At 35.5% G+C, this 121,896-nt stretch overlaps 4 protein-coding genes across 6 annotated transcripts; 2 read left to right on the top strand and 2 right to left on the bottom strand.

Moving 5' to 3' along the window:
- Window positions 1-10,382: 10,382 nt before the first annotated feature.
- LOC123566349 (elongation factor-like GTPase 1) lies at window positions 10,383-39,999 on the bottom strand. Of its 3 annotated transcripts, XM_053549982.1 has the most exons (21): window positions 39,863-39,981; window positions 36,806-36,893; window positions 35,885-35,985; window positions 33,229-33,296; window positions 32,723-32,807; window positions 31,186-31,319; window positions 29,803-29,940; window positions 25,002-25,094; window positions 24,510-24,619; window positions 23,645-23,768; window positions 22,785-23,001; window positions 21,839-21,961; window positions 21,005-21,104; window positions 19,549-19,673; window positions 17,310-17,464; window positions 16,456-16,609; window positions 15,804-15,935; window positions 14,813-14,960; window positions 13,129-14,234; window positions 11,325-11,509; window positions 10,383-10,990 (listed from the first exon to the last, which is right to left on the bottom strand). In XM_053549982.1, exons 3-21 carry the CDS (start codon window positions 35,973-35,975, stop codon window positions 10,802-10,804), a joined length of 3,477 nt encoding a protein of 1,158 aa, XP_053405957.1. In that variant the 5' UTR covers window positions 35,976-35,985; window positions 36,806-36,893; window positions 39,863-39,981; the 3' UTR covers window positions 10,383-10,801. The 3 variants fall into 3 exon arrangements, with proteins under 3 accessions (XP_053405957.1, XP_045216272.2, XP_053405956.1); XM_045360337.2 differs by lacking the exon at window positions 36,806-36,893 and having other exon boundaries at window positions 39,863-39,999; XM_053549981.1 differs by lacking the exons at window positions 36,806-36,893; window positions 39,863-39,981 and adding an exon at window positions 37,650-38,581.
- A 4,494-nt stretch (window positions 40,000-44,493) lies between these two features.
- LOC123566348 (protein Wnt-4-like) lies at window positions 44,494-54,625 on the top strand. Its single transcript, XM_045360336.2, has 4 exons — window positions 44,494-44,953; window positions 49,080-49,345; window positions 51,153-51,427; window positions 51,871-54,625. The coding sequence occupies exons 1-4, from the start codon at window positions 44,886-44,888 to the stop codon at window positions 52,330-52,332; spliced, it is 1,071 nt and encodes a 356-aa protein (XP_045216271.1). The 5' UTR covers window positions 44,494-44,885; the 3' UTR covers window positions 52,333-54,625.
- An 8,172-nt stretch (window positions 54,626-62,797) lies between these two features.
- Window positions 62,798-84,159, bottom strand: LOC123566347 (vesicle transport protein USE1-like). The gene is made up of 6 exons (XM_045360334.2): window positions 84,035-84,159; window positions 78,293-78,342; window positions 77,883-77,961; window positions 77,454-77,622; window positions 75,594-75,769; window positions 62,798-67,207 (listed from the first exon to the last, which is right to left on the bottom strand). The coding sequence occupies exons 1-6, from the start codon at window positions 84,128-84,130 to the stop codon at window positions 67,031-67,033; spliced, it is 747 nt and encodes a 248-aa protein (XP_045216269.2). The 5' UTR covers window positions 84,131-84,159; the 3' UTR covers window positions 62,798-67,030.
- A 56-nt stretch (window positions 84,160-84,215) lies between these two features.
- On the top strand, window positions 84,216-100,412 carry LOC123566346 (testis-expressed protein 45-like). Its single transcript, XM_045360333.2, has 8 exons — window positions 84,216-84,398; window positions 85,997-86,553; window positions 87,944-88,050; window positions 91,938-92,169; window positions 92,945-93,063; window positions 93,595-93,796; window positions 97,042-97,130; window positions 98,385-100,412. Exons 2-8 carry the CDS (start codon window positions 86,001-86,003, stop codon window positions 98,553-98,555), a joined length of 1,473 nt encoding a protein of 490 aa, XP_045216268.2. The 5' UTR covers window positions 84,216-84,398; window positions 85,997-86,000; the 3' UTR covers window positions 98,556-100,412.
- Window positions 100,413-121,896: the final 21,484 nt, after the last annotated feature.

Genomic DNA, 121,896 nt, shown 5'->3' on the forward strand with positions numbered 1-121,896 from the left:
TGAATAAATGTTCAAGTCAAGACATAAGTAAATATAATAAAAGTAATTGATACATATGAAAATAATATAAGCCGTGTCATATTGAGCGATACCGTAGCCAGAAGTCGTTGAGATATGTCACATGATATCGTTGAGACATGACTTGCGTTGGAACGTAGTTCTCACGGAGTGATATCGGCAGTGTTCTTTTATCCTAAAATTTACCTTTAAATTGATAGGGAATCGATCCTACGCATAGTGACATAAATCGAAATCGATCCCTCTATGGTAACATGTGATATACCGCATTACGAACTTTTAGTAACATCGAATGAGATATTTACTATATGTGTCCTTCCGTGCTGTCATTAGACAGTTCTTTTCAATGTAATGGGATAACTTTAAGTAGGATCGTTGACCGGAAATAGTTTTTACCATATTAAGTAACGGAGACTTTAACCTGACCCTAGCGGTCAAGTATATAATACCTAAAAAATATGTCCATGAAAATGATGTTAAAATTTTTTATATATAGTTACAATGATTTTTACTTTGATCACAGCCGTTCGAAAATCAATGCCCTGCTATGTATATACATATAAAGTTTCAAAGGATCTTCTTTTTTACACCAAGTTTGGTGACATTGTGTCAATTTTGACTGAAGTTATAACAAACAGGATGAAAATTCTGTTAAAGTGAGCAGAAGAAATGGTCCATACAGATGAAGTTTATCTGGTTTGTTTAATATGGAAGGTTGTTCAATAATTTTTAAGTCTTCAAGAACGATAACTCTTGTACAATTTGACATTCAGTAGAATTAATCGGTAACTTTACGGAAGGTCGAAGTATATCTCGCCTGACGTAAAGTCGAAAAAAGGCACGTCATTAAGACGGTAAGGGTTTATTGGAAGAATATCCACTCAACAAATAAAGCTTTTAATTCTGAACATTCTGTCAAAAATGCAAATTCTCGGCTTCTTTTTATCTAAATATATATCAGCGATGAAAAATGTTCTACCATATGCACTCTTTTACAGTATATATCTCCTGGATCGACATTCATACAAAAAAATATGAAAAATTAGAAAATATTAAAAGTTACTCCTGGACAAGTATATGTGTCAGGACACGAGATTTTTGGCCCAAATGCGATTTTTGTCGAAAATTGGTTTTTCAGCTAATCTGACAGATTGTCGTGTTCAAAGTAAAAATTTGCATTTTGACAATAGAAATCAGCCATTGTTATGGAGATATTACCGCTTTTCGGGCACCATATTTTCGTCTAACTGAATCAAAATAGAGGCAGAACATCTTAATGCAAACTCCTTCTTAAAATAATATGAAAAGAAAATACATAATGAAATATCAGACACAACATGCAGTTTATTAAATTTATTTCTTTCTGTTTCTTTCTTTCATATTAACACAGATTAGTTTCCCCTAAAAATCGTTTCCATGACAACGCAGTTGTTAAATCCAATTTTAATAGTTCCTTGATAAATCAAGCCAAAATTAGCATCTAGAAATTGAAGTTAATATACTGTCAACATTTTCTAGTGTACAGACAGAGTTTAAAGATAACAGTTTTTTTGTGTGCAAAATTCTTATGGCTTTCTTTTGTTCAACCATAGAATTACTGGATATCGAGTTAGATAACATGACAAAACTAGGACATTAACCTTGTTCTTAGAACACTTGACTCATTGGCCTATTTCTTTGTAACTGTTAGACAGAAAATCAGGCAAAAAGATATAATTATTAGAAATATTATAAACTGATTTTGCTTAAAGTAGTAGTACAAATGTCATCCTGATCAGTGACTCGTTACCATGGCAACAATGATGCATTTTCTTACCAAAAGTACCATTTCTATCAAGTTCTTGAAATAATTGAATATTTTAAAGTCTTTTTCAAAATACTATTACATCGAAAGCTGTTTACTTTCATATTCAAAAGTAAGAAAACCTCATTTCATGTAAACTGATTTGACACTGTTTTGGATATTCATAATTGTTTGATACACACGACACAGTTACAACTCTTGCTAGTTTAAGGCAGATTCATATGATAACATAATGTTTTGTTGATGCAGTTATTACTTATAAAAGAATATGACCTTACATTAATTTTTAATAGATAGAACATATAAACATGAAAGATGTTTTACAATAATTTATAGTCAGATTAATGTTTAATACCATGGCAACAATGCACTATTTTCTTATAAAAATAAAAGTAGCATTTATTGTCAAATTTCTTCAAAATGTATGATTATTTTTAAAAAAAAGAGCACTCAAGATATATTATGCATGGAGTAAAGTTTAAAACAAAATATTCTGTATTGCTTAAGCAATTAAGACAGTTTCATTCTAACCACTTCACTGCTGTTCTGGCAACAAAACATACTTTTACCAAACATTTCTCACAGTTTAACTACATGATAGTTCAGTTAGTTTTACTTTTCTCTTGGCTCCCATTTGTAGTTTGAATCATCTTTGTTAGCTTTTGCAGAAAACATGACCTTATTTTGTGCACTTCTGTTACAGTTGCACTTTATTCCACTGGCATACTTTCAACTGGATGGTAAGCAAATATATTAGTTCCTTGGGTTTCATTTCCATTCACAAATTCATAAAGAATTTTATTTTTCTGGAAATTCTTTCATCCTTCAGCCATTCTGCAAAACAAAAATACATTAGTATTAGTTACTTTAAGTAGATAGTTACAGAACAGAATACTGTAAAGCATTTCTTAAAAATAAAAGTGTCTTTTTGTGTAATCTACATAAAAGCATGACTAATAAGTATCCATCTATCAATCTCATAATTTTTAAGAATACAAAAACTAGCTAATCTTCTGACATACTAGACATACACTTAAAATAATTAATTCATTCAGTCTAACTAAATGAATACTCAAATACTGCAAAAGTTTCTTTGGAAAATACATGTTTGATGATATTCAATCATTATGCATATTTCCCCACTCTCCTCTTAATATGCTAGATATGTTTGTTGAATGAATCTATAAGTAATGATTTCTTTCAAAATGCTATTTATACAATCAGGTCATTTATGTGTATGATATGTTAAGATGTATTTAACTTACTTGTACTTATTTTAAGAGGAATTTATTTTTTTGTATATATTTTTAAGATGTAATATCATGTATTTATCTTTCTTACAATAGAAAAACTGCAAAAATGCAGAACATTACAAACCCACAAACTCTTCCAACATGTGGTATGCAGGCATGCCTTGAGAATTCCTTTTTTGTTTAAGGTCATAGCAATATGCCAGATGTTTCTCAGTAGTTGATCAAAAGTTGATCTGTAAAATCAAAAATACTTTTAAAAAAAAGCTGAAATGTGAGATAAAGATGGCCTAGCTAGTTACCTTAGTACATAGAACACAAAGATTTTATATTTAGAGTGTAAAATGTTTCAAAAAAAAGCATGACTTTCTTAACAAAATGTCTTTAAAGTTTAAAATATATTCATTTAATGTGTAGATTGTAAAGAACATCATGTAGTGGTGAGGAATTCACCAATCATGGTCAAGTGACCTGAATGCAAATTTACATGAAAAGATTGAGCATCTGTTTTATACAAAATAAAAACAAATCACTATTCTTTGTACTTTTATTATTAAAGTGAGTTTGAAATGAATAAGAAATAAATTATTTAAACTGACAAAAGATGTGATATAACTATTCCTGTAAGTCACTACATAAATATGGATAAGGCTGTGACTTTTGGCATACTGGTCTTTCATACTGATACACTGATCAGCAACAAGAGTGAAAACTGTTATGGAAGAAAGTTAGCTTCCTCCCCTCCCCCCGCCCCACAGCCCCATTATTTGGAGAATATCGGCAGGGGGGGGTGGGGGGGGGTAATTTACAGATAAAAGAAACGGGGGAGGGGGAGAGGGTGTGTATTTAGTTCATGTAGTGTGGAAGCAGTTCTCAAGCTGGGGAAGGGTGTATTTCATATGACAAAGGGAGGGAAAGAGAACGGAGGACTTTTGAGGAAGTTGATGGCGAGGGGGTAATTTGAGGTAACCCAGTTGTGGAATGGAGAAGGGGGTAAAATGTTTCCGGGAGGGGGATAATTTTCTTTTTTGAAAAACTGCGGATGTTATGGCTGACATAACTTAACTGACGCTGTTTTAATTTTCTGATTGTTTTCCCATTACCATCAGAGGTGCGTAACAGCATAAACATCTCTGAGCTGAATATTTTCAGCTAGAATTAAAGCCCAGTTGACAATTCCGGGATATATTTGAAGGAAAAAAACACAGACAAAACGGTCGATATGGATTTAATTAATATTTTAAAACTCTACATCTTGTATAAATATAACTACTTACCAGTAAATTGCGCAATGCCATTCATTATCCCTTTTAAATTAATCGTCAAATTACTGTTTAAAAGTTTCCTTTCTCACGACCTTTCATGTTTACAAATGGCGTGTTGATACAAAGGGCGATAAATTGTCAGTTACTTGATAATGAAACGAAATGATAAAACACGGAAATGTTATAATACATGCTTGATAAATGCCGTTTGTCTCTTCATTCGTCTATTGTCCCAATGATATAGTGTTAATTGATAAAATGCATTAGTTGACGCGAAAACGTGTTGAACTACACACATTTTTGTGACGTAACTTTAATCGGGTTTTTCTCGAATGACGTAACGCCGCATTTGGGCCAAAAATCTCATGGCGTGACACATATAACAAATAAAAAAGAGAAAACATCCAATGGGTTTCCTCTATATATATTTTTGTCTACCTTTATTTCTTATACGTCTGCCCTGATTATGCCCCCGAAGGGAGGCATATAGTTTTTGAACTGTCTGTCTGTCGGTCTGTCCGCATTTTTCGTGTCCCGTCCATATCTTTGTCATCGATGGATGGATTTTCAAATAACTTGGCATGAATGTGTACCACAGTAAGACGACGTGTCGCGCGCAAGATCCAGGTCCGTAGCTCAAAGGTCAAGGTCACACTTAGACATTAAAGGTTATTGCATTGATGGGCGTGTCCGGTCCATATCTTTGTCATCGATGGATGGATTTTCAAATAACTTGGCATGAATGTGTACCACAGTAAGACGACATGTCCTGGCAAGACCCAGGTCTGTACCTCCAAGGTCAAAGTCACACTTAGACATTAAGGGATAGTGCATTGATGGGCATGTAGGGTCCATATCTTTGTCATCGATGGATGGATTTTCAAATAACTTGGCATGAATGTGTACCACAGTAAGACGACGTGTCGCGCGCAAGACCCAGGTCCGTATCTCAAAGGTCAAGGTTACACTTAGACATGAAGGGATAGTGCATTGATGGGCGTGTCCGGTCCATATCTTTGTCATCGATGGATGGATTTTCAAATAACTTGGCATGAATGTGTACCACAGTAAGACGACGTGTCATGCGCAAGACCCAGGTCCGTAGCTCAAAGGTCAAGGTCACACTTAGATGTTAAAGGTCTTTTTTCATGATAGTGCATTGATGGGCGTGTCCGGTCCATATCTTTGTCATTCATGCATGGATTTTAAAATAACTACGCATAAATGTCTGACACAGTAAGACGACGTGTCGCACGCAAGACCCAGCTCTGTAGGTCAAAGGTCCTAAACTCAAACATCGGCCATAACTATTCATTTAAAGTGCCATCGGGGGCATGTGTCGTCCTATGGAGACAGCTCTTGTTATAATATGAAAACGGTAGGTAGACAAAAAGAGAGGTGTGTGAAGTCGGCGAGAAGTTCGACATCGAACATTGGATAAGAGAACGAAATTGGACATTAAAAGCATTAAGTTGGCAAGAAATTCAACATTGAACAATCGATTTCAGAACGACAGGGGACATTCAAACCCAGAACAACATGTGACATTCTATACCAGAACAATGTTGGACATTCGATTTCAGAACGACATTGGACATTCGAACCAAGCATGACACTGGACATTCAAACCCAGAACGACATTGGACATTTGAATCTAGATCAACATGGGGACATTTGAACCCAAAAACGACACTGGATATTCCATTTGAGAATTATTGGACTTTTGAACCTAGAACGACATTGGACATTCAAACCGAGAATGACATTAGACATTCGAACCCAGAACGACATTGGACATTCGAATCCAAAACGACATTAGACATTCGAAACTAGAAAGACATTGGACATTTTAACCAAAAACGACATTGGACATTTGAACCCAGAACGACATTGGACATCTGATTTCTCAACGATATTGTACATTTGATTTCTGAATGACATTGTACATTTGATTTCAGAACAACATTGGACATTTGCACCTAGAACGACATTGGACATTTGAATCCAAAATGACTGGACATGTGAACCCAGAACGAAATTGGACATTCAAACCCAAAATGACATTTGACATTCAAACCCAGTATCGAATGTCCAATGTTGTATGGGTTTGAATATCCAATGTTGTTCTAGGTTTGGATGTCCAATGTCCTGGATTTGAATGTCCAATGTCGTTTTTTGGTATGATTGTCCAATGTCATTATCCAATGTCGTTCTAGGTTCGAATGTCCAATGCTGTTCTAAGTTCGAATGGCCAATGTTGTTTTGGGTTCGAATGCCCAATGTCGTTCTAGCTTCAAATGTCCAATGTCGTTCTGGGTTTGAATGTACAATGTTGTTCTGAAATTGAATGTCCAATGTCGTTCTGGGTTCGAATGTCCAATTTCGTTTTGTATTTGAATGTCCAATGTTGTTCTGAAATTGAATGTCCAATGTCGTTCGGGGTTCGAATGTCCAATTTCCTTTTGTATTTGAATGTCCAATGCCGTTCTGAAATTGAATGTCCAATGTCGTTCGGGGTCCAAATGTCCAATTTCCTTTTTTATTTGAATGTCCAGTGTCGTTCTGAAATTGAATGTCCAATGTCGTTCAGGGTCCGAAGGTCCAATTTTCTTTTGTATTTGAATGTCCAATGTCGTTCTGAAAATCGAATGTCCAATGTCGTTCTGGGTTCGTATGTCCAATTTTGTTCTGGTTTTGAATGTCCAATTTCATTTTGTATTGAATATCCACTGTCGTTCTGAAATTGAATGTCCAATGTCGTTCGTCGAATGTCCAATTTCGTTCTGGTTTCGAATGTCCAATTTCATTTTGTATTTGAATGTCCACTGTCGATTTGAAATGGAATGTCCAATGTCGTTCTGGATTTGAATGTCCAATGTCGTTCTCGGTTTAACTGTCAAATATCCTTCTGGGTCCGAATGTCTAATGTTGTTCTGGTTTCGAATGTCCAATGTCTTTCTGTGTTTGAATCTCCAGTGTTGTTCTGGTTCGAATATCCAATGTCGTTCTGAAATAGAATGTGCAATGTCGTTCTGAAACCGAATGTCTAATGTCATTTTGGATTCGAATGTCCAATGTCAGTCACAGTTCTAGGGTCCAGTGCCGTTTAGGAGTCGAATGTTCAAGGTTGTTCTCGGTTCAAATGTCCAACGTCGTTCTGGGTTGCCTTTGCAACCAGTGCAGATCATGATCAGCCTTCCTATCCGTGCAGTCTGATCATGATCTGCACTGTTCGCCGTTCAGTCAGTATATTTTTTGTAAGCATCCCTTTTAACAGTTAATGGTACTGTCCAAATTGAAAGATGGACAAGTTCAATAAAGAAAATTTGCGGGGTAACGGTAAAATCTTTGGTTTTCTATGGCAAAAACAAGCTTAACTAGAACTCCGCCAAGCAGGGCAATATATGCCCATAGGTTTACATCAGAAGATGGAAGCAAATGTAAAGAACTTGACAGTTGGAGCCCAAAGAACAGGAACAACAACAGGAAGAAATTCAAAAGAACAATCCAAGTCAACAAAACAAGAGGACCATGATGGTCCTGAATCGCTCACCTCTTCCCACATGACCCAGTTTTGAGTATGACTTCGTTTTTTCTATTATTTGACATAGTGACCTAGTTTTTGAGCTCATGTGACCCAGTTTTGAACTTGACCTAGATATTATCAAGATAAAAATTCTGACCAATTTTCATGAAGATCCATTGAAAAAAAAGGTCTCTAGAGAGGTCACAAGGTTTTTCTATTATTTGACCTATTGACCTAGTTTTCAAAGGTATGTGACCCTGTTTTGAACTTTACCTAGATATCATCAAGGTGAACATTCTCACTAATTTTCATGAAGATCTCATGAAAAATATGGCCTCTAGAGAGGTCACAAGGTTTTTCTATTTTTATACCTACTGGCCTAGTTTTTGACCGCACGTGACCCAGTTTCGAAAATGACCTAGATATCATCAAGGTGAACATTCAGATCAATTTTCATGAAGATCCATTGAAAAATATGGCCTCTAGAGAGGTCACAAGGTTTTTCTATAATTTTAGACCTACTGACCTAGTTTTTGACCGCAGTTGACCCAGTTTCAAACTTGACCTAGATATCATCAAGATGAACATTCAGACCAACTTTCATACAGATCCCATGAAAAGTATGGCCTCTAGAGATGTCACAAGGTTTTTTTAATATTTGACCTACTGACCTAGTTTTTAAAGGCACGTGACCCAGTTTCAAACTTGACCTATATATCATCAAGGTGAACCTTCTAACCAATTTTTATGGAGATCCATTCACAAGTATGGCCTCTAGAGAGGTCACAAGGTTTTTCTATTTTTAGACCTACTGACCTAGTTTTTGACCGCACATGACCCTGATTCGAACTTGACCTAGATATCATCAAGATGAACATTCAGACCAATTTTCATACAGATCCCATGAAAAATATGGCCTTTAGAGAGGTCACAAGGTTTTTCTATTATTTGACCTACTGACCTAGTTTTTGTCGGCACGTAACCCAGTTTCGAACTTGACCTAGATATCATCAAGATGAACATTCAGACCAACTTTCATACAGATCCCATGAAAAATATGGCCTCTAGAGAGGTCACAATGTTTTTCTATTATTTGACCTACTGACCTAGTTTTTGAAGGCACGTGACCCAGTTTCGAACTGGACCTAGATATCATCAAGGTGAACATTCTGACCAATTTTCATGAAGATCTCATGAAATATATGGCCTCTAGAGTGGTCACAAGGTTTTTCTATTTTTAGACCTACTGACCTAGTTTTTGACCGCACGTGACCCAGTTTCGAACTTGACCTAGATATCATAAAGATGAACATTTAGACCAACTTTCATACAGATCCCATGAAAAATATGGCCTCTAGAGAGGTCACAAGGTTTTTCTATTATTTGACCTACTGACCTAGTTTTTGATGGCAAGTGACCCAGTTTCAAACTTGACCTAGATATCATCAAGGTGAACGTTCTGACCAATTTTCATGAAGATCTCATGAAATATATGGCCTCTAGAGAGGTGGCAAGGTTTTTCTATTTTTAGACCTACTGACCTAGTTTTAAAAGGCACGTGACCCAGTTTCGAACTTGACCTAGATATCATCAAGGTGAACATTCTGACCAATTTTCATGAAAATCTTTTGAAATATATGGCCTCTAGAGAGGTCACAAGGTTTTTCTATTTTTAGACCTACTGACCTAGTTTTTGATGGCACGTGACCCAGTTTCGAACTTGACCTAGATATCATCAAGATGAACATTCTGACCAATTTTCATGAAGATCTTTGAAATATATGGCCTCTAGAGAGGTCACAAGGTTTTTCTATTTTTAGACATACTGACCTAGTTTTTGATGGCACGTGACCCAGTTTCGAACTTGACCTAGATATCATCAAGATGAACATTCTGACCAACTTTCATAAAGATCCCATGAATAATGTGACCTCTAGAGTGGTCACAAGCAAAAGTTTACGGACGGACGCACGCACGCACGGACGGACGACGGACACCGCACGATCACAAAAGCTCACCTTGTCACTTTGTGACAGGTGAGCTAAAAATACTTACCAGGTACGGGTATGTCAAAATACACCTAAAAATTGGAGGTACCATCCATGTTGTACCACAGAAAAGTTATCTCCGTTTTTTCCCTACAGCCAATAATAAAGTTTCAAAATAAACTATTTAAAGTAACGTAAAAGGGAAGTAACTAAAAAAATTATTGTAAGTGAACAAAAAAGGGATCTGCCAAATAAAAACAAGAGCAGTGCAATGCAGAGCAATATACACAAAGCAGTCATATATGACCTTTGACACCCAAGTGTGACCTTGACCTTGAAGCGTGCCAACCGAAACATGGCTCTGCATGTCGTCTCAGTGTGGTGAACATTTGTGCCAAGTTTCTTTGAAATCCTTCAAACAGGTCAAGAGTTGCAGAGTGGACACGAAATTGCTAACGGACAAACACACGGACAGACACCGAGGGTAAAACAAAATGTGTCCCTTCGGGCATATAAAAACACAACATAACATACTGATAAAAATATATTTATTCTATTGACTATGAGCCTGCTTATCATATTACAAAACAGCCAACAATTTCATAGATCAATTCAGTTTTCTCAGCTTTTTATAGAAAAAAAACAAAAACATTTAATTTTCAATTGATGAGAATACATGTTAAATGTTTCATGACCTTTTACTTCAGTTATAATAACATATTTGTAGACTTGATATACGTCCCACTTGTTAAGCAAAACAATAATCAATTAGACTAATTGCTTAGCAATAATGAGTGTTGCAAATCATGTAATTTGAAGGATTTTTTTCGTATGCAACTTAACAGTGGGTGGACATGAGAATTTTATATTGCATTTTTAAAATTACTTTGTGTAGATCTCATCAGTTTTGTGAGAGGTATCTCTTAATTGTGAATGGAAAGATTTGAGAATTATTTGTTTCTAGTTAATGTTCTTTGTTTTTCTGCATGCTCAACAATCTTTTTATCAACTTTCAAGCCTTTTCTCTCCCGGACAGTATTCATGTAGGCACGTGCCCGATTTTCACAATCTGCTTTCTCCCCATAATGCATTATTTCTTCTTCTGTGGTCGGAACCCAGTAAGGATCTACATCTATAGTCTGAAAAAATAAAAAACAAAGAACGATTTAACTTTAACTAAATAAATTAAAAGAGCATGATTTAACTTTAACTAAATAACTTAAAAGAGCATGATTTAACTTTAACTAAATGCTGCAGTGTGTCAACATAGTATTGTTTCCAGTCCTGTTTCCTGAATTAGTATGTCTGCATAAAACTAACCCCTTCCCATCAAGACTAAAGAAAACTTGCCTTAATTGCTCTCTGGAATGGTCCCCCAAAGCACCCCACTTTTTACAAGCAAGATATACCCGTCTATAAAAGAAGATTGTCTTTAATTAGCGGATTAAATGAAGAAAAGGTAACAAGATTTACCTCCCAATGACTAAACACCAACTGCGGACTTGCCAATCCACTTGTTTTCTTTCTTATATCTTCACAGAACCCGAAACTCTCTACAACAGGAATAACAGCTATGATGTTAAATATCTGCGACCCTTCCCGCATCTCATCCTGCAAGGTTCTTCCATTTCTCTTCCCAAGCACAGCAAACAACTTCCCTGAAATAGAAATATTTCATAGTTACATTGTCAAGAGAAATATATATATGTATATAAACGAGTCTAAGATATTGCGTTTCTACTGTATTATAAATGCTTATGCAGAAGCTGTTCACAAACCCCTGGTATAAAGCAATATTCCAAGTCAGTTTGCATTCTCAAAAAAATGAAACATTTTTTGTCTGGCAATGGCTAAAATAAATGTGAATAAAATATAAATACACTGATATTGTCAAATGCCAGACTTTGCAAAATTGTAGAAGGCATCTATTTTTGGCACCAGAAATCTCTAAATATAATTGAGCCGTGCCATGGGAAAACCAACATAGTGGCTTTGCGACCAGCATGGATCCAGACCAGCCTGCGCATCCACGCAGTCTGGTCAGGATCCATGCTGTTTGCTTTTAAAGCCTATTGAAATTAGAGAAACTGTTAGCGAACAGCATGGATCCTGACCAGACTGCACGGATGCGCAGGCTGGTCTGGATCCATGCTGGTCGCAAAGCCACTATGTTGGTTTTCCCATGGCACGGCTCATATATGGATATTAGACAATGCTTACAATAAGCATGTTTGGTAACAAAGTTTAATGGATATCATGAAATTCTATATCAACAACTTGACCATATCAACAGCGTAAGTTTAACATGACTGACAATTTTAACTTTACTGGACTATCTCAGATATTACATGACTCTATATAAATCACTGGCCAAAGTTTGTGCTTTTGATTGGTCTGTAATTCAACATAGGTTTCCTGGGTTTAAATAAAAACTCGAGGGCAAAAAAAATGAAATTCATTTGTGATGTCAAGAATTGTTTGCCAGCCAAAAGTTGAAACTTTATTAGGTAAGTAGTTTTGACTATTGACCACAAAGTCACTCAATAAGAGTGTAATATTTTGTTGCATTTCCCATTACTTAAGTGTATTCACAATCTGATCTGCTGCAGCAAACTGATTACAGTTTTTATATAGTATCGGGAACAAATCTCTTTATAACTAGAGATGCTTTTGAGAAAAGCGCATGTCTCCCACAACTGCCTAATCATCTAAATAGTAAGTCAGTCTTTATATACTGTTTACTTAGAGCACATGCGCATGCGCTTTTTTGACACCAAAAGGACCCCTATATTACTTTTTATCTAGTTATTGAACTTGGCCAAGCACTTATTGGCAAACACATTTTGTTCAAGTTTGGTGAAGATCGGATGACAAATGTTCGACTTAGAGTGCAGACAAGCTTTGTCACACACACACACACACACACACACACACACACACACACAGACTGGAGTAAATCAATATGTCTCCCACACCACTGTGTGGTGGGAGACAATTATTTGCAGTCTCTAAAACATGTCTATCTTTGAATAGAGCTAAAATCATTCATTCAGAAGTATCACTGCAGATTACATATTATTTATGTGGCCTTATTTCACAAATTAACAGTCAAGACCTGAATTCCCTTTGAATTTACCTTGTATAATAAACTGCTCAATATTTAAGACAACAGCAATGTTGTGAGTAGTCCAGGTCCCAAATATTAGCAAATTTAAACAATATTATCCAATCTACAAAAGTTGTTTAACAGAAATATTCTCTGGAAAACAAAACTAACCAAGTACATCTGCAGTTGCCTGTATGTTACATTTATACATTGCAGCCATGAGACGTTGGGGCTGAGTCTGGAATGCTTTCTGACATGCCTCCTTCACTATTGAGATCAACTGACCCGACACATGACCTTTCATGTCTGTCCTTTTTGCTTCTTTTTCTATATCAAATCTTGATTCCCCAGCAGATTCCACTTCTAAACTAGATCCTTCAACAGATGTTTTTGAACACTCTGGAATTTGCTCATCTATGCCTGAACTAGGTATATCACTTTGCAAATTGTCTGTACACTCCCCATTTTTGAGATTTAATTTAGACAATTGTATATGTACATTTTCCTCATAATTTGCTGCACTATTTTTAGCCAATGAAATGCTATCATTTTTGCTTTCTATAACATCATTTCCAAGCTCAGTAACATGAGACCCTATTTCCCATTTTTCCATAATAAAACACACGCCTCTCATTGGTTCATCACAGAGTGGTCCTGTAAGGGTTGCTAGCTGGAATCCACTTACAACACTATAGTCATAATCTCTAACCACCACTTTCATTTCTGTTTTATCATTTCTCAAACAATCCCACACTGAAGTTCTGTTGTATCCATCAACTTTATTCAACAATAAATTAGGCCCAACCCTTTTAGGTCCAAATGCCCAAATACAGTCAACACATCCTTTCCATTGTTTTCCAGCCTCTAAAAATAATGCTTCCAACTTCTCTTTAAATTCTCTTATTGCCTCTTTTGTCGACTGTTTCAGTTTCGTCCCAAAGTGTACTTCGGACTTATTTCGCTCCGATATTTTTGCCGAAAAATACTGATCAAGCGTTTTAATCAAGAACTGGTTCTCATCAAGGAAATCTGTTACGTCCTGTGGTAACGGTACTGCACGTATTTGTACCATACAAAATTTACTGGGTGTGAATATTCTAACCAACCCTGTTTCTAAAACTTCTTCATCTTCATCAAACTCTCGTTGTTTCTCATTTTTACCGGCAGGATTTTGGTCCTGTATCGACTCGTTCACCATGTCTATTGTCGGCGGTGGTACAATGGTTTCACGGAATGGAACTATGGGAGAGGATTCTGAGATTTCTATCTTAGCATATCTAGAAAGGAAAAAATAAAAAAATCCAAACAAAAGGCTAATACTTGGTTGTCCCTGCTGTCACATGTGGTTGTAACCAGTCATTAAATATAACTGATGCATAACACGCCTTAGACTATCATCGGTATGGGTTTATCAATTTTTAATTTTGATCATTTATAGTAAAAGCTTAAAGCTTCCTTGATAAAATATGATAAGAGTTGAAAGTTTTGCAGAAATTAATGTTAATTTTACAAACTTTTCTAAACCTGACTTTCTTTCATTGTCTCTGAACATTACTTCAAGATACATAATGCACACAAACACTGATCTTAACAGTGAATACCATCTTTTCTTGTAATCCTATGTTGAGCAATCCACATTCTGACATGCTTTCCAATTATATGAATGTTGGGAATAACTGCAGACTACAGACTCAAACAAATGACAAGAAAATATCCAGTTCAATGGTTCTGAATCAAGTCACAGCATTTTGAAATTTTATCTTACAAAATGATAACTGAGAAGTGACAGGTTTTACTTTGACTTTCTGCTGAAATTGCCCTGTCATAATGTAACCAAAAATATGTTCCCACAAACCTTTCTGTAAGATCGTCAATACACCTCCTAAGGTGAACTTCACCCGCCGTGATGATCACATGCTCCCCTGTTTCCTGCACGAGGACTTGGACACACGGATCTGCTTGATTCAATAACTTTAGTCCCTTCACCAACTTTGGCATATCTCCTGTAAATGTTTAAAACTGACTTGGTAAGGGTTTAGCGGCAATTTAACAAAACTTGAGTGAAAAACAAAGACTAAATTAATTCCCTGGGACAGTGTGTCATGCTCAAGGGATTGACTTATTGATGCTCGACTGTGCTGATGTTATTTCATATAGCAATTTAAATACTACCAGGGCAATATGAATTGTTTGACAGGTTCTGGGTGCATGAGCCATCGACTCTCTAGCAAAAAGTGTTTCACTGTATGCAACAGCAATCAGCAGGGATCACTCCAGAATTTGCCGTCTGAGCCATATGGTACAATTCTATGGAAGCTGCAAACAATTTTTCCAAGTTCGCTACTTTCTTATGTAAAAGTCCAATCTTATTACTTTTGCAATGAAACTTTTTTAATACAGAGCCTTTATATTTGTAAAACTCTCCCTTAAACACTTTAAAGACAGATCGCCAGTCAATCTGTCTAATGTTCAACAAATAGCTTTACTTTGTTGGGTTTAACGTCACATCGACACAGTTACAAGTCATATGGCGACCTTCCGGCTTCTATGGTGGAGGAAGACCCTAGGTGCCTCTCCGTGCATTATTTCATCATGTGTAGGCACCTGAACAGAACCACCAACTTTCTGTAAGCCAGCTGAATGGCACAGTTTGACAAATGTTTGCATTTAGAAATTCCTTTCTGATGTCATGTAATAAAACACTTACTGAATGGATTGCAGGTCAACAGAGAAAACTATCAGCTCTCAGTCATTCCTAACTCAAGCAAATATTTCTGATTACTGACCTGCATGTCAATCTGTAAGTGTCTTATGTATGAGACATACTATCAGTGTGAACCCCTTACCAGCTTGTATAGGTTCCAGTGCCACTCTCAGTATTGGTGAAGCATCAAAGTATAGGTCTGTAAATGATGGACATGCCACTGTACTTGACAATGTTCCAGATTTCAAAATATGATCTTCAAGCCCACCTATACCTGAGAAAAGAAATCAAAATAAACAAAAATGCAACAATTTCTAATATTAAGAAAAATAACTAAACCATATTTCTGCTGTAAAAAACAGTCCAACTTGGTTTGCCCAAACTTGCCGGACCTGTCAAAATTTGTTTGAGACATCAGATATGCAAGCCAACCCAGTTTACTGTTATGCTATATACAGAACAGTTGAATATGTAGATCTATGACTACAAGATGTATTACATATTATGTTAACAGTAACAATTTCTAATTTCATAAAACATGTATTTAATGTGCTAATTCAAAAAAATAATACTAAAACGAACCAGTTAAGCAATATTTTTGTAACATGTGTAAAAGTGACATTAAATATTAAAGTAGCACTCACTAATCCAAAAATAGATTGTGTTAATACTTATTACAAAGTTCTAGCATACATATATATCATAGGTATCCATGTTATGAATACAAAATTGTAATATCTAAATATCAAAGTCAATTATACTCCCTACTGTCCCACAATACAAGATCAATTTACCAAGAACATTTCCAGCAGGTACACAATCTAGTGCCTCCAGTTCACGTCCCATGAACAAGTATAGATCTGTTACCGTGACAACAGTCACATGATCATCTCTAGCAAGATCTTCCAGTCGTTGTGCTGCAGACATGCCACTACATCCATCTGATAGCTAAACATAACAGTACATGAGCAATCTATTTAATAACTGCACAAATTTATCACAAACGATAATCTTTTCACAAAATACAAATATTTTAGTCTTTCAATAAACTGAATACCTATGCTGTCTGCTGGAAGTTTAAGAAAAAGACCTAACAAAATGTTTTCGCTTACTTAAAAGGTTCAGATTCCATTAATGTTACGCTGTTGAAAGAAATGTATTTGCAACTTCCAGACGATTTCTATACAGCAGCAAATCTTTCTCAAACTTATCATTTGCAATAAAGTGTACATGAAGATTCTTTGAAAGCATAGAATGCATTCAAGCAAAATAACAGAAGAATTGGTACGACTAAGTCAGTTCATGGGAGGTAATGAAATGTGCAAAAGCCCTCACACCACACTACCAATGGCTTATGCAGAATTTTGACAGTAAAACTGAATGTACTCTAAAAGAACCAGAAACAGAACACTGAGTCTTGACAACATAAATGATAAACTTTTTTACCAGGTTTACAACTAGAAGTACTATAATCATATTCTGCCTTTCGTTTTCTTGGGTTTTACAAAACCAAATGCTGATTTTGTTAGCACTTGCAAGGAAGTTTTTCTCATAATAAACAAAATTTTAACAAATTAACTTTACAAGTATTATCTGAAGAATCTGGTCAAAATTGCACAAGCAAGTTTCCTCTGTCTGAAAGCAGTACCTTTTGTAAAGCCTTTGCAGGATCATGTTTAGGTCCAAGGACGTACAGCTTCTGTCCTTTCCTCACACAGCCACTGAACACACGAGCAAATGCTACAAAAACCTGGTCTGTATCATCTTCCTGCTCCCTGTCCTCTGGTACAAGTTCTGCTACACCTACAATATAAATACTAGCTTGTCAACCTTGTACTGATATATCAACTGACAAATATCAACAAAACATTGACAAGACTCATATGCAGAAGTGTAAGCATCTGTTACCATAGCAACAATATTAAATGATATTCTCTATCCTGCCATCCATTCATGTATTTCTTTTCCTAAAGAAAGATCCTTGTAATTTTTCAGCTATCACAGGATCCCACTCTGCCACTTTTTGTCATACATTTAGACTACTTGTTGCCATATCAACCACATTTTTGCCAAAGCAACTTAATGAAAGGATGTGCTTATTTTCATATAACATCTAAACAACCAACCAGAATTGAAGTTTAGAAACAACTAATCAGCTATTAAGGTTTTGAGACTTTTTTCAGACTGATAAATCATTAATATTTATGCGGGACTGTTTTTCATGGATTTCAAGGTTGTGTCTGTCCATGAAATGTCAAATGAACAAATTATTATTGAAATAAAATTCCAATTCATTTTATTATTTACAGCTACAATCCACAAAGTCAGATCCCCTGGAAATAGAGAATCTGTCATTGGTCTTCAGTGAAGATCGGAAAATCCCAACCCTGGTGGGTGGCTGTGCCAAGTTTCCTATGGTGTGTCTGCGGGTTTGGATTTCTGATCTTCACCAAAGACCAATGAACACTTCTATTTCTCACTTACCACAAGAGAAACAATAAAATAAGCATGAAAATTATGGAACTATTTTATGTCTCGCATTTAGTCAGCCTAATCACACACCAACTCAAGTGTCCAACGAGGTCAACAGTTAATTCAACAATTTCAAGAACAAAATGGATTGATACTAGCATTATTTTGTACTTGCCAAGGGAAGCAACTCTATGTACATGTAAGTGATCTTGTGATATTATAGATATGTACCTCCCTTTAGTTAAGGCATATGAAAAAACTAGAAATGTGTCCATAGGATACGGATGCCCACACATACTGTGGTAGGACAGGGATGCCTATGGTATCCTCTATATAGAAAAAACTATTAAAGGGCCATAACTGCAGTAAAATTCTTTCCTTTATGGTCACCAGCACATCAAGCTTGTTCATCTGTAAAGGTTTGAAACAAATCAGGCAAATAGTGTGAGAGGAGTTAGACACACAAGACTTTTCTCTATATTCTATATAGCAAAAACTATTAATGGGCCATAACTGTAGTAAAAATATTCCCAGAAAAAAAAAATCCTTTCTTTATGGTCATCTGCACTTCAAGCTTGTTCATCTGTGAAAGTGTGAAGAAAATCAGGCTAATATTGCGAGAAGAGATAAACACACAAGAAGAGATGAACACACAAGACTTTTCTCTATATTCCATATAGCAAAAACTATCAAAGGGCCATAACTGTGGTAAAATATTCCTAGAAATAATTCCTTCTTGTGTGGTCATCTGCATATCTAGAATGTCCATCTGTGAAAGAATGAAGCAAACCAGGCTAATAGTGTGGAAGGAGTTGGATATACAAGGTTTCCAGACGTACGTAGAGCAGCAATGCTATATGCCCCCCACATAAATGGGGTGGGTGGGGGGGGGGCATGAATAGCAGTGTGCACACAGAGTGTGGAATAAACCCAAGTGGGATAAGATTTTCCATCACTGCTAAAAATAGAAATTTTTCTGTCCAGTAAGTGAGAAATAGCTGCTCTGGACAAAAACACTAGATTTCATGCCCATGAAACTGAATGATTTCACTGTGTATCACTTCTTGCCGTACTGTTGCCATTATTTTTCAGAAGTGAAGTTGGATATGTATTAAAAAGGAAGGCAAGTGGGCAAGTGCAAAAGTAACAGTGCATATTTATAGCAGTTAGGAACCTGCGATTCTAATCAATATTAAAACTGCTTAACCCTTACCGTGCTAAATTTCTATAATGAACTTGTCCATCTTTCAATTTGGACAGTACCATTAACTGTTATAAGAAGTGCTTACCAAAAAGATACAGACTGAATGGCGAACAGTGCAGACTATGATCAGGCTGATCTTGGTCTGCACTGGTCGCAAAGGCAGAATCACTAAGGGTTAATGACTATAATATAAATGTTAGATTTGTTTCACCTTCCGAACTGTCAGGGGTAGAAATATGTTCACTTGATGCTTCGATATTTTTTCCAGCCATTCTCTCTGCATGACGGAGACGAGCTGCTTCTCTACGTTGCTGTAACTCCTCCTCTGTCAATGGTCTGAAATGAGTAAAACACGACATGTGTTCATAGGGCAATGGTGCACCTACTTCTTGCCATATGATACTTGTTGACTATGCTTGGGTTGTGGTGTGAGTCACTATCGGGGGTTGGGCAGATGGGTACTACAAAACCCTAAGATAGCAGAAACTGAAAGAGAGGGGGAAGCAGAGGCAGGTAAATCCCAAATAAAACCCCAAGTACACAACTTCACATACTTAGTAATATATCTTATTTCTATATGGTTTCATGACTAGGTCAAATACTCTTGGAGATGTACGTGACACAAACTTTTAAGCCATTTATACACATTTTTAATAAGGTAAGGGCCATAACTCTGGTCTAGCTGGATGATTTAAAACACAAAACTACAGGTACATAACTTTACATACTTAATAACAATTCTCTGTTTCATGACTCCATGTCAAACACTTTCTGAGACACATGTGACATAAACTTTTAGGTCCTTCATGAATTTTTTTGACTGTTAAGGGAGATACCTCTGGGTTTACTGAGGGAAATCTCTAACAAGAATCATAGTGCACAACTTCATATGTTGAATAACAATGACTCTTAATGATTCCAGATTACATACATTTTGAGATATGCACAACACAAGTCCGGATGGGGAACATACATACATCTGGACATACAGACAAACATATGAAACTAGGGTAAATCTAAGTGCCCCTAAAAACTTTGATGGGTGGAGGTGAGGACTGGTTATCTCCAATCTTGACCTTCATATCAGGACAAAATCCTCATTGAATAACCACCCATTTAATTCTACCTTGACAGACAAATTCCACCTTCCAGTTATTTACACATTAAGCCAAACAACAAATATTTTTAATCACTAAATGTAAATATAAGTGATAATCTCAACTCTTCAGCTTAGTTATGCAACAAGTCTGGGTACTACACATACAAAGACGTATGTCTTTAGTGCATTCAATATTCTCTACTTACAGGTAACACAACCATGAACCTATTAACTTTACAATGGTTAAAAATGTATTTTGTCCAATTAAATCTGAACATTTCATTGATGAAAGCTATTTGAGCCATGCCATGAGAAAACCAACATAACGGGTATGCGACCAGCATGGATCCAGACCAGCCTGCGCATCCGCGCAGTCTGGTCAGGATCCATGCTGTTCGCTTTCAAAGTCTATTGCAATTAGAGAAACTGTTAGCGAACAGCATGGATCCTGACCAGACTGCGCGGATGCGCAGGCTGGTCTGGATCCATGCTGGTCGCATACCCACTATGTTGGTTTTCTCATGGCGTGGCTCATTTTACTCAAGCAAGAACAGCAAACGTTACCTACCTTTGCTTGTTTTTTGGCAGTGATGCTTTGTCCACAGGAAACATTTTAGATACAAATACAATTACTGGGGCATCTTCTGAGGCTTTACAGGACAGAAAATCTGAAAATATGGAAAATATAATCTCTATTACACACATTACACACTTCAAAAGTCTTTCATTTTGTATGCCTAACATTTATATTTCTCCATACAAGACCAACAACATTGTTGGTGCAATTTTTCATCTGATATATATTCAATTTTTTTTTCGTAAGTTGAAATTCATGCATTCATATCCCATTGAAATTGTGGTCCGCACACTCTAACATCAGGATCCACACTTTTCGCATTCAACCCTATTGCAATTAGAGAAACCGTTAGCAAACAGTATTGATCCTGATCAGACAGCGTGGATATGCAGGCTGGTCTGGATCTATGCTGGTTGCAAATACACTACATGTATGTTGGTTTTCTCATGGTACGGTTCAAATATTTTTCTACAAAGTTTCCAAATTCAAATTTAATGTTTTATTATAAATTTTTGTATGATTTACATTTTCTTATATGTCAACTATTATCATGAAAGAATCAAATCAGAAGATTGTCTAACAGGGTTACATCTACATGATACTCCTGAGCAATCATTCATGTTTATGATTGGTAGGCAGTCTGTCAAACCACTCAGTACTGATTATTCCTATAATTTGTGCTTGAAAATGAAACCAACAAAGTAGAATTCCTTTTTATACATGATTTTTTCTCCGAAATCCAAGCATCCTCAAGACAAACTTTTCAGAGTAAAATATTTTAGGTGCATTATACTAAGTCTTAAACTGAATGAATGAAATTCTCACCTTGTTTCAGATCCTGTGTTTCTTGTGGCATGGAGTCAAACCTTCTCGCCTGGTTACACATCAACTTCTCCACTTTCTCCTCTTCTATTTCAAGTGGAGATGGCAACTTCTCCACTACTTTATCTGCAAGTAAAATATATCAATACACAATAAATTATGTTTATACAACATATACACAAAGTCTTTTAGTGATTTTCTGATTATATGACTCTTTTCTACCTGATTACTGTCTCGTTTAGCTGAAATCCACTTTTCTCTAGTTATTCATTTATATGAGTCAGTGGGGCAGCAGTTCTCAGATCTGATCACATTCTTACTGACCCACGTTTGATTCCTGGTTGCAACTGATTTTCCACCTACTTGGTGATTTACATCAACTGTACCTGTAAGGGTAGATTTCTCAGAAGCATATAGCACTAAAAATACAGCCTCAGAGTCACGCATTTGCAAAGTAGGCCTACAACAAACAGAAGCTGTAACAAAAAAAAATATTACTGACGGGTTGCTTCAAAAATCCAACAAGTACATTTAAATTTTATGCAAGACTCGATACTGGGATGGTAATATTATACATGCCACGGTCTTACCTGGAAATAAGCTGTTCCATCCATTCAAGATGGGGACTTTCATCTTTTACCCACATTAAATAAGAAAGCTTTACCTTTACTTTAACAGTTCATTTATCTAAAATTTTCAAATTCAAAACAAATTCCTCACACAGAACTAAAGAAGATAATGAATATTTACAAATAGAATTTCTGTTGGTCAAATGTTTATGGTGCCTAGTAGACCCAAAGTGGGCAGAAACATAAATTTTTCAGGATCTAAAATAAAAACCTTTTGTTAAAATTAAAAATTCAAACAATTAATAAAACATAGCCAAACTTTTCAAAGTATATATAACTTTCCCCCCATAAAAAAAAGACTGTGAAGAAGTATTAATTACCTAGTACAGCTTGAGAGACTGGTAACCACTGACCCATCAGGGCTTGTAACTGTACACGTGGATCATTATGTCGTGAATCACGTGCAGTAATTTTCAGGTTTAGAGATTTCACGATTTTCTCTGTCATTTCTTTGTCACGACTCACCACAACAGCATCATACACTGCCCAAATACTCTCCAGCACAAACTGAACAAATAATGGCTTCTTCCCCTTTGACTGAAATTCATTAAGTTTTTTTTCAATAAAATGAAATCTGTTAAATTGTCGAGTTGCAAATATTTCTTTTGTAACAGAATATGTAGAAAATCAAAATCCTTGGAAGTTTTGTATTCTATGTGGTACATGTATAATCTTTCTGCTACATTTATACATGATCTAATGTGAGTATCTTTTCATATTAACTTTACCAAATATGTTGAATAAAATAATAAAATGCGAGACTCTACTGAGCATTTTCTCATATTCAACAAGTCTATTGAATTCAGTGTGGAAAGATACAATGTATCAAATGTTAGTTTTTTTCTGTATTTCTTTTTTCTTTGCTAATGTCAAAATGAATGTGTTATAAATATACTGCAATATCAAAAATATAACACTTCTTTATTTTACTTCCACAACATAAAGCACGTGATAAATCTGTATTATGTAACGCTTTGTGCAGCTGCCAAAACTTTTAATTTTTATGGTAGTAATAATAAGGAATATTTCATACAAAGTCAAATATTTATTAATAAGTAAAAGAATTTAATGCAAGATGTAAAATTGTTCAACTTCGATTCATATATTGTGAAATGTTATAAATATTTGTTTAAACTGGTTTTAATGATACTTAGTCTCTAATATCCACAGACAGACCTACCTGAGCACCTTTCATGATGCGCTTGGTTTTTGAATTGAGGAAGAAATCTCCCCACAATGTTTTACGTAAACCAACTTCATTCATTCCAAGCTTCTTCCCATAAATCTCAGCAAACTTGTCAATACTGAAATACAATATCAATATTTAAGCTTTCTTCATCCTTCATTCCTGACTCATCTTATTTTCAGCATTCCCAGCTCTGTGTTCATAAATGCTATAAATCTGGAACTTATGCTGAAGTTTGAAAGATTTTCTTTTCTATTGCTCTTTTTTTGTTTATATTACATGTCAACAGCATTATTTACACAACTGTACATAATAAACTAACAAAGTATGAATTGAATATACAAAAGGTTGAAGGAAAATATCATAGAAGATAAAGACACTGTAATAACTGTTTATCATGGTGCATTTGATTTCTGCCAGATTCATTTTGCCATCATGGTGAGCCATTATTTTGAAAAGAGTGCTATAAATAATTTTTTTATTCCAGGTTTCTGTATGGGCATTCAAACCCAAAAAATAGAGCAGAGTTTTTAGTTTTGCACAAGGCACATTAGCATCTTGCGACACAAGCAGAAAATGACAGATTTGTCATTCTGGCATGTGGTGCTGCTGCCAGAGAAAACAGACTATTTTGGCAAGTTGGTTTGTTGGTAGGCAACCAAGCTGCCATAAATTAAAAGCACCACATTTAACAGTTCAAATCTTCCATAAATTTGTCTTTTCCCTTCGAGCCCCATCGGAACACCTACAGAAAGCTGACAGAAATCAACTACCATGGTGTACTATAACTTCTCTTTCTAAATTGGTTCAAGTGGTTTTACAAATATTTGACAATATTGGTTCAAAATTATTTATTTACCTAAATCCCCATCCATCATAAGCTGCAGCGAACACAACATTACCCAGCTCTGGTGAGAAATAAATGTTCTTGTATTCTAGTTCATCTGCGTCTTCTGTCCAATCATATGTCTTAAAATACAAAGCACACACACTTACAGATTTGTTTTCGTACGGATACTAAGACTGAAAGTTTGCTTGTTTCCCTAGTTCAACCATGGATAAAATGAGAACAAATTTTTATTACAATACCAGAGTTAAAGATTTCTGATTTGTAAAGTAAGTGTATATGCAAGGCATTTACTGCTATTTGTTTTATATATACCACAGGTGTCAGTGCAATACATTTTTTCTTCCTATGTATGTTTCTCAGGCCTTGAATTTTCTTCAGAATAAAATCTGAAATCTAGATTCTTTTTAATTCAATCATGCCAAAGAAGTAAGTATTCAAGTAATGTCAATAATTTTTCTTTCAGAGAAAACTAGGGTAACTAGGTGTAAACTAATGTAATACCTGTTTCTGATCCCCGGCTGCACTGGTAGATGAATCTGTAGTCTGCATCGACATCACATCTGCTGTGAATAATTCGCTCGTAACCAGGTTTACCTTAAAAAGCATTCACCAAATGGTATAAAGATGTAAGAGTAATAAACATTTAAACAGTTTTATATCTAACTGAGACTGTTTGCTTATTAGAAAGGAAAATCTGTCATAACAGATCTTTAATTCAGTTCTTTTTTCCACTAAAGTACAGAAAATGAACAAACCCTAGGAAGTTCCCATTCCTAAAGGCCCAACTACCTGTGTGCTTACACATAAACAGTAAAAAAGGTTTTAGGGTTTACAAAGCTGTCAGAGGAGACAGTGCACATCGCTATTTTGATGCTGGATAGTAAAACAAAGCTATCACTGAAGTAAACTAGAAAATGCTTTTGTAAAAAAGCGCATGTCTCCCCCAATGCAAAGTCCTATAGGCAAGAAGTCAATAGGGGTCTGGAGCTAAAGTCAAAGAGACACTGATGGTTGGCTGCAAAAGGGATCATCTATTTGGCATGTCCAGTCATCCCACTAAATTTCAACACTCTTGGACTAGTGGTTCTCAAGTCACTGTTCAGGCTCCTGTGACCTTGACCTTTGATCAAGTGACCTCAAAATAAACAGGGGTCATCTACTCTGCATGTGACTCATGTCCAATCATCCTATTAAGTTTCAACATTGTAGGTCAAGTTGTTCTCAAGTTATTTCCAAAAAAATGATTTTACATGAACAGGCCACTGTGACCTTGACCTTTAATAGACTGACCCCAAAATCAATAGGGGTCATCTACTCTGCATGTTCAATCATCCTATGAAGTTTCAACATTCTGGGTCAAGTGGTTCTCAAGTAATTGATCGGAACTGGTTATCAATGTTCAGGCCCCTGTGACCCTGACCTTTAACGGAGTGACCCCAAAAACAATAGGGGTCATTTACTCTGCATGAACAATCATCCTATGAAGTTTCAACATTCTGGGTCGAGAGGTTCTCAAGTTATTGATTGGAAATGGTTTTCCATGTTCAGGCCCCTGTGGCCTTGACCTTTAATAGAGTGACCCTAAAATTGTTAGGGGTCATCTACTCTGCATGACCAATCATCCTATGAAGTTTCATCATTCTGGGTCAAGTGGTTCTCAAGTTACTGACCGGAAATGGTTTTCAATGTTTGGGCCCCTGTGACCTTGACCTTTCACAGAGCGACCCCAAAATCGTTAGGGGTCATCTACTCTGCATGACCAATCATCCTATTAAGTTTCAACATTCTGGGTCAAGTGGTTCTCAAGTTATTGACCGGAAATGGTTTTCAATGTTCAGGCCCCTGTGACCTTGACCTTTAATGGAGTGACCCCAAAATCGATAGGGGTCATCTACTTTGCATGTACAATCATCCTATGAAGTTTCAACATTCGGGGTCAAGTGGTTCTCTAGTTATTGATCGGAAATAGTTTTCAATCTTCAGATCCCTGTGACCTTGACCTTTGACAGAGTGACCCCAAAATCAATAGGGGTCATCTACTCTTCATGACCAATCATCCTATGAAGTTTCAACATTCGGGGTCAGGTGGTTCTCTAGTTATTGATCGGAAATGGTTTTCAATGTTCAGGCCCCTGTGACCTTGACCTTTGACAGAGTGACCCCAAAATCAATAGGGGTCATCTACTCTTCATGACCAATCATCCTATAAAGTTTCAACATTCTGGGTCAAGTGGTTCTCTAGTTATTGATCGGAAATGGTTTTCAATGTTCAAGCCCCTGTGACCTTGACCTTTGACGGTGTGACCCCAAAAACAATAGGGGTCGTCTACTCCAGCAGCAGCACTACAACCCTATGAAGTTTGAAGGTTCTAGGTCAAATGGTTTTCCAGTTATTGCTCGGAAATGAAGTGTGACGTACGGACGGACGAAAGGACGGACGGACAGGGCAAAAACAATATGTCTCCTGGGGGAGACAAAATAATATTTCCTCAATACTGCTTTGTCTGCAAAAACAAAATATTTTGGATTAACAAGATGAATTCAAGTAAGTGAAGAAAACTGTGGAGGGGAGGGGTATGGGTGATCCCAAACTGAGTCCATCCAAGAAGAAATATGTCAAACACGTCTACTCTTCATGGACCTTGTCATTTATTATATGGGCATGATGAAAAACTGCATCAAAGCATTAACCAGAAATTCTATGCACAAAATGGGCACACTGCATGGAATTGGTGCATAGTTACGTACTTTCAAGATTAAAGCTATTAATTAATGTTTTTAAAGTTACTGATATGTAACATCATGATCATTATGATGTCATTATAATGCATTCATGTTTTGTACAATTCCTGTGATAATTTATTCATTATTACTGCATTATCAAACAAGTTTGTTAGTTAGTCATAAAATTCTTACACTTGCTTACACAAGATACAAATATAATTGTGGTATTTTTAAGTCTAACAAGAGCCATGTTAGACATGGCTAATCCCCCCGCCGGGCATATTATAATTGAAGGATAAAGTTCCTGGCAAGTTAGTGTCTGAAAGTATTAATTTTGGGGAAAGCTTTGAAGAACCGTTTAGTTGTGGTCCGCATCAGGGGTTTTAAAGATGTGGAAGAAAGAATAAGTCAGTGGTGAGGTGGTTTACTGCTAAATTTTATTAATTTTCATGAACAGTATAGCTATGATGTTTTTCTATATGGCTACTGTAAAAAGAAGGAATGGAAAGCTAACAGGACAAGAGTCAGAATGTCACATACACGTCTCACAGCAATTCTTTACTCTGCAGCTGTATTTGCAATGGATTTTAATTTGTGTTGTTTAGTATCATTGTAAGTCTTTGTTTTCAAGTCACAAAATGCTCCTTACCGTAGAGACCTAATACCTAAAATTGGAAGTAAATCTATGTGTACCACAGAAAGTGGTCTTGTTTTCCCTACGTCAAATTTTATTAACTAGCAGCATGTATTTGGCAAATGGAATTTTAATTTTGTGGTTGTTTAGCAATCACTTGGTAAGTTATTTGAAAAATTATTTCAAAGTCCCACAAAATAGCTCCTTTACCAGGTAGAGATTAGCCTTAAATACACCTAAAATTGGAAGTAAGCATCTATGTTGTACCCACAGAAAAGTGGTCTTCGTTTATTCCCTACGTGTCAATTGATAAAAATGTTACAATATAAAGTTATTTATAGCAACAACAAAGGGAAGATTTAATATGAAGAAAAAAAACTCGCAATTGTAAGTCCACACAAAATCTTTACCAGGTAGAGATTGGTCAAAATACCCTCAAAATTGGATGTAGCATGCATGTTGTACTACAGAAAAGTGGTCTCGATTTTTCCTACGACTGGTAATGAAAAAGTTACAATAAAGCTATTTAAAGTAACACAAAGGGAAGTAATCTAAAGAAGGGAACTGCGCATGACACTTCGTCTCTGATGGTGTATAATTGTGCCAAGTTACATCAAAATCCCTCATGATGAAAAGAAATGCTTCGGACAAAGTCATTCTTGTATCTGACTTTGGCCTCTAAGTGTGACCTTGACCTTAGACCTAGGGACCTGGATCTTGCGCATGACACTCCGTCTCGTGGTGGTGAACATTTGTGCCGAGTTATATCAAAATCCCTCTATGCATGATGAAGAAATGCTCCGGACAAGGTTTTCATTCTTGTATCCTTTGACCTTAAGTGTGACTTGACCTTAGACCTAGGGACTAGTTCTTGGCATGACACTCCGCTTGTGGTGGTGAACATTATGCAAGATATATCAAAATCCTCAGGCATGAAGAAGATATGCTCGGACAAATTTTTTTAAGAAAATATGATAAAGGGGAATAACTCAAAAAATAAGCAAGGCAGAGTTATTGTTCTTGCACACTGCACTTCCTCCCAATGTGTTCTATCAGTGTATGAAGTTTGAAGAAAATCCCTCCAGTACTTTTAGAGTTATGCTCCGGACAAATTTTTTTAAGAAAATAAGATAAAGGGGAATAACTCAAAAAATAGGCAAGGTAGAGTTATTGTTCTTGCACACTGCACTTCCTCCCAATGTGTTCTATCAGTGTATGAAGTTTGAAGGAAATCCCTCCAGTACTTTTGGAGTTATGCTCCGGACAAAGATCGTTGCGGACGCACGCACGCACGGAGAGCATTTCTACTATCCCCTTTGCCTTTGGCGGGGGGATAAAAAGGGGGCAAACTAGAGACATAATTTTTCTGGTAAAGACAATTTTCACTTTTAGCAAGGGAAATGACATCTTTAAACTTTAAAAACTAACGATTTTTTCAGCAGTATTTCCAGAAAACATCATATTATCAGGTCATGCACAACAGGAGAAATATAGACCTCAGAGAAAGTTGTTTATCTTTTGGTTATTTACATCAAGAACAAACCAAAATTCAGCCATAATGCAGCTAATTACCACTCAGGGATACAACATGCAGACATCTGACGGTTAATACAAATTGCACCAATAATAAATCGTTAAAGCTTGACTGTGACCAGCACTATATCTGTAGACTGGCTTACATCTTCCGCTTATTCATGAATATAATTTCATACTGATAGTTCAAGTAGCAGTAAAGTAGTTCCATAAAGCAAAACTTTAGAAATGAGTATATTCTGGGATTTTTCATGTTTTGTACAAATTCTTCAGCACAGGTGTGACTTGCATGCAAGATTAATAAATCATTTGCATATTCTAGTATTAAGTATGCATATAATATGCAGATAAACAGCTTATCTGAAACACTCCATATTGTATATAATCCTGACAACCGTATTCTAGTATTACCTCTGTAAGTATTTGCTGAAGGTGCATAAATGCCTCAGTTGGTTCCATCTTCAGTTCTAGGATCAACCTGTCCAGTTTATTGAGAACCAGGATTGGTTTTATGTTCTCTAGCCAAGCTTGGCGCAGCACAGCATGAGTCTGAAGAGAAAACAAACATCATTTCCTCTTTCTGTGAATGTACTATGTCAAAATACAATACAGCACAAAATCAGTGTAAAGTCAGCATGTAAGTTTAGAACAAACAAGAGCTGTCTATGAGACAATGTGCATGACTTTTTGACAATGTCTAAGTTCAATAGGGTTATAATTTTCATTATTATACCGCTCTTTTGTCTACAATGATAAAATCCCATTACCCGAGAAAGAGATATTTTGACTACCAACAACATTTTCAACCTTTTTGACACGTGACCAAGCGAAAGTGACTGTCAGGTCATGTGACTGCACTGATATTTTAAATGTCATATAAGGGCAATTAACCACTTCTATTTTTTAGCCATATAATTGCCTCCCTTGTACACATATAGTAGTGACGTCACTATTCAATGTGTACACAGGCGATTACAGTGCTAAAGATGAAAGTTAAATTAAATGAATTAAGAAAATTTTTAAACATTTTTATGCACAAAATTTTGTTCAGTATAATAAAATAAATACCATATGGCAGCGTGTGTGACACTGATATTGTCAACCCTTGAAACAGAATGTCACCACTCGGCTTTCGCCTTGGGTATCATTCTGCCCTTGGGTTGACAATATCAATGTCACACACCCTGCCATATGATATTTATATATTATTGTCAGGAGAGGCTTACATAAGACTATGACTTGAATGTATAAGTACATTTGATGAGTAGACAGCCTTGTATAAAGATTCAATCAAATCTATGTAGTTATTTCTGAGATACAGCTTGATAATTAGTTGCAGTGAAAACTTGAAACCAAATTTATAAGTTGAAAAGGGGCCATAATTTACACTAGATTCAACCAAGAGTTTTTTCTACCTTACTAATTTCAATATATGGTTGATGACTGGGAAGCCTACAAAAGTGTCAGTGGGTACTGAGATTATAGCCTTGCATGCAAAACTTTAACTAAGATGTGACACTGATGCTGACACCTTAGTGAGTAGAACAGCTCTCAATCTTCATAAAAATTACAAGCTAAAAGCAAAACTGAACTAACGACAGACAGCACTGTAGTATAGCAATAAAGTAAGAGCTTTTCTCTTTTGAATAAAACTGAGATGTCAAATTCGAGACTGCTATATTTTGCTGAAAATGTATCAAGCAATTCTAGTTATTACTTATGATATTATACAAAATTTACTTTCTTCCATCTATGTTATCTCTGTGCTTCTCCTTTGTAATCAGAAATATTTACCTGTGGACAAACCCCCTCCACAACATCAACAACAACTACAGCTCCATCACAGAGACGAACTGCTGTTGAAACTTCACTGGAGAAATCAACATGTCCTGGTGAATCTATCAGGTTGATCAAAAATTCATCACCACCTGAAACAGTCATATTATTTACTTTATAATAAAACCATAATAAAAGTATCAGATGTTTTTTTCTTCTTCAACAATATGTGCATATCCACTTCATGTTAACGCTGTATATCAAATTTCATTTTAAATGGATGGAAACTGTAAGAGGATTTGAATAGACAATTCTTTTATGCAGCTGTAATAATTAAGAGACCAGCAAAGTGCTATAACTCCACACAAAAAATCAGACATGGAAGCCCCAACAATATGAACATGTCCACTTAAACGAAGAGTACCTCCAACTTAGTCATTTCAATAAGATATATGACAAGGAAGCCTTGTGTGAAGTTTCAATCCAATACAAGCAACGGTTACTGAGATATGAACTTGCACTAAAACTTTAAGGAAGTTGTAAGGTGGTTAATAACAATGACGTCAATGCCTGGCCCAATACTTTTTGAACAGGGGAGCTAAATGGAGAGTATAGACTAGTTTATGAAATACTGCTGCGAAAGTTTCTGACCTTGTGTCATACAATGTAGGTGATCACAGGATCAATTTATTTGACCTGAAGCTAATCCATCAAGTAATATTAAATAACCAAGACAAAGTGAAAGAGATAAAAAAGTTATTGATACATCTCCATATACTTTGTACAACAGTTGAGCTAAAACTGAACACTGTGAGTTCCCTCCTTAACTGAACTAAGATTCTGTTATGGAGGAATGCCTGAAATGATGTGCTACATAACATGAGCTGCGCCATGAGAAAACCAACATAGTGGCTTTGCGACCAGCAAGGATCCAGACCAGACTGCGCATCCGCGCAGTCTGGTCAGGATCCATGCTGTTCGCTTTCAAAGCCTATTGCTATTAGAGAAACTGTTAGTGAACAGCATGGATCCTGACCAGACTGCGCAGATGTGCAGGCTGGTCTGGATCCATACTGGTCGCAAAGCCACTATGTTGGTTTTCTCATGGCACGGCTCAGTCCTGATACTAATGTTCTTCAACCAAGTTTGCTTCAATCTGAGTAAACCACAGGAAAAGTAAACACATCCACACTATTAAAATAAAATCTTGACAGTAAGACTACACCCGAGGTTCCCCTTTTGTTTATCAACTGATGCAGGAGTTAGCTGGAAACAAAAATGTGAAACTGTTGGGCAGATTAATTTCAGCAAAACTAATACTGTAAATCGATTTCATTCTTTGGTGTATGAAACTTTGCAGTTTAGGTCAAAAAAACTATTACTCTGTAATAAAAAATTTGTTGATTTCTACTATAAAAGACAACCTGAAAAGGAATTTGGTTTGTTTGTTCATTGGGATGAATTACATGGCACAACTCAACCATGAAATCCACAAAAACAAGTCCCCACACATAAATTAACGATTTCATGTCTCAGCTTTATAGTATAAACTTACCACTTTGATACTGCAGTGATATTGCACTTGACTTCATCGTAATTCCTCGTATCTGCTCATCTTCTCGACTGTCCAGATACCGAAGCTAAAGAAAATTCAATAAAATACTGGTTTCAATTGACTAAAGAGTGGATCAATTCAATTTCAGAAATAATTACATTAGGAGATGGTAAACTCCTGCTATATATATTATATAATTCTATTATTTGTGAATCATTTATAACTGTGTAACAAATGTAAATTCCCCTTTATTGACACATGCAGGTGACAAGTATGCCATCTTTTTATTACATGGCCATGAGATAAGTACTTAAATTGTGGCAATGAGATTGAATCTCATTCTATCTCGCTCTCACAGGGTATTTAACTTGTAGCCACGTGATACATTGTAGCATAAAGTTCCAATATTCTAGTAAGCTAGTATCTAGTGGCCATGATATTAAAAAAAAAACCTGAATACTCTTCACCTCAGAGCTTAGTTATCAAACTGTATATCAACAACAAACCTTTCCAGCCATTCTTTGTGAAATAATACCATTGCTAGCAACCAGAGCATCTGCAAGAGTTGTCTTTCCTGAAACAAGATTTTAAATACAACTTTGAGGAGGCATGTATAAATATGACCCTGAACCTATAATCAGTAAATGCTTGGCATTTTCTAAATCATATTATAAACCTTGTATCTTGTGTCTGGATGTCCTTAAAGAATAAAACAATCAGATTATCATGATCGTGACCAGTGTGTGTAAAATTTACATATTTTTTATATATATGTGTGTGAAATCATTCAACTTTGCGGGCATTAAATTTCGTGATTTTGGCCAGAACAGCTATTTTGTGGGGATATGCATTTATGGATATCAATTCTTAAAAAGACAAAATGAAATATCATTTTACTCTTTTATTGGGATTTAATTTCACAGACTGATACATTATAATTCATGGGCATGAAAGTTCTGGGTTTAGCCAAAATGGCTTTATCAAGGGGTTTCAATTTGTGAATTCATCTTTTTGACAATAAATGTTATTTCTTTGTTGGGATTGCAATTTTGTGGATTTATGCAACTGCAAATTCTATGAAGACAAGTGACAAGGTGGCAATATAGAAGTCCCCCACCAGTATAAACCTTTGTAAGTGTACATAGATCATGTACATGACACACTATCTCATCATGTGGAACATTTGTATGCATTATTAAGATAATCCATCAATGCACATAAATTTATGGAGTAGATACAAATTTTTACTTTACCTAGAATAGTCAACTTGACCTTTGACCAACAACCATGGGTCATATGTGCCACAAATAGATTAATCATGGGAAACAGTTTTGTGTGGTAATAAAACAAGAGCTGTCGGAGGACAGCAATGCTCGACTATTCAACAGCCTTGTCAATTGAATGAATACAGAAGTTGAAAAAGGGGCATAATTTTGTAAAATGCAAAATAGAGGTATTGAACCTCTGTACTGCATGTCATATCATGACAAGTGAACAAGTGTGTTAAGTTTCAATCCTTTCCAATTTGTGGATACTGAGATACCAGCTTAAATACAAAAACTTAACCAAAAACTGCTAAGTCGAAAAAGGGGCATAATTTTGTAAAAGTGCAAAGTAGAGTTATGGGACCTTCACAGTGCATGTTAGATCATGACAGTAAATAAGTGTGTGAAGTTTCAATCCATTCCAATTAGTGGATACTGAGATATCAGATTACATACAAAAATTTAACCAAAATCTGCTAAGTCGAAAAAGGGGCATAATTTTGAAAAAAAAAGAGTAGAGTTATGGGACTTGCTTAGTGCATGTCAGATCATGACAGTGAACAAATATGTGAAGTTTCAATCCATTCCCATTAGTAAGTACTGAGATACCAGCTTACATACAAAACCTTAACCAAAAATTTCTAAGTTGAAAAAGGGTCATAATTTTGTAAAAATTCAAAATAGAGTCAGGGAACCTGTGCAGTGTAGGTCAGTTTATCACAGTGAATAAGTGTGTAAAGTTTCAATCCATTCCCACAAGTGGTTACTGAGTTACCAGCTTACATACAAAACCTTAACCAAAAATTTCTAAGTCGAAAAAGGGGCATAATTTTGTAAAAAAGCAAAACAGAGTTATGGAACCTGTGCAATGCAAGTCAGTTTATCACAGTGAGTAAGTGTGTGAAGTTTCAATCCATTCCCACAAGTGGTTACTGAGATACCAGCTTACATACAAAACCTTAACCAAATCGGGACGCGGACGCCGGTGCGGACGCGGACACCGACGCATGGGCGAGTCCAATAGCTCTACTATTCTATGAATAGTCGAGCTAAAAATCCTTAAATGCAATTAATAGTTATGCAGCAGAAGCAAATTTTCACTTGACCTCAAGTAGTGACCTTGACCTTTAACTTTTAAGCATAGATCATGTGATGACACATTGTCTCATCATGGGCAACGGTTGTGTGTACTACAAATATAATCCATCAATGACAGCTGAGTTCGATAGGGAGAGAGCAGATCTACAGATCGCGTGGTCACGCGTTCGAACTTCGATCCTCTGACTGGCCATATGTTCTCCGTGGCGATTTGATAAAAGACATTGCGTCTGAAATCATTTGTCCTCCACCTCTGATAAATGTGGGGAAGTTTGCAATCACTTGCGTAGAACATGTTTGCACTGGTTCAGAATCCAGGACCACTGGTTAGGTTAACTGCCCACCATTACATAACTGAAATACTGTGTTAAACCCAAAACAAACAAACAAGTAAGTTATGGAGTGGAAATCATTTTTACTTGACCTTCAACAGTGACCTTTACCTTTGACCTCCAAGCATAAGTCATGTACTTGCATCATCTACATATTGCCCTCTATATACACACAAAGTTTTATGAACCTAGCTTGAATACTTTTCGAGTAATTGTAGAGTCCAGACTTACGGATGGACAGACAGACGAAGGGCATTCGTATAGTCCCCAGGGCCTCCAGTAGTCCCCCAGTAGTGGACTAATAAATCCCCCATGAATATTAATGATTTCACAGTGGCTTCACACATAAAATAATTCTACATCCAAAGTGGTGTTTTGCGCCCACAATAGTAAGGGAAAAATACATCAGCAACCTTAACCACTCGGTCTTGGCCACAACACAGGCTGTAAAATATAAAATACAGTACCATGATCCACATGGGCTAGGATACAGAGGTTCCGCACATGTGACGGCTTCTTCTGTAGTTCCTTTAACTTTTCAAGAGCTGTAGTCCTCATATTTCTTCGACTGAAAAATAAAAACATTTGCTTTATGATAAACACATAAATTTTGTACATGTTAGCTCTCTTCACTTAAAGGTATTTCTGCACATTCAGAATATATTTTTTTTTCTAAACAGTAGAATTTGATTAAAACCTGACTTTTCAAAACTTCTGCATACACTTGTTTTCGCCCCGCCCACTTAGCTCAATAGGGAAAGCGCAGATCTACAGATTGCGGGGTTGTGAGTTCGATCCGTTGGCAAGGCATATGTTCTCCATAACAATTTGATGATAGACAATGTGTCTGAAATCATTCTTCCTCCACCTCTGATTCATGTGGGGAAGTTAGCAGTTACTTGCAGAGAACAGGTTTGTACTGGTACAGAATCCAGGAACACCTACAACTTAAAATCACTAACATTGGGATAAGCGTCCCATGTATGGTACAAGACCACAGTTATTTGCCCTTGGTTGACCACAATACGGAAGTGGTTACGTGGAAAATAGTTCCTCTGTTTGATGGTGAATATTGGTGAATTTTTGAGTGAAAGACCTGCAATGAATGGCAAGATTTAATAGAGTAGATATGAAATAGTAGGTACATGTACAATTTGACAGAATGAGAATGTCAGAATATGTATAACATGACTTTCTGATAGGGCCTGTTTTGCCTGTTTGCAGCCATCTAGAGAGTATTCTTCTTACACATGTGATTTGGTTCAAAATGGTGGAAAAAAGAGCCAGTCAACCCAATGTTTACTGTGGCTGGAATTTTTTCTCTTGAATAGTTCTGTTGAGTTCAGGTATTTTTATAGGGGTTGGTGTAAGGGACTCGGGATTCTTACTCATACACAAGCGAGATATGCGGCTTCTTCTATCATTTATTTTCTGACAATTATGTGCATCTCCATAAATGCCGTAAATGCCAATTCTCTACAATAAGTTTAAAAACAGATATTCAAATAAACGTATAAGAAATTTATACAAAACAGCATTCATGCAAACATTCAAAAATTACATTTAATAAAAATAATAAATCAATTCTTTACTGCAAAAATGGACGTTTTAAATAATAACAATATTTACTTAATGATACCAAATTAATTCTGAATAAAAAATACAAAACCTTACCAACTTTAGTATCTCAAATAAATTTACTTTAACAAGCTTCCAAGCTCCTTAACTGACGTTTAAACTATAACAAAACTAACGGGCGGAAACGACGTCAGACGTATACTGGATGTCACGTACAAATTGACGCCAAACGTCACATTTACTGATTCAGCGCCATGAATAAAACAATAGATACAATTTAATATTCAGAACGTCAGGTTCTTACAGTTGGTATGCATGCAAAATTGTTATAGTGTCCAGTACCTATATAGAACATATAGTAAAAATAACTGTGGTCTTAGGCCGTATGGGTGCTTTACACCTGGCAGGCTAAAGAACCAGGGGGACTCCTAGAATTGGAACATCTTCTGTATCTCGCACAATCCTCTAACAAACATTACTTACAGTCTTCTGGAGGAGGCACACATATGGGTTACTGGTGGCAACTATAAACAAGCTTACATACAAACAAAGTTATCTTTAGCAAAGCGCATGCATAAACAAAATACACTGATAATAGTACCCAAATTATTCAGTTCATTACAAAATTGGACAACAGTTTTGATTAGTATTTACTGGCAAGCCATTCAATATGCATGTATGTTTGTTTTGTTGGGTTCTTGGGTTTAGTGTCGCACTGACACAATTCAGGTCATGTGGCTACTTTCCAGCTTTGATGGTGGAGAAAGACTCCTGGCGCCCCTCCGAGCATTATTTCATCACAACCCAGGGGTTTTTTTTACGACTGGGGGAAGAGGCCCCAGCCTGTCACTGGGGGAAGAAAATAGCGCGCGACGAGCAGTTTTGGGGAATTTTTTCACTCGGGGGAATTTACAATTATGCATAATAAACACTTTAAACTATGTTTTTATTACATATTCTTGCAACTTTTAGCAACTATACACACTGTCACTTAGCAATAGATGGACTTGCACTAATGTTCACTTATCATTGTAACAAGGTGGGTGGGGAGAGTTGAAATGCTCAAATCATTGAATATTTAAAGGTCACATGCTTTTATTCACAAAAAATGCTTTAAAATAAGAGTTGCTTTTGCAAGAGTCATCATATTATTATTAAATGCATACTTTTGTTGGCTTTTTATTTCAATTGTACTAGAAAATCTTGTAAGAAAGGATAAAAAAGTCCGAAAATCACGATCGCGAAAACGTGTGACAAATATGAAAAAACGAAAGCAAACATTAAAAATTCTTGATAAAATACCCGTTTTAAATTTCATCTTTTCACCAGAACTATTCCATACTTATAATATCTGATTACTTAAAACATTTATATTTTATTTTGCTCTAGCAAAATACCTCGGCAAAGATAATAAATTTGCGTAACGGCCGACCGGCTTATTTAATCGAATCAAGCACATAAAATAATTACTTTAAATTAACAACACATATTACACAATACAGCATAAGCTGTTACCGCTAATTAACAAGAGGTACAAACACAATAATCTGACGCTGCATTGTTTATCAATCATCTATATTACATACTGATGATAACCACGTGTCAGTCGGCGCGTGGCGTGATTGACATCTGTCAGTAGCTAATTAACATACGACGCTCCGCCTACTGTCACACTTAGGCTGGTGTCGACAAACAGTATGAAGTTCACTGGGATTTTGATTGACAAGGGGCAGAGCTTTCGAACTCGTTACGCATCAAAGAGTATTACCGCGAGACAAGCAGACGCCCACGGCATATTATGTGCGGGTCAGATACGAGTTTTTATCGATTTTCGCTGGTCAAAACCGGAACCTCGGGTCCACTGAACGCTCTTCAAACATTTTTCTACTATTTCTAAAGGTTTCCACACCCATTGAAAATTGTGAAAGACCGTCTGCAATTGTGAACGGGTCCGATATTCGGTCGGGAAAATCGCTGGGAGTAATCTCCATTGCTTTGTTTACGATTTTGGAGGGGGGAATTTCGGACGTAGGGGAATTTCGACTGCGGTAGGGGAAATCCATCGGCTGGGGGACGAGGCCGATATTCGGCCTCTGCTATAGTATAAAAAAAAACCCTGCAACCTCAGGCCTTTCGTAAGCCAGCTTTTTCTGTTGTTGTTGGGTTTAAGATTGCACCGACACAATTATAGACAGCTGGATGGTTTCCTCACATGAAGATTTTAATGCCCCGAGTGTGGCTCAAACCCGCATAATCATTGGTGAGGGGCAAGTGATTTGGAGTCCCCTCAATATACAAATATAAGGTCTATGAAAGTGGTATATTTACAAGTCATCTGTAAATTTACAAAGAATGTATAAATTTGCAGATTTTTCAATCTATAAATTTACAGACTGAGTGCATGAAATGCTAGTACTACCTGTATGGTTACATTTGTCCTCAAAATTGCAACTTTAAATTTACTTTAAATATATATAGTAACCAAATGCCTAGCCTGTTGTATGAAAGTTTTCTTGAGGTCCAGTTATCAATTTGTTTATGAATTTAGTATTTTTCAATGAAAGTCTTACAATATTAAGCTGCAAAACTGACTACAGAGTAACAGACCAGACATTTTTGTTATAGATGTTGGCTTGCATTTGTAATAACTCAAGAGAAAATTGTTACATTGGAAGAAATATAGAATTGTATTTATTTCAATGGCATGCATTATAATCGTTTTTAATCATTTAAAAATTTACGTTATAAAGATAATCTTATAAATCTTGTAAAACATTTTGATTATCAGTATCAGTATCCGAAGCAGACTATCCGAAATCTACAAAACATAAAACTGATCGAAATATTAATCGTGTTAAAAGTCTTACCTTATTTGGCTTTCATAAACATACTACACAACACATATAATCTGTATTTATTATGCTAGCAAATAGTGTTTTAATCTGTGTTTTTTATTTCAAAACACGTGAAAATATTGCGCAAGTGTTATCATGGTTTATTTGATTATATTGCAAACATATCTTCAAAGGAACATATTCAACATAATTTCACCGGCCAAATTTTAATCGAGTGAAACGGATGCTGTAACTAGTTTGTTCCACTGTTCTGTCTAGCAATACAGAGATAATATGTAGTATAAACGGGTGAAAGAGTCTAATGTTGTAACTGGATTCTTGATGACACCTATTTGCATCATTTTCATTATGAATCTATGCTGTTAGACTGTTTTCCATATGTTTATTCTTTATATTTCTGTAAAAATACATTTCATGAGTATCGATTATTCATCGGTACAAAGCATAATTTCGAAGAATTTTAACAACGTAATGTGTAGGGAAAAAGAAGTATTAAAAGACATAATATAACATTCGAAAATATTAGCTTTTCCATTATAACCAGACATCTTTTTTTTCATACAAACTATACCAAATTATCGATTGGGATGTACAGAAACTAAACAATTAGACTAAAAAAAGAAAACGTAATTTTTACAACTGTTGATAATTGTTCTAATGTGATAAATACTATCATTCAACTTTGCAATAAAACAATTCACACCTGTTTCAATCCCTTCTATATTCTCTTTGATTGAAAAAGTATTGTTAAAGGAAGTATTATACTTAATTGTTTAATTGCTTCATTGTAACGTCTTTAAATTGCGGATGAACATCAGAACGTTATTGTAACATGATAATGAAATCAACAACTTTATTGCTTAACAATGAAGAAAAAGATATTTGCTAATTAGATAATTGAATGAGCGGGACCTTGATCTTTTTGGACAAGGTTTAGCAAGTTCGTCTTGTTACACAATAGAAATGCCGCTGGCCTTACATAGACAAAGTGTCATCTTCGATGTTTGACGGAACGATAAAGATCAAAACTTGTACATACAATAAAGAATTTGAATCATTTTTACGCCTTTCAAAACAATTAACCTTCAGGGATTGATCTTGGACAAATTGTATCACAATGATGTTGTTTCATGACCCAGGGACATTTTTCAGACTTTACAAAATTTCTGTTTCTGAAATCAGTAATGATAAACTATTCTTGTAATGCTACATACACAATGTCTAGACACATGCGCTGCTGACAAATAAAGCTCCTTCATATATTTTAATCCTTAACGAAGAAGAAAAGTGCCTGTTTCCATTTATTACCTAATCTTTCACGTACCCCACCCATACCTCTGTATTAGGAAGACTAACATAATGTGTCCAGCACCAGCAACATTTTACATTAAGATAACGTGAAAAAATGAAAAAAGTACGCGGAAAATGGAATAAAACATCGTTGTTTTTTTTTTCTTTCTTTCTTTAAAGCAAAATAGAAGATTCCTTTCATTCATCAGACCTTATTGGCCTCACGAAGTTGCAATTTCAAGCGATGCCGTAACTGAGTGATAAATGATATGTATATATTATTAATTATATTAGACCAAGTGTCGAATTCGTTCGACTATTTTCCATGTTCGTATTCGACAAAGCGTCTTTCGACAAAGTGTCGTGCCTGTTGGAATATTTATGTCTATGTAAATGACATTCGGAAAAGCAACAAAGTGTGCCGCTGTGTAAAATTTTGCACGAAATATAAGCGACATTTGGTAACAGAAAAAGTGTCAAAAAGAACATGTGTTGAAAATGAGCAGCCGTTATAATTCACATTAGAATGCGACTTGACAAAGCAGTCAAAAGAGAAAAAAAAAAGTAGATAATTAAAAATGCATGAGAAGAAATATTGTTTTTCACTCGCATGTAATGAGAGTTGGAAATATGTCTACTATACACTTCTGCCAAGGTGTACATTTATAATTGTAATAATTTGAAGCCCTCTAACAACTAGCTTCATTATTTTCTCTGTTCACATACTTTATGTTGCTGTGTTTGTTTGTTTTTTTTTGTTTTTTTTTGTGGGGGGGGGGGGGGGTGGTTGCGTACACAATATATTTCAAGTATAATTACTTTAAATACGTATATCAATTCATCTGTTATTTCTAGTCTACAGTTTTGTGTGTGTGTGTTTTTTTTTTCTGCAGTAGCGTGAGAGATAGATGTTTAGACATCAAAGTATGGATGATATTTTATTACCTGAAATTTCATTGCAATTAAAGAGTACAGATACAACCGATAACTTGTAGTGGGGGACAGGGAAGTTACCGCCCTGTAATAAAACCTATCATTCATCGTATTCGTTACATCATATCAATAGACATCGCTAATTTTCAAATGTTCTTTCGATTTTAACTTTATTGCCTGATTTTATCGGTCCATTTTATCTTTAACTTTTCTGCTCTTTCGCAAGATGTGATCTTTCGTCTCATACACTTTTGGGTATATCTGCTGTCCCGAGGGTAAAAATCTGGTAAACGCCGAGATAAGATATTATGTGGCCGGTGTGCTGGTCTTCAAACTTATATTGTTTGTCCACTTACAATGATTTATGGTCAATTAATGTTGACAGTCTTCGACAGATACAGGCAGTATCGTTTCAGATCTGCTGATATTGCTTCAGCCCCTTTTTTGTCAAACAGAATAAACAATTACGGGTAGTAAAGCACCACTTCCATGTAGTATATACTATGTATTTTATCGTTAATCAAGAGGGGAAAAATATAGTTGTCCGCAACCACAGAAAACGCAATCCTTCCCATGTTTTCTCTTATATAGAAAGAACGGGCAAATACGTTTTGTGGTACTCATTTCACAATGACAAAACTCTTATAAGATCCATGGTTGTTTCAAGCAATAACCCATTCCCACGTATGACAAATATTACGAAAGACTATTTGTAAGGAAATGAATATGCATCGAGTATATTTTTTTTTCGATTTATTGAAAATCTTAAATAATGAATGACCTTAAAATAGAATAAGCATATGTATACATTTCTCACTGAAAAAAATATTCGTACTTTGACTCGGAATAATCGCTCAGTACGAAGAAAGGTATATATTGATTTCCGTCAATCCTTTCCCACTTACTCATTCAACCACTTTCTCTACGAATGTTTCAGAAATACGTATGTTGACAGCAACATGAATTATTGAATAAGAAGAAAAAACAAGGTGTCATTTTGGTCAGTTTATGTGGAGAAACAATCAGCTACCTTTACTAGTGAAGCAAGTATTTTGACGTGAGCTTAGCCGTTGGCAGTCATATGTTTGGATAGAAGATTTCAAACCAATACTTAATGTTGATAGATTGAACACTGTAATTATTTTGAAGTCTTAATTATCGATTCTGACGGAAATCATGACAACCAAATTTTTGTACATGAATAGAAATTGATGGGAAAGCTGACTAGGTGAAGGTAGAAATGGTCAGCTTCACAAACACACACTATACTCCCTCGCCCTCACACTCACTTTATAATATACTCTTATTGAATAGAGTCTCCTTCGGATCTTTGGTAATAGTTTTGACTATTGACCGGCGAGTCATCTATTGTGTTTTGTTACAAGATATTACAAACAAAGTTTCATAGCCTTCTTCAAATATTGACTTCAGCTCAGCAAAATTTAGTGTTGAAATATAGGCCGATAAATAGAACAAAATATATACTGACGATTTGTAGAAGGAGTCGGGTAAAAATGCTGTTTGTATAGCACCCATTTCATACACACAACGGTGTTTTACGTACTAAGGGACTCAGACACAAAGCGATCTGACCAGACAGACAGAGTGGAAGAAATACCGAGAACAGAGAGAGATGTTTTTTTTTCAAATACAGACATGTCCTGCTAACTTATCCTAGCTACTTTTAAGAAAACAGGTATAAATATCACCTGGTTCTATACTGTGCCCGGTGTAAACACCGATACACGTTAAACCCTCTTTCTTACCACTAGCCCCCCCCCCCCCCCCCCCCCCCCATCCGATATACAAGTTTTGATTTCAATCTTTATGTAAATGAAACTTGAAACAAGCGTATTAATCCTGTTTGGTGCCAGATAACCTGTACTGTGTTGATGCTCCGAAAATCCAACACAGATCAAACCAATTTAAATTTGTAGGCACTTTGGCAGTGTACTGCAGTAAATCAACTGAATTATACATAGGGCTGTCCAACCTTTTCTAATTCTTCTTTTTATTTCTCTGAATTAATCAAATAAGGGTAAACTATATAACTTTTTAGTACTTGTGCTAATGTCGTGTCATGATGAAACGGTATTTTATTTGATTAAAGCATTTGCAATCATAAATGGATATACTATTCAATAATTATCTAAAAAGCTAACAATTTGATTATATTCGATAACTTTGTTTTTCTAACCCCGGTCAAATTTTCTTCAAATTTACGCGCGATTAGAAAAAACTCAATCAAGCATGTTTAAACCTTTTAATTTTTGACAAACGAAAAACTATATCCGAAAAGAAAATAGCCATTGGCTAGCGGACGTCACACTTCAATTTCCTGTATCCAATGAAAATTGGTCGTTACGCTTGACACTCCGCAGTTGAGTAAATTGGTTTCGTATATTTTTCGCCATCACTTTATTTTTCGGTTAAACTACTTTCAAAGTGCGCTCCATAAGTTATTATTTGCTAATTTATCATCATTACTGTTCTGGATTACAAAGATTTTTTTATTAATTGAGAAGTGACTGATATATCTGTGTGTGTTAAGTCTATGGTTGTATAGATAGCCTAAGATATTGGCTTATGAACAATAATTGTTGAAGCTTTCAGAAGGATATAATAGCTTCTTCAATATAATTAGCGGACTATAGATTACTGATACTATTTTCAGTGTGTTCAAAGTGTTCATTCATAAAAAAATATAACACAACAGCGGGTAGATAACACTTAATTTAAGAGACAATCCCAAGTGACTTTTTTTGTAAGAACTGAGTTGCTTTAATTTATATGGTGACATTTTACTGACAGAATGGAGGTGCCTGTGTTTCTAGTTTGGATTGTATTGTGCAATATACAGCTTTCACTGGCTTCTTGGTGGTGAGTTTTGTTTTTTATTATTTTTTTAAAACATCTAATCAAAGTTAATTTCAACTACTGCACTGCCTCTTCACAAGAGCTGTATATATCGGAGAGTGCTGTTTATGAATTTTTATTATTTATTATTTAGTTTACCAATAGGAACAAATTACTTACATTGAATTGATGATGTAGAAACATATTTCCTGCATCAGTGTCAGTCCGGTATTTTAATCAGACAAGACAGCGATAGTTGTCTTTCATTCAGGGTTTAATTTTAACATCTTGTTTACAATATTTTAATTAATTTTGTTTCTAGACTACAGCTGTAAAGCATCTTTTTATGATGTAAAACTGAACCTGATGCGTACAATATTGTTAATTCGTTTGTGAAAATGTGACTCTTAACATTTCATGTCACGTATTATTTTACATTAAAGCCCCGATTTTAAAAAAAACGCTTAGATAGATATTCATTTCAAACAAGTGGTGGTTGTTGATTGGACTTTAGTTTATTTCAGTGTTTTTATGGTATATGTTATTGCTTGGAAAATAAGGTTCGGACAATGAATCAGTAACTTTATGTTTTTTTAAAGTTAAAAAAATTAAACGATAGAAATTTAATACGTCTAACACCTTCCCATATGTTTGATCTGTTCACTCATAATTGTTACAAACAAATCAATCAATCAATTAATACCCAGACGGTGATAATTGATTATCAGAAGATCAAAAGTCCCGACAAGTTAATCATGTTCACCCTTCGATTTTGCAATAAATGATTTGTTTGTCATAACGTATTATTTAGCTATAATACAAGTTGGCAAACATACGGCAAAGTCAAAAAGGTTAATCTAATTCAGAATTTGACGGTATACTTCAAACTCTTCTCGGCTTCTTGTTTGTGCAGGTGACAAAACAGCCCAGTAAATGTCTATAGGTGGACCACTCAAAACAGACCATATGCTACCTTAGAACGTTTATTTGTATTTATATATATAATAATTATGATTTCTCACCATATGTGTCATATTTCGCAGTTACAAATGCGTTTCTGTGCGTTAATGTATACAAGTATAGTTATAGACATCATAAGTAACGTTAAAATAGACATTTCACGTAACGCACTAAAGGAAGGCAGAATGCGAAATCAAATGATCAGAAAAAAAGCTCAATTAACTATGAAATGTTTCAATGTATTTGGATGAAGTAGGCATACAACAACTTTCATTTCATAAATTCGTTTTTGTCTTTTTTTTTTTTACCAATTATGTCAACTTACATAATAAATTTCTACTACATTGTTTTCCCATGTATGTTTTTATCATAATCATTGTTCTGTACTGAGCAAAAAAAAATATGGACCATGTAATATGTACGAGTTGAAAGCAAGGTTAGTTAGCGAGTGTTTTATGTGCACTAACTGGTTATAAATTCTCATTGAAATGATGCAGGCATCACAAATAGATAACAGTAGACTTTATGGACTATAAATGTCTCTTGCTTATCGCACAACAAACGTTTAATTCACTTTTAATTAAGCATCTAATTTCTAAATTCCTATGACATAATCATAACTTCATCAGGGCAGAAAACATTTAAGTATTTTCGCATGCATAGCAGCGTTTTCGAACACTTCAGCATGTAATAGTTTTCAGGAAATGAAAGCACTGTTATGTCATATTATTTTTATCTCAATTTTCTCTTGAGTGTTTGATTGTAGTTTTACTGCGCTTCAGCATTCCAGGACAACAATAATATAGGAAGTTTCCTTTACTTCTATAAATTAGCGGCAACAATGTTTGAAATACTTTCTAAATTTTGGAACATGTAGCGCAAATATTTGTCTGGTTCGTATGTTTGAAAACTGTTAAATAAGCTGCGCCATGAGAAAACCAACATAGTGCATTTGCGACCAGCATGGATCCAGACCAGCCTGCGCATCCGCGCAGTCTGGTCAGGACCCATGCTCTTTGCTTTCAAAGCCTATTGCAATTAGAGAAACCGTTAGCGAACAGCATGGATCCTGACCAGACTGCGCGGATGCGCAGGGTGGTCTGGATCCATTTTGGTCGCAAATGTACTATGTTGGTTTTCTCATGGCGCGGCTCAAATCATTTCCTCGAGACAATCTGCAGATCGTATATACTTTGCAAATGGAATTGAGCACTCAAGCAATGATTTGCAGGAAACAACGTTCTTTTACGAGAAATAACTTACTTTGAGGAAAGTAAACAATTGAATCAATGAGAACTTTTTTAACATGCGTGAGAAAAATATTTTGGCATTCTGTGAAACTATTTGACATTGTATAGACGGATTATCGCTGACTCTACTCCAATTATTATCTTAATCCTTGTCGTTATACCTTCAACAGCTTTCACAAAGAAAGTCCATCAGTGTTTCAAAGGGCCGAAAATGTCCCCGATTTAAATGTCATCCGCACCATTATACTAAGAAAAGAATTTGCGATAGCATTAATTCTGAAATGGATTACCATGGAAGTGCTATATTTATCAATTTTGTTTAGCGACCCCTTGACAAATTAACTTTACGCTTAGCTATACAAAGGGAACGAAACTTATTCCTATTTACTCAAGATATATATTAAGATGGTGGTCATTTTCACGGAGAAAGAAATAAAATGAAAGAGCTAGAGCAGCGTAAACATTGTATATTGACATAGAAAGATATTTTACTTTTGGTGCGTTACACGTCAGTAATTGAGTGTTTCTTTTTTCTAGAGATTTAGATTTATCAGAAATTGTATTTCTTCCGCCGGATTAGGTAGATTACAGTCTTTTGATCTAACAAGGTTCGTCTGAATGACCGAACGCTTAATAACTTAAAACATGGAATTCTTTCTTGTCTAGGTCATTTTTGTTTACTTTTATGATATGAAATACTGCAAAAGACTAATCTTTTAGTGTTCCCACACCAAGAGACTAAAATCACTCTCTCGTCGTAAAAAGATATGTGATTGAACGAAGAGTCACACATCAGTCAGATGTATCAATTGGAGTGCATATGAATAATTTATTTCAAATACGTGAAAAAAGAAAACAATTATTATGATCGATATGCCTATATGCATTAAAGCCCGAGTTACTTATAGATCAAAGACTTCTATAATTGGCAAACCAAACATTAATTGAACGTACACATATTTGATCAAGAGCTACTTTTTTGAAAATGATATCGTTAGCGCACTGACGACTATATTTAGTATAACGTTACATATTTTTATTTTATTAAAATTCAGTTTCAGTTTTAAGCCAAATGTTAAGTTCAGCGTAAATGAGTAATATTAATATACCCCCTCACCCCTCAACCCCCACAAAAAAAGAATCGTAGATGGTTCACTTGTCTGTATTTTTATGATGCCGCTAATAATGAGTTTTATACTTTAGTAGAGAGTTATTCAGGAATAAAACAACAATTTTACTTACTAGCTAACATAGAGAACCCCTTAACTATTTTTTTTCAGGCAGAAAAACTGCATGAAATGTACTTTTAATTTTACTTTTAACAACGAAAGCTTAATTCAGATCTACTCTCACATAGCTTTTTTAATTTTTTTTTTAAAACAAAAATACGCAGCCCATTTGGTTCCAATTGGCGAAGCGTAAGAACTGTGTAGATGTTATATTTGCAAACAGATGTTTCTAGATTGAACAACATCAATTATCATTCTGAAGTTATTTTCCCTCTTGTTTTAACGGCATCACTTAATCAGCCCAATGCTTATCACCACTAGTTTCTTTTTAATTTCTAATCTCTCTTCACTAATAGCCAATTATCAGTGATAGTTGTGTAGATGGAGCGGGTCGTCCCTTGAGTATGATACATCTCTTCCCAGATTGCTATTGATGTGTTTTTGGCATGCTTAGGCAACCGATAAAATTTTTATACAGTTCTACACTAGGCCTCTAATACTAGTTGACTTCTGCAATCAAGGTTGCATGCAACGCCCCTTTCCCGAATGCTTTTGACAGTACATAATTGAAGCAAAAAACTTTAACAAAATTTAGGAAAACAGAAGACAGCAGTCTTACATACGCCAGGATGTTACAATTTATCGAGCTATATACGAACTTAATGCATTTATTTTCGATGTTTTCTTACGAAATAAACATTTGTTTTTCAGGTATCTCGGTGTTCTCGGAACATCCGCTAGTCTGTCACGTGACACACGCCAGACCTCGTCAGTTAGCGTGAACGAGATGTGCAACAACTCCCCCTACCTGGAACCGAGACAACGCGAACTGTGTGCCAAGGAAAAGAGACTTATCGATGTGATTAGTGCCGGGGCTTCCATGGGTATCGAGGAGTGTAAGCATCAGTTCAGTGGGCGTCGCTGGAACTGTACTACTTTCAACAACACTGATGTCTTCGGCAACGTCATTAAAATTAGTAAGTGGAGAGTGATATTATAACTTTATAACTTCGTACCATTTATGTGAGTGTGAGTTTGTGTCCCAGTTGTAACAAGAAAACATTCACTTATTCAGTTAAGTTGATTTTAAAGGCATTTTTAACTTAAATATACGCGATTTTGAAACATCATATTTGCGCCTCTAAGAAGGGTATTTAAAATGATTGACCTGGAATTTTACACCTTTCTGTAGAAAAAGTTTGTGATCATTGCTGGATGCCGAATCATGAGTTAAGGACCGCCCGCTGTAAACAATCCTTTCAATTAGCTTGTAAAGGTCTAAATAAACAAATATCATTTCAGCTTAAGATAATATGAACAAAATATCAATCGAAAAAGTTATCAAAATGACCAAAATCCGAGTAAAAGCACGTCGGTAGATTTTAATGAAATCTGTATTAAGATTAGTTTTTGATACCCTATTGACACAAGTGCGATAATTTTTGCTTGAGCAAAGTAATCTTAGTTCGGTAAGCATGCAAGTAATTGATCGTTTGAGAATATATAACGTGATTTTTTCCTGTGTTGAAAAAAGAACGGCTTCTGACTGTCAAAAAAACACCATGAAGCCATGTGACTTAGCAAATAAAGTATACCTCCTGTTTTTATCTATTTATTCATTATTTTTTATTTATAGTTAAATGGAAGTACAGTATGCATATAATCTTTTTTTTTTCGTCAGTGCGCGCGTGCGTGCATTTGTGTGTGAAATTTGAACTGTACAAAATTCCATTCAAAAACATGAGAAAAGAAAAAATAGGGACACCCACACCATCTTCGTCCTTTTTGACGATACTAATTAGTGACCATTAGTTTTGTTTTGAGACATTTGAATTCATCGGCATTATTTGGACACGTGATCAAAAGAAAAAAGCCTTTAATTTTCAAACTAAATAAGATGTCGGACAGATGGTCACTAGGTGCGTTTGAAATTCGATCCTGTACACAAAATAAAAAAAAAACTCAAGAGAGTCATATGATCTCACACGTAACAAAAAACTAATAACTATGGCAAAAGGTGATATTTTTAAAAGTGCAATAAAATTTGGTATTTAAAATTGTAAAATATCGCTAATGAAAATGAAGAATTTTGAATTGTATGCCGGAGAGAGCTTTTAAAAAAAATCAAGTACCAGATTTCGCGGTTCAGATAGAAATCAATGCATATTTGATAATTTAAAGTAAGTTAGATTTTAGTATCAGTTAACAAGGTGATAGCCCCCGGTATGTCTGCATATTTTCTACCCATCTAATCACCCATTGTACCCAAAGAAACATATGTATTTGTTCGTTTGGTGATTGACAAATTGTTAATGAATTTACGTCTAAATCAGTATTGGGTTCGCTATCATCTGTGGTGGTTCAGAAATACAAATATATCAAATTGTTTGTGTCCGTTGAAATCTGAGATATCAACTTTGAAAGGGACGTACTATCAATGTGAATTAGAAAGAAACCCTAGATAAACCAATTATTGTGTAGTTAATGGTTAAAGGGTACCCTTGGTTTATTCAGAGAACACTTAAAGATGAATGCTTATAGCTTATAGAACAACTTCCATGCAAGTTTAAAGAAAAGAAATTATTAAATGGACATACATATTTATTTCCGTACAAATTCGCTCTATTATAAATGTTGCGTGCTAAACATAAGTCCTATTTGATGCGGACAACTAACAGATATGTTGTTCAAACTGTTTACATTCTGGGGACTCTTAATGGCGTTAATCTTACAATTGCTCTTATGTTATTATTGTAACATTTTTATGTTGTTTTCTTTTTTCAGAGAGTCGTGAAACTGCCTACATCTATTCTATTTCGTCCGCCGGGGTGATGTACAGCGTGACTCGCGCATGCGCTCAAGGTACACTGATCGGTTGTGGGTGTGACGACAGCGTCCGCAAGCAGGGAACTGAGGGTAAATTCGAGTGGGGTGGTTGTTCGGAGAACCTTCAGTACGGTGCCAAGTTTTCCGAGGAGTTCGTCGACTCTAAGGAACAGATCCAGGACAGAAACGAGTTCGGTCTCATGAATCTATGGAACAACAAAGCCGGTCGACTGGTACGTTTCTATTAAAATAATACAAAAACTGATAAGTATTTCAGACTTGTGACAAACCTTTTGTATATTGGTAGCCTGGATACAATAAAGAATGCCTGTTAAAATGACCAAGTATGTCAGATTAAAAGAGAAATGATAGTACAAGCTTTGTAGAGCGATAACAATATTAGATAAAATAAAAATATTGGTATAAGTCCGTGGCAAAAGTCATTCCTTCTCCACCTGATTTATGTGGGGAAGTTATCAATTACTTGCAGAGAGCAGGTAGCTACTGGAAGCATTTAAGAAAACGCTAGCTACATCAACTGTCTAAAATACTCGTGATAATGAGCGTAAAACCCATACCAAATCGTATTTTTCATAGTAAAACACTAGTACATGACTATGATTTTCATATTTTAACTAAACACTTTAAACAAGCATTTTTTAAATATATATTTCAGATTGCAAGGAAGCAGGTGGACCTTGTCTGCAAGTGTCACGGTGTCTCCGGGTCTTGTTCGGTGAAGATCTGTTGGCGAAAAATGCGTCCGTTTCGAGCCATTGGTTCAGCTTTGAAGGAGAAATTCGACGGTGCAAGTTTGATGAAGATTAACAAACGAGGATCAAAGCTACGTCCAATCAGCAAAGATATGAAACGCCCTACAAGGAAAGACTTAGTGTATCTTGAAAATTCTCCAGACTTCTGTGAGCCGAACCTTGCCTACGGGTCATTGGGTACACGCGGACGCGAGTGTAAGAAAGACAGTTACGGGTTAGATGGGTGTAATCTTATGTGTTGTGGTAGAGGATATTATACAATAGTGAAGGAATTTACTGAAGACTGTGACTGTAAGTTTTTCTGGTGCTGTCGAGTCGAGTGTCAGAAGTGCCGGCACGTGAAGGAACTTCATTATTGTAATTGATCAGATAATGTTCTTACCCACAATTCATTGCTGTGATATAACGTGAACGTCATTGACAATGTGTGGATATAGGAATAATAATACACCCAATGTGCTTCTTAGTTTGTAAAAAAAAAAAAAACGATAGAATTGAGTGCTCTCTTCCAATTGTGATATTCAGATGGCGGAAGAAACTTTGTACGCAACCATAACGGGTATGGTGATATGACGATAAATTATTCATTGCATATCAACCTTTAAACGTGAATCTGAGTGAAATGGACGCTTTAATATTTTTATAGACAATAACGTGCACGAAACGAGAACAATATACATGAAAAATTGTGTTTCGACATTGTGACACTTGTATGACATTATGTTCTAGAGTGACTCAGCGTCTATCAAAGGATAATAACTAGCCTATGCCCCAAAATAATTAGGGCTTTAGTCTTTTAACATGTCTAAAATTATAGGTTAGTTGTAATAACATTGTTAGTGTTTGTCAAATGGCATTTATGAACACATGTAGTGCTATTTTATTTTGAAATGAACTGCAGCATTTGTTAACACAATATATGTTGTCCATTTTGAAATTTTCATTAATACATAACTGGATTATGTATGTAAATTTGATGTAATTGTTGTTTAATTTTGGTAGGACTGATTCCTGACTTTTCTTTTTTTGAAAATAATATTTTTTATCTAGAAATTCTTCCCATAGAAGAATATTTAGTAACTTGGTATTTGTATTACATTGTATCTCTAGAATCAGTAAAGATATCAATCGAAATATAATTTTTGACAACTCAGCAGAACTTCGCCTTTGTTTGGCCTTGAAAATATTTGAAAATCTTTAATAAATTTTTAAGGAATTATTTCAATCCTTCCATTGCTTCACATTTTACAGTATTGCTTTATACGAAGCAATGACAAAAACCGAATTTGAATAAATGGTTGTGTACTTAAGTATTTTTTTTTTGTCCGGTTTAACAGGTTAACTCGGCCTATAATCCTTGGAAATCATTGTGTAAAACTTTTGCTGATATAATTTTGTAGAAAGTTACATTGCTTAGTCATGAAACGTTCTGACCATTATAGTTCAATACACGCAACCTAAGAAACGGGAGTATTTAAGCTATTTGCATTCTAGATTATACTATTGATCTGTACATTTCTTGTACTAATAAAATGTATTGACATAACTTTGAATTTTTAAAACAGTATTATTTAAACATTTATTTAATCATTTTACTTGAACCTAGAGTTTAAGACTTTAATAAATTCGTATTTAAGTACCATTCAATTTCTTTTGTAATTGGGACTGTGCATACTTATTTATACTTATGAATGACACACAAAAGCTGAAAATTTTAAGTGTTATTTTTTACTTTTAACACCCCTGTTTGATTTTTGGCACTTAATAGAAGATACAAACGAGAATACGAAATGAGCAATATCATTTTCTGAAATGTTTTGAGAGAAAATATTCTTTTTCTTGTAAAAGCAGCTGGCAAAATATAGAACGCGCGTGGAACCTTTTGACAGCCCTGGAAAAAAGCTATCATAATTGTTTGTTTTGGCACTATTTGGTTATCAGATTTGACTGATAATGTTTTTCAATCTATGGTACATTCATACGATTACTGGCATATTAAAAACCTCTTACAGCGAAATAATATTTTTGTTAATGAATTGATACCTTTTTTCAAAAGAACTGGCAGATTTTCAGATAGCCATTTCAGTTATAAGTAAGAAAATTGTTGCCTCAGCGCGAAACGAGCCGAGAGACATGTTTGCCAGCAGAAATATATATTTTCCTTATGTGTAGAGTGAAAGTCAGACTGCCAATTCATGCGACATAAAAATATCAAAAACTTACAACAGCATGCCAATTTTTATGATTCTGTCAGAGCGCGTGCGTGTGTCTGTTTTTTCGTTTTCGGTACCAAACAAAACAATTTTATACTCTATATACTTTAAGCTTCGTTTAAAGGTGCAATAGTTTCGATAAAATTGTCGTCTGCGCAGACATTTTGGCGGGAAATTAATAGGGAACATGGTTTTTGAAGAACTTGTAGAATATATGCCGAAAATCGAAAAGCAGGAAGGGACTCACTCGACGATCTGTACATACCAGATCAACTGTTTAGTTGTGATACATGGAATTTTGATCATTATTTGTTTAAAGAATTATATATTAATTGTATATATATGCATTTAATTATTAATGTTTGTGTTATTATTACCATAATGGTAATTTTGAACTTTCTTCCATATTATATATAATGATAAAATAAATATGACATAAACCTGAGTAAGTGTTTTTTGTTCCGTTTAGCCGAGATAAGGCGACTATAAATGGTCTACAGTCCTGCTGCCAAATGCTAAATAACGCTTAGGCGTAAAAAAATGTTTGTTTCCAGTAACATGCTAAAAATTAGGGTAGGAAGGTCGGTGAATTTTTTTTTTGGGGGGAGGGGGATTTTTTTTATAAAGTGGGACTTTTCGGAAATTATTTTTGTGTCCAAATAAAGTACAAATAAGGGGGTTATGCCTTTAGAGCATCAGTAAGTTGATTTCTAACATCAATGACCATGTTTAAAGCATAAAAAGTGCAGTTTTACAACTTTTAGTTAAAAAGTTGAAATCAAATTCTCCAAGGTCATAAAAACATCTAGGGTCGGGCCAAAAATTTAGGGTAGGTCGGGATACCGGTAAAAACACTTTCTTTTTAGGCTAAATACTTTACGTCAAAGTGTCAAATAGTAATTACCAAAATATGGAAGGTCAGTGCACTATGCTGTTGTTGCCAAATGCTACATGGCAAAAGCTAGTGCAAAATGCTATTTGCCAAATGCACACAGACAAAAAGATAAATGACTGTCAAACGGTTCGTCATATGAATTTATATCTGTTAAAACATTTCTTGACATTGCACTTTCAGCCCCATGTTCCTGTGACCAGTAGAACACTGTATGTTTTGAACTAATAGAAGTATAAGTGATACAGATCATTAAGAATTTGACAAAAAGTAAAAGCATTAGATGCTTGACATTTATACTTATGGTATTAAGCATTAAGTATATGGCATAAAGCATTTGGTATGTAGCATTTCGCATCTAGGTAGTTGCCACTTAGCATTACGTATAACTGGCATTTAACATAAAACATTTGTCGTTTAACATTCGGCAATTAACATGACGCACAAGTTCTACAAGTTTTGTTTAAAACACCAGTAGGTTCTACCGGTCACGTGAACGTGGCACAAAAACTGTTCAGTCTGTTATGCTACGAAGGTGAATGACCATTTAAATTATGCATTAAGTATTAGCATTTAGCAGAAAGTATTTGGAACTTCAGCATTTCCCAAGTAGCAACTCGCATTGCCATACATATTTTAACATGCTGGGCATAACAATCAATCTTAAAAAGCAAGCTTCGATGGCAAAAAAATAACAACTATTGAGAAATCTAAAGAAATACCCCTACTACGGATTGAAAGAAATACCCGTACTACAGACTGAATGCAGTTATGACACAAGTATACCGACATGTCTTACAAACCACACTTTGTCGTTAAAGGGGTAAACCTACAGAATAACCTTACAATATCAAAATTTTCCAGACTGACAATGCTGTATATAAAACACTAACGATTATATATAAAACGATATAATTATTTGGAATAGCTACCTTTTCTATTTTTGTTATTCCCAGTAGACAGATGTTATACATAGTAATGGACAGTAATCGAACACTATCAAATAAATAGTTACATGTTATTATCAATTTCAAGGCATTTGACATAAATCTAGGGGTATGATCCTGTACAAGTCTAATATTTATATATGAGCAGCTCATATGAGTTTCACTTTACAAATAAAATTTTCCGAAACAAAATGTTACGCATTCCAAGTGTATTTATTCGACTTTTGGTACCGGTTTAAAACTAAGTGTGAGAACGACTCTCGTCAGGTTGGTCCTGAGCACTGTCTCGATACTGACCAATAGGTTTCCCTTTTGCATGACGACTACGTAAAGTGTGCCTTAATATATGTTGCAACTAAAGAAACACATATGGCATGCAAAAATCTTTAGGGCTTAGTCCCGGACACCATAAAAACGACTGTATCTACATATTAAGGAAATATATTACGTTTATGACTTGCTTTTCTTGTTCTTCAGTTAACAAATTTCAGAAATAGTAGTTGTCATAACAACATCATCATCAACAACAACAACAATAATAATAACAATAACAACAATGATAATAACTATTAAAATGGATAACACCATTAAAATGCTGCTAAAGTTAATTTTTCATTCATTTTTCACAAAGAATAAGAAGTCGGCAGATGCTTGTGTATTTCAAGAAACCTTCGAGCGCATATGAAGCAGTCTTCTGGTTTATATCAATTGGCGCATCTGTTGTGGTTTATTGGTCTATTGTTGATCCTTCGCCGAGTGCTTGTAATGGAATACACTAAAGAAAATACAAAAATGGCCCCGAAGAGACAGATGAAAAACAATCGCCATAATTTCCTTTATTTACTGAAATGATTTCCGACAAAACCTTTTGCGATCTTACACGAGGTATAAACGATTTATTGCAGACTAATTCAATACAGAACTCAGAGGAACAAATTGAATATTGACCGCTTTTTAAGTGTCCGGAGATATTCTGATACCATGGTCAGAAATATTAGAAACGTAGTCAAATAATGATAATGTACCTTTTCTGATGCGGTCATTTTAGAACTAATATTCTTAGGATAGAGTCTGCAAGTTTAGAAATAGAAACTGGGGTGGACGGGGTGGGGTCCTCTCTACCCGACTTAGTGTTTTTGATATATTTTCTCTGCAGCTCTATATAGGTAAGGTATTAATGTAAGAAAGATATTGTCTGAATTTGTTTCAATGTCTGTAATACAGTCTGTAATACATTATTCTTATATTCTCCTAAATTACGCTACTAAAAATTTTCCGGTCATATGACCTCGAAACAAGTCGAAAGCCGTCCAAATTTTGTCAAAATAGTAAAATAATTCTTCATTCAAACTGTAGCTGGTCTATTCAATGGGATCGTCTCTAATCAAGTATTGGTCACCAACGACAGCCGGGATCTTATAGCTATATTTCCTTGCAATATGGACTCGAACTTGGTCGAACACCTTCAAGGCTGAAAATGGCTAGGCTCTATTCGTGACGCCCATAAGGTATATAGAAAGAATTTTGAGTAACAAAGTCGACAGTTCAAGAATTAACGGAAGCCAAAAGTTCGGAATTTCGAGTACAATGCTTCTCGAAGTAACACGCACGTGACCACGTGACTCTTCTATACTCATTTAGTCAAGATTCTAACTGAATTTTATCTTTTTCTCAAAAAAAAGTAAAAAGTAAAATACGTGGGTAAAATACAGTTTAAATAACAAGACGTATCATGCGTGTTTCTGGACCTCTTTCACATTCATGACTCAGTTCTATAAGCAGTTCAACCAGATCAACTTAAAAAAAAAAGAAAAAGAAAGAAAAAAAAAAAGAAAAGAAAAGCGAACTAGTCTAACAGTTTCTCCATCCCACCCATTCCAAAGTACAATTGCACAAATACTGAAAATGAGAATTTCTGACTACACTTTTCGATCAATGAAACCTCATTATATGTAAACAATGCACGAAAATTTAGCTTGCGTGCAGGAAGTTCCAAAGGTGTACCATATGAAACAGTTCCAACTTGAAATATCATTACAAGGTACATGATAAAAAGCTCATTACAACAGTACCTTGATTTTCAATGATGTATTCGGCTCTCCAAGACTGTACCAGAACGTCTCACACTCCGGTGATATAGTTTATACTAATTTGTTTTAGCTCGATTGTGATGAAAGCTTTAAGCTTATAGGAACCACTTTCGAGTCCGCTTCCTGGAAAAATATATATATACTATATATATACTAATTTGTTTTATCTCGATTGTGATGAAAGCTTAAAGCTTATAGGAACCACTTTCGAGTTCGCTTCCTGGAAAAAACCAGTACTGGTGTCATATGAGTGGAACTGTATCACAACATTGTCATCAGCGTCTTGATGACATTGCGCAAATATATTCAAAGACTGAAAAATGGGTAAAGGCTAGTTCCTAATAAATTTAAAGTGAGGGTAGTATACTATAATACTAAGAAGTTAATACTAGTATAAGGCTTGGTTGTGCCTACTTTGATATAATGGCATACCTAGTGCCATAGTGCCCCCGAGGGATTTAGCTTGAGACCATTATGAATTACTGCTAGAACGTACACAAAGCCATTTATTGACCTTTTTACTACTAGTATACACATGTCATTCGTTTTTATCTTCCACCAACTTAGGAGAATCATGTCATGATATTTCATCCACAATGCCATCGATAAGATTCAGCACCACGTCACCCGCCTTACTGACGTTGCTGCGTGACGTCGACGTCAGAATGCGCCGACGTTCCGGTTATTCAGGACCATTATGATTATAATGAGGTACACTGCGCTTTTATGGATCGGTTAAAAACGGCATAAATGACAGTTTCCAAAGGTGTTCCTGGTCCCAACATACGGTACTGGAACTTTATAATGGTCGTGAGTTGAGTGAAGGCGGAAAAATTATATCGACAAGAACCTTCTTTTTCTGCAAACCGGATGAAATCTCAATGTAATCATAGAATAATCATTAAAGGGGGATAATCGGAACTGAAATTTTGATAATAATAATTTCGGTTACCTCCCTTCAACTTTTAGCTAAGAAGCCTAATACATTTTAAATATTAATTGGTACTAACAAGAACACTAAGTTTTTCTTCCAAGGACGAAAATTGATACTTAGATATTTTTTTCACTCTTTGGACTATATCTGGAAGGTATTCAAGGAGTGAGTCTGTATGACAGGAACATAAGATCACAAAAAAATGTTTAGTTCCAAAAAGGGACACAACATTCTAAAATTATAGCATAACATAGCTATGGAATCTGAGTATTTCGTGTCATTACAACACACTGAACGAGTGTGTGAAGTTCAAATCCGTCCAACAAAAGGTTACTGAAAAATCAGCTAACAAAAACTGCATTTTTCAAAGTCGGGACAGATGAGGGGTGATTATACAAAAAACAATTTTTATGGCAAAGTTTTTCATTCAAAGCATAGGTGATAGACACATAATCAAATCTTTTACTTAATAAGCCTATACATATATATATATATTTTATACATATGAATAGGCATCTTAAGTGAAATATTTGAATGTGTGTCTAGCACCTGTGATTCAAAAGGTTTTATTGCGTAAACTGGTATAAATTGATTGTATGATTGGTATAAAATTGTGTATGCATTTCATATGTTTAAAACAACACGTTATGGTTTTCACTTGTAAAATGTTTTAAAATTCCAGTAATTCTAGCCAGTTTTAGTATATGTAACAAATGGCAAAATTCATTGATCTAAACACAAAGATTTTAGAACTTACTTCTTTTAATTTGATATATGAAAAAAGAGGAGACAAATGCCCCCTAAGCATGCCCAAGAATGCTGCAGTTATCTGCACAAAATATGCCAGAATAGTTTAGGCATGACTTTCAAATCCTTTGATAAATGGCAGAGTAATGGCCCAGACAAGAAACAGACCACGTTAACCTTTGACTTCTAAGTGTGACCTTGACCTTTTGAGCTAGGGGTCTGGGTCTTGTGCATGACACCTCTTCTCATTATTGGGAACATTTATGCCAGATAATTTCAAAACCCCTTAATGAATGGCAGTTATGAACCAGGCATGAAACACACCCTGTTAACCTTTGACTTCTAAGTGTGACCTTGACCTTGGAGCTAGGGTTCTGGGTCTTGCGCATGACACTTTGTCTCATTATGGTAAACATTTATGCCAAGTTATTTCAAAACCACACATAGCTAAACCCAAAGAATCTGAAAATAACATAAAATGAAGAGACAAAATTGATTCTATTGTCACATTGTATGACACATGCCCGCTGAAAATACTTGTCAGAAAAAAACATAAACATGTCCACTTCATGTTAATGTTTATGATGCATACCAAATTTGTTTCAGTTGGGTGGAAACTAGAAGCTGAATACACAATGTTTGGATATAGTTGTTGTATTTTGAAATTGAAAATGGGCCTTAACTCCAGTAAAAAAAGTCATGAAAATATGGGCATGCCCATATCATGTTGACCATGTATATCTGAATACACAATGTTTGGATATAGTTGTTGTATTTTGAAATTGAAAATGGGCCTGAATTCCAGTAAAAAAAGACATGAAAATTCTGAAAATATGGGCATGCCCACATCATGTTGACCATGTATATCAAGTTTCATTTCAGCTTGATGGAAACTGTAGGAAAAGTTGAGTACACAATGTTCTAAGGTAGTTGTAATATTTCAAAGTCAAACAAATGGTCATAACTCAAAAAATAATAGACAGAGATGGAAGTCCTGAAAATATGCACATGACTGTCCACTTTAAGCTGATGATGTATACCAAGTTTTATTTCAGCTGGATGAAAACTGTAGAAGTTGAGTACAAAATCAGAACTGGGGTCAGTTACTTGGAAATGTAATTCAGTTACATTAATTTTGCTTTATGAAATGTTCAATGAAATTACAATTACATCAATTTTTGAAATGTAATTAATTAAATTATAATTACATTGCAAATGTAACTAGAACTGTCACAGGAGTGACTCATACCCCCACCATACGGTCTTGTCACAGAAGAATGGCAACCATAAGAAATCTTAAAAATACTTTGGAGTACTTTATCCTGGGCTTCCACATATAAGTAATACTAGTATAATACTACTAAAGTAATACTAGTAAATATATTAAATCTCTAATATTAGAGATACACTAAAAGTGAATTTAAAAAAGTGTCTTACCGACCCATGTTACCACAGAAAAATGTTTTTACTTTTTACATAGGACTTATAATAAAAAAGTTAGAAAAATACCTAAAATATTGAAAATCTAAAAATAGGATTTCTAAAAATAGACTAATTCCTGGAATTTAAGGGGAAGAAACTCAGTACAAAAGTTAAAAAAAGGTTACTTCCCTTTGGCTCTAAGCCAATCAGAATGAGATATAGTGAAAATACATCAAAATTAACCTTAAATTCTAGGTAAAAGGGGACACAATTCAAGAAAAATTAGTGTCAAAGTTATGCACCTTGTGTCACATGATGTGGATGATGAGGTGGAACATCTATTTTAAGTCTGAATCAAATCCATTCAGTAGTAACTGAGATATAGTGAAAATACATCAAAATTAACCTTAAATTCTAAGTAAAAAGGGACATAATTCATGAAAATTTGGTGTCAGAGTTATGCACCTTGTGTCACATGATGTGGGTGATGAGGTGGAACATCTATTTTTAGTTTGAATCAAATCCATTTTGTAATAATTGAGATATAGTGAAAATACATCAAAATCAACCTTAAATTTAAAGTAAAAGGGGACATAATTCATAAAAAAATTATGTCAGAGTTAAGCACCTTATGTCACATCATCTGGGTGATGAGGTGGAACAACTATTTTAAGTTTTAATCAAATCCATTTAGTAATAACTGAGATATAGTGAAAATACAACAAAATTAACCTTAAATTCTAAGTAAAAAGGGACATAATTCATGAAAACTTGGTGTCAGAGTTATGCACCTTGTGTCACATGATGTGGGCACATGATGTGGGTGATGAGGTGGAACATCTATTTTAAGTTTGAATCAAATCCATTCAGTAGTAACTGAGATATAGTGAAAATACATCAAAATCAACCTTAAATTCTAAGTAAAAAGGGGCATAATTCATAAAAAAAATGGTGTCAGAGTTATGCACCTTGTGTCACATGATGTGGGTGATGAGGTGGAACATCTATTTTAAGTTTGAATCAAATCCATTTAGTAATAACTGAGATATAGTGAAAATACAACAAAATTAACCTTAAATTCTAAGTAAAAGGGGACATAATTCATGAAAACTTGGTGTCAAGAGTTATGCACCTTGTGTCACATGATGTGGGTGATAAGGTGGAACATGTATTTTAAGTTTGAATCAAATCCATTTGGTAATAACTAATATAATAGATTTCGGGACGCGACGGGACGGGACGGGACGCGACAAAACTGACTCCTATATACCCCCCTCAAACATGTTTGGTGGGGGTATAATTAATTACATTCTTTCACATAATCAAATGGGGTAACAACCCAGCATACTTTCTACATGGACACTGTACCAAAGTTCTATGATGAAAAGTAATGATTTAGAACTGTATATCATGATAATATATGCTCAGTTCATTTACTTCTAAACTGCATTCACCAGTGTCTGAAATGTGAGAGAACATCACCGAGTCCTTAACAGAGTTTAACTGACAGAGAGGAGGTAACTCAATGCACTTTATAATCAGTAATACAAACGTAATACATATAAACTGATAAATAAGAAAATAATTATGGTAAAACTTTTTTAATTAATTTTTCTTTTAGCAGGTAACAAAATACAATCAGTTGATCATAAAACATTAACAGCATATGAAACATTTTGAATAATGATGTGAAGATTTCTCTCTATGTTAACCTAGATTTCTTATTAAACCTCTTGATTACATGTGATCAATCTTAATCCTATCTTTAATTAATCTTTACCCTGCTAAATTTCTAAGATGGACTGGTCCATCATTTAATTTGGGCAATACCATTTATTATTTGAAGGGGTGTTCACTGAAAATTTACTAACTGAACAGCGAACAGTGCAGACCAAGATCAGCCTGCATGGAACTTGCTGCTATCAACTAGTTTTATAACCCCGAAGATAAATGTGAAGTTTCAAATCAATATCTGCATTAGTTTTGGAGACAGTAACTTGCATGTAAAACTTTAACCAAAATTTTCTAAGTCTAAAAGGGGGCATAATTTGCTCAAAATACATGTCAGAGTTATGGGTCTTGACCCAGTGAGGTTGGTAATTGATCTAGAAAAAGAAAAAATAAGTTTCAAATCTATATGCAATTTAGAAATAGTTGTATGTACTTGCACGCAAAACTTTAACCAGAATTTTCTAAGTCCAAAAGGGGGCATAATTTGGCCAAAATGAAAGTCAGAGTTATGGGACTTGCTGCTATCAACTAGTTTTATAACCCCGAAGACACATGTGAAGTTTCAAATCAATATCTGCATTAGTTTTGGAGATAGTAACTTGCATGTAAAACTTTAACCAAAATTTTCTAAGTCCAAAAGGGGGCATAATTTGCTCAAAATACATGTCAGAGTTATGGGACTTGACCCAGAGAGGTTGGTAATTGACCTAGAAAAAGAAGAAATAAGTTTCAAAGCTATATGCCTTTCATTGATGGCTGTATGTACTTGCAAGCAAAAACTTAACCAAGGTGTGACGCCGACGCCGACGCCAGGGTGAGTAGAATAGCTAGACTATTCTTCGAATAGTCGAGCTAAAAACAATTCACATGAATCGTCCATTGGTGACCCTAAAAGTACTGTATACAGAAAAACTTTAATAGTTAGCTAATCATATTAATGCAGCAAAAAATTTACATGTATTTAAAAAGAAACATTCAAATGATAAGACAGTATAGTATACCAGGACCAAAAGTCTGAGGTAGGCTGACTAGATATTCACATTTATGAACATAAGCACATGTTACTGTATAACAACCAAGAAACTATAATCTTTTTTCAAAAGGCACAACATTTTACCTACTTTCACTACAAATCATGGTTAACAAGGCCTCAAGCTATTGCAAACAAAGAGCATAAACCGCAGGAAAGATCAACTTTCCTTAAGCATTTGTGTCTGTTAAAAGGTAATGTGGCTAAAATCTTGTCAACTGTGGTTGATAACCTGTCTCCAAATACAAGCTTTCCATTGGTTAATTCCTAAATTGTGTCCAGACTAAACAAAAGGTTAGAACAAGGGAGCTGCATTTTACAAACTCAAAATCACATCCATGGGTGCTTCCAGATGTCCTTTTAGGTTTTAAGTTTAAAGGTGTAGATAGCATGAAAAATCAAAGTAATCTACATATAGGTCAGTTTGTAGGTCTGGCCACAATGTTTATTGAGTAAGTATGAACTAAATTAGGTCATTTATCTGGGCTGTAGGACCAAAAATGTTGTTTATTATAATTTAAAGTTGGTCATATGAGGGTCAAGGTCATTCACGTAGAGGTTCATTTGAGGTTTGTTGAGTGCGAGTATGAAATTCAATCACTATATGCCCAGTTTAAAAGTGAAGGTCAAGGTTATCTATTTATAGGTCAGTTTGTAGGTCTTGCCACAATGTTTGTTGAGTATGAACTAAACTGGGTCATTTATGTGGGCTGTAGGATTAGCAATGTTGTTTATTAAGGTTTTAGGTTTGGAGGTGAAGGTCATAATTATGAGGTTCAATATCATTTATATATCATTCTCGCATACCAGAGGTCTACCGTGGTTCCCCGGATGAACCTCTGGCACATTTCGCCAATATTTGTGTTTTGGTTACATTACAGGTAAAACGTTTCAGCCAATCAGCGTCGTTTCGCGACAAAATGTAGCGAACCAATCAAAATCGTCCGTGAAAAGCGTGACCGCGTCCTTTCATATCGATGCCGACTTACGAGGAATATTATTATTTCTTCAGGTAAATTTCTCAACATCGAATAACAGAAATAAATCTTTATTAATCGCAATCATGGAATATCGCCTTTATCCATCGTTAGCAACTACCTTGCTTACATATTGTTTGAAATTTCAATTTGGCGTGCCAAATAGTGGCGAACATTGATTGGCTGAAACTTCTCCCGGTAGTAATTACGAGTGCGCATGCTCACCAAATAAACGACAGAAATAAATCAGAGGTTTGTCTCGGGAATTTGACGAACATCTGATGGATGAGAATGTTTATATATAGGTCAGTTTGTAGGTCTTGCCACAAGATTGATGGGTGTGAGTCAGTATGAAGTAAATCAGGTCATTAATGTGGGCTGTAGGTGGAAGAGTAAAATCTTGTACAAATGGATGGACAAACTGACGGATCGTCATGCTATATGCCCAGGGGCATAAAAACTGGGATTGGAGACCAGTGTAAGAATGAAGCCTTGTCATTAGTCAATCTAATATTTGCATTCAACAAGAGCTGTCCATAAGACAGCCAAGCTCGACTATTCGAAATATTGTCACAGAAGCTGGAAATTATTACCCAAAATGTTAAATATCAAAAGAGTTTTAAGTTCAAAAGGGGACATATCAGAGTTTTGGGACTTGATGCTATCAACTAGTTTTATAACCCCGAAGAAACATGTTAAGTTTCAATTCAATATCTGCATTAGTTTTGGGGACAGTAACTTGCATGTAAAACTTTAACCAGAATTTTCTAAGTCCAAAAGGGGGCATAATTTGCTCAAAATACATGTTAAGAGTTATGGAACTTGACCCAGTGAGGTAGGTAATTGATCTAGAAAAAGAATAAATAAGTTCCAAATCTATATGCCTTTTAGTAATAGCTGTATGTACTTGCACGCAAAACTTTAACCAGAATTTTCTAAGTCCAAAAGGGGGCATAATTTGGCCAAAATACATGCCAGAGTTATGGGACTTGACCCAGTGAGGTAGGTAATTGATCTAGAAAAAGAAAAAATAAGTTTCAAATCTATATGCCTTTTAGTAATAGCTGTATGTACTTGCACGCAAAACTTTAACCAGAATTTTCTAAGTCCAAAAGGGGGCATAATTTGGCCAAAATACATGCCAGAGTTATGGGACTTGACCCAGTGAGGTAGGTAATTGATCTAGAAAAAGAAAAAATAAGTTTCAAATCTATATGCCTTTTAGTAATAGCTGTATGTACTTGCACGCAAAACTTTAACCAGAATTTTCTAAGTCCAAAAGGGGGCATAATTTGGCCAAAATGAAGGTCAGAGTTATGGGACTTGGTGCTATCAACTAGTTTTATAACCCCGAAGACACATGTGAAGTTTCAATTCAATATCTGCATTAGTTTTGGAGATAGTAACTTGCATGTAAAACTTTAACCAGAATTTTCTAAGTCCAAAAGGGGGCATAATTTGCTCAAAATACATGTTAGAGTTATGGAACTTGACCCAGTGAGGTTGGTAATTGACCTAGAAAAAGAATAAATAAGTTTCAAAGCTATATGCCTTTAAATGATAGCTGTATGTACTTGCATGCAAAAACTTAACCAAGGTGTGACGCCGACGCCGACGCCGACGCCAGGGTGAGTAGAATAGCTAGACTATTCTTCGAATAGTCGAGCTAAAAACCACCAATCAGATGCCTGAGTTTTGAGACTGGTTCTCAATTTTAGTTTTATAAACCAAATAGAAAACATATTTCTTGATTTTTTGTAAAACAATAAAGCCTTTTAGCTGATTATTTCATTTCCATGTCTGAACTTAGCTGGGAACAGCACTATCAATTTTATACCATTAACGAAAATTCTCTCCTTCACCTCAAATAAATAACAATTCTCACAATGTCACTGGTATAACACAGTGTAGTCTGCATCATGATCTTGGAAACATTATCCTTTCTGCACTGTACTATAACAAGCTGGAAGCAATACTCCATTTTATGATGAAAAATTGCCATATAGCTAAATTCACTCCTCCACCCTCAATAAATATATTATTATCACTATGTCATCAACAGACCACAGTACAGATCACATCATGATTTTGGAAACATTCTCATCAAGACAACCATCCAGAGAAAGGTCAAGGTCACTAGTACAAGCATAATCCATATCCACCAACTACATGACTTTGTCTTTGCTTCCAGTCGCTGACTCTCCTTGTGTAGATTGGTGTAATTTTTGTCTGCTAACTTTGTTGTGTCAGAGATTTTCTGAAGGAAGAAAAAAAAAAGAAAGGTATAATTATATTACATGTCGAGGCAGTAAGTGGGTGCTAAAGATGTCTTAAAGTCCATTCTTCCTAAACTGACGAATGAAATTTCTGTAAATTCAAGCTCAACATCATTAGGCTGTAAGCAGATACTATGTAAAAACATTATAAATGGCAAAATATTTATGCACATATTCCCATATTTTTAAGAGCTTTCAAAATTTCTGTCAAACTCAACTAGATCACACTGGTGCCCCCATTTTCTGCCACTGTACTGTCACATATTATGTGCCGACAATACAAGACTAAGTAAACATTCATACTACCTTGGGTTTGGGGTTGAGCTTGGGAAAAGCAATGTACTGGTACTACAAATCATCGTCAAGAATACAAATCTCCATCAAGAAAAGAAACTGATAGAGTAAAGAAATTTCTTTTTATTTTCTTTTATGTGGTGTGAATGTATTTTTTCTTTGTTTTAAGGCTGTTAAGGCACATTTTTTACCAAGTCAAGAGCCATAACTCTGGTCTGAGTGAAATAAACAAGAGGGCCAAGATGGCCCTTGGTCGCTCACCTAAGAAACACACCATAACAGTGTAAAACATGTTTGACCTAGTGATTTCATGGAAACAAATATTCTGACCAATTTTCATTAAGATTGGACCAAAAAATTGGTCTCTTGTGATAAAACAAGCATTTTCTTAGATTATGATATGACCTAGTTTTTGATCCTAGATGACCCATGTTCAAACTCGACCTAGATTTTATCAAGGCAATCATTCTGACCAAAATTCATGAAGATCAATTGAAAAATACAGCCTCTATCACATACACAAGATTTTTCTTTAATTTGACCTAGTGACCTAGTTTTTGACCTCAGATAACCCATATTCAAACTCGACCTAGATTTCATCAAGGCCACTCTGACCAAATTTCATGAAGATCAATTGAAAACTACATCCTCTATTGCATACACAATGTTTTTCTTCGATTTGACCTAGTGACCTCGTTTCTGACCCCAGATGACCCATTTTTGAACTCAGCCTAGATTTTATCAAGATAATCATTCTGGCTAAATTTCATGAAGATCAGTTGAAAAATACAGCCTCTATCGCATACACAAGGTTTTTCCTTGATTTGACCTAGTGACCTAGTTTTTTATCCCAGATGACCCATTTTCGAAATCGGCCTAGATTTCAAGGTTATCATTCTGACCAAAATTCATGAAGATCAATTGAAAAATACCACCTCTATCGCATACACAAGGTTTTTCTTTGATTTGACCTAGTGACCAAGTTTTTGACCCGATATAACCCATTTTCGAACTCGGCCTAGATTTCATCAAGGCAATCATTCGGACCAATACTCATGAAGATCAATTGAAAAATACAGCCTCTATCACATACACAAGGTTTTTCTTTGATTTGACCTAGTGACCTAGTTTTTGACCCGAGATGACCCATTTTCGAACTCGGCCTAGTTTTCATCAGGTTTATCATTCTGACTAATATTCATGAAGAATAATTGAAAAATACAGCCTCTATTGCATACACAAGGTTTTTCTTTGATTTGACCTGGTGACCTAGTTTTTGACCCGAGATGACCCATTTTCGAATTCGGCCTAGACTTCATCAAGGCAATTATTCTGACCAATATTCATGAAGATCAATTGAAAAATACAGCCTCTATCGCATACACAAGGTTTTTCTTTGATTTGACCTAGTGACCTAGTTTTTGACCCGAGATGACCCATTTTCGAACTCGGCCTAGATTTCATCAAGGTTATCATTCTGACCAATATTCATGAAGATTAGTTGAAAAATACAGCCTTTATCGCATACACAAGGTTTTTCTTTGATTTGACCTAGTGACCTAGTTTTTGACCCGAGATGACCCATTTACGAACTCGTCCTAGATTTCATCAAGGTTATCATTCTGACCAATACTCATGAAGATTAATTGAAAAATACAGCCTCTATCGCATACACAAGCTAAATGTTGACAGACAACAGACGACGGACGCCGGACATTGAATGATCAGAAAAACTCACCTGAGCATTGCTCAGGTGAGCTAAAAACAAACCTCTCAGATATACTATTTCTCATGCTAAATAACAATCCTATAGTGCTTCATGATTCGAGGTCAAATACTTTTTTTTTTAGAAATGTACAACACAAACTTTAAAACATTCCATTTATGCTTAAAGCAGCGTAAAACAGGATTCAATTTATGCTTTAAGCTGCAAGAAGCATATTCAATTTATTCTAAAGCAGCAAAAAGTTTATTTGCATTTAACTTTATGAATTGTTTTCTTGCTTTGTATGTAAACAGTACCAAGAGGACCATGATGGTCCTGAATCGCTCACCTCTTCCCACATGACCCAGTTTTGAGTATGACGTCGTTTTTTCTATTATTTGACATAGTAACCTAGTTTTTGAGCTCATGTGACCCGATTTTGAACTTGACCTAGATATTATCAAGATAAAAATTGTGACAAATTTTCATGAAGATCCATTGAAAAATATGGTCTCTAGAGAGGTCACAAGGTTTTTCTATTATTTGACCTATTGACCTAGTTTTCGAAGGTACGTGACCCTGTTTTGAATTTTATCTAGATATCATCAAGGTGAACATTCTCACTAATTTTCATGAAGATCTCATGAAAAATATGGCCTCTAGAAAGGTCACAAGGTTTTTCTATTTTTATACCTACTGGCCTAGTTTTTGACCGCACATGACCCAGTTTTGAAACTGACCTAGATATCATCAAGGTGAATATTCAGATCAATTTTCATGAAGATCCATTGAAAAATATGGCCTCTAGAGAGGTCAAAAGATTTTAATAATTTTAGACCTACTGACCTAGTTTTTGACTGCAGTTGACCCAGTTTCAAACTTGACCTAGATATCATCAAGATAAATATTCAGACCAACTTTCATACAGATCCCATGAAAAGTATGGCCTCTAGAGAGGTCACAAGGTTTTTTTATTAATTGACCTACTGATCTAGTTTTTTATGGCACGTGACCAAGTTTCAAACTTGACCTAGAAATCAAGATGAACATTCTGACCAATTTTCATGAATATCCATTCAAGGGTATGGCCTCTAGAGAGGTCACAAGGTTTTTCTATTTCAAGACCTACTGACCTAGTTTTTGATCGCAGTTGACCCAGTTTCAAACTTGACCTATATATCATCAAGATAAACATTCAGACCAACTTTCATACAGATCCCATGAAAAATATGGCCTCTAGAGAGGTCACAATGTTTTTTCATTATTTAACCTACTGACCTACTTTTTGAAGGCACGTGACCCACTTTCGAACTTGACCTAGATATCATCAAGATGAACATTCTGACCAATTTTTATGGAGATCCATTCACAAGTATGGCCTCTAGAGAGGTCACAAGGTTTTTCTATTTCTAGACCTACTGACCTAGTTTTTGACCGCACATGACCCTGTTTCGAACTTGACCTAGATATCATCAAGATGAACATTCAGACCAAATTTCATACAGATCCCATGAAAAATATGGCCTCTAGAGAGGTCACAAGGTTTTTCTATTATTTGACCTACTGACCTAGTTTTTGATGGCACGTGACCCACTTTCGAACTTAGCCTAGAAATTATCAAGATGAACATTCAGACCAACTTTCATACAGATCCCATGAAAAATATGGCCTCTAGAGAGGTCACAAGGTTTTTCTATTATTTGACCTACTGACCTAGTTTTTGACGGCATAGACCCACTTTCAAACTTGACCTAGATATCATCAAGGTGAACATTCTGACCAATTTTCATGAAGATCTCATGAAATATATGGCCTCTAGAGAGGTCACAAGGTTTTTCTATTTTTAGACCTACTGACCTAGTTTTTGACTGCACGTGACCCAGTTTCGAACCTGACCTAGATATCATCAAGATGAACATTCAGACCAACTTTCATACAGATCCCATGAAAAATATGGCCTTTAGAGAGGTCACAAGGTTTTTTCTATTATTTGACCTACTGACCTAGTTTTTGATGGCACATGATCCAGTTTCAAACTTGACCTAGATATCATCAAGGTGAACGTTCTGACTAATTTTCATGAAGATTTTGTGTAATATATGGCCTCTAGAGAGGTCACAAGGTTTTTCTATTTTTAGACCTACTGACCTAGTTTTTGATGGCACATGACCGAGTTTCGAACTTGACCTAGGTATCATCAAGGTGAACATTCGGACCAATTTTCATGAAGATCTTGTGAAACATATGGCCTCTAGAGAGGTCAAAAGGTTTTTCTATTTTTAGACCTACTGACCTAGTTTTTGAAGGCACTTGACCCAGTTTCAAACTTGACCTAGATATCATCAGAATGAACATTCTGACCAACTTTCATAAAGATCCCACAAAAAATGTGACCTCTAGAGTGGTCACAAGCAAAAGTTTACGGACGCACACAAGCACACACGGACGGACGGATGCTGCGTGATCACAAAAGCTCACCATGTCACTATGTGACATGTGAGCTAAAAATCACATCATTTAACAGAATGGTAACTTGTACAAGTAGATCACAAAGCAAACTAGTCTACAAATAATGAAGAATCTCAGTTTTGGTAAAACGACAAAATAACTACCATAACCGATAACTCATGTGTTAGGAAAGAAACAGAAATATCAGTATCATTTCCTAAATGTAATTCTACTTGTTTAAAGTTAAAGGTCCAATACTAAGGAAAGTGAACATTTTAATTTCTTTTAAAAAGCACAGGAACTATTTCATTTTATTGGAAAATGAAAGTTCGTATGTAGAAATTCAAAATAAACCGCGGTATATGTACAATTATTTTTCTATGAAGTATGAAGAAAGTTAAAAAGACCTGGGGGGTCATTCTGTCGATTCATTGAAATTTCAACATAATACACATACATTTCTTTGAGTTCCAAAGACCTTCTGTAAATTTTGACCTGCCAATCTTCATTATTTAGTGTCTGGCAGAAGTCTATGCACTGGCTATGAAAAAAATTGCCAACTCACTTTCCCTTAGTAATGGACCTTTAACCAGAATTTTACAAGTTTTTGTGTAATAAAGGCACTACTTACAAAAAGAAGGTGGACATATTGTAAAATCATTTAATTTCATGGGCATGAAATTTCCTGATTTTGGCTGAAACGGCAATTTCATGGGGATATGAATTTGTGGATTAAAGTATTGAACATGAAATGAATGGGAATTTCACTTGTTCATTAGGATTAAATTTCGTGGATTGACTAAACATGAAATCCACGAAAAATTAGTCTCCCATGAATATTAATGATTTAACAGTATATAAAGAAACTAAATTACTTTCTACCTTACATCAATAAAATCTGTAAAAAGATCAAAAGTTAAGCTCTTACAAGTACATGAGACAACCCTAAACTGGTCATTTATTTTTGCCTTACCTCTTTAGAAACTAGACCTATCAGTGAAGGTGATGAATGTACCACCCCCATGCACTGACACAGTACATTGCAATTTGATGCACATAAGATTGCATAATCATGTGGACTGTATGTTTTTAGACTCTATGTATATAGTAAAGTAACAAAAAAACAAAGTCCCATAACTCTGCAGAATATTTTTCTGAAAGAACCTAACATGCACCATGCACAGTTAAGGTTGGTACTGATCACTTTTGTGAAGTTTCATTAAATTGTGTGCAATGGTTTGGGAGATTAGGTGCGCACAAGATTGCATATGCAGACTGTACGTATATAGTATATTACAAAGTCCAATAACTCGGCAGAATATTTATCTAAAAGAACGTAACATGCACCATGCACAACTAGGGCTGGTACTGATCACTTGTGTGAAGTTTCATTAAATTGTGTGCAAGGGTTTGGGAGTTTAGGCGCGCACAATACTGCATATACAGACTGTATGTATATAGTATATTAACAAAAAACAAAGTCCCGTAACCATGCAGAATTCTTTTCTGAAAGATCCTAACATGCACCATGCACAACTAGGGTTACTACTGATCACTTGTTTTAAGTTTCTGTAAATTGTGTGAATGGACTCAGGATATTGGGCGCACACAATATAGCATGTGCAGACTGTACGTATAGAGTATATTAACAAAGAAGAGGGTCATGATGACCCTGGATCGCTCACCTGAGTAATATGAGCTACATGTTTCAAATGTCAAACTGATGATTTTTAGAAATTTTTTGGAAGATTTTCTGATGTACAATCAAGTAACCCCTGGGGTGGGGCCAATTTTACCACGTGGGGTCATGATTTGAACAAAGTTTGTAGAAGTCTACAAGGTAATGTTACATATCAAATATCTAAGATCTAGGCCTTCTGGTTTATTTTTAGCAAATTTATGAAGATTTTCCTATGCACAATCAAGTAACCCCTGGGGCTGGGTCAACTTGACCCTGGGGGATCAAGATTTGAACAAATTTTGTAGAGGTCTACTAGGCAATGCTACAAGTCAAATATCTAAGATCTAGGCCTTCTGGTTTATTTTTAGAAAATTTTTGAAGATTTTCCTATGTAAAATCAAGTGACCCCTGCGGCGGAGTCAATTTTGACCCCGAGGGGTTATGATTTGAACAAATTTTGTAGAGGTCCACTAGGCAATGCTACATGTGAAATATCTAAGCTCTAGGCCTTCTTGTTTACTTTTAGAAATTTTTTGAAGATTTTCCTATGTAAAATCAAGTGACCCCTAGGGCAGGGTAAATTTTGGCCCCGGGGTCATGATTTGAACAACTTTAGTAGAGGTCCACTAGGCAATGCTACATGTCAAATATCTAAGCTCTAGGGCTTCTGGTTTTTGAGAAGAAGATTTTTTAAGATTTTCCTATGTAAAATCAAGTGACCCCTAGGGCAGGGTCAATTTTGACCCCAGGGATCATGATTTTAACAAATTTTGTTGAGGTCCACTAGGCAATGCTACATGTGAAATATCTAAGTTCTAGGCCTTCTAGTTTGTTTTTAGAAAATTTTTGAAGATTTTCCTATGTAAAATCAAGTGACCCCTGGGGCAGGGTCAATTTTGACCCTGGGGTCATGATTTGAACAAATTTGGTAGAGGTCCACTAGACAATGCTTCACACCAAATATCTAAGCTCTAGGGCTTCTGGGTTTTGAGAAGAAGATTTTTTTTAAGTTTTTCCTTTCGGTTGCCATGGCAACCAGAGTTCTGCATGGAATTCAATTCTTTGAAAAATTTTGAAAGGGGGCCACCCAAGGATCATTCCTGTGAAGTTTGGTGTAATTCTGCCTAGTGGTTTTCAAGAAGAAGATCTTTTTAGAAAATGTTGACGGACGGACGACGCACGACGGACATTGAGCGGTCACAAAAGCTCACCATGAGCCTTTGGCTCAGGTGAGCTGAAAACAAAGTCCCGTAACTGTGCAGAAGTTTCTTCTGAAAGAACGTAACATGCACCATGCACAACTAGGGTTGGTACTGATCACTTATGTGAAGTTTCATTAAATGGTGTGCATGGGTTCAGGAGATAGACACACACAAGATTGCATATGCAGACTATGTATACAACATAGTAACAAAAAACAAAGTCCCATAACTCTGCAAATATCTTTCCTGAAAGAACCTAACATGCACCATGCACAACTAAGGTTGGTACTGATCACTTGTGTAAAGTTTCATTAAATTGTGTGCATGGGTTCAGGAGATTAGGCACGCACGAGAATGCATATGCAGACTATGTATATAGTATAGTAACAAAACAAGGAGCTGCGTTCAATAAATGCTTGATGCCCCTGGTGGCATCCTTGTCGATAGATTTTGTACCTTATGGTTCAGGTAACACTAAGTCCAAAATGAGGTCAAGGTCAACATCAAACTGAGGTCAGGGGATGTCTGAAGATGAGGAATGATCACAGGTTACATCTGCATTAGTATCAAGTCATTCTAGTAAGGGGTATTGATGCTAGACGAAACGGTCCCATTTGGTTAACCTCGATGGACGAACGAACAGACAGGTCAATCACTATATGCCTCCCGCATCAGTAGATGCCGGGGGCATAAAAAAAAAGTCCCATAACTCTGCAAATATCTTTTCTGAAAGAACCTAACATACACCATGCACAACTACTGTTGTTAGTGATCATTGTATGAAGTTTCATTAAATTGTGTGCATGGGTTCAGGAGATTAGGCGGGCATGAGACTGCATATGCAGACTCTATGTATATAGTATAGTAACAAAAAAGTTTCATTAAATTGTGTCAAGGGGATGAGGAGAGTTGATGTGGACAAGATTGTGTCTACAGACAGACGGATGGACAGACAACCTGAAACCAGTATATCCCCCTTACAACTTTGTTGTTCGGTGGGTAGAACAACCTCACTATCACAAGTAACCAATTCTTACCTCTATGTCCTTTTTCACAATAGAACTTGAAGCAACTGCAAACTCCTTCAAGTTGAGAGTATGGCTGAGCAATTCTTCCGCTAACCTCTCCTGTACTTTACGTTGATGCTTTAACACAGCATCTATATCGCCTTCTTCTTGTGTACGTCTTTGTCTAACACCATTGTTAGTTGAGTCTGAAACAAACAAAATCTTTCAAACATTAGATATTATTTAAATTTGAGCCGCGTCATGAGAAAACCAACATATTGCATTTGCGACCAGCATGGATCCAGACCAGCCTAGGAATCCGCGCAGTCTTGTCAGGATCCATGTTGTTCGCTTTCAAAGCCTATTGCAATTAGAGAAACCGTTAGCGAACAGCATGGATCCTGACCAGATTGCGCAGATGCGCAACAAAAGCCCTGCTGGAACAAAATAACAAGGCCATCGCCAGAAAGTGTCTCACCTAAGGGCAACTAGACTAATGCTAGGGGGTTTTATACTCGCGTTACATTTTTAACACAATTGCAAAAATTAAAATTTTGGTCAGTGGTGTAAAATGAGTTTTTGAACCATCCTACAAGGTTTCAAAGCAATAGATGCAACGGTTTTTGAGAAGTTGTCATTTTTGTGAATTTTCAGTCGTCAAAAAAATCTAAAAAGTGCTAATTTCTTCAAGGTCAAGGTCACTAGGGGGCCAGGACTCACCATGGAGGTGTTAAATGAGTGTCTGAACCACCGTACAATGTTTCAAAGCAATAGATGTAAGGGTTTGAGAAATTGTCATTTTTGTGATTTTTCTAAGGCATCAAAAAAGGTATGGTTCTTGGACAGTGCACTTTCTCCAACTGTGCCCTATCTTTGAGTGAAATAGGAACCAAACCTTTTGAACATGTGCTGAGTAATCTTTATGAAAAGAACAATAAAAAGTTAAAGGGAGGTAACTGACAAGTGAAACAAAATAGTCATGATTCTAATTTTTTAACAAGGAACAGTGCTGTGAAATTATTTCAAAACCACATCAGCAGTGTCAGAGACAAGATTTTCAAAGTTTTCTATATAGCCATATAGAGGAAACAAGTCAAAACCACATTGGCGACCAAGTTTTTTAATGAATCAGAATAATTTGAAGGAATTTAATAGTGGGTCATTTATTGTACATTACGGTAAAAAAAAATTTCAAATCGAGCCAGCAGCTTCTGACAAGCTTTCCAAATATTTCCATCTCCAGGAAGCCACATTGAATACAGTGGGGTGAGTAGGATAGCTCTCACTATCCTTTAAACAGTCAGGCTAAAAACTTAACCAAATACTGTAATGTAGAAAAAGGGGCAAAACCATGCAAAAATACTAAAATGAGTTATGGAACCTACATAGTAGTGCATGTCAGATCATACCAGTGAACAAGTTTGTGAAGACATTTTTCCAGGAAATTATTTAACATTGTAAAATATTAATGTGTACAAATTAGTAAATGTAAACACTCTGACAATGTTGTCATAGACTTTCTCAAATATTTCTGATATGACAGATATAATATCAAAGAAGTAATATTTATTAAAATACACTACATGTATAATATGGCTAATAGAAGAGTCACAACTCAAAAATTATATGGCTTCAATACATATACAGTCGTGATCAGCTTTCAATGGTGTCAACTTTCACTTTTCAGACAAGACAATGACATTACAGCAAATTATTTGTTTTGTATTTCATAAATCAAGTTTTATTTCCTTATTAAACTAATGCTATTTCTACTTAAGCATTCTTTATACTGTATACACTGTGTCTTTCTGTTCCTCTATGACCCCAAAATAAGGCATTTAACACAGGTCAACTAACAAACATTTAAAAATTATAAAAAGATTGCTTTACCTATATTGTTGCTGTTTGTGTCTCCACCCAGCAGTTCTGATCGTAAATCTTTCTGCAATCTTGATTTAGCTTGGAGATGTACTTCCTTCGGTGCTACACCAGTACTCTTCTGTGTAAGGATCACTGGGGCCAGTCTCTCTGTGGCAATGGCTTTCTCACTTGTTGTTTGCTGTAATACAATAGGGTTATTATATCAATACTTTCATCTGCAATGTTGTATTTGGCTTGAGTGGATTTTGCTAGGTCTGGATCCGACTCTTATCATATACATATTTCTCTTTTACTCAATATTGACTGATATAAGACTGAACACTTGTTTGAAACTGTCAACTTTTTGACACATGGTACTTCGAGATGCCATCATTACATCACTTCCATTGAATATTTTAATATCATCCCAATATTTATTGCAGTAACATTCGCCCATACCTTCTGTTCTGCTTCGAGCAGACCTTTAAGGAAGTCTACCCTTCTTGTGTATTCTATAATCACTTCTTGTGCTGGTTTGCTTCAATATAATAAAACAATAAATTAGGTAAATTAGGGAGGCATTGTGAAACATAACATGATGCTTAAATATCTAAGGAGGGGCAACAGATTCTAAATCAGCAAGCCATGTTTGCGTGAGAATGTAAAACCATAAAAACTTTACATAGATCTGCATCGAAATATTATCAAGAAAGGTTACTTCAAGAAGAAAACATTTTTTTCTTTAGCAATATAAGTCACAGCAAAATATGTATTTCAACAGGTTATTCGGAGTTAAACAGGTTATTAAACGTTTTAAATGTAGGTCAAAGTTGTCATTACTTGATTTTCATGCCTTAAACATTACATACCTTGTGGAGCGTTTCAAATCACCAAGCTGTTCCTGAAGGGCCTCAACATACTGTAATGTTGAAACAAAACTGTGTTATGCATCACAGAATATATGTCAGAGTTAATGAAAATGTTGAAAACAAACAATGGCGGAGGACAGCAACTCTTGACGATTCAAAGGCCTCACCCTAAACAAAAGCAGGTACAATAGTGGCAAAACTTTTGTATCACAGAACTTTCCTCCCTTAAGTTAAGATGATTAATGATATTAGTTTACATGACACTCCCAACAGTCTGTAATTTTTCAATTTATAACTGACTAGTTTTGACTGGGAGGCATAATAATGTAACAGTCTCAGGAAAAATGTGCAGACACGATCGGGACTCGAACCTTCGGCTTAGCCTTACCTTGCCAACTCTACCAACTGAGGTACCGAGGACACCTGATACAAGAACCACTACACACTTTTCCTCTTATTGCGAGACATTTACACCCCTGGCCAATGTCTGCCGCAAACTGTTAACTGAATTCAGAGGCACACCCCAGCCAAAATTGCTTTGCCCTGCATGGCCTCCAAGGGTGAACATCATAGTAGAACCTCCAAACGTAACAGTCTCAAGAAAAATATGCAGCCTCGACCAGGACTCTGGCTTTGGACCCTCGGCTTACCATGCCAACTCTCTACCAATTCAGGGCCCACGCTGTCGTTCGCCACTCGAGCCATTTGGCGAATCTGCGATGAAAGTGGCGAAGAAAAATAGCGAGTGGCGAAAATGAAAAAATGTTCGTAATTTGGACCGCCATTTTGTTTCAGACGTTCTAAATCGTAACCTCCGAGAAATTATGTTAAAAAAACAGTTGACTGGTTCCGATAATTTTACCTTATAAAATTAACTTACTTCCGGATAGTACTACCCAGTCTGCGTTTACTTTACAATGTGTAATAAACATCTTGACACGCGAGAAGAAGTAATTTGCAATCAATTAGCAACCGATTATCGGGTTAAAATAATCTTTTTGTTTTGTTGTCATTACGGCAGATTAAATGATTGATGCCTTTAATTTCCATGGATCAAATAATTAATAAATAAATCGGCAAAATAATGAATGGTTTGATGAATTTTTTAACGTTGTCGCCACCGTAAGACAGTATCTTAGTCACAGGCACGGGTCCAGTGTATTTTTTGTTTAATATAAAAATCCATTTTTTTTCACACAAATATACTTTTTATATGTTAGTCAAATGAAAAAAAAAATGATGACAAAAAATCCGGTCACAATATCATACACGACACTGTGACCGGATTTTTGTCATCATTTATTTTTTCATTTTTTTTTTCATTTGACTAACATATAGAAAGCATATTTGTGTGAAAATTTTTTTTTTTTATATTAATCAAAAAAAAAAAAAAATACACTGGACCCGTGTCTGTGATCTTAGTAAGTAATTTAATAGTAAAAGTGTTTGCCAAGCTTTTTGAATGTATTTAAAAGTTAGGAATGGATTTGAAATGTAATCCTGTATCAGGGTAGATTTCTCGGAATCACAGAGCACCAAAAAAACACAGCCCCCGGGCCATGCATTTACATAGTAGGCCCACAACAAAAAGAAGCTGTAATGGAAAAATATTTCAGACAGGTTGCTTCAAACATCCAACAACATTTTGAAATACAAAACTTGCTTTAGAGTTACACCCACTTTCATTCAAAAGTCCCCCTATATAGCTAGAATATCACCATTTGCTTCTGGGAAGTAACAAAAATTTTCAACGCGCCGCGGGAAGGGAAACCTCTCCAGCACCCTCCCTACCGTTCCCGAGAAAAAAGGTGGCTCCAACTTTTTTCAGCCCAGTGTGGGCCCTGCCAATTGAGCTACCAAGGCCACCCAATACAATAATAATTTACCATACATGACTGTGTTTGCCTTAAATAAGCAACGACTAATTTTATAATATTTAACATCTAAATAGATCTCTTAATTTAAGGAAGGAAGTGTCTAGGGGTACGGATCCGTACCTCTAGAATCTGATTCTAGAGGTACGGATCCGTACCTCCAGACAAGCCTGTTAGGGGTTTTCTAGGGGTACGGACCTCCTTCTTCTAGAGATTTAGGGTTATTTACATCTTAAATTTTGTTGAAAATGAAATAACAAATAAGGCTTAACCAGTGTTCACTTAAAACTTGGATCTAAATGGTTTACAGATACCAGCGTTCACTCGATTGTTTACCTTTTCTTTCAAAACCTATATAACCGAGGAACTCCAAATGAATACACTCTTCCGTGCCGATTAGTTTATTGTAAAATAAACTGTTGATAACAGATTAATGACTGATCTAAACCTTGAATGAATTATATTTGAAATTAGCAGAAAACAATTAATTAGGCATAATAATAAGCACCTACTTATTTTGTTATTTAACAAGATATAATGATAATCGGCACAGAACTGATTGTTTAATAATCATTTAACCGACATTAAATGGAAGAAACTGTTTGTGAAAACGTTCCTTGTATCTCGTAACGGCTACCAAATGTGTGGAAAACATAAATACCCTAAGGGTTAATTAATATTAAAAAAAATAGTGTTTTTTTTTCACAACATAATTTAATTAACATTATTTTGTTTAATCTTTAATCTTTTTTCTGCCAGTTCGAATCCTCGTGATTTATTTGGTGTTCCTCGGTTATTTACGTTTCGAAAAGAAAATGTAACCAGCCTGGTGACGCTAGCAAGACATTTCGACCCCAAGACATTTCAACCCCAAGAGACAATTCGACCCCAAGACATTTCAACCCCAACTCCTTGGACATTTCGACCCATTCAATGATATGCCTGAAAACATCTAAGAATGCCGTCATTGTTATAATTAAGCTTTAATCTATAGATAATTGAGCAATTTTAAAACTTAGTAACGCTTAATTACCGAAAATAAGATTTTTTTTTTACGAAAATGAGCCTTATTTGTCAAAATTTCTTTATTTTCTAAAATTCTTTTTTAATTCTTAAAGACTATATTAGTACCTGCCTTCATATGAAAAATGAGTGATTTTTATCTCACAATAACGAAATAATCATCATTTATAATTTTTTTTTTTATTATTAACGAAAATAACGGGATTTATGTATCAGCCGCGTTTATTACGTAAATAATTTATGAACAAATCGTTCTGATTACCTATCTTAAAATAACCTCCATATAACATATTTTCATACTTGGTGTTTACTTATATTTTCAAATCATCTTAAAAAAAAAAGTTAAATCATGGGCAATTATGAAAATAACTTTAATAAAGTCACATCTTTAATACCTCTTTATTTACTTATTTTCATTTGATTTTTTTTTTTTTTTTTTTTTTTTTTTTTTGGTGAAAGATATATGCATCTCATTTCTATGGGATTCAACCAAATAGAAATAATTATAATGTAACTCAAAGAAGTTTAAGATGTCACCATCTTCATTATATTGATATTTAAAATCATAATCAGAAAACGTGATCTTTTGATTGGATTATCACACCTTGATTAATTGTTTGTTGATATAGAGCACGTGTATATTTATCTGCAGTGCGCATTGCAATTAACAATCAATTAAGCGATTGTTGTGACATCGGATATTTATATACATGTGTCAACATTATCTTTAATTTGGGCGAAAATGTAAAGAAAACAATAGGAAATTAAACAACTTATTGCTTATTTTCGCATTTAATGCTATTTTCGTAAGCGATTTTGACGCATACATAAAGTATTTGCTTTACAGAATACAGAATATGACTTTTATTATTTACAAACTGCTCTTTTCTATGAACGACATTCCTTCCAGCTGTAAAATATCAAACACGAAATCCCCGTTACTGCAAAATATAAGAATATGTGTAATGTTCTGTTAAAAACGGGGGAAAATATCATATTTCATATCTGTAAGGAAAATGTGGCAGCGTTATTACTTTTTCTATATTAAATATTTTAGCAAATACACGTGATTTAAAGTATGATTTTAATAACTTCAAGAGATTTCGGTCACACATTAAACCGGAATCCACCTAAAAAGTCGGGATACACCGGAATACATTTTCCATAACCGGAATACAACTGCATTTTGTAAGTTAAAGGTATTTTTGAAGGTTTTTTGACATAATTCAATCATATATATCATAAATGAATAAAAGACGAAAGGAAAATAAAATATGTTCACGCAAAACGACTTTATACGAGATCGAAATTCGGCGACCGCGTGGGAAATTTCCATTACCGAAATACACCCTTATTTTATTTATAAATGGTATTTTTGTAGGGTTTATTGCAGAAATCATTCGTGTATAATATAAATAATAAGTTTCAGAAGGATAAATAAAATTCTTTAATGCAAAACGATTTTATAAGAGATTGAAATTCGGCGACCTACCGAAATACACCCGTATTTCTTCAACAAATGGTATTTTTGCAGTGATTTATGACTGAATTCAAACATGTGTATAATAAATTATTATTTTTCAAAAGGCAATTAAAATACTTTTGCGCATTACGTCTTGTACATGATTGAAAATCAGCGTGCGCACTGAAAATTTGTGCATTCGGAATTTCCATGTCCTAAAATTCTCTAATGTACACAGGTATTTCTTTAATAAATCGTATTTTAGGGTTTATGATAGAATTCAATCATATCTCAAATAAATAATTAATTTACAAAAGGAAAATAAAATGCGCAAAACGTTTTTATACGAAGCTGAATATTTGTTGAGCGCACGGGAAATTTGCGCACTCGTGGATAAACCACAATCGCCATAATTTTGTTAGCTTTTAAATTAAATAAAAGCTTATCATATTTAACTGCACTTACCTTGTTAGACATTATTTGTCACATGTCACTTGTGTGTGCTTACAAATATACTGATTAACTGATGTAATCAATAGGTGTGATAATCCAATCAAACTCTATCAGGACTAATCAGAGGCACGTGTTTGTTACGCCGCATATATTCAAAGGACATTAATTGTGCTTTGGCAATAAATGCAGTAAACGTTTTTATATTCATATATAAACATGATATAATTCTTTTAAAAACTGGTTTTTCGTAATATAATTTCTTCTTAAATTATCAAATTAAACATGAAGAAATAATTCAATTAGTTCCAATAATAAACATACGGCCGGTCCTTTCCGGTCAGCGCGGTTTATTCACTGACATGTATTTTGTGTATGATTCATTTAAAAATAGAATATTTATATAGATCTATATATTCATATTTTCTAAAATATGCAAAATGGAAGAAATATAAAATGAAAACATACAACTATTTCTTAGGGGTCGAAATGTCTTGGGGTCGAAATGTCTTTGGGGTCGAATTGTCCAAGAAAATTAAATTTTGGGGTTGAAATGTCTTGGGGTCGAAATGTCTTGGGGTCGAAACGTCCAAGATTCCCTGGTGACGTTGGTATCTATAAACAATTTAGATCCTAGTTTAAGGTGAATACTGATAAAGTCTTATTTGTTATTTCATTTTCAACAAAATTTGAAATATAAATAACCCTTAATCTGTAGAAAAACGGAGGTCCGTACCCCTAGAAAACCCCTAACTGGCTTGTCTAGAGGTACGGATCCGTACCTCTAGAATCAGATTCTAGAGGTACGGATCCGTACCCCTAGACACTTCCTTTAAGGAACTAGTATCCGAAAGACTGAAGTCCGAACTTATAGCAATTTCACAAGTTATGCGACGTTTGTAGCTTCATTTCAAACTTTAATTTACAAAAGACCTTTTCCAGCCTCCAGTCCCATGTTTCTCGACTGCTTGCTATCGTTTCACATCGGTTTAAAAGCCGATTAAAATTTATTTCTAACTTTGTTGACATGCTGGCTTCATCAACTTCATAAAACGATTTTTTCCCCAAGCGTTTCGGATTCATGGGTTCGCTCCCTTGTTATTGAGTGTGCTATCTCCCTTGATCTCCCGTAGTGATCGCACACAATAGGAGTTTTATGGAGCGTGTGCGCTTCATTCTTACATTTAATTATTTCAATAAAGAAGATCGATAATCAATAAACAAAGAAAAATACTTACACAACTGAAATGATTTTTAAACAACGGATTTAATTTAGATAAATATTTAATCAAGAAAGGTAGATATGAACTACTTTATTTAATAGCCTTAGATTTATTAATTAATAAAAAGATATAGCTAGACGTGTTTTTCAAAAAGTAAATTGTATCAGATTTATTACATAATATTTGTTTAATTTCTATATTAAAATAATATTTAAGATATATTCATAGATCTTATCCCATTGTCTCTCATAAAAATGTGCCAAATAGGCCTACTGAATGTCATCCCGTAAGAGAAGTCCATTTAAACAAAAAATTAAATACATTAAATAGCTCTATATATTGTAAAGTTCTTTGATTTTAGATCCATATTAAAGATATTTCACTTGAGCAATTTTAAACGCACCTCTTCGAAATTTAATTTATATATTCAAAAGTATTATTTCGGGTTTATTATCCTTCATTATTTTTTATTCTTAGGCCTATATATTTTCAAGAATTCGGAAGAAATCTATAAAAATACATACCGGTATCTATGATACCAAAATGAGTTAAATGTCGAGCAAAAAGAAGTAGAATGACACCATTCCTATTTTCTGTTAAGGAAGCAACTTTTTCGCCATCGGACCAAAAATTGTCTACCCGTCTGCATGCATGCTCTGTAATATTTTTTTTAAGGAATCCTTTTATTAAACTAGGGGCCTACATCGTATTTTAAAGGCTTTCAGATAACATAATACGTCGCGTTGATATCGATATTATTTACATGACTGCATCATAATAGTCGGCAATAAAACACTGAAATAAACATACAAAGAGAAGAAAAGAACCCTCTGCAAGTCTGACATTATTTATTGCGAGTCCAGATAATAGTTTTTCGCTATTTCCTTTTAGCCTATATTCGATTGTGTGTTAAATTTATTATACTGTCACTTAGAAAAGTACAAAATTGTTAATAGCATTTCACGTTTTAGTAAAACTGGCATGTATGTCTCTTTTTGTCTCTCCATTGTGGTACATAAATAATAATTAGAATAGGAGTTAGATATTACATGGCGGTGAATGTTGTCCTCTGAATGTTAAGTGTGCAAGTATAAAGGAAAAATCCTGATGGATATCATTATTTATTTGAATTGTATCCAGAATAATAGCAGACTATAATTTATCACAATAACAGAACATTTAAAGGAAAAAAAAAAAACAAAAACAAAAAAACAAATGATCCTTCATCTGCCAGTACCATGACATGAAATTATCATCTGTAGTTCAGTTAAAATCCCAGTGTTAAAATGCATAAAAATTCCTGTATTTGGACTGCATCCAGGTAACGACATGTCTGAAAATTAGAATTTCGCAGCGCCTTCGATTTGTAGTAGCACTGTTTATAATCAAATTAAAAGAAATAACACAAAATAGCCCAACCTCGCCCGCGTTTTAATGGCCACAAAGGCGATGACCATTTCACACTTACGCAACCTTTTGCGCCCTGCTAGTACTCTGGCAATTACAACTGAGTGAGTGAATATTTTTTTCTTGTTGCTTTTTAACTTGTTTATGGACATCTGGAGATATGTTCGCGGTCCACCCTAACTGTGGTCTCATGTTGGCAAAACCGACTTGACTGACTGGCCTCATTCCAGTTCGGCTGTAATATAATTGGCTCTTTTTCTTTCAGAACCATGACTACTGAAGTTGCAGCTCCGATTATCAAGCCGAAGACGGGCCAGTCTTTTTTAGAATCAACGAGCTTCAAAATTGGCCAAGATGAGTTATTAACCAACAATCGAATGAACAGTATATTTAAGTCAGATTACCCCCCTTATGGCTCGTACGGACGAACACAGGGTGCTAAACCCCCACCTCTCTCAGAAGTTATGCATAGAGATCAAACCTTTTTCAACGAACGGGATTCGGAGACCACGAAATCATTTGAATATAGACACTTGGCAAAACCTGAAATTCAGGGCGCGAGCGGAAAGTTGAGAGTAACAAATTTTAAGATGGACAGAGACCTAAGTAAATTCAATGTATTCCAAACCGTCCATAATTCTTATTTTACACCCAAAATGGCGGATACTTACAAAAGGATCACGGCACCAACTATTAGTGAAAGTTATATACCACAGGGGGACAAAGAAAAGGAGTTAATGCCCCTAACGGACTACAGGGATCGCTTCCAGGGCCACGATGCCCGTCTCCATAAAACGATCCGAGCGCAGTCAATGCACGAAGGTAATAACACGTGAAACTGATTGGTGATTTTTTTTTAACTAAGACACTTTTCATTCAGTTATTCTTTCATTCTACCCTGAAGAAATGTTGCTCAAATTGCCTCTGTCTACAATAGTAACGATAGCAGTGTGTTTATGGATACTAGTACTTTTATTGTTACCGTCAGTTCTTAGAACTGATGCAGAGAACCTAATTACTTATTTATAAAACGGTCTCATCTTGTTTCAATTTACGATAATGCTAATATTGAACAAATCTAGAATCTGTATATACACATAAAAACTTTGTAGATGTTATATTTCTGCTACGAAAATACACGTTGTAACAAAACGTTTAGTACCTACATAAAATATATTTTATCACTAAAAAGATTTATTTGGCAAGGTGAATTGCAGCAGCGGGTACTGCATCGAGTTACATAAAAGGCATTTCTGTCTTTATATAATAGCGTTGAAGGAATCAAAGTACTTGAACAGCTCGTTTATATTGTCGAATTGTACTTGAAATTGAAACACGTGGAGTCTACAAAAGACGTTAAAGTGATGATCTGTCTCTGTAATCTACATATTAAACCGTTGTTTTTGTCATCTTAAAAAAGGTTTAGAATTTATTTTCAGCATTTCTTCATGTTTTAGTTCGCACCATGGGGTATAACATAAATATTTTATTTGTGCGTTGAGTATTATCTAAAATAGCTACAGAATAATTTATTTGTCTCGACAAAGTGGTCTTTTACACGACACATTGAGTAGATTAAATCGTAAACAATCTCCTAGTGTAAGATTAAAAGATTAGCCTTGTAAACATTATTTCCCATGGATTATTGTAGTCCAGATACCCCGCTGCCCTTTAGTAGGTATATGTGCGATAAAGGCAATCTCAAACGTGTATGTTAATAACGAATCAATGATTTCGTTATAAGTAGGCCAAGGGTTTTGTTCACTGTACGCATTTTGATTTTTTTTAATTTAAATATCATTAATGCATTTATTTCGTCATGTTAGGTTTAAGTTAAGGACTTGTCATAAAATTATATCGACTTTACGGCTTTTAAACGGTAGATAAAGACCGAGTATAGGTTTTCGGTTCGGGCTGGTGCCTGGGGCAGAACCAACAGCCTTTCAGCTAGATAACTTCCTCACATCGCTCAGGTGGTGTTTTGAACCCGCAGCTTTGACTATTGTTGGATTTCTGTACCGGCGACAGTTATATCTCACATCTTTAAATATGATTTTTCTTATTGATTTAGACTGATGTTACCATCCCTGCAATGTCTAAAAATCTTGTATGTAGTTAAATACCTTTGATAGAACAGGAAAAATACACCGAGCCAAAAGCTTTTTATTTAATTTCCAAAAATTAAGATTTATGTATTTTACAATTATTTCAGGCGGACCCCCTACAATAAAGGGTGATGAAAGGAACAGTAATTTTCTCACAACACATAACGATACGTTCATGGGACAGTATGAGAAACCGGTTCAAACACTGCCTGTTGTAAGTGCAAACATTATTCTAAACATATGAGCCGCACCATGAGATAACCAACATAGTGCATTTGCGACCAGCATGGATCCAGACCAGCCTGCGCATCCACGCAATCTGGTCAGGATCCATGCTGTTCGCTTTCGAAGCCTATTGCAATTAGAAAAATCGTTAGCGAACAGCACGGATCCTGACCAGACTGCGCGGATGCGCAGGCTGGTCTGGATCCATGCTGGTCGCAAATGCACCATGTTGGTTTTCTCATGGTGCGGCTCATATGGTCGTTTGATTAGTTTTCTTATAATAAAATCGGGTTTTTAGTATATATAGTAACTCGATGTGGGATGTTGATTTCGGCTCGAGTGGATTTTGCCAAGTCGTATCGCACGAGGCGCACACGCCTGTTCTGCCTGTTCGTATTTACTTGTGAAATACAAGCTGCCTGTTTGACAGAGCTTTTTAAGTATATAATAATGATGTATATGGCGCTAACGTACATTCTTTGTTATGTACTCCTGTTTGAAGAGAAAAGGGGACTTTATGTGATATGACGATGCTCGTCCGAAAAGTTCACAGCATTTCTTTTTGTAGTGCTGTTAACATTCAGCTGTTTGTTTTCTTTATTGTAATTTTTGATTCCAAAACTACGCTGAAGATAAATAATGAAATCCTGACTGTATACATGTACCAATACGAATATGAACTTGCAGCCTTTGTGATGTCATTGTATTACGTTTATTTTCAAAGAGGATATACTTTTTAGCTCACCTGAACTAAAGGTTCAGGATGAGCTATTAGTACAGGGTGGATGGGTCCGGCGTCCGTACGTAGTCCGTCGTCCGTCGTCTGGCGTCCGTCGTCCACATTTTTACTTAAACATCTTCTCCTCTGAAACTACTGGTCAGAATAACACTAAATTTGGTCTGTAGCATCCTGGTGAGGTCCTCTATCAAATTTCTTCAAATGGGGGTATTTGGCCCCTTTTAGGGGCCGCTAGAGCTAAAAATAGAAAAACCTTTAAACAACTACTCCTTAGGAACCGCTTGATGGATCTTCATCAAACTTAGTCTGTAGCATCATTATAAAGGTCTTCTTTCAATTTTGTTCAAATGGGGGCACTTGGCCCCTTTCAGGAGCCGCTAGAGTTAAAAATAGAAAAAAAACTTTACACGACTTCTTCTTATGAATCGCTTGATGGATCTTCATCAGCCTTGGTCTGTAGCATCATTATAAAGTCCACTCCGAAATTTGTTCAGATGGGGGCACTTGGCCCCTTGTAGGGGCCGCTAGAGCTAAAAATAGAAAAACCTTTAAACGACTTCTTCTCATGAACCGCTTGATGGATTTTCATCACACTTGGTCTGTAGCATCATTATAAGGTCCTCTTTCAAATTTGTTCAAATTTGCGCACTTGGCGTCTTTTAGGGGCCGCTAGAGCTAAAAATAGAAAAAACTTTTAAACGAATTCTTCTTATGAACCGCTTGATGGATTTCCATCAAATTTGGTCTGTAGCATCATTATAAGGTCCTTTCCCAGATTTGTTCAAAAAGGGGAACTTGGTCCCTTTTAGGGGCAGCTAGAGCTAAAAATAGAAATACGTTTAAACGACTTCTTATCATGAACCGCTTGATTGACCTTCATCAAACCTGGTCTGTAGCATCATTTTGTGGTCTTCTCCAAAATTGTTAAAATGAGGGCATTTGGTTCCTTTTAGGAGCCGCTAGAGCTAAAAATAGAAATACCTTTAAACGACTTCTATTCATGAACTGTTTCATGGCTTTTCATTAAACTTGTTCTGTAGCATCATTATAAGGTCCTTTCTCAAGTTTGTTCAAATGGGGGCACTTGACCCCTTGTAGGGGCTGTTAGGGCTAAAAATAGAAATACCTTGAAATGACTTCTTCTCATGAACAGCTTGATGGATCTTCATCAAATTTGGTCTGAAGCATCATTATATGGTCCTCTCCTAAAATTTGTTCAAATGGGGGCACTTGGTCCCTTTAAGGAGCCACTAGAGCTAAAAAAGAAATACCTTTAAACAACTTCTTACCATGCAGCGCTTGATGGATCTTCATTGAACTTGGTCTGTGGCATCATTATATGGTCTTCTCCCAAATTTGTTCAAATGGGGACACTTGGCCCCTTTTAGGGGCCGCTAGAGCTAAAAATAAAAATACCTTTTAAACAACTTCTTATCATAAACTGCTTGATGGATCTTCATCAAACTTGGTATGTAGCATAATTATATGGTCCTCCCCCAAGTTTGTTCAAATGGGGGCACTTGACCCCTTTAAGGGGCCGCTAGAGCTAAAAATAGAATACTTTTAAAAGTCTTTTTTTATTTAAATTTTTTATTATTTTTTTTAATTCTTTTTTAATTTTATACTTTGTCACAAGCAATATCTAATTAGGTCAAAGTCGACCTCAGGTGAGCGACTTAGGCCCACTTGGGCCTCTTCTTTTCATTATTTAGTTATTCTTACATTTGTCGGTTCATATCTATATATTCTAGAAGCACGAGTTAGACCCTATACTACTACTGTGAAGGTCGTATTTTCGTTTTGTCACTTGCGCCAGAATTAGACGTGGTAACAAACTCCCTATTCATGTTTTTACTCACAAGGTTTCTTACGCATTTCTTAAAAAATAACAGGATAAAATAGCGAAACTGTCAGAAATCAGCGGACGTGTATTATATCTTTTTAAGCTAAACTGACAGAGCGATGTATTATCTCAGGATGCCCTTTATACATTTTCAGTGCCATTAGCGTATTATACGGAAGAGCATTAGTGCCAGGTGTGTTTTTTATTAACTCGAAATTTCGAGTTACGTTAGTCGAAATTTCGAGTTAATAACCCGAAATTTCGACTTATTAACTAGAAATTTCGAGTTAGTAACTCGAATTTTCGACTTACGTAATTTCGAGTTACTATCTTGCCCTTTTAACCGCAAAATTTGAACATCTGCCCGTCTGTCAAAGGCTAAAAATGTAATGGACGACTTTTGACTATTCGAAGTGGAATCATCTATCTACACATCATATTTTGTACGAACATGTAGGGACTTGTACATATACTACCATACATCAATGTATGACCTACCATAGCCTCTAGAGCTACTCCAGATATCAAACTGTATCCAGGATATATACCCCCATTTACATGTATAGTATGTTCATGTGGTAGCGGCTCGAACTAGGTCGAAAACCTTCCAGATATGGTCAAAATAGTGAAATATTTAGTTTGAATCTAGATCTGTCCAGGAACCCAATCTTGGTCAAACTCATAACTACACTTTCATTTAGGGCATGTCTATATTGCATTGACATATGGGCTTACAGACATAAACATGGTTTAGGCACCTGAGGTCTTGTTCCAACATAATGATCTATAATTCCGTCGATGCGACATTAAACCCAACCAAATCAATAATTAAATAAACATGGTTTAAACAGTGACATTTTCTATGAGCAAACGCTGCCCGGTCATCTTAATTATATGACACTGAAGAGCTGCCCAATGGATATGCCAGGTACCTAATCTTGGCCAGCACCTATACATCAACGTAAACTATTGTAGTTAGTAATTCGAAATTTCGACTTAGTCACTCGAAATTTCAAGATACGTAACTCGAAATTTCGATATATTAACTAGAAATTTCGAGGTAGTAACTCAAAATTTCGAGTGAGTAAATAACATACACCTGACACTAATGCTCTTCCGTTGTATATGACCGCAAAATGACCATACTGCTTGTTTACTTTCATACTGTAAGGCTCGTGTAACTTATAGGGAAATTTATGCTAACTTCTTTATCACTTTGAGATTTGTTGAATAAGAGTATTTGTTGAATGTTAAAAGTGCTATAACGGTACATTTGTTTATTTTTCTCTTCCAGCCACCGAGCTACAATGTGCCAACAGGTGACCCCGGAAAAGTTGTGGAGCGCGAGACAACCATGAACGTCTCGTTCCAGGATGTCTCGAACCAGAACCAGCGTGAACAGTACAGTATAGAGGACGTGAGCCGGGTACTAAACCAGACAAACTTCAAGCAACAGGACGGGCACTATAAATGGAATGATTATAGGAGTACTGCTATAGCTTCCTACATGCCAGCAACCGTGCCCGGTATGTCGCATTTTTCATCCTATATGCTATATTACCGTCCTACGTGATTTTTAAGAGACATTTTCACTACGGATGTCAGTAACTGTCATGCATATTTTTTTAGAAATATCTTCACGTCGAACGTTATCAGTTTCCTTTTTCATACTACTTCATTTTGCTTTTTTTTCTTGGGTTTAACGTCATACCGACAAAATTATAGGTCATATTGCGACTTTCCAGCTTTTTATGGTGGAGAAATGTGCATGTAATTCTCAGGTACAGGAATATCGAAGAAACATACATCAATAGACAGTTTCTATACGGACGTCAACATTCGTTAATATCGAGACTACTAGACAGTTCTTGCAGTTGCTTAGTTACATTGAACATGCTACAAAAGTATCAACAGTTGGTTCGGTTACCGTTGTTTAGATTATGGGAGACACATAGGTTAATGAAATAAATAAAAGTCTTGTCCCAGTGCCATTTATCTGATCCCTTGTCAGTTCTTTAACCCTTAGCCTGCTGGCGGCGAGAAATTCTGCTTTTGCGACCAGTGCAGACCAAGATCAGCCTGCACATCCTTGCAGTCTGATCATGGTCTGCGCTGTTCGCCATTCAGTCAGTATCTTTTTGGTAAGCATCTCTTTTATCAGTCAATTGTCCAAATTGAAAGATGGACAAGTTCATTTTAGAAATTTAGCAAGGTAAGGTAGCAAAACTTACGATACCGTTATCAAGATACGTCATGGCTTATATTATCGTATGTAAATATTTTGTCTTTTATATCGTACAGTTGAAAGATTCAGACCTGGCAAGCACAGAAATCACAGTGATTTTCCTCAGGGTGACATCGACCCTATGCGAGCCACAGATCGTGTGAGCCTAACTACCAACAGATTTTACCATGGAAACGTAAGTCATAAGAATTATGACGATATGCACAACATACCTTAAATGTCTCAAGTTTGAAAAATTAAACTTCGAAAATAGAAGTTGATTAATTAATGAAGTATGTAATATCATACTTAAGCCGGGATATTTGGCAACTGGTCGGAGAAGTATTTAAAAACGTACTGGTATATGATGTATAGGCAATCAAATTTCTGCATATACATGTATATGCTAAATTTTACCTAGGCAAGCAGTACACTTTAAAAGGTTGATAGTATATCTTTTTCGATATTTATTTATTCGGCCATACAAATAGTTTAAACAATCATTTCTCTTTTTAAGTACTAGCCAATGTATTTAAAAGTTCGATTAGTTTGATTGTAGTAAATATAACGAGGTATATACCGTTTCCTAAAATCTGAATAAAGAGGGTATATTAATGCAAAGTGCTTTCATCTTTTACATCTAGTTTTCTTTCAGGCCTCAATAAGTACGTGAAATTTATATCCACTTAGTCGAGCCACACATTATATCATCTTGACTTATTTGCAGCCTCCTCGGGGACTCCACAACAGCATTGTATCCGGCGCGAACCTACGAACAAAAAGTAACGTCTGGTTTGGTGAACCGCCATTAGGTGGTGCTTTTTACAACACGACAAACTCCGGAACATTCTCGCCAAAATCTGTACCATACTCTTACAATAGATACAGCTTCCACAAAGATAGTAATATACCGCTGGACTACTATGGAAGTAAGTCTTAAACACATCGCTAGTAGTGTAGTTTGCTTGAAATTATCAGGATATGCCACGACCTCTATCCGATAATTATCGCATAGTGCGGCAATTTTCCTTTGATCTTTGCAGCATGTTATACATAGTAACACAGATTATTACTACAAAACTGTGCTGATATCTTACAAAACTGTTGCGATATATATCAACACGGAAATCTCTAAGGAGTTTCATAAGAAAAAAAGTGTTCCGATATATATCAGCACAGTAAAACTGTTCCGATATATATCGGAACACTTTTTCTCTATTGAGGTCCTATCAAGGGAGTATATTTTTTTCCTTTCAAAGAAAAGATGATTTTAGCTCCAATTTACAGTTCACAGAGAAAGAATTGTCACAAACACCTACATTTATAAAGTAAAAGAATAAATAAACTAGAATATTTCAAAAACTTGATAGTTATTGCCAAATTCAGAAATACATGAAATACAGAGATTTCTCAAATGTTTCTTTTTCTTTGATTTTTTTTACAAACAAAACAACAAGTTTTACAATATGTCTGGCCAATGAAATGCAAAGATTTAAAACCAATGCAGAAATTTGTTGGGTACTTTTATCTGGGGAACACATTTTCTAAAACAGAAGTTTTAGTGTTTCAGTCAGCGAGGCGCAGAAAGGGAATCAAAATAGTAAAAATAATAATAAACAAATTTAAATGAAAATGATATATAAATTTTAATGATAAACTATGCGATAAAACAGTTATAATATGTAGTGCTCGTGTGTTACCAGGATATATCAGAGCTAGGGGTACATCTCGTTATTTTTCTCGTCACATATCTGTCTCGGCCTACCGGCCTCGACGATATGTGCAGAGAAAAATACCCTCGATGTACCCCTAGCTCTGATATATCCTGGTAACACACTCTCACACATACTATAACTATTACGTGATGTTGGGATTTTTTGGATATAAACTCGGTAATGTTACGTATGTAGACGGCGTTACGTAGACGGACATGAACACACGGACTCTGTATTTTACAATTATTACATACTCGTTTCAGTACTGTCAATCCTATTCAGGCTATTGAACATGTTTATGATATTTACATAATATTTATACGTGTAGATGCGTATGTAATAAAAAGGTTATTAGTCCCCTACTGGTTGAAAACCAGTTTCGGGGACTATAGGAATGCACTTTTCCGTCATTCCGTCCGTCCGTCTGTCTGTCCGTCCGTCCGTCCGTCTGTCCGTCTGTCCGTCCGTCCGTCCGTCCGCCCGCAATTTCGTGTCCGGTCCATAATTCTGTCATCCATGAAGGGATTTTAATATTACTTGGTATAAATGTTCCCCATGATAAGACGACGTGTCATGCGCAAAACCCGGACCCCTAGCTCAAAGGTCAAGGTCACAATTGGAGGTCAAAGGTCAACAGGGCTTTTTTCCTGTCCGGTCCACAACTCTCCCATCCTTAAAGGGATTTTAGTATAACTTGGCACAAATGTTCCCCATGATGAGATGACGTGTCATGCGCAAATCCCGGACCCCTAGCTCAAAGGTCAAGGTCACAGTTGGAGGTCAAAGGTCAACAAGGCTTTTTTCCTGTCCGGTCCATAACTCTCCCATCCATGAAGAGATTTTAATATTACTTGGCACAAATGTTCCCCATGAGGAGACGACGTGTCATGCGCAAAACCTGGACCCCTAGCTTAAAGGTCAAGGTCACAATTGCAGGTCAAAGGTCAACAAGGCTTTTTTCCTGTCCGGTCCATAACTCTCCCATCCATGAAGGGATTTTAAAATTACTTGGCACAAATGTACCTCATAATAAGACGATGTGTCACGCACAACTTTCAGACCCCTAGCTCAAAGGTCAAGGTCACACTTAGCAGTCAAATGTTAACATAGCATGAACAGGGTCTGTTTCGTGTCCGGTCCATAACTCTGACATTCATTAAGGGATTTTAATATCACTTAGCACAAGTGTTCCCCGTGATGAGACGACGTGTCATGCGCAAATCCCGGACCCCTAGCTCAAAGGTCAAGGTCACAATTGGGGGTCAAAGGTCAACAGAGTTTTTTTCCTGTCCCGTCCAGAACCCATCCATGAAGGGATTTTAATATTACTTGGCACAAATGTTCCCCATGATGAGACAACATGTCATGCGCAAAGCCCAGACCCTTAGCTCAAAGGTCAAGGTCACAATTAGAGGTCAAAGGTCAATAAGGGTTTTTTCCCTGTCCGATCCAGATCTCTGTCATCCATCAAGGGATTACAATATTACTTGGCATAAATGTTCCCCATGATGAGACGACGTGTCATGCGCAACACCCAGTACCTAGCTTAAAGGTCAAGGTCACACTTTGAGATCAAAGGTCAAGAGGATTTTTTTCCTGTCCGGTCTATAACTTTGTCATGCAAAGCAGAATTTAGATATCATTTGGCACAAATATTCCCCATGGATGAGACAACATGTCATGCGCAAGAACCAGGTCCCTAGGTCTAAGGTCAAGGTTATATTTAGAGTTCAAATTCAAGAATGACTTTGTATGGAACATTTCTTCTTCATGCATGGAGGGATTTTGATGTAACTTGGACGAAATGTTCACCACCATGAGGCACCCTTGTTTTTAGAATTACGTCCCCTGTTGTTACTATAAATAGATTTTATTGTAACTTTTTTATTACTGGCGGTAGAGAAAAATCAAGACCACTTTTCTGTGGTACAGCATGCATGTTACATCCAATTTTTAGGTGTATTTTGACCTATCTCTACCTGGTAAAAAGTTTTTTGTGGACTTATATTATTTATTTATTTATTATTTTTTTTTTTTAAGATTAATTTCCCTTTGTTGTTACTATAAATAACTTACATGATAACATTTTTATAATCAGCCAAAAAAATTCAATATGAAAGCAACTGTGGATTTTTATATATGCACATTTTAATCCAAGTGTGTTGTTATAACATATTGCATATGAAGTACAATATTGTTTATACATCATTGACAGATATCAGTTCATTATGTTATACTGCAGTAGAGAAAATTAGGTGCCTTCCACTCCAGTATGGGACTTTGTATTGCATGGCAATACTTCATTCACTTGTTATCTTTGCATCGGGAAATATGCACTCGTTCATCAGCGGAAGAATATTGCGCTCCTAAAGTCGCGCAATATTTCCGCTGAAGAACTCGTGCATATTTACCGATACAAAGCTAAAATATAAGTATTAATAAGTATTATTATTTTTCAGATCACGAGAAAAACCACACAACGTCATACACCGATTATCAGAACCCTAGACAAGCAAGAACTGCACCAAATCCAGTAGCAATTAATAACGTATGTGATCTATTCTTATATAACCAACTACCAGTGAATTATTGTTTAGAGAGATCTATTTCATCACGTTTTACTTTCTATTACATGTTTAGATAGGCATTTTGAAGTTTAGCTCTAAATGTTATTTATTTGTCTGTACAGTAATCATTATTTACCATTTTATTTGAGTATAAATAAGAATTGTTGCAATAACGGAATGTAGCTCCCATGGAAAAAAAGGCTCAGATTTTTGTAAAACTCGAATCCGCTCTAGCCTTGCAATGAAAATTGACCTCTTTGCCAAGTGCACGATTTAAAAAGATTTGCTTTACGAAACACCGTTACACGCTTTTTATGCCCCCGAAGGGAGGCATATAGTTTTTGAACCGTCTGTCAGTCTGTCAGTCTGTCGGTCTGTCCGCAATTTTCGTGTCCGGTCCATATCTTTGTCATCGATGGATGGATTTTCAAATAACTTGGCATGAATGTGTACCACAGTAAGACGACGTGTCGCGCGCAAGACCCAGGTCCGTAGCTCAAAGGTCAAGGTCACACTTAGACGTTAAAGGATAGTGCATTGATGGGCGTGTCCGGTCCATATCTTTGTCATCGATGGATGGATTTTCAAATAACTTGGCATAAATGTGTACCACAGTAAGACGACGTGTCGCGCGCAAGACCCAGGTCCGTAGCTCAAAGGTCAAGGTCACACTTAGACGTTAAAGGATAGTGCATTGATGGGCGTGTCCGGCCCATATCTTTGTCATCGATGGATGGATTTTCAAATAACTTGGCATGAATGTGTACCACAGTAAGACGACGTGTCACACGCAAGACCCAGATCCGTAGCTCAAAGATCAAGGTCACACTTAGACGTTAAAGGTCATTTTTCATGATAGTGCATTGATGGGCATGTCCGGTCCATATCTTTGTCATTCATGCATGGATTTTAAAATAACTATGCGTGAATGTGTGACACAGTAAGACGACGTGTCGCGCGCAAGACCCAGCTCCGTAGGTCAAAGGTCCTAAACTCTAACATCGGCCATAACTATTCGTTCAAAGTGCCATCGGGGGCATGTGTCATCCTATGGAGACAGCTCTTGTTTATTCTATCAATGAAACATTTAGAGAAGTTAACAAAAATATTTAGCTCAGAGACATTCTCAACTATTGGACTCCAAATATGAATTAGAATTTTGGATGGTAACGTATTGTATACAAGTTGGTCACTTAAATGTTTTACAAACTCATACCTTTTCATACTGTTTTCAGTTGAGCAGTTCCCATATCCTGCCACCTTTGAGCAACTCCAGTTTCTTCACTACCACACACAATGATACGTTCACACCTAAAAGGGCAGAGAAATATGCATACGACGCTGGACGATTGCAGAAGAGTTCTGTCCCTTTGGGCACGATGGCGATGCCGAGTATTGACGTATGATACAATTATTAATCTGTTATAGAGACTTGTTTTACATTGAAAAGAAAAAGAAAAAACACACCTCGTTTCGTGTTTTTTTTTTGTTGTTATTTTGTTTTGTTTTTAAATGCAGGGCCTTTTGGAGAATATTTCAATCTGATGCGCATAACTACATTGCCTGCAAATAAAAGTGTAAACATGTAGTATTTAAAGGTTCTTGTATTACTAAAATAGGATGGTTTTAGAGAAAACGTTTCAAAACATGCTAAATATCTGTAAGTCAAACATTTAAAGCGGACCTTGTATTGTGCCATGATTAGGTACTTAGGAGTGCTATATTTAGAAATCACTAGTTTAGCTGTAATAGACGTCAACTGGCGGAAACTATAACCGCGGCTATTTAAAATGTTTAATTTCCAACGTTGTTATATCTCACACCATTGGAACAGTCTAAATTAGAGACATTTTAGGTATTTTTAAGAACAATCAGTGGAAGGATTTATACAAATTCTAGCCAATTTCTAACCGTATTATTTTCGAGATCTTACAACTGAATGACATTACCTCATCATGTATTTTGATAATTTTTCATTGTTTTCGTATGCATAATGTTTGTACTATTGTCGGTCAGAACTGATACTATAATATCCTGATCTGACTATATTTCATGTGTGCTGTGGTGTGCAATATGTATTCTTGCTCCAGTCGATACACTTTACCATAGCTTGGCTCATTCTCATTATATAATTATGTCATCATTTGTTTTCAAAAAGTATGGAAATAATTGTACGATCTCTTTCAACATCTAAATGTTATTTTCTTAGATACTTGGTAAGAAGACATGCTTTACAAATTTGCTATATATAGTAAGCTTAAAGTGCTTAACATGACATCTGAGGATGCAAACTCGATATGAAATAATGTAGGAACAGGATTAGTACTTATTATGCGAGCTACTCCCAATCTCTTCATATTTCTTCTTTTTTTTTGTAAATGAATTTTGAAACCAAAATTTTTGTTCTGTTTCGGCGCCATATAACTTCTACTGTATTTGTGCGCCGTAAACCCCAAGACTTAAACACTATAATTCGTAACAGGGTTTTTCGTAAATACTCCATAAATCCAGTCGTCCAGATAATAGCGTTTAACCTTTAGCCTGCTGCCGGCAAGTGATTCTGCCTTTGCGACCAGTGCAGACTACGCACTGTTCGCTCTTCGGTCAGTAAATTTTCAGTAAACACCCCTTCAAATAATAAATGGTACTGCCCAAATTGAAAGATGGACTAGTCGATTTTAGAAATTTAGCAGGGTAAAGGTTAAATATATCTTTGCGAGTAATAATTGTCTTGAAGTTCTGTAGATTGATCTGTGATATGAATGCTTGTTTTTTTATATTCAAAGAGAAGTCAAGATTTTTTTACGGTAAAGATGGATGAAATAATAATTCAAGTTTTGTATAATTGTGATATTTAAGTATAATACTTATTTCATAAGTATATTTCAAAAAGTGTATTTATTGTCGTTTCGTACTGAAAAATGTACTTTTTGTTTACCTGTAAATTTTCACATGGTTATTTCACCTTTACATAGGAAATAAACGTACACCTTATCAAATATTTAGCCCGCGACTAATAAGACCAATTATTAATGATTATGTGAAACAAGATTGGTAAAATTGATCCTCTATACGTCAGTATTACGTTTTTACATTTTATTTATTGTTAAACTTGTTGTTGTTTTTTTTATGAAATGAATTACATTTTGTATTTTGGTAAGTTTTACTGTAGGATAGATTTACAAATGAAATGTTATATTTTTTATAAATATTGAATATGTATTTATTTGTTTTGGATCATGTATATAAACATGTGCTTGTTATTCGTTTTCGTTTTCATTTTCATACAGTGTATCGAGCTGTTAACCCTTATCACGCTGGACTCGATTTATTCTCGCAAAGGCTTTGGGACCAATGTAGATCATTATCAGCCTGCATATCCGTGCAGTCTGATCAAGATCTGCACTGTTCGCCATTCAGTCAGTATCGCTTTAGTAAGCACCCCTTTTAACTGTTAATGGTACTGTCCAAATTGAAATATGGACGAGCTCATAACAGAAATTTAGCAGGGTAAAAGTTTTTAAGTGGCCTTCGGGTATAAATTTCAGTTTCCTTTACATCAATGTAGAGTACAAACACGTATCTTAGAGACAGCGCGTTTGAGCTGTTTGCGTCATAAAATATCAATTATTGACTTTTATCTCGGTGTCAAAGTCTTTAAATCAAAAACCCAATAAATCAAGTAAATGAAGACATTTTTTTTTTCATTTTCACCCACCTTACTTTTTTGTGAAATATCTCTACTAACGATATCTACACTACTTAACTATACACTGTTTACGCCCTTTTTCAGTTGTTGTTGTAAATAATTAAAAACAACAACAACAACAACAACAACTTTAAAGGACTTCTCTTCATATAGATCATTGAATGAATCTTAACCAAATTTTGTCTGTAGCACAATTGTGTACTGTAAGTCCGCGACCATCAATTAAATTAACTATAGGGCTCTTTACTCCAAATAGGACATGCGTGTTGTTGTCGAGGAAATGTGATATAATGAGTCTACATTGATATTCTGTACGAATGTCGTTCCATCGTTTTACGTATTCTAACTATTTATCTTTCTATTTGTCTTTGCGATTCACATCCATTGTAAAAAAAATAGAGCCAATTAAAAAGATATGTTCCATCTGGCGTGTAACGGACTGAAGGGTGATCGAATCCCGATTCGTGCCGGAAGCCCTAGCGTTAACTAGGGAGCGACTCACACACAGTTAGTCCATATTTCACAAAACACAAAAAAGAAGAAAAAAATATACAAGCAGCGCCCAAGCTCCTCCATGAGAAAACATCTAGGGACTTTCCCTCCTAAATTTCGTGGAAGAAGCACAGATGTAAAAGCCATTGGTCGTAAAACTTAGCAATTGAACATAGCAAATGTCCGGCAATGTACGTATAGGAAATGATCATTGGGTAATTTTGTAACAAAAAAAGGATATCATTTGAGGTTGCACGTGCGCGATCCAATTAAATTAAATGTAATAAGAACAACTGAATGTGCACGAGATTTGATTTACAAGTTTCAAGATAAAAATAGAATAAGTACGCATCAATGATCCATAAACGATACGGACAACTGTACAGGCGAGAAGGTAGGTTTGGCGGCCTATTATAGAAGCAAACACTGCTGTATGGGTCGCAGATTCTCTCTTATTTCCACTGCCATAGATAGATTGCTCTATGTGATTTTGTCATATATAATGGGTAAGTATAGCGTTAACGGACGCCCAACGTATAGAAAAATTGGGCAGAAGTTATCCGATGACGAAAGGCATCCTCCGCTGCTGCTCGGTGCTCTCGCGATTGGTGTATAGGGCGCATAAAACGCACAATGACCACAAGATCAACGCACATATACAGGACGAACAACGTTCATTTAACGGATATCACTGTACTAGTAACGGAAACGTAAGCTCAACGCATGGGAAACTGACTATAAGATTCTTTCACTGGTGGTAGGTGCAGATGGGAACATCCGGCTCGAGGGTAGCTGTTTATAGCGGTAACGAGGCTCTTGCCGAGTTACCGCTTAAACAGTTACCCGAGAGCCTGGTATTTCTATATGCACCTACCACCAGTAATTGAATCTTTTTCTTGCATGCCATATTCAATAAAATATAGTACAAATAAATTCAAACAAATGACTTTCTTAGGAACAAAGAGAAACTTATAATTTTTGACTATTGAAAATTGATTTTACGTAAAACAATATTATTACTATACAAATCTACTGTACAAATGTAGTTCGTTATACGTCATTTACAGCACGAGAGTCATCTTACACACCCCGGGGTGTAAGAGGGAGATTTCCAGCACCAGTAAAATCGCCAGAAATTCCAGTCTGGTATGCAAGAAAAAAAAGTTCTTGTCAGTTATCGTCCGTTGAACATACGTTACATCCGTTGCATTCACGGTAGTAGTCCGGCCGTGAAGAACGAATGCGAACCGGACAAGTACAGAATTAGGAGCGCACAAGTAACAAACAAAACGCATACCAGCGCATTGCTACCGTACATCTAACAGACAAATTTGCCCGGTGGTGTACGTTCCAACTTTTGAACATGCTCAAAACCTTCCATCGGATGGAAAGAACATCACCGGACAAGGAGCGCAGATGCCGCTTGAGAAACGGAAAACGGACACGAACGGATTGAAACTTTTGTTATACGTTGGACGTCCGTTAACGCTATACGGTGTAGTGTGACTGACACTTTTCACATAACAAAATGACTCGTCGGAACGTATGAATGAAATTTAAAATGTATTACATTGGATCCGGTTGTTACCACTCCTACACAGCGTTTCTTGTTTGTTTGTTTCTTTTATGCTTTTTTAAAGATATTATCTATTGTAAGATGATTATTTTTGTTTGAATGAAATTAAAGAGAACATAAAATAGATTTATAGAGATAACTTGGGACATATTTAAACTTTCCCATACGTAGGATCCGCGAGGATACAAGTCGCATGATAAATATTTTAGCGAACAAAGCACCAGAAAAAATGCAGCAAAACGAGCGTGTGAAAGGTGTTATACACGATTAACTTTAAAACATGTCAAATGCATCGCATATTCTCTTTAATTGTTAAATGCTTATGCTATTTTGTAATAGATAGTGATCTTGAAGCAAGTCACAAGATAGTTACCTAGTCTTTTGATAAGGAAATGTTGTTTGTATTAAAGGTTCTTGTCAGTCGACGTTTACAGAAACACAAAGTCCTATGGAAAATACAGTAAATATTTTCTTTAACCTTACGTATAGGAATGCCCATGTTTCCCACTAACAAATGGCAAATAACAATTGTCGAATGACATTAATCCACCGCAAAACGAAAAGGTACACTGCCAAATGAAAATAAATCATTAACGATTTTGAACTTTGTGGCAGGCATAGTTTCAAGTACAAATAGTTGCGCCCTACATAATCTCGAGTGCAATAATTTTTTTTATATAATCTGCAAATGGGCGTTTCATGTTGTTTCAATACGACTGGTTATTGAGATGTAGATACTCACGGATGCCAAAATCATCAATATAAATTCAGAAAGCGACTAATGACGGCCATTAAAATATGTATGGAGCTGACGGCCATTAAAATATGTATGGAGCCATCTTAATTTAGTGGATTAGCATAGAAATGAGTCTCAAAATGATGCGAGAAGTCATAAATGCGAGCATATTAAAAGTCAAGGCTGATGAAATTTCTTTTCTTTCCCCTCATATTTCATATTACACACATTACCTACTAAGTTTTGAAAATATTTGTGTCAAATGCAGACGATGATAAAGTTTTATTGTGCATGTAAGAGAACTAATGTTGCTTTCTAATTGCGTTAACAAGATCTTATACAAACAGTAGGATTTAAAGACTTAAAAAAATCTACGTTTGGTTGACAAGTTGACGTTTGCATTGCAATTGTCTCGTTATAAACATTAATTTTCATTTTTCGAGGGAATATGGAATTTAAGAGAAATTGAAATTCGGAAAGTTGATATCTGCGCTATTGTCGTATCAAAAACCTTCATGGCCGAGTGGACTTGGAATCCCTTATCCCGCACCGATTAGGGTTCAAAACCACACTTGGGGTTGTAGAATTCTTTATGTTAGGACGCCATCCAGTTTTCTTACGGAAAGTCGGTTGTTCTACCCAGAGTCAGCCCAGTGCCCGAAACATTGCCTGGAGGGGCACCTTAGCTCCTCCATCAACAAGAGCTTGAAAAGTCGCCGTATGACCTAAATTGTGTCGATGTTACTCTAAACCTTTAGTCACTGTGTTAACTTATCATTCTTTAATATATGATTGCTTTACATTATGATGTGGCTAGATGTCATTAAGCAGTAGCTACTTGTATTTCGGTAATGGTAACTTTTTATTCGGCGGTGGTAACTTGTCAATCGCAACTTTTTAATCTTTACGTTATGATGTGGTACCGCTTCATTTTGATGTTGTTATTTTACATTAGAGTTTAGTATATTTTCAGCTATTTACTTGTCATTCGGCGCTATTTACTTGTCATCCGGAAGTTGTAACAAGTCATTTGGCATTGGTTACTTGCCATTTGGCGCTATTTACATGTCATTCGGCAGTGGTAACTTGTCATTCGGCATTGATCACTTTTCATTCGGCACTATTTACTTGTCATTCGGCATTGGTAACTTGTCATTCGGCGCTATTTACTTGTCATTCGTCATTGGTTACTTGTCATTCGGCAATGGTTACTTGCCATTCGGCGCTATTTACTTGTCATTCGGCAGTGGTAACTTGTCATTCGGCAATGGTTACTTGCCATTCAGCGCTATTTACTTGTCATATGGAAGTGGTTACTTGTCATTCGGCATTGGTCGCTTGTCATTCGGCGCTGTTAACTTATCATTCGTCATTGGTTACTTGTCATCTGGCATTGGTCACTTGCCATTCTGCGCCTTTTACTTGTCATTCGGCAATGGTAACTTGTCATTCGGCAATGGTTACTTGCAACGGTTACTTGCCATTCGGCGCTGTTTACTTGTCATTCGGTAGTGGTAACTTGTCATTCGGCATTGGTTACTTGCCATTCGGCGCTATTTACTTGTCATTCGGTAGTGGTAACTTGTCATTCGGCGCTATTTACTTGTCATTCGGTAGTGGTAACTTGTCATTCGGCATTGGTCACTTGTCATTCGGCGTTATTTACTTGTCATCCGGCATTGGTAACTTGTCATTCGGCAGTGGTTATTTGTCATTCAGCAGTTATTTATTGGTCAGTCAGCAATATTTACCTGTCATTCGACAATGGTTACTTGTCATTCGGCAATGGTTGCTTGCCATTCGGCGCTTTTTACTTGTCATTCGGCAATGGTTACTTGTCATTCGGCACTATTTATTTGCCATTCGTTATGCAATAAATTCTGTCACTGGTCTTAATTTGCCTAAACTATCAATCAGATCAAGAGAATTGTGGTGCCATCCCTTCGAAGTATTCTCTCTACACAGAAACACACTTCTTGAGTATTGCCATACATGACCTAAATTCTGTGAAGTAGTCTCTCCTTGATACTGTTGAGACATTGAAAAATTGAAAGACCTGTGAAAGGCCAGTGGTTTTTAAAATGGCACAGCGTTTACCTACGTGCAGTTTCGTTGGCAAGGCAAATAGGAAAAAGTCACAAGGATTTAGACCGGCAGAATTAGATGGTGCTCATCATAAATAACATTTTCTAGTGGTTAGAAGGACTGCACAATTAAACCTTTGTTGACAGACTTATTGTCACGAATAAGCTGTTTACTTTTCAAACCTGAACCTGGGCGTACATTTTAATTGATTTTTTGTTGGCTGTTAGTAATTCATATTTGTAGAATTTGCCTGCTTTAACTCCAATTAAGAAACTGGCATATAAAACCTTCTTAGCACTTTCTATCCTTTTTGCAATGACCAGCATTTCCTGACTTACTTAGTCATTGTTATAATTGCTCGGCCGGGGTTCAAAATAATCAACACAAGTTTCATCTCCACTGAGCAACTCGGAAATGTTCTTGGGCTCATATTTTTATGGGTTTTTTCTGCAGTTTTTTGCGCAGTTTAAACACATGGACTTTTGGTGACAAAACGAGTAGGGGAGGGGTGGGGGGAGAACCTAGCACAAACCATGATTTTCAAACAGTCAGACAGAATATGATGAACTAATACGAGTTATTCTGGAAAATAGAATATCTACCATCTTCTATATACCACACCCCAAATACAACAACAGGCTAGGCCGGAAGGCAACCGTGTCTTGAAAAGTATTTTGACACCCTTGAAATTTTTAACTTTACGAAAAACTGACTGTTCTTAACGTTACTACAGTGTAACCTCTGTAGAGCAACACCCTTAGGGAGATGCAAATATTGACTGTTATGTAGAGGTTGTTGTTCTGAAGAGGTAAATTTGATAGTATATTTCAGCTAAGGGGAATGATGCTGTTATAGAGAGTTGTTTGCTTAATAGAGGGCCGCTCTGGAGAGGTTGTACTGTATAAAACTACCATGGATACGACACAAATCAGAAAAAAATCTCTTTTGCGGATGCCCTCAAGGAAACCCGGTCTTTAATGTAAATCCTGATTTCCATTTTAATGTAAATCCTGATTTCCATTTTTTTCTTCATTTATCGTTACAGCACTGAAATATAGCCACTGCGTATGAGTGTGTATAATTATAAAATGGATACCTTCACGCTTAGGGGTGTCGTCCCACGAAGAAATAGTTTCGTATGAGCCGTTGAAACGGATTTCTGAGCAAATTGTCAGGCGTTCAGGGCGATTTCTGTTTTATTTTCCGTTATCGTAAACGAACGTTGGTCGGCATCACGAAGAAATGATATGCTAGTACAGTGTTTAATTATTATTATCATTATTATTATTATTATTATTATTATTATTATTTGATGATTTAGTGTTGAATTGCCCAGAAAAGTAAACAGATTAAATTAATAACAGTTTTAAATGCAGTATGGAAGTAAAGGCGATGAAATAAATGACATTGTACTTTTCTGTCAGACAGTAAAAATAGTGCGTCGGCAGTGTAAACAGCAGGTATGACCACAAAAGTGTCACGTGCAATTTACTGCCGCTGGATTTCAATTTAAGATATGAACGTTGAAATGCCATTTTTCATAAAAAAAGAGCCCATTAAGGATTTACATGACAAATAGCTTAAAGGCCTAGATTCACTACTATATAAGTGTACCCCCCCAAATCCAATATACAACTCCCATCTTATCTGCTGCTTATCAGCGATTATGTAATAGCAACTGATTAGAGGGCAATTAGCACAGCAGGGACCCCAACTAGACCATGAAGATGTGTGCAGTGGAGTTGAAAGAAATTAAGTTTTCTTTAGTAAATGTGGAATGAAAAAAAAATGTTATTTTGATATTATGTAGATGATAATAACTATTACTTTAATGTTATGATAATGATAATTATGATAAAAGATAATCATAATTATTATTATTATCATTATTATATTATCATTAGTATATTATTATCATTATTATTATTATTATTATTATATTACATATAGGATGATAAAAGATACAGTAATACTATTGAAAATAATAAAGATAATAAAACACAAGATAGTGAAAACTTCCCGAGTTCTTTGTGCTGACAAAAAATATTTTTCGATTTGAAAATTGATTTTCATGTATTCATGTAATCAACATTATTTGAATATAAAATTATTGTGTTCCATCTGTATACTCAATTTTCATTTTCAGTACTAGTATGTTGCCAAAAGGGACTTTTTTCATGTTTTGCTTTGTAACTTTGAAATTCACATTCTGTTTTCAATTTAGACAAATGTTACTTACAGTATTCTGCAAGCGTTACAATAGATGAGTGAAAGTCACATATTTTAGAAATATCACAATTCCTAGACAGAATTTGAAAAAATAAAACTTGCATGTTCCTTTAAGTAAGTTTCTCATTATTTCAGTATTGTGAAAATAAGTTTCTGATTATTTTATTATTGTGTTTGATCCCGCAAAAAAGAACAATAATCGCAGTCTTAAATATTATAAATGCTTTTATGTTTGAATATAGATGATGTAGATAATATTTAACTATAATGTCTAGCATTTTACCTGCATATTTGAATTGCACCAATAATAAATAAACAAAATTTATGATGCTTAAAACTACGACACTACTTTTGCAAGAAGGTCTAAGTTCTATGTTTCGTTGAACTTGGTTTCTTCTATGTCCAATAAACGGCGCGACAGATGGAGGCATGGTTATCATTCGTTAGGCGTTTCTTCATCCGTCAAATCAAAGCGTTTATATGTTAATTATATATTCAAAACACGCGCAGAAGTGCGCGTTTCATAAATTAAAAGTTACAGTTAAAAAATTTTTAATGGTTATGATATAATAATGAATTTTGTTACACGGGTTTTACACGGCTGCCTAAATTTGAACGTACAATAACTGAAATATCGAAAAATTGACTTCATTTAACAAAGTCGTGATGATTAAGAATGGTATAGAGAAAATCTCTTATGTTTCCATATTGTTCCGCACTCATTTTCAATCACGGAAAAAACACCGCAAATGGTAACGACAATTTTTTGTTCCGCCGGAACTTCAACCCATATCTCTACCAAATGTAAAAAGAGCCAAAGTATAGTACTGATATAGATTGCGACCAATAAACTTTATAATTTATTTTGAATATTTTTGAACCCATTTAGCGGGACACAATTACTTCGATCCGTACTCATATAGTATGTAGCTAGTAACAACCTTCTTTTCCTGATTTTGAAGTATGTACTCCGATAAAGTATGTACTTTGATGAAGATGAACTGTTTCTATCATGATTTATAATTTCCACTAAATCATGTTAACTAATCTGACTAAAGTACATCTCCAAATAACGCTTCGCTTTGGATCTGAAGACGTGCTATTGATAGACTCGTTCTGACGACCCTTCCGCTAGCCAATCAGAGCCTTGCTTTCAACATTTTGAAAGTGAAAGTAGAAGTTTAAAAAAATCTATATTTAGCCTGTTTTTTTTATGTTTATATCGACGTCATTTTGATGGTTCATCCAAATGCTCGTCTGATTGATTCAAATAAAAATAGATTTGCGAAAATAAAAATAGCAATATCGGAAATCTAAATGTACAAAATAATGAATGTGAATGGCATTTTGAAGATCAAGTACTTTAGTCAGACTGTCATGTAAATCGCGAACCACAGCCTCACTGTTGTGAGCGAGATCTGGCGCGTTCTTTTTGTTTCGAAGTCAGCACACACTACTCGAAATGACGGACGAACAAAACACGCAATTGTATGAGGTTACTTTGAGACAAAAGAATGCGCAAAAAAGATGCTTTGATTTACATATTTTGATAGATATACATATTTGGAATACATTTGGTTACTCTGCTAGCCGTAATTTTCTCAAAGAAGGTTGTTTAAATGCCACAGATAGTATAAAAAATAGCAAAATTATCGATAATTTAATATTGAACTGGGTTCTAATGTTTTCTCTCTGGTTCATTTTGTGACTTAGGTGTCATATTCTGGTGGAATTCTATGGCTACTATGTAAATTTGTATACCGAAGACCAAATCTAATTTCAGTGAGTTCTGATGAAGAAAATTCTTCGAATATGAAATATGGAAAATGAGTATTTCGAGGTTGAAGATGCATGTTGGTAATGCTATATTGTTATGACATACGTGAAAAAAAATCCTTACATACCGTGTATTTGCCCTAATACAGCGTATAAAGGGCACCTACTAACTTAAATTCTCTTTAGACGTAAAAAAATGTTTGTTTCCGGTATCCCGACCTACCCTAAATTTTTGGCACGACCCTAAATGTTTTTATGGCCTTGGAGATTTTTTTTTTCAATTTTTTAACAAAAAGTTGCAAAAGTGAACTTTTCGTGCTTTAAACAGTGGCCAGTGGTGTTAGAAATCAACTTACTGATGCTCTAAAGGCATAACCCCCTTATTTATATTCATTTTTGACCCAAAAATAATTTCCGGAAAGACTCCCTTAATAAAAAAATAAAAAAAAATAAAAAATTCTGACCTTCCTATCCTAATTTTTTGAGAATTTTACCGGAAACAAAGATTTTTTAGGCCTTATACGATTGCATATTTGCAAAAAACTTCTTGAACACATAATTTATTACGGCTTTACATACATTTTTTTTTTCAATTTTTCTGTGTTTGTAGGATATTATATCATCGTAAAATATTAGTTCATCGTTAAACTGTAATATTATATGAGCCACGCCATGAGAAAACCAACATAGTGGGTTTGCGACCAGCATGGATCCAGACCAGCCTGCGCATCCGCGTAGTCTGGTCAGGATCCATGCTGTTCGCTTTCAAAGCCTATTGCAATTAAAGAAACTGTTAGCGAACAGCATGGATCCTGACCACGCAGCGCGGATGCAAACCGCACTATGTTGGTTTTCTCATGGTGCGGCTCATATTATAATTTGCTTGCTGCACAGTAAATTAGTATACTAAAAGTCAATAAAACTTGTAAAACCTTTTATATTTTTTTTGTCGTTAGGAAATATTATTCAATTTTTATTCAGCAAATTTTGCTGACAATAGATCCTGTAGCAAAACAAAATTATAAACAGTGGGGTTAGCAAACTAATGGAGTTTTGTGCAGCAGAATGAAAAAAAAAACAACAATAAATAGACCAGATAGTATTAATGGTAGAGGTCAAAATAAGTTAAAAAATCATTGAATTTATAAAAGAACAATATTGTCAGCTTATTCTTCCTCCGAGCCACAGAGTTCCGCTTTGGCGTAGTGTTTTTCTGTAATATCGTGTATTTGTCTCACGTATGTATACAAACTGAGAATTTGTTGAATAAACTGGAAGTTTCAAGTTTATTGGCATAATTGGCAATCAATTTGCCTTTGGCCATTTACAAAAACAAAATACTATGACAAAGACACATATACAAATGGTAATGGATATTTAATATTTATATAAACATTATAAGAATAATACAGTTAAGAAACAGTTAAACTTTCCAGGGCATTTTTTCTTACCTACATACATTCTTTAATATATCCAGATATTTTAATTTGCACACTTTCACTTTTTGTCGACATAAGCGAGATAAATTTCTGTATAAAAGGCCGAGATATGTTTCTAAAGTATTTTCTACGAACTGTTCTGAATTTATCACAACATAACATAAATGATACTCCGATTCAACTGCCTTTTGATTACACAATATACATAGTCTATTTTCTTTTACTGTACCATTATATCTGTTAATTTCTCTTTATATTTACAATTATAGTCTAATTTTGACATGGTACGTATGGTTTCTCTCCATTCTTGAATATACTGGTCACGGATTCTGCGCTGTATAATTGGAAAATAATTTACAGTTCTATCTTCTTCTTCTTTTTGTAGTTCACTGACTACACCGTCATCCCTGATCCAGCGATGAAAGATGCCGCCTTCTTCAGACCCCCCATCTTGCCATGCACTTTGATTCTGATTGGGGTGTTGTTTGGCCACATACTTTTCATTTGGTTCTCCAGATGTGGACATCTCTGCAGAATGTGCTTATCAGTTTGTTGTTCAAACCACTGGGGTACAGCGGAGAAGGAGACAATTAAGCTTTGTGCACATGTAGGCATTTAACCTGTTACGTCCTGTGCGAAGCCTACAGATGATGACTTGTTCCCATCTGTCTAGTAGGTGGTAGTCATCCAATGATTGGCCTTGGCTTTGTCAGTGTTTTGATCATTGTCACCTTCTCCTCGTGAGTAATGGCATTTTGTGGCTGGTTCTCTGTAGCTCAAAGTTTGGCTAATCTGTATGCATTCTTATTTTCAGGCACACTACAATGTGCAGGTATCCATTGTAAGGACACAACTCTTGTTTTGCATAGGCTGAAAAGTGCCCTGGAAATGGATGGTTGTTTGGAATTTTTCAATGCTTGGGGAACTGACAGAGCATCCGTGAAGATAACCACGTTGGAGTAGCTCTCTGGAGACTGCTCAATGCGTTTAAAAGCCTTTTCCATGGCCTCAACCTCTGCTCTATAGTTGGTACAGAACCTCCCGGTTGGAATATTATTTGTCTATGACATTCCCGAGGTGTGCAGTATGAAGACGTTAGCTCCTCCGTCTTTTATCGCAGCTGAGGCTGAGCTGTGTCCATATCTCTGACGGGTATGTGTCTTGGATCATGGCCTGTTTCATCTGAAGTACAGTACTAGGGGGAAGGCAAGGAACTGTGGTTTGTATAATCAGATTGGGTTGGTCATGTTTCCACGGTTCTAGTAGATCTTGAACAGTGAAAGGAGTAGTGGGTTTTCCAAGATGCTCTGCAAAGGTTTTTGTTTTTAGCTTCCTGGCCATGTGCACAAATCTGCCTTGTTTTAAACGATGTTTGTAAGCCCTTCGAGTTTGGCTTTCATGGGGTGGTCTGGCAGGTACTGGTATTTGCTGGTTTGTACTAGGGTTTTGGACTCCCTTCTCTTGGCAAGTAAAACGTCTTCCATGGCCTTAATGGGTGTTGATTTCAGTGCTCCCGTGATTATTCTGAGAGCCTGATTTTGCACTTTGTCTAACCTCTGCTGAATTGTCTTGGTCGTTGTCATCCAAGCTGAGGCGCCATACTCTATGATGGGTCTGGTGGTCCCAAGGTGGTCTCAAGGTGGTTCCAAGGTATACTGTCTTGAGTATGTTTTCGTGTGTTCCCCAGTTTGTACCAGCAAGTTTCCGTAGGATGAGAAGCTTTTTTCGTGCCCTGCTTTCTACATTGGTAAGATCTGTCTTTAATGTTAGGCGCCTGTCAAACGTTACTCCTAGATATGTTGCCTTCTCCACTTCTGCAAGTGGGGTGTCACAAATCGTAATATTGCCAGCAGCTGTCTGCTTTGGTGACAGTGAAAATAGGGTTGTGCAGGACGTCTCAGTGTTGACCTGATCATACCATTCTTCTGCCCAGGATGTGAGCCAGTCTGCGGCGTCTTGCATCCTGTACTTATCAGTTGTTGCATATTCCTCTGAGCACCAAAGCACCAAATTATCCGCGTAAAGAGCAGCTTTGACTCCTCTTGAAAGTTCAGCCACCAGATCGTTAATGAAGAGAAGAAAGAGAGTAGGAGAGATCCTTCTTTTCTGGAACTTCATGTCTTTGCAGAAACCTCTGACTAGAGGTTCCATCAAGGTTAAGTCTAGCCCTTCGGTTGAAGAGATACAACTTTATCCATCTGTACATGGTGCCTCCAACATCATTCCTATTTAACTTCATCAGAAGACCATCCATCCATACCTTGTCAAATGCTCTCTGAATGTCTACCCATGTTCCTAGAGTAATCTGTTTTGCCTGGAAGGCATTTTCGATTTCTTGTGCAAGGTATGTTGTTTGGTCCTCTGTTGAACGGAATTATACTTATTTGTATAATAAGCTCTTTAAAATGAAGAAACAAACAAATAATAACTTAATTTATTGGTATATTTTTTTTTAATTTAGGCTTTAAAAGTAATTAAGCAAAACTGATAGCACAGTGGGACGGACGTTACAATATGAAGGGACGGACGTTACACTAAATTTATGAAGGTTTTTAAAAGACAAGAGGAGAGGAATTTGGAGGACGATAGAACGTTCCATAAAGGAACTTTTTATTATTAATTCGAATTTCTACCCAAATGCACTCAACTCCGTCGGGTTCAAGATCATGTCTTCTCACAGCAGGAATATAGTTTTTCACGTAGACAAGAACACCGCCATGGTTATCTCATGGCCTGTCTTTTCTAAACGGAGGGGCATAGTTGTCAAAGCAAATAGAGTCGGATTTGGTGTTGTGACTGAGCCATGTTTCAGTGAAAGAAATGACGTCAGAATGATTGAGTTCCCCTTGTAAGGTGTCCTGTTTGTTAATGAATCTTTGAACATTATAGTGTACAAGAGATAGAGATTGACTGAAGTTTTCAATGATATCAGAAACAGAGGAGGAAGTTGATGCCGAGATGTGGGAATCAAGACCAGGATTTTCGTGAATATCTCCGGCTCTATGCAGAAGCAATGCCATCCAGGTTAAAAGTTCAAAGTTAGTGAAATTGCGCAAACCCTTTGTTTTCATTTGACAGATAGCAAAAAGTCCAATCCTCACCCGATACGTATCAATATCAACTGACATAGGTTATTCCAGGATTGAAAATGTAGTTGGGCGATGATACCCAGAACCAGAGCCTAAAGTGACCACTACATGAGATAGAGATAGAAAAGTAAAAGAGAGGATAGTAGCTGTGGTAGAGGATTGAGGTATATGCGAACATAGTGTGTTTTAATGTTTGTTTGGTCATAACACGCGACCAGAACTAAAGATTTTATATTTCAAGTGTAATATAAAAAAATATTCATACAGTAGTGTATAATCATGTTTTTCTTATGGTGATTTTTTTTAAATTTATAAATTTGACTTGTTTTTTTCATGCCAAATTACACTAGAAGAACATCAGGTGTTAAATGTTTATGTTAATTTGATCAACAGTGAAGTGAGTATAGCCGTTTTGCATGAAATTTACACGTGCGCATGTAATTAACGATTTTCTTTGTGAAATTTTATTGTCTTTGGAAACATTGATGATTGACTCCTCGAAAAAAGCAAAAGCCTGAAAAAAATATTGTTGGTTGCATGGCACGACTGAATCAATGCGCAATTTGGATGTTACAATGCAACAGACGCGCAGAATATATAGCCAGAATTTCGTGCAAAACGGCTGTGGGACTATTTACTTCGGGGTTGATCGATTTTCTTTTATAATTTAACACGTTTAGTTTTACAAGTGTAATGTGGTATGAAGAAAACAAGTCAAATTAATAAATTTAAGTGTTTTATCCAAAAATTATCCGGTTATACATCTGGATAGTTTCTTTTGCTGTTCACTATATAATACTGCTTTATTGAATAAAAGTAGATTGAAAAATGATACAAAGTAAATAAATAAAAAGAAATATGCTGAATTGGAGTTTTAGAATTTGGAGAGAAAAAAGTTACCAGCCTTTAAAAAAAAATCATGAAATTTTTATGATGTGTTTGTCCTAGTTCTTCGCTGACATTTCTTATACTGATACCATTTAATAAAAGAAATGTGTGCCTGTTAACCGTGCATCCTACCATTCAAATTATGTAAAATGAGGACGGATGTTAAAATTTAATTAAAATTTAATCATAATTTCTAACATTTTTTTTTTATTTTGGGCGCCGCATAAAGCAAAACTGTATTCAAAACCATATACGTTTTCATTTCAGTGACATGCGAGTGATATGTATCATATAATTTCATATTTTAACATGGTGACATTTCTCATCAATTCTGCTTAAAAAGTGAAACGTACATTTAACTGGAGCACGTTTTGCACAGAGGTCACGAAAATTATCTCGTTTCATGGAAAATTTTATTACATGCAAGCTTTTCCTGTTGAAACATCAAAATTTCTTCTTTCTTTACCTATTACAGACCAAGTGTATTCCACCAACGTCTCCTATCAATCAACTGTTCTTTCACAGTTTTCATAGCGCCAATTCAGTGTGGATGGACCCATATTTACTTTAATGCGTCCTTTTACATTTTCCATTTGCCTCTAAACGGGCATTTTGGCAATATTTACATTCGCCATATTCTTTACCATTGAAAATTATGACGTTCATTTTGTATGAACAGCAAAAAAGAAGGCACCAAAATTAGGACAACGCTGCTTAGTTATAACGGGCCGCTGTTTTGACGACGTCCGCGTATAGTCAGGGAGGAATTTCTCTAGATGACGTCACAGTTGTTCCATCAGGAAGAATTCCTGATAAACCATTCCTTCCAGTATATATGATAGTACAGTGCTCCCTCCCCGCATCAGCCCTCTAAACAACAATTCCCTCCTTGCAAAAACACTTGCTACTGAATCCAAAATATGCTTATTGTTTTTTATTTTACCTCTCTACAACAACTCCCTCCGAACAACAACCAAATTTTCCGTCTCCCAAAGGATGTTGTTGTAGAAAGGAAGCACTGCATTTACTATACTACGAAATGTTTGTAATTAACAAGTATACAGTCGGTCATTCATAAATAAGTATGTAAGTACAGGTCAAAATATTCCCACAATGAAACAGGATCAAAGGTCAAACGCACGTGACCAAGAAAGACACGAACGAGTCGAAATCTGAGACTGTATACATGGGTCTACCTCAATACCACAAACGTTGACCGATTCTAAGAAAGTGATCAGTGGTCGAAGGGTAGGCTGTATGAAATAAAGCGCTGCCCTGGATTCTGCAGTTTCGATTATTTGCGAAATTTCAGGTAGTTTGTTATTATTTTCAGGTAAGAGAATTTATTATAAGTTTTGCATTTTTATTTAGACATTGATACTTTAATACAGAGTAGTTCGATTATTATTTATTCGGAATATTATTGTTTTATATTTATTCTATATCACTTAAACTGAACAAACTTTCTGTGATGATTTTCTTTAATATAGCTTAGATAATGCTAATTTGTTCTAAATAAAGACATTCCACCCGAAGTTTAATTCTTGTACGAAATTATATTACACCATATTGAGTACATCTAAGGGGTAAATTATAAAATACAAAAGTATTTGTAGAAATATTTTTATTGGGTTTGATCATTTAATTCTTGTCTAGGCTAATATTGGTAAAAATGAGTAATGTTATTTGAAATATAAATTTGTATTAAATGAAATAAAAAAAGTTTCGATTATTTGCTGAATTCCAGGCAGTTTATTATTATTTTCAATAATACTAGAGTAACCTGAGTATTGGTCAGGTACAGAAAGATCCCAAATTCACCATACGGACGTTTGGTGGTCGAAATACAAGTACTCCAATTTCGTTTAATAAATGTCCTAATAAACAGAAACTTTTAATGTTAAATGCAACATAATGTGTGCAGTTTATAATATAACGTTGTTTAGAAATGGAAAGGAAATATAATGTAAATATAAGAAATGAATATCTTTTTTTAGTTCATGCAAAATAAACGACAGAATTCAAACACGGATTTTTCCGATCCTATTCTGTCATTCATTTCGCATGAACTCCGAAAAAAATTATTGCATTTCTTAATAAAATCGATTTTGTTTCATAATTGGCTTATACAGTTTGTTTAAGAAAGATGACAGCAAAAAAGTACTAAAGTGATTTATTTCATCTTTGTTTGTTTGGTCCATTTCATATTTAATAAATATCCATAGGGATTGTTTTAAAAAGATTTTTCTATCACTATTTGCGGCAACGTTTCCGCACAGGGCCTTTATCAAGTCAAGTCTATTATATTTTTCATTTTTCAAGTTTTTTTAAATTTATTCATAAACAAAGTATCCATCACATAATAAAGCATGCTAAGATATACAAAATATTCATTTGTAAAGAAAGTATAAATATCTTATATAATTTTAAAGAAGATTTTTTTTTTATTTATTTTGTTGGGTTTAACGTCGCACCGACACAATTTTAGGTCATATGGCGACTTTTCAGCTGTGAAGGTGGAGGAAGACCCCAGATGCCCCTCTGTTCATCACGGAAAGAAGAGAAGACGGCGTTTTTATTTTTGATTTGAAATTCATATTCAATTAAAATATTGTCATAAAATTGAAACTTTATTCTACACACCCTTTCACCTTTCCATAACGGGCACATTCAGAAGACACACAAAACATAAATTTTGAATTTGTGTTAAATGCCTTTTCAGATAAAAACAGATTTATAATTAGTACCGAAAAACACGCAGTTTTGTCTGAATTTCATTTTCTTTTCATTTTTTTTTTAATATTTCATAACTTTATTTAAAACGCATGTCCTAACACAGACTATAATGAATAAGCTTAGATATATAAGTTATAGGCATCTGGAACATTCTGTAACTTTCACGGCGACTTTCTATAATATAAACAAAATGTTAAGCCGTGAAGTCAATTCAGCCCTTTGAATATTGATACATGTGAAATGCAAATGACTGCATCATTTGTAAAACATAAATGAGCCGTGCCATGAGAAAACCAACATAGTGGGTTTGCGACCAGCCTGGATCCAGACCAGCCTGCGCATCCGCGCAGTCTGGTCAGGATCCATGCTGTTCGCTAACAGTTTCTCTAATTGCAATAGGCTTTGAAAGCGAACAGCATGGATCCTGACCAGACTGCGCGGATGCGCAAGTTGGTCTGAATCCACGCTGGTCGCAAACCACTTATGTTGGTTTTCTCATGGCACGGCCCAAATATAGCATATGGTATAAAACAGTATATATCTCCTTACTGTAGTAAAAACTTTCAATATTTGTATTACTTGAACTGCAAAACATGAGTAGATACAAATCATCATGTGTGAGATATTTGTCATACTCGCAATAATCTGACGCTATATTTACCCCCTTAAATTACATGGTTGATGAATTATTTGATGATTTGATAATTTATTGATATCTTGATTGACTGATTGATATATTAGTTATTCCAAGAATTAGTTAATGTTGCAGTTAATATGTATTTTATGTATAAATTGTATTTTAATAGTACAATATGGTTATAAGTATTAAGGGCAACACAACCGAGAGCACTGGAACCTGTCCCCTTTTTTTGTAGCGTTTTATATATTACCTGGTGAATAAACAAAATGTCATTTTTAAAACTCTGTCAACATTGTTTCTTTTTATTGACATATCTATGCCATTCAAATTTGGAAAATACATTTATTAAAATCAAAACATTAACTAATGACAAAACGAACAAAACGGCCCATTTCAAATCGTATACATTTGTATAACTATTTATTAAATGAATGTACCCCGCCCCCGCCCCCATTTTCATTTATCTGATAGGAACTCTTGTGGTATCCCTTCTTATTGTTTTTTTTAGTTTGAAATGTTGGCATTACTTTTAAGTTTAGGTCTAAGTCTTACAAATTAGTAAGGTGCATTTTTATGTTTTACTTACTTAATCCTCTTCATGCTGGAGATATCATAAGGCCTTTACCGAGGAACGCCATCTCTGTCTGTCAGCAGACATTTTGTTTTATCTGGCCCCCGAGTCCTTCCAAGGTCTTTCATCTCCTTTTCAACTGATCGTCTCCATGTCTCCTTTGGTCGCCCTCTGTTTCTTTTACCTGCTGCTGTCCATCGCATGGCGACCTTCTGAATTGCTGTTGTTTCCATTTTGTTGACAAGGCCAATCCAGGTACATCTTCTTTAATCAACTTGGAAATCGCTGATGTTGAATTTTTTATTGCTGTATAATTCTTGTAAGATTTTTGTTGCTTTGATTTGATGTCTCGTTCTTCGTTTTACTTTCTATTAAGTGAATATACTCCCCATCATTTGTTTAAAAGCTGGCTCCTCCAAGTGACTTTAATGGTAACACTTCTTCAAATAATTGTCTTTGTAGTTTGAAATGCTGGCATTATTTTTTAGTTTAGGTTTAAGTCTTACAAATTAGTAAGGTGCATTTTCATGTTTTAATGTTTAACGTCTGGAATCCTTGACTTTTTAATATTGCTGCATAATTCTTGTCCAGATTTTTGTTGCTTTGAGTTGATGGCTCTTGCTTTATGTTACTATCTGTTAAATGAATGTATGTCCCACCTAAAAAAGAGCTAAGGATGTCTAAAAGTTATTAGATGACATGTCCTTTATGTTACGGATTTAATGGCAGATATGGCTTTAAATTTGTAATGTTATTTTTTGTCACAGCTCACATTTCTAATGCATGCGGAAATTATATGCATCTGTGTCTGAAGATGTTATTGAATAGTCATAAAAGATAAAAAAAATAGCCCGTTTTAAGTATTTTTGAAATGTCTACCATTTCAGTTTGACACTGCTAAAGCACATAAAGTTTCAGTAATGACATGTTACCAAAAAATGTTTGTATATGTGTTTGTTTGACACCATTTAAGTCAGTCTTAGAAATTATTATAGTAACATGGGAAAGACTAAGATGTAAACATGGTTATGTCATTTGAAGTGGTGTGCACGTGAAATCTTCACGTAACACATTCAAAGACGTAAACATGGGTATGTTTTTGAAACTTCCATGTTGTCAGTGACAAAGACATGGGGTAGACTGAGATGTAAACATGATTATGTCATCTGAACTGTTATGCATGTGAAATCTTTATGAGATGTTCAGCGTGACACATTCAGAAACGTAAACATGGGTGTGTATTTGAAAATTCCATGTTAAGTCAGTGACAGTAACACAGGTAAGACTAAGATGTAAACAATAAAGTACTGGCCTGCCTTGTGTCCCAAACACACACACACACACACATGCACATACATTTTTGGAGAAACAGGGATTTCATTAAGATTTTATAGTTAGGAAAATTACCAACTAAAACATGACTATATTAAGATGACTAAAAGCTCTATAGCATAATATATATCAAATTGATCTTTTTTTCTAAAGACAGGTTCTTTTGAGGTTCAAAGTTGTTTTTATGCCAGACACTAAGTAAGGGATATTGGTGTTGTGCAAGACATGTTTTTTTTTTATTATAAGGAACATTTGTGCTAGGTAATATTGAAATCCTTTAATGCACGACAGAGTTTGGACCGGGCAGGAGAAAACCCCTACTGACCTTTGACCTCTGTGACTTTGACCTTTGAGATAGTGGCCTGGATTTTGCACACGACATGTCATCTTGTTATAGGGAACATTTGTGCCAAGTAATATTAAAATCCATCTATGGATTGTCGAGTTACAGTCGACAGCCCGACAGGAAGAAAACCCGCTTGATCTTTGCTGCCAAGTGGGACCTTGACCTTTCAGCTAGTGATCTAGATGTTATGCACAACATGTCGTCTTATTAAGGGGTATAATTATTTGTGCCAAGACGTCACGTAGTCTCATCTAGGGAAATACTTGTGCAACTAAAATTTAAATCCTGTTTTGCATGACCGGGCAGGAAACAAAACCCTATTGACCTTTGATCTCCAAGGGTGGCCTTGACATTTAAGTTAGGGTTTTGGGTGTTGCACATGACACGTCGTCTAATAATGGGGAACATTTATGCAAAGTAATCTTTTAATAGATGACAGAGTTCTGGACCGGACACGAAACAGACCCTGTTCATGCCATGTTAACATTTTACTTTATAGATTGTCCAGTAACAGACCGGACAGGAAAAAATTGTTGACCTCAAAGTGTGACCTTGACCTTTGAGATTGGGGTCCGAGGATAAGCGTTATAGGTAGTCTCAGCATGGGGAACATTTGTGCCAAGTAAAATTAAAATACTTTGATGAATAACTGCGTTATGGACCGGACACGAAATTCCGGGCGGACGGAATGACGGACAGGCGGGTGGACGCAAAAAGCGCAATTCTATAGTCCCCGAAACTGGTTTTCAACCAGTAGGGGACTTATAAGCGAATTTCTTTTTTATTTGGCACTAGCATATGACAACAGGAAGTATATAATAATACGATGCATGGTATCGTAATACAATCTAAAGTAATCTGTACCTGATAATCTAGAACGCGTTTACTGGATTATTATATTTGACTTAAGATGTACGTGATGCTGACGTGCATATTAGAGCCTTAAATGAAATGATTAAGCAAAATAAAAGTTGTCTGGTGTAATTCAATTTGCATGAATTAAAATTCAAGTATTGCACTTTATTAAATGTCATCAGCAAAGCGTCTATTTGCTATTGACAACTTCTCAGAAACCTTTTTGTGACACTATAGATATCACTCGC

This window comes from Mercenaria mercenaria, chromosome 8 (genome assembly GCF_021730395.1).
Source record: "Mercenaria mercenaria strain notata chromosome 8, MADL_Memer_1, whole genome shotgun sequence".
NCBI classification, from domain to species: domain Eukaryota; kingdom Metazoa; phylum Mollusca; class Bivalvia; order Venerida; family Veneridae; genus Mercenaria; species Mercenaria mercenaria.

Coding starts and splice junctions, on each gene's coding strand:
- LOC123566347 (XM_045360334.2), bottom strand. CDS start 84,130: ATGTCAACAAAGTTAGAAATAAATTTTAATCGGCTTTTAAACCGATGT. Junction 78,343..84,034: donor GGGACTGGAGGCTGGAAAAG/GTCTTTTGTAAA, acceptor TCAACATTACAG/TATGTTGAGGCCCTTCAGGA. Junction 77,962..78,292: donor GATTTGAAACGCTCCACAAG/GTATGTAATGTT, acceptor ATTATATTGAAG/CAAACCAGCACAAGAAGTGA.
- LOC123566346 (XM_045360333.2), top strand. CDS start 86,001: ATGACTACTGAAGTTGCAGCTCCGATTATCAAGCCGAAGACGGGCCAG. Junction 88,051..91,937: donor CGGTTCAAACACTGCCTGTT/GTAAGTGCAAAC, acceptor TTTCTCTTCCAG/CCACCGAGCTACAATGTGCC. Junction 93,064..93,594: donor ACAGATTTTACCATGGAAAC/GTAAGTCATAAG, acceptor ACTTATTTGCAG/CCTCCTCGGGGACTCCACAA.
- LOC123566349 (XM_053549981.1), bottom strand. Junction 31,320..32,722: donor ATCACTGCAGTATCAAAGTG/GTAAGTTTATAC, acceptor TGACTGTTTCAG/GTGGTGATGAATTTTTGATC. Junction 11,510..13,128: donor GGCAACTGCAGATGTACTTG/GTTAGTTTTGTT, acceptor TTTCTATTTCAG/GGAAGTTGTTTGCTGTGCTT.
- LOC123566348 (XM_045360336.2), top strand. CDS start 44,886: ATGGAGGTGCCTGTGTTTCTAGTTTGGATTGTATTGTGCAATATACAG. Junction 44,954..49,079: donor CTTTCACTGGCTTCTTGGTG/GTGAGTTTTGTT, acceptor TTTGTTTTTCAG/GTATCTCGGTGTTCTCGGAA. Junction 51,428..51,870: donor ACAACAAAGCCGGTCGACTG/GTACGTTTCTAT, acceptor TATATATTTCAG/ATTGCAAGGAAGCAGGTGGA.